Raw genomic sequence first — 141,896 nt, forward strand, 5'->3', positions numbered from 1 at the left:
TTCCTGAGAACAATGAGAAGGCCTATGAGAAAGCTCAGGCTCTTTGTCTAAGGAATAGAGCAACTTGAAACATACATGATAAGAGAAACGAGGGTTTTTGATTCACATAACGTCAAAGAGTGAAATACTGACATCTTCCAATGGGGATTCTGGACAACCCCAAAGGGCTGTGGGAACCGGGGAAATCTCCACCTTTTGTGTGATTGATTGATGATGTGGGCATTTTGGGGTGTATTCTTTGCTGCCATTTCGATATAGCTTGTCATTAATACTATAAAAGTGAGAACACACCGCCATTTTGGTGTGGCTCCCCTGATATTGTCTTTCCCGCAGTTGGCTGAATAAAGATCTCTCTGATTTTATTCTGTATCGGCTTGAGCTTCTTTGAGCTTCTTTATTTTAATTCGTTACTTCATTGTAACAGAACCACAATGGGGATGGGGGGGTCACATGTCTCAAACGCAGAGTTTTTTGAAGGTCTGAACATGAAATTTAGAGGGAAGAATCGGGGCTAAATTGAATTAAATGGCAAGAAGAAGAGGACTTTAGGCCGAAAACAGAGCATAGGCAAAGTCCACTGAAGAAGCAGTAACATTCCAAATGCTTTTACAACTGAGATACCTGTTGGCATACTTCTGGGCATTTCGGCAAGCACACACTGCTATTCACTTGTGGGAAGATTTCCGAAATGACATCTGTGAAGATCTTATCACAAAGTAGTCTACCCACCTGAAGAAAGTTACGACGTTGGCCATCAGGAAATAAATGACATATTAAAAGTAAATGGATTAACGAAGGAACAAACTGGATTATCCATCCTAGAACATCCACATTTTCAGATCAGGAAAGACAAATATACTTTGATTACCTAGGAAAGCAAAAACCATTTCGGAGCAATGAATAACAGCTGAGAAAATGCTAAAAGCAACAGATAAAAAAAAGCAGGATCCAGATGATTTTAAATGGATCCTTGTGAATTGATTCGATTTTTGCACTGGAATGAAATGAAACCACCATGAAACGATAGAACATGTTTTAATCTACAGGCAGCACCAAAACAATCACACATCCCACGCTCTGTGGGGCCGCAGTGGCACAAAAACCTGCTTGAAAAACATGCATCCTCATGAATTTTGCGCTTAGTCATCCCAAAAAGTGCCCCCCTCCCTTTTATTCCTCCGACTTGGAGTTCCTTTGCCATCTAGGGGACCCACTTTCCTGTTTTGTCTCCCCCCTCTCTCTGGGAGGGTTTTAATTGGGGTTTATCACTGATGCCATCTTTGTTAATTACTGCTGTGTTTTAAACTAACTTAATCTAATTTTAATGAGGTTTTGTTTGTATATGTTGTATGAGGAAATTATGTTGTGCACCGCCCAGAGCCCTCCGGGGGTAAGGCGGTATACAAAACCCATAAATGAATGAATGAATGAATGAATGAATAAATAAATAAATAAATAAATAAAATAACCAGCACATCACAACTCCAGCCATTAGTCACATGTCTGAACACAACAATCACATATCCCACACTTCGTGGTGCCACAGTGGCACAAAAACCTGCTTGAAAAACATGGATCCTCGTGGATCCTCATGATTTTTGAACTTGGTCACCCCCATATCACCTGCACACCACAGGTCATACCTCTAGACACATGTCTGAACACAATAATCCTGCACCACAGTGGCACAAAAATTTGGTTAAAACACACAAATCCTCATGGATCCTCCTGATTTTTGATCTTGGTCACCCCCAAATCACCAGCACATCACAGCACATGCCCCTGGTAACATGTCTGAACGCAATGATCATACATCCCATGCTATGTGGCATCGCAGTGGTGAAAAAACCTCCTTCGGATCCTCATGGGTCCTCATGATTTTTGCCCCAAGTCACCCCAAAATCGCTAACACAACACAGCTGAAGCCCTTGGCCACCTGTCTGAACACAACAATCGCTCATCCCACACTCCATGGCAAAAGGCAGTGAATTAGCAAAGAATCAGAAAGAACCCCCCCCCCCGGGGCCACATCTATGGGAAATTGTGCCTGGGGCAAACTCTCAAATTTTGCCCCCCCTCAAGCCATGCCACCCACCCTGTGTGCCCATGTTAGAAGACCAGACAAACATGAACTAAATCAAAATATATCAGACTGGTCAAATAATCATGGCAACCCCAACTGTTTCAGCTTGAGCATGCTCTCCCCAAAACACAAGGGCTCATTCCGCACATGCAGAATAATGCACTTTCAAGGGGCTTTCCGCACTACAGAAGGGAGCTAAGGTCGACTCGGTTCCCTTCAGTGGAGGGCGATTCCAGGCTGTCCACACAGCAACTTACTTGGCCCCCTGGAACCGAGCTAAGTGGGCGGGATCATCTTGCTGCCTGTCTCATTCCTCTATCGTGATTGGAGCTTGTGTTACCACAGGAAACGGGAGCGTTCTTTTTTTTTTACAGTTTTTACAGTTTACCGTTACATGCGCTTTCTGCCCGCCACAACTCTCCCGTTCTGCGCATGCCACAAAAGCGGCTCCTGATTGGTTGAACGGATGAGGTGTCGTTTCGATGCGTCCGCACTTCGAAGCTTCGAAGCGGTATCAACCTTGTTCTGGCAGAAAAGTGTAGTTCATAACTGCGACAAGGATGTCACAGTTCTGAGGGGGGGAACTGAAACAAAACAATGTTGAGCTCAGTTGCAGTGCGGATTCACTGAGGCGAACCTAGACAGAAACCAGTACAACTCTGTCAGTGCGGAAACCCCCTCAAACTGCTTTCTGTGCTCTTTGAAGCTGTGCGGAATAGCAAAATCCACTTGCAAACAGTTGTGAAAGTGGTTTGAAAACGCATTATTTTGCGTGTGCAGAAGGGGCCAAGGACTCACAGGGATGCTTATTTTAATGGAAACTCTGCTCAGCAGTTACGGAAGAAGTGAAACTAAAAAACAGAACTTACCGTTGCTCCAGTGTGCCAGAGACTTTGCTATTTCCCAGCCCCCAACAATGCAGAAACAAACGCCAGCCACATGGAAATATACTCTGCACATGCTTGGTGGTACTTGTTCCATGCTTTCTCTGCCCTTCCTTGCATGTTAATCATTCTTCCCTGGGAGCAGAGCATGGGTGAATGAGAAGAAGGCTCATTTGCATGCAGGCTCTGAGGATGCTGAAGGATGCTGAAGGACAGTTTGGAGGGAATATCTTTTGGGAGGGGCAGAGGGATGAAGGGAGGGGCAAATTACAAAATGGTGATTTGCATAGGTGCCCTGAGGATGCTGGGAAATTGTGTAGAATAAAATTGAGACTCACCCTAACTTAAAAGGTTCACTGATTGTGGAGACATAAATACCAAGTTGAGTTCTGTTTATCTGAACAAAGTCCTGGAAATGCTGAGTCTGACAATGAAGCCACCTTAATAGGCAGGGCTCGCCCAGCCCAGCCCGACCACGGGACGGACATCCCACAGAAATTTTGCCTTGTTTGTATTATAATATAATAATAATAATAATAATAATAATAATAATAATAATAATAATAATAATAATAATAATAATAATAATAATAATAATAATAATAATAATAATATTGTATTATAATACAACAATAATAATGTTGTTTGACCCTTTTTTTTAGAACTGGATCTCCTCAAAGTCCAGATTAATGACCTACAAGCACAACTGAAGTCTCTGCATGGGATCGCAGACGTAACCCATAAAGGTAAGAGGGTTTTAATTTCAATTAAATCAAATAAATTTGTCTTAGAAAGCAAGGTATTAGTCAGCATGTGGCCAACGACCATCTTGCTCTTCCCATCCCATTCCATCAGGTTATTATACAACACCTATATCAGAGGGTAGCAGTGTTGGGCTACAGTAGAATATCTTGAGTTAAGTCCAGTAGCAGGCTTTTCGACCTAAACTCCAGAAGCTGGGTCCTCCAAGCTCGAATCACACAGATTCCCCACAATAAGGATTTAGTTGGGTTTTTTTTAATTACAGTCATAGATCATTCCTAAAACTTAAAATAAGACAATACAAATTCCATAGTGTAACAAATAATCAGTGTCCCAAGGAGATCTTATTCACATATAATATGTGACTTAAGAACTGGGAAATAAATATTACAGTCCATTAAATCTTTAACACCAATTTGTGTAAAACCGATAACTATTCTCAAATGCTAATAACATTTAGTGGTAAAATATGTGGTTAAAATAGCTGTAAGAGCAAACACTTCTATACCGATGTAATACCATCAATTTAAATAAACTATCTGAGATCTTCCAAAAAGAATGTTACAGTTGTTACAATTCTCTATCGATTTGGTATTCTCTATCAAAACAGTATTAGACCCACTTTGATGACAATGCAATACATTGTCAGTTGTCCCTCATATGTTTCATTTTGAATGCAGGTCAAACAAATCTAGCTACTTTAAACATGATTTCAGAATTTTCACTAGAAACCGTACTCGCTGTTACAGTTTTCCTGTCCCTTTGTGGAAAATGGGCTAGTAAAGGGCTAATAAGAATTGTTCTAATGCTATCATACCCTTTGCAATTGACCTTGCTTCAGTGACATTGGCCGCTTCCATACGGCCACGCTGGGGGTTGAGTCGGCATCCATGACGCTGACCCAACCCCCCAGTAACGACAGGGAAGACAGCGCCGTGCTGCGCCGTCGCCCGATCGACGTATCTTCCCTGAGACCTTTCGGCATGTCGCGGAGGCCAGGGGACATGCCCCCCTGCCCTGTGCGACCGCTCCGGAGTCACAGGGCAGGGAGGGCATGTCCCCAGGCCTCGGCGACGCTCTGAAAGGTCACAGGGAAGGTAAGTCTATCGGGAAAGGGGGATGGCTGGAAGCCACCATTTTCCAAAAACCTCGCTTGAGGAGCGAGGTGGGGAAATGGTGGCTTCACGCCACTGGGGGGGAGCGAGGGTGGCCGCAACCCCCATGCAAACAGCTCCCTAGGGACGGCATTTTTGCCATCCCTAGGGCGCTGTAAACAGCCCGTGCGGAAAGGGCCATTTACACAAACTCCTTTCCCTTCCCCCCTCACAACAAAGCCCTCCGGGGATAGGGCGGTATAGCAAGTTTAATAAATAATAATAATAATAATAATAATAATAATAATAAACACCCTGTGAGGTAGGTGGGGCTGAGAGAGCTCAGAAGAACTGTGACTAGCCCAAGGTCACCCAGCTGGCATGTGTGGGAGTGCACAGGCTAATCTGAATTCCCCAGATAAGTCTCCACAGCTCAAGCGGCAGAGCGGGGAATCAAACCTGGTTCCTCCAGATTACAGAACACCTGCTCTTAACCACTATGCCACTGCTGCTCCCAACCTTGTCTGACTGCCTACTGTTGCTCTTGCACCAGGTGGGCCAGTATTAACCCGTGTGCCCTCCATGCACTGTGGCACTGCCTATGGACCAGCAGTCCAGTGTGTTGGCAGCGATTCCTCCCACCCCACCCTATGGAATAAAAGTGTCCAACTTTGGTCTGAATGTGTTCCCAGGTTGCCAGAGAGATCCCAGAGATCAGAAACCCCCAAAATATTGGCAACTCCATGGCATGCAGCAAAGGAAGGCATGGCAGTCGCAGAGCAGAGTTTTCGGAGTGGCGTAGGAGGTTAAGAGCTCGTGTAACTAATCTGGAGGAACCAGCTTTGATTCCCCGCTCTGCCGCCTGAGCTGTGGAGGCTTATCTGGGGAATTCAGATTAGCCTGTGCACTCCCACACACGCCAGCTGGGAGACCTTGGGCTAGTCACAGCTTCTCGGAGCTCTCTCAGCCCCACCTACCTCACAGGGTGTTTGTTGTGAGGGGGGAAGGGCAAGGAGATTGTAAGCCCCTTTGAGTCTCCTACAGGAGAGAAAGGGTGGATATAAATCCAAACTCTTCTTCTTCTTCTTTAGGAATTATGGGAGAAGGGTCAACAGGGTTATCGGTGCCAACCTAATCCACCAAGTCCTTATTATTGATAGAACAGCAGAACTGGTAGCGAGTAAGACATTGCTTTTACTCCTCCCCCCAAATGCTCAAATTAGTAAGAGATATTGTTACATCTGCAGTCCAAGATGATGACAGGCATTAGCTACAACCTAAGAACAGTAATTTGTAAAGGATTAAGGTCATATCCTTGGTTAAAGTTAATTCTTCAAAACCCAAAGGCTGATTTCATGATTAGCTGCCAATGTTGGATCATCCTTCGGGGATCGGGCAGTATAGAAATTGAAGATAGATAGATAGATAGATAGATAGATAGATAGATAGATAGATAGATAGATAGATAGATAGATAGATAGATAGATAGATAGATAGATAGATAGATAGATAGATAGATAGATAGATAGATAGATAGATAGATAGATAGATAGATAGATAGATAGATAGATAGATAGATAGATAGATAGATAGATAGATAGATAGATAGATAGATAGATAGATAGATAGATAGATAGATAGATAGATATGCACACCCACCTCACAGGGTGTTTGTTGTGAGGGGGAAAGGGTAAGGAGTTTGTAAGCCCCTTTGAGTCTCCTATAGGAGAGAAAGAGGGAATATAAATTCAACTCTTTTTCTTCTCTTTAATTTCTGCTTTAACAGCTTCTAAATTGTTCTCACAACCTTGCGGTAAAAGTAGAACTAATCTTTGCTGTGTCTCTTTTCTAGTCATTCTAGGTCATGTTTTCTCAAAGACGGAAAGAGCTGGACAAAAATTGTTTGTAACCCAAGATGTTAAAAGTCCTTATGGGTTAGGCAAAAAGATCTGTTCTCGCTGGGGTGGCCGGCTAGCATCTCCAGTGAATGCTGCGGAAAATGATGCTGTGTCAAAAATAGCAGGAGGATTGTTTGGAATCAATGCAGAAAACGTATTGCTTGGAATCAGGACAGATGAACCAATGCAGTACTCAAACTGGGCAGCGGGGGAGCCAGAGAATGATTTCCAGAAATGCATAGAAATGCGTAACGGTGGCAGTTGGCATGTCCTGGATTGTTACACAGACCGACTAATAGTTTGTGAATTAGCCATCTGATTTGGAACGTTCTACAAATCCACTTCGGCTTTTTAGCATAAAACGTAAGTTTGGGAAAGGATCTCCACAAATTTGATCTCGACTGACTTTCTTTTTAATTTACTCAATTGTATGGTGATCCCAGGGCTAATGAGAGAGGGGAACTGGGGGCACAAAATTACCTGGACCCGAGTTGCTCTTGCAGAGCCGTGCGTGATAAGTCAGGTAATATACTGCTAAGAGCAGTGGCTAAGAGCAGGTGCATTCTGATCTGCAGGACTTGAGTTGTGGAGGCTTATCTGGGGAATTCAGATTAGCCTGTGCACTCCCACACACGCCAGCTGGGTGACCTTGGGCTAGTCACAGTTCTTCGGACCTCTCTCAGCCCCACCCACCTCACAGGGTGCTTGTTGTGCGGGGGGGAAGGACAAGGAGATTGTAAGCCCCTTTGAGTCTCCTACAGGAGAGAAAGGGGGGATATAAATCCAAACTCCTCCTCCTCCTCCTCCTCTTCTTCTTCTTCTTCTTCTTCTTCTTCTTCTTCTTCTTCTTCTTCTTCTTCTTCTTCTTCTTCTTCTTCTTCTTCTTCTTCTTCTTCATTTCGCTTTCATGTAGGAGCAAGGAAGCAGCTGCCATAAAGCTTATAATCCCAGGTTTTCAGCAATAGCTAGAAGTCTCTGTAGGAATCCAAAACTGATAATCTCCTTGTGTGATTTGAAATCACAGCAAGTGTCGTCCGACAGCAAGAGAGGATTTGTGATGTTTTCCAAAGGGTTAAAATGAGCAACTGCGGAGTCCTCGAAGGGTTTTTTTTGTGTCATGAAAGACTGGAGAATCCCTTCGCTCCTTTCTCTCTCTTGTGTAAATATGTGAGCACACATTTTGCAAGCACGCATGGAACCGTAGAAAGAGATTCATGGTGGCTCCCCTGAGTGACCCAGAGCTAGAAGAGAGTTGTACTCATTCATCTGGCTGAATTGCATTTCAACTATATGCATTTCAACTATATGCACATATGGTCCCTTCGGCAGAGACATTCATTCCCTTCGGGGGGATCACCCCATAATGCGCACCTTTTACCCTCCTCTGAACTCATCGTGCCGCAGCTGAAAGAAGCCCTGCGACTTGCAAAACCTGGAAAAACTCAACTCTTCCCCCCTCCTCAGACAAAGCAAAAGGGCAAAAATTGTGCAGGAATCATTGCGAGGTGCTGAGAACAAACAGGGGCATTGAAAACGTTTTGCAAATGTTTTCAGAGACTTGTATGAAAAGGGCTTGTCTCTCTCCAGACACTTTAAAACCAATTCAAGTGCTTTAGAAACCTAATTCAAGACACGGCTGCTCAAAGTTTCTCACTTTCCAAATTATAGATCAACTTGCTGTAAGATGCTACATGCCCGCCATTCTGTGCAGTTCACCCAGCACGGAGTGCCTGCCGATTTACAAAGTCCTCATGGCAGTGAGTATGCCTGCCATTTCATCATGGATCTACAGCAACACATTCCTTAACGCTTGGCCATTGCAGAAAAGTCCCTTTCTCTCTGGCTCATTCCGCACATGCAGAATAATGCACTTTCAAACTGCTTTCAGTGCTCTTTGAAGCTGTGCGGAATAGCAAAATCCACTTGCAAACAGTTGTGGAAGTGGTTTGAAAACGCATTATTTTGCGTGTGCGGAAGGGGCCTCTCTTTTTTTAAAAAATGTTGTGTGTTGAACATGTGAAGCTACGCAGGTGCTGCCAATCAGATTGGGCAAAATCAGTATGGCTGTGAGGGTTCGTTTCTGTATGCCTGCGCAGCTACGCATGCAGTGCAAACACATAAAAAAGAGAAAAGCATTTTCGTGCGAAGGCACGAATGCAAACTGAATTATTTCTATGGGCTCCACTCGCTTCCTGAAGGCGTAAAAAAGCACGCACACTAATGGAAAAGAGGAAAATGGGTTCGTTCATAATGATTGCAACTCAATCAATCAATCGATCGATTTATTTACGGTCATTGACCAGCAAAGTACAAAAAGATGTTAAAATCGCAAAAATGGCAAAATTATAAAATACAGATGAAAACAGATAACAAAATACAGTTAACAGGCAGCAGAAAAGTCAAGACATAAGCACAAATTGACGAATAGAATGTCCAGCTAATAATAAACAAAAACATTTTAGTTGGGTGCTGTGTGGTTTCCGGGCTGTCTGGCCGTGTTCTAGCAGCATTCTCTCCTGACGTTTCGCCTGCATCTGTGGCTGGCATCTTCAGAGGATCCTTCGACAATACAAAAACATTTTAGCTGTCAGGGCCAGTAGAGCTCTGTCGGGCCTTCCCGATTTTACTAGATATCTAGGCAAATTTAGCAACAACTGCAACTCATTATAAATATGCTGTCCAAACCACATCTTTTTTGAGACCGTAGGCACTTTTGCAATTCAGATACAGTCTGGTGGGTGCAACCACAAAACAGCTGCTTCAGGAGATGGAGCCAAACACAAAATGGCTGCTACAAGGGGCCTATAAGCAGCTTCACCACTGACCCATATTGTGAGGCACTAAGCAACTTCAAGTGCTTCGTTTTGGACAGAGCCTTGTAAATTCAATAACAGTAATAAGAAAGCAAAGGCAAAATTCAATAGTAATTCAAAAGTAAATTCAATAGTAGTCCCAATCCATGCTCCAAACAATTAAAAATTGGCAACTATTTTTGCTCACAAACGTCAGAAGAGCAAACCCAGGTCTCCCAGGAGGAGTTCACAATTCCCACAGAAAATCGGTTCCAGCCCTTAGGATGTGGAGAGGCTCCAAGCTGTATGCTAAAGAGCTCAATCTCGAATAGCAGTTCTTTGACTACTGGAGAGAGCCCCAAAGCAGCAAGGTCAAAAGGAGACGCCCAAGTGGTAACAGCCCACAGAGACTATGTTAATGATACTATACTTCCATCGTCTCCCTCTATACCCAATGACTTGTCTCGTTATGATGCTGCCACCCCACCAATGGAATTGGGGATTCTCTCTGATTTTTGTACCTTTATGGCAGACACAGTGGCAGCTATATTCAAGGAGTTAAGGGCAATTAAGGCTGGGCTGAGCTGTACCAAAACATCACAATGTAGGGAAACCCACCGTTCCAGCAGCTTCAATTCAAAATTGGAAATGCTCACCCATGGGAATAATATATGTGACCAACGGTTAGTGCTGGAGACAAAGAAGGTTTGTCTGAGAGTGTTCGCTTACCAGGGGTCCCTTCCTAATTGGCACTCTAAAGAACTTGCCAGGCATCATCTAAGCGTCTTACTGAGGAAGAACCCAAAGTATATTGACTTAGTGTCTGTATTTGAACTACATAGAACCTTTGGGTTTAATGAGCCATTAAGAATTATTTTAACCTTCAATTCAACTGAAATACCTAACAGGCTGTTGCGACTACATCGGGAGCTTGCGGCCAAGGGGGTAATGCCAACCCGAGTATTTACAAACACAAATATAGCCCCCTTACTTCGGAAAACCCGACCTGCGCACATAAAACACAAGGAGCTAAAGAACTCGGAATTGACACAGGGCATCACTCAGATCACCCCCCTCGACAGTGGTGGTGCGCCTCACTTGGAAAGTAGAGCTGGCCAAGTGCTACCACAGTGCAGCAGTGTGGAGGACATGACAACACCAGATATCCTGCAAGAGCCAAACGGCATATCAATCCCTGATCGACTGGTCTCACTCAAAGAGAGTCTGGCTAAATGTAAAAGTTACATCTCAAGGGGAAGGGACCCAATGGAAAAGCAGATCGAGACGCTACCAGTAAAGGGAAAAAGGATTCCTGCAAGTGCATGCGATGGAGACTATACATCAACCAGATCTGGAGAAGCATGGGAAGCTGACAATGCAACGGAGACCAAAGGGCAAGTAGTTCCAGGAGAGGACCTGCAGATAAGATCGGAGCAGCCCCTGATGCTAAGCCCTCAAAGACAACTCCTTAGCCAGTTAGAACCACGCAATCTAATTGATCTGGACCTCGAGGAGCTTCAATGCAAGAAGCATAGTTGCAAAGGGTCCCTGGAAAAAACACACATTGACAATTATTCAGTATCCAAGTGTACTGCACCAAACGCAACCATTCAAATAGAAGATTATGAGATCAACAAACACTCCACAAGAGTAATTGGCCAAATAATGACTAGACCTTCGGAAGGCATATCCTGGGCACAAGAACTCATGGAGTGCGCAGCATTGGAAGACCGTATATTAGAACCAGATTTTGAGCTGGTACCCAATGATCCGACCCCTCAGACGGCAGCAAAGTAAATTCAATAGTAGTAATAAGAAAACAAAAGCATAAAAACACACAGCCAGAGGTGGGATCCAGCAGGTTCTCACAGGTTCCCGAGAGTAGGTTACTCATTATTTGTGTGTGCCGAGAGGGGGTTACTAATTGGCGATTTTGCCATGTGATTTTTGCCTTAGTTACGCCCCTCCTCTCAGCAGTAGCGCGCAGAACTTGAAGCAGTCTAGCAGGAGGTGCACCAGCGTGCATGGCAGCCTGCGCCTGAAAGCATTCGTATCCCGCCCAAGGACTGGCGCAGCGGCTGCATCCTTGGCACAGCCCTGCCCAAGAATGCCCCGTCCCCAGAATGCCCGCCCCCACCCCCAGAATGCCCCGCCCAGTCCCATTGGTGCTACGCCACAATTTGAATCCCACCACTCTCTGTTTTCTGCCAGTAATGTGATGTCATCTGTGTATCTCAAATTGTTAATGTTCCTTCCACCAGTTTTCACTCCTTCTTCCTTAGGTTAAGTTCTGCATATAGATTGAACAGATAGGGAGATAAAATGGATCCTTATCTGACCCTTTTGCCAATTGGAAACCATTCTGATCTTCAGTATTCTCTCCTTACAGTACTCTCTTGTCTAGAGTACTGGCTGCATATTAAAACAGTCATACCCTGTGGCACACCCATTTCCTTTAATACCAACCATAGCTTTTCATGATCCACGTAGTCAAAAGCTTTGCTGTAATCTATTAAACACAAGCTGATTTTCTTCTGAAATTATTTCATATGCTTCAGTTATGAACATAAATTTGCAATATGGTCACTCATGCCTCTTCCTTTGTTGAATCCAGCTTGAACGTCTGGTATTTTGGGAACCTGTTACTAAAATTTTTGGATCCCACCACTGCCCATTTGCCTTATTTCAGATATGGTTGGGACACAGAGCAGAGATTCTGTAGAAGACTGGGGCACGCAGACATTCTATAGGCAAAAGCAGTCTGTGAAATATGTAGGTCTCAAACTCAGATGAGTCTCAGAAATTGGATGGAAGTCAATCGAGATACTCTGGCACTGACATAATGAGAAATCAATCCCCACTCCAGCTTCATAAAAAAAGATGCTAACTGTTGGAAAGTTCTTGCTTTTGAGACAGTGTTCACACCTGGACCACATAAATATCTTATGGCTTTGGCATATCACGACAGATTCTCATCATCTATATATATATAAAAATCTATCAGTGCGTTTTTCTGCTGACAGGTAATCTCCCAAACTACTAGACCGATTGCTTTGAAATTTTCACACAACGTCGCATTCATGTGCGGCCAGGTTTCCATACTGTTTCCACACCTCCTGTTGTGTACATGTCACAACTGTGCCAGTTATTGTGTGCATGCCACACCTGTGACAGTTGGAACCACAGTTCTGTTCCGCAACAGCGCCATCTGCTGACCATCAAAGCAACACCCTCTGCTACAAGGGAACCAACCATGCCTTCCTTGAAAACCACTGCTTTATTGGAGTGAAAGGAATGGGGCCCGCCATCTGGACATGACCCACCCACCCTAGCGGAGGAAGGGGAAGGTGAGGGAGGGTCCGGGGGTTTGCTGGACCAAACGCTCTGAAATTTGAACACAACATAGCACATGCCTCCCAGCGTGTTTTATGCTAGATAATTCGCCTGCAAGGGAAGGGAGTGAAAGAGACAGGGTCCGCCTCCTAGACATGGCCCACTCACCCTAGCAGAGGAATGGGAATGTTAGGGAGGGACAGGGTGGGGTGCCATGCAAGGGAACGGGAGAGAGGGAGGGGAGTGAGGTGCCCCTTGCCCCTCCCCTCCCTTGCAAGCATTGTCCAGTGACACATGTTCGAACCTTCTGCTTCCCCTTTTCTTTCTTTTCCACTTCACCAAACTCAGCCACAGCAACGTGTGGCCAGGCCCATTAGTAACAGTAACAGAACAAAACACTTATCCATCTTTCCCAGTCTCATTGTCTAAAATGCCCTCAGGCTTAACACATACCCGGAACTTCACTCACTAGGATGGGGTGTGCTTTGAAACATCTTCCGGCTTGCTTTCAAACAACTGTACAATGCCATTCTTGCCATTTGACCCCCAAGAATGGGGAAGCAGACTTGCGCCATCAAAATATAATGTGGGAAAGGGATCTTTCATATTTGAGCACCTATTTTAAAAGACTGTGAGACCTTAAATCCTGCCAGGAATCCAAAATTCTGGATAAGAGACCCCGGTTTACTATTCTCGTGCCCCCTTTTCAAACAGTTTTGAAGACAGTGGAAGATAAGTCCAGCTTGTATGTTGCTTCAGTGATATGTCTGTGGTGTTTTTAAAAGATGCTTTAGTGCAGTGGTGGCGAACCTATGGCACGGGTGCCAGAGGTGGCACTCAGAGCCCTCCCTGTGGGCACACGCAAACAGAGTTTGTCATGTGGGAGGAAATCGCCCCCCCACACACACACACATCTAGGCTGGCCTGGGCTGCTGGGCTTGATTATTAGCACTAAACCTAAGACTTAGGCTCATTTCGCACATGCAGAATAATGCACTTTCAAACTGCTTTCAGTGCTCTTTGAAGCTGTGCGGAATGGCAAAATCCACTTGCAAACAGTTGTGAAAGTGGTTTGAAAACGCATTATTTTGCGTGTGTGGAAGGAGCCCTAGTTTTGGGGAAGCAGTGTAGGTAACCCTGTTAAGCGCTGTTAAACCCCACTGATTTTCATGCGAAGAACTAAAGCGTGATCCTTTACCTGGGAGTAAGCTCGGTTGCTGGCAACGGGGCTTGCTTCTGAGTAAACCCTGTTAGGGTCGTGATTCACCCGTTGGAAGAGTTGCACAGTTGCTTCAAAGCAAAGCCACAAACTACCACCAAGCTTACTCCCGAGTAACACATGCCTCGGAGCCAGCTGTTTTTTCTAAACTAAAACCTCCGTATTCAGGTTAAATTGCCGTGTTGGCACTTTGTGATAAATAAGTGGGTTTCGGGTTGCAATTTGGGCACTCAGTCTCGAAAAGGTTCACTATCACTGCTTTAGTGTGAGTGAATTCCATGGTAGAAAGATAATGTAATAGAAAACCATGTGGATATTTCCCACAAAAGTACCATTTGGGCACTGTGGACAAGTAGCAGCCAAATGAGGAGTAATCATATGATCCAAGGAGCCGGTTGATGTCAATGCATTATCCCATGCAGTGTGGATCCCTGATCATTTGGATGGCATTTTCTTATAACATCAGTAAGATTACATCAGAAATTATACTTATATTTCATGGTCAAGGTATGGTCTTTGTGTGAATAGGCTAATTTATGTAGTGGAGTCAGTCATGTTTACCATAAGCATAAGCATAACCATTTTATTGTCATTGTGCACGAACAACGAAATTTACAGCAGCATTCCTCGATGCACACAATTTCAGACTCATACCCCATCCTCACTTTCCCCTTCCTCCATGCATCCCTACACAGCCCCAAACACATCAACACGAAGCCACAGAGTTCAGCATCGCCACAGCTCTAGAGTAGAAGCTGTCTCTAAGCCTCTTTGTCCCAGTTTTTATAGACCTGTAATGTCTGCCAGATGGTAACAGTTCAAAAAGAGAGTGTGCTGGATGAGACGGGTCTCTCAGAATATTTGGGGCTTTCTTTAGGCTTCGGGAATTATAGAGTTCTTCCAAGGAGGGGAGAGGGCAGCCGATAATCCTCTGTGCAGTAGTGATCACCCTTTGGAGCGCCTTCCTATCTGCCACTGTGCAACTGGAGAACCATACACAGATGCAGTAGGTGAAGACACTCTCTATAGCACAGCGGTAAAAGGACACCAGGAGTTTTCCATCCAGTTGTTGTTTCCTTAGAAGTCTCAGATAGTACAGTCTTTGCTGGGCCTTCTTAACCACCGCGGCAGTCGTTACGCCCCAGGTCAAGTCCTCTTTAATCATAACTAACTTAGGAAACCCTCACGTTTACCAAAAAAAAATCATAGTTAAAAAAATACATTTTAACATCTGTGCCTGCATAGTCATTGCAAAAACTAAAATGCTCACATCTAGATGGACCTTGGGAGTTTACACAGCGATCCGTTATGGTTTGAAAAAAAAATATGGAATAGGCTTGGACAATCAATACTAGGCTCGGTCAATCCCCTAGAAATTTGGGAAAATTCGGATTTGGATTTATGCCTGAATAAGACAAATAACATATTCAGATATACCTGAATATTCGGGTAGACCCAAAAAATTTGGGTTCGTCCTGATTTTTTAAATTTGTTGGTGTTTTTCACGTTTTGGCAGGCAGGGGACACAATTTTTAAGTTAGCAGCACCAATATTTCACAGTCTCATCTCGGGACCATCCTGATGACATCACCCAAGTTTAGTGAAGTTTGGTTTAGGGGGTCCAAAGTTATGGACTCCCAAAGGGGGTGCCCCATCCCCCATTGTTTCCAATGGGAGCTAACAGGAGATGGGGTCGATCCCTTTGAAGGTCCATAGCTTTGGGCGTATTGAACCAAATGTCACCAACCTCAGGTGGTATCATCAGGACAGTCCCTGGATGAGACCCTGGAATTTTGGTGCCAGTAGCTTTAAAAATGCTTCCCTGACAGGCACCCCAAGAAATTTGCCCAGATTTTCTGTTCTCCAGTGCTTTGGCACCATTGTAGCCAATGGGGAATTTCTGGGTGTGTAAGCAGGCTGCACTTTTTTGAAGATAGAGGCACCAGACCTTCAACATGGCTCTAAGAGGACCTCCTGATAATAACATCCAGTCTTGGTGAACTTTGCTTCTGGGAGTTCATTTTTATAGGCCCCCAAAAGGATTATTTTGTTTCTCCGCTCCTACACATAAAGCCTGCTGACTGAGTTCTCTCAGAACTCTCTCAACCCATCCCCAGATGTAAAGTTCACCAAGACTGGATGCTATTACCAGGAGGCCTCCTAGAGCCACCTTGAAAGTCTGGGGCCTCTACCTTGAAAAATGTGCAGCTGCTAACACACTCAGAAATTCTCCATTGGCTACAATGAAGCCACTGCGGAGCACAGAATCTGCCAGGCTCTTCAGCAAGTTCTATGGTGGGAAAAAATAATTAACTTTCCCCACCATAGACTTCAATGGGGCTTGCTGTTATGCCCAGGTTGCTCTGTGCTGGAGATTTGGAGGGAGGGGCTCTGGGGGTGATTGTTCTGGGTAGGGGGCATCTAATTTCCTGGAGGGAAAGGGGGGATATAAATCCAAACTCTTCCTCAAACTCTTCTTAAAGGCCTTGATATCAACAGTCTTCTTCTCCAGGCAAGAAGCTATCAATGAGGTGACCAATGTTCCAGGCAGCTCCTGTTGACTTCATGAATGTCTTGAACCACTCATCAGCTGTCTTCCATCTTACTCAGAGGTGGGATCCAGCAGGTTCTCACAGGTTCCTGAGAGTAGGTTACTAATTATTTGTGTGTGCCGAGAGGGGGTTACTAATTGGTGATTTTGCCATGTGATTTTTGCCTTAGTTATGCCCCTCCTCTCAGCAGTAGCATGCAGAACTTGAAGCAGTCTAGCAGGAGGTGCACCGGCGTTCGTTTCCCGCCCAAGGACCAGCACAGCGGCTGCGTCCTTGCCACAGCCCCGCCCAGGAATGTCCCACCCCCAGAATGCCTGGCCATGCCGCCGTCGTGCCCCACCCAGCCCCATTGGCGCTACGCCACAGTATGAATCCCACCCCCATGGGAACCTGTTACTAAAATTTTTGGATCCCACCACTGATCTTACCTCCTTGAATGCTCACAGTGTAATACCAATTTGCAAGAAATTTAAATAGCACACATTCTGGTAAAGCCAATATGATATCTTCCCCACCTTTGAGCCCAATTGCCAGTTCAGTGTCAGAAGCCAAAAAAAAAAAATTCCATCTTTCAGCAAACAGCTAACCTTCAATTTGTACTGCCTGTAATCTTATTTTTTGTCAAGCGGCATAAGAAGAGATTAAGGGCTGTCTGAATTAACTGGATGCCAACATTTCCGATTGCATCAGCAAAGGAAGGAAGAGCGATTGCTTGTTTTATGAAGTAAAGCACTTAGAGAGCTTTGGGTTCTACAAGGGTGAGAGAATTCCTGGACTTGCCTAAAGACCTCCAGGGAGCTAAGGAAGCGATGCCAGAAATTATCAAGGTTATACTATTCAGCTTTTCTGTTACTTGAAAAGTAGAAAATAGTTAACACTGCAAAATTACATTGCTTTTATGTCTCTATAATTCTCATTCACTCACTTACAGAACATAAGAACTAGCCTGCTGGATCAGACCAGAGTCCATCTGGTCCAGCACTCTGCTACTCGCAGTGGCCCACCAGGTGCCTTTGGGAGCTCACGTGCAGGATGTGAAAGCAATGGCCTTCTGCTGCTGCTGCTTCTGAGCACCTGGTCTGCTAAGGCATTTGCAATCTGAGATCAAGGAGGATCAAGATTGGTAGCAGAACGTCCAAGGGGGTGCAGGTGGCCAGAGATAACAGCCTAGTGTAAAAGAAGTTCAATAATCATAGTCCTACCAACAACCTCCACAGCTGCAAGAATAACCATTCATGCTTTGTGTTGATACCGATATGAATGGCTAAATTATTTAATTATAAAAATTATGAATACATATACACAGAAAAGATTATTACACTGAATTTAAGAATCACTTGGCCATAAGCACTCTGTGTGCTCCTGCCAACATGGAGCCATATGTCAAAACTCCACCTGCCCCCGCCAGTTCTGGGGAACATCATTTGGTAGATGGGCACTGAATTCTGTTAGAAATCCTTCACAAAACGACAGTTCCAGAGCCAGTGTGGCGTAGTGGTTAAGAGCAGGTGCACTCTAATCTGGAGAACCAGGTCTGACTCCCCACTTTGCCACTTGAGCTGTGGAGGCTTATCTGGTGAACTAGATAAGCTTGTGCATTCCAGCACATGCCAGCAGGCAGACCTTGGGCTAGTCCAGGGGTCTGCAACCTGCGGCTCTCCAGATGTTTATGGACTACAATTCCCATCAGCCCCTGCCAGCATGGCCAATTAGCCGTGCTGGCAGGGGCTGATAGGATTTGTAGTCCATGAACATCTGGAGAGCCGCAGGTTGCAGACCCCTGGACTAGTCACAGATTTCCAGAGCTCTGTCAGCCTCACCCTCCTCTCAGGGTGTTTGTGGTGGGCGGTGGGGGTGAGAGGGAAAGGAGATTGTGAGTTCTTTTGAATCTCCTCACAGGAGAGAAACTCTTCTCTTCTTCTTCCCAGAATTGCCCCGGAAGAGCCTGAAATGCACATTACAAACTACCTAAAAATAACAAAGCCTGCCAACTTCTTCAAAGCTGTCCATTTTGCTTTCTGTGTGGAGCAGATGGTAAGTGTAAAATAACCCAGGAAGCAAGTTCTAGAGTGAATTCCCTGAGGTACCCAAACGTTTCTGAGGAATGAAGGAGAAGCCACTGGGCCTCCTCCTTGTGAGGAGACCCTTTTACCTAAACAGCTGTTTTACAGCATCCCATCCTGAACAGAAGTCAGTCAATTAAGACACCGCAAGCTATACCAGAGAGAGCTCAGGAATAAGAGACAGCTATCAAGGTGACTGAGAACCCCCTACAGTGAGATTCAAATAATTTAACAACCGGTTCCAAACTTCCGGTGGTGGGACTCAGTGGTGGGATTAAAACTAGTTCTCCAAACTAGAAAAAAAATTAGCTACCGGTTATACCGAAGAGGTGCGAATAGGCTGAATCTCACCACTGCCCCTATTTTATTCCGGCTAAGTGCGTATAAGCCTCATAAGGTTACTGGGACTGGATGTACGGATAGGTTGGATGCAGCTATTCCTGGGTCCCCACACAAGTCCTACCAATTTTCTCTGACTTTGCCCCACTATTCAGAAACTTCAGAGAAGCCTTTTTCGGCCAGATGAATAAGTTACCAACAGTTTACTTTCAGTCACATCATCACTTGTGCTTCCCACAACTGGACAATGCCTTTCTTTGTGTGTGATTTTGACTTGCTGGCACCAATGAAACCTAGGCAAGAAGCCAAGCTCTTGAGCGGTTCCACCTGTAATCAACCAACCTGCTTGGAAGAAGGTAGTTTGTTTGATGATCACAGCGCCAAATTCGTGTTTATTGTTAAGGTGATTTACTTAAGAAACACGTATGCTCTGGTTACATAATCCATAGTTTATAAATGGGAGCGCGTGTCTATGAACTGGTTCTCGCTGAGACTTCTGCGGAACACTCAAAATGACACAGTAAGTGATCAGGTTTTTGAACTCAGCCTCCTAACAGAGGTATAAATAATTAAAAAGATTTGTGCATAGACTACAGGGGTTTTTTTCTGTGCTAACCAAATTTATTTGAAAGCAGAGGCAATTGAAATGGTTCGGAGTATTTGTAAGGCATCAGTTTATGACCTAGACTAGCAAAATGTCTTGTTACTTCACATGGAAAGGGGTGTGTGTCATTTTCCTTTCAATAATCTGATGTTTTCTGATAGACTCCCATATTATTATTATTATTATTTGAACCAAAATGAGCTGCCTCCAAATCTGGTGTTCCCCTCTCTATCACTCCTTTTCTCTATCTCTTTATTTGGTTTGCTGCCCCCAAGAATTAAATTCCAAAAACCCTTTTATTTTCCTTTTATTCTATTATTTTCTTGGTAGTGTGTAAAAGAGGTAAGGCAAACGGATGGCATACATGGTACTAAGGAAAATACAGGTGGGAGCTCCAATATTTCATTAAACAAAAATAAGGTGTTATTTATAACAGGTAGGTAACTGCAAGGTTTCAAACAAAATTAGGCTCCTTCCGCACATGCAGAATAATGCACTTTCGAACTGCTTTCAGTGCTCTTTGAAGCTGTGCGGAATGGCAAAATCCACTTGCAAACAGTTGTGAAAGTGGTTTGAGAACGCATTATTTTGCCTGTGTGGGAGGGGCCTTAGTTTCAAAGTTGAAATAAAATGTAACTGAGGCACCAACTACTCTGTATAACTTCCAGTCAGTATAAAGTCCTTCACTTTGGTCATTTTGGTCACACCCCATACAGCTTCTTGGCTTTTCTGGCAGAATCTCCTCAGAGAGAGTTTTGACACTCTTAACTCTGCACAGCCAAAATTCCTCTCTCACAGTTATGACACAACTCTTTTCCACACAGAACTCTGATTCACAAAGAACTCCTTTCCACACAGAGTTCTCTCTCTGACACCCTCGTCCACACACTGGAACTCTCACTGACTCCAAACTCCCGGTCTCCACCCCTTTTTCTCTCTCCCCACAAAAAACAATCACAGCTCACCTGCCTTTTATGGCCACGCCCTCTCTCTCTCTCCTATGCAGCCCACAGTTTATGGACACACAAATATACAATACATTCAATGCAACTTTAAAATTGTTGCAGGGTGGTACAGGAACTTCGAAATGTAGCTATATGCAGTGTGGGATCCAAAAATGGGGCTGGGCGGGGCATGATGGGGGCGTGGCCTGGCATTCCAGGGGTGGGGCATTCCTGGGTGGGGCTGTGGCAAGGACGCAGCCACTGTGCTGGTCCTTGGGCGGGAAACGAATGCACGCAGGCGCAGGCTGCCACGCACACTGGTGTACCTCTTGCTAGACTGCTTCAAGTTCTGCGCGCTACTGCTGAGAGGAGGGGCGTAACTAAGGCAAAAATCACGTGGCAAAATCCCCAATTAGTAACCTCCTCTCGGCACACACAAATAATTAGTAACCTACTCTCGGGAACCTGTGAGAACCAGCTGGATCCCACCTCTGGCTATATGTGCTTTCAGCAAATTTTCAGTCAAGATGGCGTCTTCTCTTCACTTCAGTGTACTGTAAAAATGCACACAATAATAGGGACAATCCCCCCCAAAATCACTATATAAGGGCTACGTGTATGCATGTTGAAACACACACGTTCATATCATGCCATAGAGTTTATATTGTGACATAGAAGTGCAATCCCCAATAAATACAATGTAAGCAAATAAAAATAAAAATAAGCAAATAAAAATAAAAATAAACAGAACTACTCCTAACCTAGAGTAGTACGGTTGTCCCTTCCGCACGTCGATAGTTGACATTGTGGTTTTGGCTTATTGTGGATCGGTGCCAACATGAGTACCCCCAAAGTGGGCCCCGGTACCACAAGAAGGTCTGCTTATAAAACCCCCATGCCTGCCACTCACGTCCATCAGTATCACGGGGCCGCTGCTGCCAATGCCACCATCTGTTACCTCCAGACCCAGAGAAACCAAATAGCCACCAGAAAAACCTGCAGTCTTGCCACTCACTTTCACTTGGTTTTCCAAAGCATGGTGGTGGGGAGGGCACCAGACTCAGAGGTGGGATCCAGCAGGTTCTCAAAGGTTCCCAAGAGTAGGTTACTAATTATTTGTGTGTGCCAAGAGGGGGTTACTAATTGGTGATTTTGCCAGGTGATTTTTGCCTTAGTTACGCCCCTCCTCTCAGCAGTAGCGCGCAGAACTTGAAGCAGTCTAGCAGGAGGTGCACCGGCGTGCATGGCAGCCTGCGCCTGCGTGCATTCGTTTCCCGCCCAAGGACCGGCACAGCAGCTGCGTCCTTGCCACAGCCCCGCCCAGGAATGCCCTGTCCCCGGAATGCCTGACCACGCCCCCATCATGCCCCGCCCAGCCCCATTGGTGCTAAGCCACAGTTTGAATCCCACCACCATGGGAACCTGTTACTAAAATTTTTGGATCCCACCACTGACCAGACCCCTAACCTCTGTGATGTGGAAGGGACAACTGTATTAGCCAAACCCTCTCACACACTCTCTTGTGACAATATGGGACATCCTGAAAATCTACAGCACTCGTGACGCTGTTCATATGGGAATATAGGATAGGTCTCCAGTGAACTCCTGTTTCATGGAGAACTTAATATATTCCATTTCCACAGCAATGTTTTTCTGTCTTGTCCACAGTATAAGCTGGATCACTATCTTTCTATGTCCAATATACATCAATAAAATTTAAACAATGTTTCATGATGCTATCTACACTATTCCCCATTTCAATATGTGCATTTATCTTAAAAACAATGGATTCCATAATCAATACATGGCAAAAATTTCTATAGAAATGAGAGAGAGAGAGAGAGAGAGAGAGAGAGAGAGAGAGAGAGAGAGAGATTCCCACCTGCACAACAATGTATACAACTAGTAAATTACTTAAATTGCTGCAGATTAGACTATTTGTAATAGATGTGTGCCATGCTGTTGGATTGAAATTGCAGAGTGTACATTTGTGTATGGGTAGCATATTGAAATAGTACAGTATTAATTACATACTAGTGGTATTCAGTTTACCAACCTGGACAGTCAGAAAACCAGAGCTTACTTATCATAACAGGATGTATAGATTTTATTTTCTTTAATTAGTTGCTTTAATTAATTATTTGACTGTTTTCATTAATTAATGGAGATCTGCAAACAACTTCCAAAGCTTTACAAGTCCAATAACTTCACATCCCCATTGATTCTTTTTTTTTCTACAGACCATATATCCAAACAGTGTTGCGGCTTCTGATACTATGTCTGCCAGTCCTGGGTGTATCAACACAGACAGCCATAAGCCCATCTACTACAAGGCATGTTCTAAAAGGATGGGTTCCAAACGCTTGCACACTGGTTGTATGTGCACCATCTGGAAGAGGCCCAGAAGAGAAAAATGGAGATCAAGGTACTGGAATCTTTCTACCAAAAGTGGGCTTTTACTCACTGTGGATAACTACTGTATTATTTTGGAACACTAAATTCTACTAACACATGAAAAGTTTTTATGATATAACTGGCACAACAAGGAAGCAAGGGTGTCATGCCTATGCAGCATACCAGAGGCAGAGCTACCGGGGGCCGGGGTGCACGTTGCACCGGGCGCGTGCCTGGGGCACGAAAAATTGCCCCACCCCCTGCGGTGCCTCCTTTAGTGACAGAAGAGAGGGTTTCTGAGTTTGTTCCTCCATCCTGATATATTCCGTGATAGGATGGAAAGGCCAGCTGGAGGTTGGCGTCATTCGGTGTGCTCTAAGTTCGTGATTCCAGGAATGTCAGGAAGGATGCAGCCATTTCTGGAGAGTAAGGCTGTTCTTGTGATAGGGGGCGGTGCCAAGGGTCTCGACTTCGGCATAGAGTTCTCGACCAAGATGATCTCTGGAGGGCACGAATTAGAAGGACTTATTGGTGCAACAGGACACTCAGGCACAGAGCAGAATGCTGAGGCCTGACCCTCTAGAGCCAAAGATGAAGACTGCATTAGCTGAATGAGTTTGGAGGTAGTGGAGCCTAGATTAGCAATGACAGCTTTTTGTTCTGAACTTGGGAGGTCCTGAAACCCTGTAAGGACCTCCTCTTCCAAGGATTTGGACATATAATGGGGAGAAACATCATGATTCTCCTCACAGGACAAAGGTGCCTCCCTTAGTGAAACAGTGCAGGTTTGAGAAGCAGCCTGTTCCCTTCAGGTTGAAAACGGCCTGGTGGGAACTACACTTCCCAGGAGACCTTGCGAGACCCAGGGTCTCATGGGAAGTGTAATTCCCACCAGGCAGTTTTCAGCCTAAAGGGAACAAGCCGCTTTTCCAGGCTGAACTAAGATAAGGGGGGCAGGGCGCCATGGGGGGGGTGGAAAACACAGAGTGTGCACCGGGCACACTCTGGCCCAGCTACGTCTTCAGCATACAGACTGGAATAATGTTCATCAACAGAAAAGGCACAGCAGAAGGAATATGTTTTATTAAAGACCCCCAATAAAGAACTACCCAGACCTTGATGGCCAGTTTGGACTGATCTCATCAGATCTTGGAGACTAAGAAATGTTGGCTCTAGTCTGTACTTGGATGCAAGACCCCAGCCCTCACAATGAAGTCCAGCATTTTTTACTTGAATATCTGGCCTATGGGGGGCACCATAACCCGTCAGATCCAGGCTGGGAAACACGTGTAGATCTGGGGATGGAGACTGAGGAGGGTGGAGTTTAGGAAGGGGAGGGGTTATATTGCCATTGAGTCCACCTTTTAAAGTGGCTGTTTTCTGCAGGTGAGCTGACCTCTGTCACATGGAGATGTTATAATCTCCAGCCACCATCTAGAGATGGACAATCCTAAATCAGCTGTGACTTGACAGCCCTTTCCACCACCCATACTAATAATCGCCTTTGGCTTCCCCAACTGTACACCAAATAGCAATATAATAGTATTCACATTAAAAAAATGTTGTTGCTTCTTTTTCTTGTACATGAAATTGAGAACAATGATGTTGTTTGTTTCTGTACTTTAGCATTGTTGCAGGGTTGACTTCGGGCTTCGTCCTGGTTTAGGGGGTCTAAGAAAGAAACCATAATTTGTGGCTCAAACTTAATAACAAAAGTTTGAGCCTGGGGACATGACAATACATACCCCACTAAACATTCCCTTCTCACTGTACACAGTGTGTAACGGACTTCCCTCTGTGATACACCTCTGAAGATGCCAGCCACAGATGCAGGCGAAATGTCAGGAACAAGATCTACCAGACCATGGCCACACAGTCTGGAAAACCCACAACAACCAGTTAATAACAAAAGATGATAATGTGAACATCTCAAAAAGGATATTGAAGAGATAGAAAAAGTGCAGAGAAGGGCAACAAGGATGATTGAGGGACCGGAGCACCTTCCTTATGAGGAGAGGCTGCAGCGTTTGGGACTCTTTAGTTTGGAGGAGACGTCTGAGGGGGGATATGATTGAAGTCTATAAAATTATGCATGGGGTAGAAAATGTTGACAGAGAGAAATTTTTCTCTCTTTCTCACAATACTAGAATCAGGGGGCATCCATTGAAAATGCTGGGGGGAAGAATTAGGACTAATAAAAGGAAACACTTCTTCACACAACGTGTGATTGGTGTTTGGAATATGCTGCCACAGGAGGTGGTGATGGCCACTAACCTGGATAGCTTTAAAGGGGGCTTGGACAGATTGATGGAGGAGAAGTCGATCTATGGCTACCAATCTTGATCCTCCTTGATCTGAGATTGCAAATGCCTTAGCAGACCAGGTGCTCGGGAGCAGCAGCAGCAGAAGAAGGCCATTGCTTTCACCTCCTGCATGTGAGCTCCCAAAGGCACCTGGTGGGCCACTGCGAGTAGCAGAGAGCTGGACTAGATGGACTCTGCTCTGATCCAGCAGGCTAGTTCTTATGTTCTTATGTTCTTATGAACATGATTAATTAACCTGGGCATGTTCAAAGGGAAGAGGATGAACCTGTTCCTCCAGCGACAACCTGGGGCTTCATGTTATGTGTGAAGTGAATTCCTGTGATATTTCAAAGTCAAAAACATCTTCTAAATATCAACTTTTCCCAAGTACCGTAGCAATAGGAAAATAGGCAACCAACACACTGCCTCAGAGTACCAACTCAATCACAACTGCATATGCTAGTAAACAAATGGAAATTATCTCTGTGGCATTCAATGCTAGCTTACATGGGCTAGCAGGATTCGTGGGGAAAGCTATCACCATGAAATTAAGAGCTATGAGTGTTCAGCGTGGTGTAGTGGTTAAAGGCAGGTGCACTCTAATCTGAAGAACTAGGTTTAATTCCCCACTCTGCCATTTGCGCTGTGGAGGCTTATCTGGTGAACTAGATTAGCTTGTGCACTCCAACATACGCCAGCTGGGTGACCTTGAGCTAGTCACAGCTCTTCGAAGTGCTATCATTCCCCACCCACCGTGTTGTGAGGAGGGAAGGGAAAGGAGTTTGTAAGCCCCTTTGAGTCTCCTTACAGGAGAGAAAGGCAGGGATATAAATCCAACTCTTCTGGTTCTTCAAAACCTGCAGCAGGAAGTGCCTTTTAAATCCGGGATTTTCTGTTTTAGGGGTGTCTTTCTGATACCATCACTCTCTGCAGCAAGGTCAAGAAATGTTTTATTTCATGGTAGCCACACTGTTCAATTTTCCAAGCAAAATTCAACAGATGTGCATTAGAAAACATATTAGATAGCCTACAAGAAAATTAAATGACTTTTAGTCAGTCTTTAAGGTTCTACAACATCCTGTAGTTTTCTTTTGACCTCTAACTCTGCAGTGTGTTTGATGAAGTCATATTGTTTTAGAGTTTAGCTGATGGTATCTGGGCATTTATAAGCAAGAATTAAAGGCACTAAAGATATATAATTTTCAAACCAGTCTTGGGTGTGATAGGGAGTTTGTTCTTCTTGAATGGTTAAGTTGACTTCTACCTAAGGAACTTCAAGAGGAAGGGCAATGTAGTTTGCCAACTTACAGGTGCATTTTGTACTTTCAGAGCTCCAGGGTCCAGTAGGAGCACCTAGCATCCAAGAACCACAAAGAGATGATGGAGCAAGGCGCAAAAAGAGATTAAGAAGAGACGCTAACCAAGTAGGTCAGTCAAAAATGTTAAAATACATTTTTCATACTGTAAAAAGGTCAAGATAAAGGTCGCCCTGTTGTGCAAGAGCTGGGTCATTACAGATCTATGGAGTAACATCACATCATGACATTTTCCACACCTGTAGCCAGAAAATTTTGATGGGGGGGGCAAATGAGTATATGGGTGGCATCCATCACTATTTATTATAATCATGTTACATTTTATGTGTTTGCTGTGTGTATTTTCCTACTCTTAATTTGTTGCTTTCTACCTTCGTAATAGCATTTTCTGCATTGTTTGAGATATTATGTGTAATGACTTTTGCTATTTCACATTGCTATAATCCTAGTCTTATTGCATTGCTTATTAGATATCTTATCTGGTTAATTGCATCGATTTACACTCTTTAATTTGTTTTGAGTCTATTGAGAAAGGTGGCGTATAAAGTAAACAAAGTGAATAAACAAAATGCATAGCAACAGGATTCTTTTCTAAGTGAACATGTGCATGTCAGGCAATAGTGGAATGATTCCTGAGATGCCCACAGGTGAGGGATCCTTTCCCAGCAACTTTCCATCTTCAGAGAAAGGAAACCACAACCCTCCCCTATGAATAACATTCTTGTAGGGCCACGTAAATTAGCAACATATTTGTGCTCACTCACCTCTGGACCTAAATACCTTATTTTTTTTGTATCCTGTCCTGACAAAAATAATTTCCCCAGCAATAAGAATTCTTCAGGACTATTATGGAAGACTGTCCTGTTCTCTCTGTCTTTTTCTTTGCTGAACATGATTTTTACCCCTTCATTACTCCATGTCTCTCTCCCTCTTTTGACCCCAACTCAGAGCAATTTCATCATTCAACATAGACTTTGATTTCAGACTGTTTTTCCCCCCTGCTTTCTTGTTTGCATTCAGACCACCTGCCCTGACAATATTTCAAATATACGCCCCCAAAATGAGGTTCACACTGGTTTCCAAGCATGAAGCTGTATCTTTCAGGGGCCCAGTATGGAAAACCTGAAACAGATACACTGTTGACATTCTCTCATTCTCTAATAGCTTTTGGTGCCCTGACTTGGATGGCCCAGGTTAGCTTTAGCTCATTAGATCTTGAAAGTCAAGCAGGAGGGCTGTGGTTAGGACATGAATGGAAGACTCCCAAGGAAGTACATAGTTGCTATGCAAAGTCAGGCAATGGCCGACCACCTCTGAACATCCCTTGCCTTGAAAACCCTACAGCCAATTGGATGGCCAATTGGCCATGCTGGCAGGGGCTGATGGGAATTGTAGTCCATAACATCTGGAGTGCCAAAGGTTCGCCACCACTGCCCTACAGCAATACCACAGATCAGCTGTAACTTAACAGCATTTTCCACCAGAAGTGTTCTAGAGAGCCTTACTTCTCTGACAACGGTAATTTCTGCACAAGTCTCTGAAAATGTTTGCAAAATATTCTCAGTCCTCCCCATTTGTCTGCTCTCACCCCAGCAAAAACACTTCCTGGCTGCCATTTTGTGATTCTCTTGTTTTATTGTAATGTCTCTGTGGATTCGCAGCTTTGATGCCTCAAAACCTCGTTCTTCCATTCTTTGTGAATTGTGTCTTCATTGCTTCAAAAATATTACCCCTTTTTTTAAAAAAAAATGACTTAAGTAAACAGATGAAATGATGGAGCAAGCTCAGAAAATGGCACCATGTAGGAAATCTGGGGACTGCAGAGAGTGGTAGGAAACATTTTAAAGACCTGTGCATAGCAAGTGAAAATGTTTGTAGAACATTTTCACAAAAAGAATCGCTAGAATTCAGGACGAATATACAAATTTTTGAAGCTAGAAATAAAATATTTTGGGCTAAAAACTATGTGAAACTCTTCAGAGGAAACATTTTATTTCCTGCCTCAGAATGTTTTATTTTGGCTGTGTGGAAAAGGCCATTATCTTTTTATTTACCCACACTACAGACTTAACAGTTTTGAGGGACAATATTTCCAAGTAACACTTTATACATTTTAAGGAAACACAAGGAACAATTTCCACATACCTTATCTGATTATTCATAACTTCTTTTTTTAAAAAAAAAATCCTTCTACAATTTGATGTACCATAGTAAGAATGCATTTTTTTTCATTCAGAGCTTGAGTGTCTTAGAAAGGAAATAAGGAATGTGCAAACACAACTGAACACTTACAAAGCTGCAATCAACCAGACCCTAAAAGGTAAGAAAGGAGGGGGAAGCATTATTTAAATTGTAACTAAAATGGATGTGACTGTTAAGCTCTGGCATCGTGAATGACTGAGGCTCTTTCCCCACTCACCTTTTGCTACGCGCTACTCTTGCCAAATAGCGCGGGGTCCAGCGGCACTCCCCACTACAAGGGTGGCGACAATGCAGCCGCCCCAACTCTGCCGCTCTCGCGCCCCCTCAGCGCGTGTCATTTCTGGCGCTGCTCAAAACGGCGCCTTTCGCGGGGCAGTGAGGAAGCCCGGGGAACACAATCCCCGCGCTAAAAAGGTCCACACCGGATAAAACCGATGTCGTTTTTAAAAGTGGGGAAACGGCCTGAGATAGCCATTCATAGGGTGGAAATGCAACAAATGACCAGTCCCATTTTGATTAGAAAGAGGCAAAGCCAAAGCTTTGAATCATGCAGAGAGACAACAGGTACACCCCTTTGACAGAGGTGTGTCTTGGACTCAAAAAAATCTTTCATTATCTATTCAATTGATTTCCTTGGGCACGCTGGCAATAACCTTGTTTCGTACAAATGCGCCTAGGAACATAGCCATCAGGCATGCTCCGGGATCTGATTCACCTCGAGCCGATCGAGGTGCGTCTGTTGGACATCTGAAGGTTGCTTGTCAGAATGCTACCCAGAGAACATCTCTGCCCTACCTCCACGAACCACCAATGATTTCATGTAAAATTACGGAAATCATCAAGAATTGGATACCTTCCAAGAAAACCTCTGTGCTCCACCATTTGGGTATATGTCTGAGTTTGTCTCAAAGCAACGCTATGGTCTGTTGATTCTTCAAAGACTCATGGCAAACACCCGTAGATGAATCTGTGCCCATTGCAGGTGTCCAAACATAAGAACATAAAGCATAAGAAAAGCGCTGCAGGATCAGACCAGTGGTCCATTTAGTCCAGCATCTGGTCTCACACAGTGGCTAACCAGTTCCTCTGGAGATCCATCAACTGGGCATGGAGGCCAAAATACCTGTCTTTGTCCCCATGGTCTCAATCACATTGAAGATATTGTCAGTTATGTTTTATAGTGCCATTTCTATGTACTCATTCTGCCATAAATTGATGAACAAATTTCCGGTAAATTTTTCAGGCTCTAATGAGGAATGCCTTAGCTTTCTATCGGGCGATGCTATTCTGTTGGTAACTCTTAAAACAGCTATTTTTTAAAAAGCTATAAATATAAGGAAAAAATTAGTACCTGCTAATTCTGTAAAAATCCTAGCCAAATCTTTAAAATCCATGCACTGTCATTTTATTTGATGTGTTATTTGAAATATGTTTATATCAAATGTTTGTGACATGTGCCTTATGCAGCGCCACTGAAATTTCACCCCCCCCAAATTGTGGTGGGGATGGGGGCAAAAAGCAGCAGCAGGTAAGTGAGTGGGTGAGCAATGGCCCCTGCTTGCTCCAGGTGGCAAGAATTACAGCTGGTGGGGGGTGGGCAAAAGAACTGGTGAGCAGTGGGCCCTGTTTGCTCCAGGGGGGTGGATGAAAATGGAACAGGGAGAGGCCAACAGAAGCAATTGGGGGGGAGGCTGAGCAAGCAGTAGGTCCTGTTTGCTTTGGGCAGAAGCAATTGCTGTGGCTGGTGGTGGGGATTTCCCCAATGTACTCCCCATATGACCTTTGAAAGTGGCGCCTGGGTCTGCCCCTTCTGTCCCCTCCTAGATACGCCATTGCTGTTTAGTATGAACAATGCAGGAAAACTGCCATTCTGTCTCCTTCTAGTCCTCCTCATGCCTCATGGTGGGATGGTCGGCAACAAAATCTTCAAAACTGATGGCTCTACAGGTGACTATGAGACTGCAAAAACTCTCTGCTCACAAATGGGAGCGACGATTGCCTCGCCAAGGAATGCTGCGGAGAACAAAGCGGTACAACAAATAGTACAGTGGCGAAACCAAAAAGCCATTCTAGGAATCAATGACATTGAGAGCGAAGGCACGTTTGTTTATTATATGACTGGTGAAATAATAGGATACTCCAACTGGGCATCAGGAGAACCTAATAATCTTGCCAATGAAGACTGTGGAGAAATACATCCTGATGGCAAATGGCATGATCGGCGGTGTGAACTCGAGTGGTTAGTCATTTGTGAGTGGTTAGTCATTTGACTGGTTAGTTATTTGCAAATTCCAAAATGTCCTCTGTTTCTGTTTTCTTTGGCTCACCGTTAGTTCTAATGGTTTCCAATTTCAGTGGCAGTGCAGTTTGAAGGGACACTTGCATGAAAGATTTTAAACCTGTGATAATTCCAAATCTTACTGTACATGTTACATTTTTGCTGCACGGAGTTGATAACTGTTAGGCTCCAGATGTATTATTAATTGTGCTTTCACCAGTGATTTGTTTTCTATTGATATTTCCACTGTCTGATATTTTATACTCATATGGGTAATTTTTATTTGCTTACTTGAGTGATGAGAAAAAACTGGTAGAAGACATGACAAGGGAGTGGTGTAGCTTAGACCCTGTCAGCACAGGCCAATAAACCCAGCCTGGGGATGGCAAAAAATGGGGGGGGGGGCTTCTAACAGCTCCTGCCCCTGAAGCAACATCTGCATTTCCCCTTCTGAAATAGGCTATTTGAGAATTGCACTATTCATGATTCTTTCATTTTAATGCGTTTGGCAGCTGCTTGCGAGTGAACGGCTGCCCCGGCTGTGGCGTAATTCCCATTGGGCAAAGTGGGCAGATGCCCAGGGTGCCCACTTGTGGTGGGCACCAAAAATGCAGGTTCGTTTGTGGGTTTTTACTATTTTCAGTGTTTTTCTCTGTTTTTGGCCTGAAGGGGGTGCAGTTTGTAGGCTAGCAACACCAAAATTTTAGAGATGTTTCGGGAGACTCTCCTGATGCCATCATCCAGGATTGGTGAGGTTTGGTTGAGGGAGTCCAAAGTTATGGACTCCCAAAGGGGGTGCCCCATCCCCCATTGTTTCCAATGGGAGCTAATAGGAGATGGGGGCTACACATTTGAGGGTCCATAACTTTGGACCCCCTGAACCAAACTGCACCACACTTGGGTTGTGCCATAAGAACAGTCTCCAGATGATACCCTGAAATTTTGGTGCCGATACGTCCAAAAATGAGCCCCCTGCAGGAACATCCCAGAAATTTGCCCAAGAATCTTTGTTCTGCATTGAGTTTTCTGCATTGCTGTCAATGGAGGGTGCAGGCTGGGGGGGGCACATTTCTGAAGGCACAGTCTCAAAACTTTCAGGGTCTCATCAGCAGACTGCTCTGACGATACCCCCCAGGTTTGGTGCAGTTTGGTTCAGGGGGGCAAAGTTATGGACCCTCAAAAGGGTTTCCCATCCCCCATTCTAAGGAGATGGGGGCTACCCTTTTGAGGGTCCATAACTTTGGCCCCCCTGAACCAAACTGCACCAAACCTGGGGGTAGCATCAGGACAGTCTCCTGATTATATGCTGAAATTTTGGTGCTGATATGTCTAAAAAATGCACCCCCTGCAGGCACCAATGACCTGGTGCAAAAAAAATTGTTTGGTCGTGGTGGGGTGGCCCCCCAAAGGATGGGGCATCCAACTCAGGTTTTGCCCAGGGCTCCAGTTTGCCTCCTTACGTCCCTGTGCCCCGGGAAGTGCTTTACTCAGCCGTGCTTCCCAGTTTTTAAAGTCGTGGCTGCATAGCCATGCAGCGTTGAAGGGATGTCTTGCGGCAGCGTGAGATGTCGGCATGGCTGCCCTCCCTCGTGGCTATGCAGCATGGGAGGTGAGCATCTTTTTAAAAGCCATGCCGTCCCATTTCCAGTATCATGACTCAGATCAGTGGTGGCGAACCTTTGGCACTCCAGATGTTACGGACTACAATTCCCATCAGCCCCTGCCAGCATGGCCAATTGACCATGCTGGCAGGGGCTGATGGGAATTGTAGTTCATAACATCTGGAGTGCCAAAGGTTCGCCACCACGGACTCAGATGGTGACACTACTCTACAGCAACCCCTTGGCCTTTCTCCCCCCCAATCAATTTTTCGACATGGCAGTGGACCGTGGGCTTGCCAGGGGCAGCAAAACAACTAGCAGTTTAAAACATATGTGATAAGTCACATTTTAAAACCATTAAAACCAGTAGCCAGCATGGTGTAGTGGTGAAGACAGTCGACTCCTGTCTGGAGAACCAAATTTGATTCCTTCTCCAACATGAAGCCTGCTGGGTGACCTTGGACCAGTCACAGTCCTCTTCTAACTCTCTCAGTCCTACTTGCCTCACAAGGGGAAGGGAAGGTGATTATAAGCCACTTTGAGAATCCTAAAAGGTTGAGAAAAGTGGGATACAAAAACCAACTCTTCTGCTTCTTCCAAAATCAACCCCCAACAAACACCATTAAAACAAATTAATAACAGAATTGAAATGCATACAAAGACATAAAAACAGCGATTAAAATTGGTCAGGAAGCGGGATCACCAAGACAAACAAAAAATTCTCCACCTGCTGGTGGGAGAGGGCAACAGAAAGGAGCAGATTAATCTCTCTGCAGAGAGAATCCCAAAGCTTTGGTGCCATGACTAGAAAGACTCTGTCCCGGGTTGCCACCCACCTAATCTCAGAAGGGAGAGGCAGCCAAAGCAGGGCCTGTCAATCAGACGTTCATAAGAGAGTGCACGGCTTTTAGGTATTTTGGTCCTGTATACATTTGTTTATCCACACCAATTCCTTGGTATAACTCAAGTTTAAAATGTAAAATATTCAAAATAAGTTTTTAAAAAGATGATAATAAACTACTATGTAAATACATAGGCTCCCGCAGATTTCTTGTGTGGATTTTTTTTTTTGTAAATTATATTTAGAGGTACAACTTCATTCTTGCGCAGTTAAAGAGTACACGCCCAAACATATTTTCAGTCACCTCTGAACAACAGCCGGGCAAGGTCCCCAGCTAGGATTGCCAACTTGGTCTTGGGAAATTCCTGAATATTTGGAGAAGGTGTCTGGCGATGGTTGTGTTTGGGGAAGAAGTGAGGTTTTTATTTATTTATTTTTTGACAACGTTTAGGTACAAAAAAACAACATATAACATTTTGTGTACAAATACCTTCTCCATCTTTGTTACAATAAGTCCAATATATCCAACATTTTGAAAATTTGTGGAAGGAGAAAAGAGGAGGAAAACACACACATGAAAACAAAATAAAAAAACCTAATAAATAAAACAGAAAACAGAAAACAAGAAGGAATAATGATGAAAAAAGAGTAAGTGGATTTGGACTTCCAAACATTCTCCACTTTTTTTTCTTATTAATAAACATTATTATCATTTTTGTGATAGATGTACCTGTATGTATTGAAACCAATATTGCCATTGTAACTGAAAAGATTGTTACAATTTACATTCAGTTTCATCTGCTATTTTAACATACTTCGCTGATTTGCCGTTCACATTTTGATGGGCTGTGCTTAGATTTCCAGTATTTTGCCCATAAAATTCTGGCTGCACCAACTAAATACTGAAATAATAACAATAAAAATCTTTCAGGTTTTAGAGAGATTTTAGTCTTCAAAATGAGATTAATTTCTGTTTTTCATGTTCCACCACTGGTGAATAAATGTACCTGTGCATTTGGAACATTTCCAAATTTATTCGAAAGCTGATGGATTTTTGCCAACTTAACCAGAGTGATATACCAACACATCCACATTTTATAATAGTTTTCCTTTATATAATTGCTTTTAGTAAAGATCAGTGTGTTCTTCCATAATCTCTCCTAGGATTCTAATAATATGTTATGTCCCAGAACTCTAGCCCAATTAATCACATACCCCTATATACTCGAGTATACGTCGACCCGAATATAAGTCAAGGCATCTAATTTTACCACAAAAAACTGGGAAAACTTATTGACTCGAGTATAAGTCTAGGGTGGGAAATTTCAAGGGCACAGAATAATAACAAATTTCAAGGGCACAGAGTAATACCTAACATGGCATTCAGAAACAATGGAGCAACTCTAATTGCAAAGACTGTGGGTTTATCAAAGCTGGAGGATTTACAAGCCTGGCTTTACATAAAAATACAAAAGGGAATGGTGAATTTAATACTCAAAGTTGGATGCAGGCAAAATGCTTCTGCCACAGCTGGTGTGATCCATTACTAACCCTGCTTTGGTGGGTTATATTCACGTTTGCTTCACTTGCTGACTGTGATCTCCTTGCTCGGTGTGCCACAGCTCTGGCAGCCATCTTGGAATTATCGTATATACTTGATTAAAAAATGTGCTGAAAAAGTCAACTTATACTCGAGTATATATGGTAATCTTTTATATATTCTGTTTCTAAATCAAGTTCTAAACAAAATCTATATATTTTACCAATTAAATTCTTAACAGATTGGGAAGAAGGGAGTTCAGTGGGTATGTGATGCCATAGAATTCCCCCTCCAAAGCACCATTTTCTCCAAGAAAACTGATTTCTGTGGTCCGGAGATGAGCCATAATTCTGGAGAATCTCCAGATCCCAACTGAAGGTTGGCATCTCTACAGATGACACAGACTTTACTACTTAAACACTTGGTGTTAGCTAGCTTGGTTTGCGTGGAGGATTAGAGATGTCACTTATGGAACAAAGCAAAGAAATAGTAATATTTTCTTACGGAGTTCCTTCATACAATATGGACAGGAAAAATAGAAAAGCAGGTTCTAACTCATTGTCTCAACTGGAATGGGGAAAGACTTGTAAACAGCATGTCTGACCTTCATGGCGGTTAGCGAGAAAGGAAGAGAAGTAATGATCAGGAAGGAAGGAACACCTAAGATTAGTATTCTGGGTAAATAAAGAGAGAGTAGCAGATCTGACTAAGGAAAAGATACAGGCTGCGACCTAGCCAGCATGGTAAGTCCACTGTCTCCCCCAAAGCATTGATGTGCTTTATACAAGGAGATATTGCACAGTCCTCCCCTTCCAACAGTTGGTACCATTGCCTTCATAAGGAAGGATGCAAGCAGTGGCGTACCTAGGCAAACTGGAACCCTGGGCAAAACCTGAGTTTGATGGCCCCCCATGGGCAGCCACCCTCCCACAATGTGACCAAACAATGATTTTTTTCCACCAGGTCGTTTCAAAGTCACCATCACATTATAGAACATGCCACTCTCCAAAGGGATGGAGAGTGAAAAGGCTTTCAGAGCCCTGAGGCAGCCGGGCGCCTCCTCGCCTTGCTCCTCGCCTTGCTAAAAGCCCCATAGCTCCCTCTCCCAGGGGAGGAGGAGCAAAGGGGCTTTCAGAGCCCCAGAGCAGCTGAGCACCTTCCCGCCCAGCTGCTCCGAGGCTCTAAAAGCCACGCTGCCCCCTCTCCCAGGAGAGTGAGTGGCCTTTTAGAGCAGCAGCAGCAAGGCCCCATTGCCCCCCTCCACAAGAAATTCCTTTGTAACAGGTAAGTGGGCAGCAGGGGCGTGAGGGGCGTGGTGGGAGGCATGGTGGGGAGGTGAACCAGTTGTTAAATTATTAGAATAACACCACTGCACTATAAGCAACAAAGCTGGAAGCAGTGCTTGCTAGGTAGTGAAGTCTGATAAGAGAAGGAACAGGAAGTAGAAAGGTAAGGATTTGGCTGAACCTGGTCTCTTTTACTCAGTGATGCAGCAACTGCTCCTGTTAAAAGTTGTGCAATAAATCTGGTTTTGAACTTCATTTGTACTTGGTTGTTCAGTATAACACCAGTACGAGCCAAATGGCATAACGGTACTAATTGCAGAAGTAAAAGACCACTGTAGGGTTCTGGTTGGCCTGGGGCCGTGGTGGCGAACCTATGGCACTCCAGATGTTCATGGACTACAATTCCCATCAGCCCCTGCCTGGCTGGAGCGCCATAGGTTTGCCACCACTGGTCTGGGGTATGGTTTTGCAGCCGTGCACCACTTTGCAAGCGGAAAATTATCTTCATAATCTGGTGGTGGGTCATTTTGCAATACTGGGTGCAAGGGACAAAAAAGGTACATAACATAGGGCGGTTAAGCATTCTTCTTCGTCGATTGACACTGCACTTCATCATGTTCAGGGCCTCCTGCCTCTCACAGTTCCACAACAACACTAAGGCCGAAGCCGGAGCACCAGACATATTGGCCAGGAAATCCCAGAGCCCTCAGAAATCCATTGGATTCCATCTTGTTTTGAGGTCGACCATTACAATGAATCCTCCACTCCTGCAGTCGAGGGGCAGCCTCCGTTCAAATTCCACCAGATAGTAATCTGTCCATAAATAGGGTTATATAACACACCCCTCCACTAACAGATCACTCCCTGCCCACTTGGTGGCAAATACCAGGTCAAGGGTCTGTCCTACGACATGCGTTGGGCCTGAGATGTACTGAGAGAGGCCCATAGTTGTCATGATCACCATGATTTCCCAAGACGATGAACATGAGGCATCCTCAAAGTGGAGATTGAAGTCCCCCAGGACTATAGTCCCAACATCAGGTACAATCTCCCAGGGGAGCAAGGGGACTTTCAAGGCAGAGGCGGTAAGACCACATTGCCCCCCTCCACCCCCACAAAAAGTTCCTACAAAACAGGTAAGTTGGCAGCAGTGGGGGCGTGGCGGGTGTGGCAGGGGGCATGGCGGGGAGGGGGAACCAGTTGTTAAAATATTAGAATAACACCACTGCACTATAAGCAACAAAGCTGGAAACAGTTCTTGCTACGTGGTGAAATCTGATAAGAGAAGGAACAGGAAGTAGAAAGGTAAGGATTTGGCTGAGCCTGGTCTCTTTAACTCAGCAATGCAGCAATTGTTCCTATTAAAAGTTTTGAACGTCATTTGTACTTGGTTGTTTTGAACCTGGTTTTGAACTTCATTTGCACTTGGTTGTTCAGTACAGCACCAGTACAAGCCAAATGGCATAACGGTACTGATTGCAGAAATAAAAGACCACTGTAGGGTTCGGGTTGGCTTGGGGCGTGGTGTTGCAGCTATGCACCACTTTGCAAGTGGAAAATTATCTTCATAATCTGATGGTGGGTCATTTTGCAATACTGGGTGCAAGGGACAAACAAGGTACACAAGATAGAAGGTTAAGCATTCGTCAACGATGGGCAGGCGAACTTTTTCAAAAATGGCCCCAAGTTATCAAGTTCTGTAAAATATAACCCCCTAGTTCATAGTACATGGGAAGATCCATTTACGAGGTGGAGGAGGCACATGCTCTGAAATGTCAACAGTTAGAATTTATTCTTCCTTGCCAGTAAATTGATGGGGAAAGATTGCATTGTGTGCCATGTCTGTAAATGGTGAATGATTAAGTCCCATTTTGCAAGCCACAGAATTATGCAACGCCAAGTATAAAGGCATGTCTTCTTTAAACTGTTCCAAACAATCGTCTTTTCCGAACAAATAAATTGTTACAGATGATCAAAGGAACACACCTCATTTGGGTAAGCAATACTCGTTTAAACTAATCCTAGATCATGCTTTGGCGTTTTTTTAAAAACAAGCTTCACTCAGATTAAATGTGTGCTTCCTAAATTTCAGATGTTTTGGGTTACAGAACCCATTAAATATAGACTGTCATATCATGGCTCCAACATGTATCAGGGTTCATTGTTAGATTAAAATTGTGTTTTTTAAAAAATATTTCATGTTTAAATTAGTTAGGCAAACTTCTTAATCGGCTAAGGGGGTCTTTCACTGATTTTTTAAAAGTTGGTGCTAGTTGTAATGTTTTTCTGTCAAAAGGAGAGAATAAAATGATTCCCTTTCTTTCTTTCTTTCTTTCTTTCTTTCTTTCTTTCTTTCTTTCTTTCTTTCTTTCTTTCTTTCTTTCTTTCTTTCTTTCTTTCTTTTTGACAGCTTTTCTTTATTCAGAATAGATCTCAATATAGTATCTGTGTTGGGGATCTAATAACTATAATATATATTAAAATGTACCTGACTGTTTAACAGTGCAGTTCTGAACAGAGTTAAATCTTTCTAAATTCACTGTAACTTCTGGAAAGATTGCATTGTAAAAGGCTTGCATAAGCTAGATGTGCATTTGTCTCTCCACTTCACCGGCTTCCATTCTGCTTTCCAAAGAGCCTTGTGCTCTTTTTGTGACAATCTTCTGGTTAATTTCTGGTTATCCTTGGCCTGAAGGCCCCCTGGCTGTCCTCAACGAGGTCCATGCCTCGCCGTTATTTTTGGACAATTCTATTAGGGGTGTGTGGGTTGTTGTTCAATTGGATCTATGAAGCGACGGTTAAATCGAGCTACAGAGAATCAAAGCAAAGAATCAGTGAAGACTTGTTTCTATGAATAACACACACACACCCCGCAAAAAAAACCAACCCACAGTGGCCTCGAAACATTTGGAGAAGGTGAGTGTGCCCATACATCAGGGTAAAGGGGGGTCCTGAAAATGTTCATGAAACAGTTCAAGCAATTTGGTGTGGAAAAGGCTTTCCGCTGATTGCAGATTATCATGTAGATGAGCCCATGGTTTCAGTTAACATGGAGAAAGCACATTGATAAGTATTATTATTATTATTATTATTTATTAGATTTAATATACCGCCCTATCCCAACAGGGCTCAGGGCGGTGAACAGTATAAAACATCATAAAATAACAATTTAAAACAGTTACATTCTAAAACAGTAGCCCACAACCCCACATATAAACCCAAAAACAACCCCCCCCCAGAGAAGAACAATGGGTCTCAGTGGTGTTAAAGACCCTTATAAGCAGAGGAGGACACGGGCACGGGCATGGGCACCATCAGCGGCTGGACTCTCCGAAGGCCTGGTGGAACAATTCGGTTTTACAGGCCCTGCGGAATTCTCCAAGGTCCCGCAGGGCCCGGATAGCTGGTGGTAGAGTGTTCCACCAGGCCGGTGCCAGAGCCGTAAAGGCCCTGGTCCGAGTAGAGGCCAGCTGCGTCATTGAGGGGCCAGGTCAAAGTAGGTCAAAAAGAACTGAGATTCCCATCTTCAGATAAGAAGCAAGGCCCCTAGAGCAGAGAACAACAACATAGTGGTGTCTGAGCAACCTCCAAAATAACTTTTGTCATTTTCTCTATGAGGTCTCAGCGATGTATCTACTCCAACTTTACGCTGCTCTGCTGCTGGGAACATCTCTGAGGTGCGCAGCGACTTCTGAAGCAAGCAGACCCGAAGCAAACCAATGTGCAGAAATGGGATGTGGCAATCCAGGACTCAAAGGTGCCAAAGGAGAGAAGGGAGACCCAGGTATCATGTGTGTTATTCATGTTATGTGTATAAATAGAAACACTTTCAGGTAGTAATAATCTCGTAAGTTCCCAAGTGTTTCTATTGATATGTTTATTCCTGTGATGCGTAAGGTACACATATATTCGACCTGTATTATGCCGCCTGCATTGGCTCCCGGTTGAGTTCCGAATCATCTTCAAGGTAGGGGTGCTTACCTTTAAGGCCTTACGCGGCCTGGGACCCTCATACCTTCAGGACTGCATTACCCCATATGTCCCTACTAGGCCTCTGCGCTCAGTGGAGGCCAACTTGCTGACAGTCCCTGGCCCCTCCATGATGCGGCTGGCCTCCACTCGGGCCAGGACCTTTACAGCCCTGGCCCCAGCCTGGTGGAACACTCTTCCTCCAGCTGTCCGGGCCCTGCGGGACCTTGGCGAGTTCCGCAGGGCTTGCAAGACGGAGTTGTTCCGCCGCAGTGGCCCAGGACTGGTTTCGCTTTGAAGAGTAAAATGGGGAGAGCCATTTTGGACCTGTACGGAATCCACCCACCTCTACTCATTTCTTGCCTTGAAAACCCATCGTCCTGGGATTGCTGCGAGTTGCTTATGACTTAACCATCATGTCTTGATCCACTCTGATGTTGGGAACCCATGACAAAATGGGGATTCACAAAATAGAAAACAGTGTGCCAAGCACAATGCAATAGAACTGAACAACTCAAAAATTCAAAATTGGCACACTGACCTGGATTTATATGTAGACATCATTTACAAAAAATTCAAAGCAACATTTACTCAAAGTTATTTTTCACTGATATTGCACACATGTAAATCCAATTACACTAATGTTAACCTTATTCTAATATACTATAATAAGAAAATTAAAGTGCATAATATATATATAAAGTGCCAGTGTCAATAAATCATATCAAAATACAATTTCATCATTTCGTACAAGATATAATGACAAGGTCCATATGTGACTCTAAACTAATGAGTTCCAAAATTTTCTTAGTATGTCCATATTTTGTATGGTTTCAAAATGGAATTACACAAATTTTCACCAGCTGTATTGACAAACAGTCATTCACAAGTCCATATGAGACCACACTGTTCAATTCCAACAGAAATTTTATATCTCCATTTTTTTGTATGTTCCAAATTGAACTTCACAACCGAGCTGATATCTCCTGTGCCTTGAGTCCATTCATAGATGGTACATGGAAAAATGAGAATCCTGTATAGAATCGCACCACGCATCTGAATGCATTTTCGAAGGTATCTTCCTCAGTATACCGATTCTCAATAGCTTGATTTCATCCTGGGGTTAACATTCTTCTACAGTGTCATCTTTCCCCTAGAAAGAACTCATTAGTTTAGAGTCAGTGTGCCAATTTTGAATTTTTGAGTTGTTCAGTTCTATTGCAAAATGGGGATTCAGCCAGTGGTGGGATTCAAATAAGTTAACAACCGGTTGTTTACAAGCACCATTTTAACAACCGGTTCTGCCACAGTGGTGCGAACCTGCTGAATCCCATCACTGGATTCTGCTCATACACCTCCCTTCCTTGAAAGCCATCCTGACGTAGTGCTCCTGACGAGGAACTGGAAAACCCACGTCAGGTCCCAATCTGGAAGAAAAGGGGGATATAAATAAAGCAAATAACTTCCTGCATTGAGCGGGCAAGGTTGGATTCGGTGCTGAGAATCCTGAATCTCACGTCTTTGGAGACTTGAACACGCATGACAAGAATAGAATTGTTTCCACCGATAAAGGCTACCCAAATGGGCAGTGGCTTAAAACGACTTTAACATGAAGAGCAACTAAAACATTTTGTGCAATAGCTTCTCAGCCCTGTTAAGAACATAAGAACATAAGAACTAGCCTGCTGGATCAGACCAGAGTCCATCTAGTCCAGCACTCTGCTACTCGCAGTGGCCCACCAGGTGCCTTTGGGAGCTCACAGGCAGGAGGTGAAAGCAATGGCCTTCTGCGGCTGCTGCTCCTGAGCACCTGGTCTAAGGCATTTGCAATCTCAGATCAAAGAGGATCAAGATTGGTAGCCATAAATCGACTTCTCCTCCATAAATCTGTCCAAGCCCTTTTTAAAGCTATCCAGGTTAGTGGCCATCACCACCTCCTGTGGCAGCATATTCCACAGTTCCAGCACAAGCCAAGGTGATGAGAATTTAGGGTGACTGCTCAAACTACCAGTTACATCACACTGTTAAATTAAAAAGGATGCCTCTGCACTGCAAATTCAGTCTCTGCAAGAATGGCTTAGGCACCACCCGGAGAACTATAGGACTTTCCCACATTATTGTGGGTTGTTCTTGTCCAGAGACAAGGAACATACATGGGGCTGGGTGGAGCCAGCTTTTTCACTTTATCTGGCACAGCTGATAATTTATCTTTGCTTCCTCACTATAGCTCCTCGCTTTGCTATGAAACGTTCCTTGTAATTACTACAGATAGCGTAGACTTAGGCCTCTTCCGCACAGCAAATGTATAAGGGTTACAGTCATGATAAAGGAACCGTTTTGCCTGTTGTCGTATTCACTTGCATCTGGAGCCCACGGAAACAATCGGGGTTGCTATCGTGCCTTTGCATGAGATGCAGCTATTTTTTTAATTACTTCCCACAGATGCATAGCTACGCAGGCATGCACAAATGAACCCCCTCAGTCATGCTGATGTCCCACAATACAACCAGTTGCGCCTGAGTAGCTACACAGATGCAAGCCGCAATTTTTTTAAAAAAGGAAAAGAGAAGCAAATAAAGCGCTTCCTGCCTGGCCGTTCACTCGGGAGAGGCTGCAACCTGGCATTTTTGAAAAGGACTAGCAGGGCCCGGCCACGCGTTGCTGTGGCTTATTGTGGTGAAATGGGAAAGGAACAGTAGCAGCAAATCAATTGCACAGGCCAAAGCAGCGATGCACGCAAGCTCATGCAAACATCAAAGCAGCCCTGGGATACTGTAATACGATGTCATTGGATGTGTGTGCCTCGCAGATTCCCAGGGGGGGATGTGGAAAGGCACCCCTCCACACACATCTAGGCTGGCTATTGGTCATGATCTCTTTACCTGGGGAGTAAGTTGCTTGGTTTGGGTGGCACATGGGTTGGCTTCTGAGGAAAACCTCCCTCTGAGGCGGGCTGGCAGCCATTCAAAGTGTGTCATGGTTGCTGTACCGAAGCTTACTCCTGAGTAATGTGTGCTCCTTGGTTTTCTAAGCTGTAACCGCAGTATTCATGTGGAATCTAGGGTGCTCTGGCCTCCCTCCCATCCCTTTGCATACGCTCTCTCACTCCCTCTCTCACTTCTCTTCCCTTGCATGCCTCCCTCCTGGCCCGTCACTTCCTCTCCCCTCCATCTCTTCCCTTGCATGCCACCCCTCCTCCCTCCCTCCCTCCCTTCCTCTCCCTTGTGTAATAGCAGGTGTGTTGTGTATATATGTGTGTTTCACTTCTCCACTTTCGGGTTACTGTCTTCAGCTTGACTGCTTTCCACTTGCTCATATCTGGGCTCCACTCTTGACTGAACATTCCCTGTAAGCTGGCTTCACAAACATTCTCTAAGGGTGACAGTTACACATCAGCAGCAGCTGCATGTCCCCTTCCAACCAAGGGAGCACCAGGAAAAAGGCATTTTACTTGGGCCAGGTGTGAAATTTCAGTTATGTGACCATCTAAAAACACTCTCACCTGGCTGACTATAGTGGCTGGGAATTTTCAGAGGAATTGGCCCAGCAGTTACTGAGTTATACTATCATCAACAAAAACACTGTTAGCTTTTTATATATATAGATTGCTTGTTTAGCAATTTTCCAAATAACCCTCGTTTTGGGGGTGGGTTATTTAGTGTCCTACACCCGTGTATATTGGCCTGTTCAGAAGGGGCCCAAGTATAATGTGGTAGGTTGAACTTTTATGAGTTGAATTCTGGCAGAGTTGAACTGTTTTTATACTGTCAGTCTCCCGAGAAGCCTTTTGGCTGAAAGGTGGAGGAGAAATCTACAAAATGAAGATGAAGATCATCAGATGAAGGGTGCCATGATGGGAAATGATACAATGGAGCTGTTCGTTGACTGCTCGTTCTTTGGTGGAATTAAACCCCACAGGAATTCACTCTTTTTTCAAACCCTAGGTGTTGGATTGAAAGGGGAACCGGGTTTAACTGGAATACCAGGATTTCCAGGCCTAGTAGGCCTAGATGGACTTCCAGGACTTCCAGGTGAAAAAGGAACTAAGGGAGAACCGGGAGGTAAGATCTCTCTCTCTCTCTCTCTCTCTCTCTCTCTCTTTGATGATCATATCTTCTGGCATTTTGTCCAGCTCGATAGTTAAGATCCTTATCTCAAGTCTTGTTCTCTGTGTCCCTGCCCACAAGGTTGAGGCGGGTAGCTACTCAAAGCAGAGCATTTTTTAATGGTGGGACCTTGTGGCGAGAAGGCCCTCTTCCCTCAAGATTGCTTGGCATTTACTATTTTCTCGTTCAGGCACCAGGATAAAACATCCCTGTTTACCTTTAGCTGACATCTTATTGCAACTCTTTTAGAAGAAGAAGAAGAAGAAGAAGAGTTTGGATTTATATCCCCCCTTTTTCTCCTACAGGAGACTCAAAGGGGCTGACAATCTCCTTGCCCTTCCCCCCTCACAACAAACACCCTGTGAGGTAGGTGGGGCTGAGAGAGCTCCGAGGAACTGTGACTAGCCCAAGGTCACCCAGCTGGCGTGTGTGGGAGTGCGCAGGCTAATCTGAATTCCCCAGATAAACCTCTACAACTCAAGCGGCAGAGCGGGGAATCAAACCTGGTTCCTCCAGATCAGAGTGCACCTGCTCTTAGCCACTGCTCTTAGCCACTACGCCACTGCTGCTAGAAAGAAAGGAATCCTTTCTAACATGCCAATGCTGATGTTTTCCCAATCCTCTTCCTTTCCTTTCCTTCATTGTTACTCCACTTTTCTCCCCAATGAGGACCCAAAGTGGTTTACAACATTCTCAATTTCCCCATTTCATCCCTGCAACACTCCAGCAAAGTGGGTTAGGCTGGGGAATGTGTGTATGTGTGTGGTCCAAGGTCATTCTGCACACATATACAGCACAAAGCAGATACAGGGTCTCCCAGATCTTTATGTGACACACATTGTTCTGGCGGTGGCTTCATCACTAGATATGTCAGTTTTTAGTATATTCTTCTTGTGGACTATATTTACATTGTGTATTTTTGTGCCTTTCCATTGCTGGCAGGCAAAGACAGAGGACCTTCTCAGTGGCAGCCCCGTAATTATGCAACTTTCTCCCATCTGAGATGCATCTGGCCCGCTCAAAGAGCCAGCATGGTGTAGTGGTTAAGAGCAGTGGTCTCTAATCTGGAGAACCAGGTTTGATTCCCCACTCCTCCACATAAAACCTGCTGGGTGACCTTGGGCTAGTCACAGTTCTCTCAGAACTGTCTAGGCCAAACCTACCTCAAGAGGTGTCTGTGGTGGGGAAAGGAAAGGAAAAGGATTTTGTACGCCACCTTGAGTCTCCTTATAGGAGAGAAAGGCAGGGTATAAATCTGAACTCTTCTTCTCATTTTCGCCTCCGAAAAGCAGATAGTTTTATTTAGGACCACATTTGACTAATGTTGGTTTTGTTTGTTGGCAGTCCTAATTGGAGATATTAAATTGTGATCTTTCAGGTGATTTTTATCATGATTATTGTATTTCCATTGTAAGCCCCCTTGAGTTCTGCTAGGTAGAAAGGCAGCTAATAAATGTCTTCAATAAAATCAATAAAGCCCTGTTATTACTATTAATACTATTGAATTAGTATAATGTGATGAGGTTCAACCTGTATAATACTCTTTTATACCTGCACTGATGTATGCTATTGGTGCCCTAAGAAGCCTTTTGGCTGAGGGTTGGGGTAGAATAAAAAAATGTTTGTGGCACATGGATGGTCACCATAGCCTAAAGGAGCTTTCTCTTGGTTGTTCTTTATTTCCACTCTCCCCCACACACACACACAAATATTCATTCATTCATTCATTCATTCATTCATTCATTCATTCATTCATTCATTTATGGGATTTTTATACCGCCCAACCCCCGAAGGGCTCTGGGCGGTGCACAACACAGATTCCACATATTTATTTATTTATTTATTATTTATTTTTCAGATTTTTAGACCGCCCCATCCCGGACAAAAATCCCATTAAATTAAAATTTAGATTTAAATTTAAAATTTTAAAACACAGCGGTAGATTCAATAAAAATGGCGTCAGCAATAACCCCAATTAAACCCTCCCAAAGAGGGGAAAACAGGACAAGAATAAGTCCCCTAGATGACAGGGGGACTCTGAACCAGAGGAATAGAAGGGGCACCTTGATCAGCGGCTGGACACTCCGAAAGCCTGGTGGAACAACTCAGTCTTACAGGCCCTGCGGAATTCACCAAGATCCCGCAGGGCCCGGACAGCTGGAGGAAGAGTATTCCACCAGGCAGGGGCCAAGGCTGAGAAGGCCCTGGCCCGAGTGGAGGCCAGCCGCATCATTGAGGGGCCAGGAACCACCAACACGCAGAGGCCGAGTGGGGACATATGGGGTAGTGCAGTCCTGAAGATACAAGGGTCCCAGGCCACGTAAGGCCTTAAAGGTTTTGTGGCATTTTCCCATTTACAATTATTTTAGCATATTGGTTAGTATCAATTGCCTCTATACCCTTCACAAAATTGTTCCCAAATATTTTTTCCTAAAACCCTAAGCATAAACCACCAAGAGATATTGTCAAAAGCCTTCTCTGCATCTAGGAAGATCAGGACTACGTATTTGTCACTATACTTCTCATAATACTTCATCGCATTCAGTGTTGTTCTAAGGTTGTCTCTCAGATGTCTTTTTGGCAAGAAACCACTTTGATCATCATGTATGAAAGTTCTTAAAAAGCCTTTTAACCTTTTTGCCGAAATGGCTGCAAACTGTTTGTAATCACTATTTCAAAGTGATATTGGTCTATAGTTTTTAATATCAGTTAAATCTTGGCCCTCTTTGGGTATCATAGGCCCTTTCCGCACTGGCCAAAGGGCGCTCCTGCACCGGCAGGAATTCTGCCGGTGGAGGGGTGGGGGCCGTTCGCACAGGAGCGTGTGAGTGGCCCCCGCAGAGGCCAGTGCAGGAGAGGCGGCTCCGCATGGAGCCGCCTCTTCCCAAGCCTTTCTCTCCCACTTTCACCTCGTCACTCTTACCGTGCACAGCCCTCAAGCTGGAGCACTCCTGAGACCGCCCATTTCACTGCCTCCTCCGACCTCCAGGGGTCGGAGGGACAGCAAGGGAGGGTCTTAGAGGCCGAGCAGGGTGACGGGTCAATGACTGGTGAGTGGGAGAGGGATTAGGGCTCGAAACAGCGTGTTCCCCGCGGTGCCCGTTCGCGACCGCTGTTGTCGGAATGGGCAAGAGTTTTCCAAAAACCTCCTCTCCAGGAGGGAGGTTTTTGGAGGCTGGCCTGACCTTGCCGCCCTGGGGGAGGGGGGGGGGAGCCAGGGTTGAATGCCATGGGCTGCGTTTTCAGCCAAGAGTGTCAGCCAGGTGAACTGGGTTTTCCTGGGGACAGCCGCTTGCTTTGGGTCCCCAGGGCGCTGTACCAATATGGCCCGTGCAGAAAGGGTCATATATTGGCATCTCTCCCCAAAATCTGGAATTTTCCCTTTTGGTAAAATTCAATTCAATGTTTCAAGAAGAGGTTCCATTAATACATCTGCAAAAGTTTTGTGATATAACGCAAGTAATCCATAAAGCCCTGGTGATTTATCAGCTTTACTTGCTTCAAGGCCTCTGTTAGTTCCATGGTTGATATTGGGCCATTCATTACCTCTCTTTGTTCTTGGGAAAGTTGTGGTATGTCTTGTTTAGCTAGGTGCTCCTCAGTATCCTTTTTCTTTGACACATTGCTCCCAAACAATGTTGAATAACATTTTTAAAAGGCATTCTTACTTGTTTTTTCATCTGAAATTAAATTACCTTTCCCTCGTAATTTCATAATAAATCTATTCTCTTTCCTTTTTCTTAATTTTGCCACCTTTATCAAATCCAATATACCTTGCATTTTCTGTTGCACCAGTTTCTTGTTGATGGCATTCTATTGAATTTTTTTTTAAAAAAAAAACATACTCATATATGCTTTGCAGGCATCTCACTCAGTATTTGGGTCTCTTCCATTGTAAAGATTTAACTCAAAAAATTGTTGTAATTTCTATTTCCCTTTTTTAACCATCTCTGTTTTTTAAATAATATATCATTTAATTCCCATCACTTGGTTGCTGTTTGATGAAATTAAACACCACAGGAATTCAGTCTTTCTTTTTTGTCAAACCACAGTGATCGCATTGAAGGGCATTTCAAGTCCCACTGGACCGCCTGGACCCCCAGGCCCACCAGGCCCTCCGGGCATGCCAGGATTTCCAGGAGTTCGAGGTCCAAGAGGACAAAAGGGAGAACCAGCAGGTAAGACCTCTCCCTCTGTCTCACTGACAGTCAGATCTTCAGACACAAAGTGGTTTATCACATTCTACCTTTCCCCATTTTGTCCCTACAAAGTAGGTAAGGCTAAGAGTTTGTGATTGGCCCAAGGTCACTTGGGACAGTAGAGTGCAGATATGGGGTTCCCCAGATCCTAATCTAAAACACACTGGCTCTGAACAAGTCACTTAATTTTTTAAAAACAGTTTTAGATCCTCCCCAAAAATAACCCATTTTTTCCCCCACAGCCGTCCTTTCAAAATGATTCTTGGCCACCACGTTCTGTTTTTCCCTGCATTCCCCCCCCCCCGACACTGACAAATTGGTGCTTCTATGCTCTGCAGTCTCATGCTGCAATTCTCTGCATCTTTTGAAGTTGATGCTGTGCCGATTAACTCCCCAATCACAAAAACCCTCTGAAGTGCTCCAAAAACAGGTGAGGGGGGATGAAAGAGTGATCTCAGAAAATGGTGTCAAATAGGCTGTTCGGGGAAGGAAGGAGGTGGGGAAAACGTTTTAAAGTGTTTGCATAACACAGAATCCATTCTTCAAATGTTTCAAACTGAAGAATCGTTTTAAAAGGGGATTTGTTTAAAATATTTCCAAGCTGGAAATTAAAAAAAAAGTTTAGGGGGAAAAACAATATGGAACTCCATGAAAGAAATGTTTTATTTCCTGCTGCAAAATGTTTTCAAGTGTCTGTGCGAAAGGGGCCATTGTTCTGGAATTTAAGTGACTTTATTTCTAAAAACATCAGTCCTACTGTGTTCTTCTCGTGGACTGTCATTTCCATGATTTTTGTGGTTGCTTTGCCTTTTCAAAGTCAGCCTAGTGGGCAAAGTGAGAGGACCTTTTCACTGGTAGCCCCATAAAGAAATGCCATCCATGAGAGGTACACCGATGTCCCATCCATTTCAATCTTCAAGAAGCAAATGGACAGCTTTATTTAGATCAGCATTTGACTAATGGAGGTTTTATTTATTGGCCATCCTAATTGGAGATATTAAATTCTGCTCTTTTACATAATTTTTATAATGGTGGTTTTATTTATTTCGTAAGCCGCCTTGAGTTTTGCAAGGCAAAAAGGAGATTAATAAATATGTTGAATAAAACCAGTCAATGAACAGTTGCTCTGGGACACTGCACAGTCTTGGGGGACACTGCACAGAAGTTCACTAAAATAAATGTGCACAGAAATGGGGTGGAGGGGAATCATGATGACTGATTAAAATTGCTTTCAATAAAGGAAATCCTTGATTTTGAATTATGGTTTCTTACTCTTAGATACTGATGATGTTCAGAGTCAAGTCGCTGCTCTGGAAAACACGTTACAGGCTCTTCGAGCTGAATTTGACAATTACAAACAAGGTGAGACATACATTGCTGTTACCATGATAACATACATTGCTATTGCCATGAGAACACCAGTGGTCCATCCAGTGTAGTATCTTGTCTCGTACAGTGGTCAAACAGCTTCCTCAGAGGGCCAGCAAACAGAACCACGAATGTCAGCACCTGTACTCTTTTCCACATAAAGATCTAAGTAGAATTGTAACTTCATCCGCCATACGCTGGACCGTCTATGTTTTAAAATGCTCGACTTGGGTCCTCGCACGTGGCAGATGAAGTTACAATTCTATACAGTGGAACCTCAGTTTTCGTTGGTAATCCGTCCAAAAAGAATCGATGAAAATCGAAACCGATGAAAACCGAGGCAAACTTTTCCATAGGAATAAATGTATATCCAATTAATTTGTTCTAGGCACTCCAAAAAACATACCAAAAACACATTTTTGGTGAATAAACATGGTGTTTAATGCTGAAAACAGTAACAGTAACAAACAATAACACTAGGACCAGCTTCAGAACCAGTAGACCAATGTCACACCAGAAAGCTGTCCAAAGAGGTCTGTTTCTGATGCCTCTTTAAGATTTGTCTGAAATGGGGCAAGACATTGTCATTAAACAAGTTGCAGACATGGCCTGCAACAGCTTTGTCCGGGTGATTTTTGTCCACAAACCCCTGCACCTTACTGCAAATCGATGAAAACCGAGGCAAATTTTTCACTGAAAAAATCGATGAAAACCGAAGGCAATGAAAACCGAGGTTCCACTGTATTGATCTTTACGTGGAAAAATGAGTAGAACTGGTATGTAGATGTTTTATGGCCTCAAGGTGTGACGGTTCTCTGTAGTATCTCTGGCAGGTAGCCACTGAGGTGTCTCTCCTCCATGAATCTGTCTAATCCCCCTTTAAAGTTAGTCAAGCTCATGGCTACCCCTTCACTGCATCCTATAATCTATGAGGCCTCTGTGAATCTTTCCCCTGGTCCCCCTCTCCCAAGAGCTCCACAAGAAAATGGTAATTGCCTGAGGTTGTGAGAATCCATCAGACACGTGCGGAGGGGTAAGTCAAGAAATAAAGGGGAGTAAAAGTACTAAGTATCAAACACACACATATATTGATTACAAATTAAACTCATCTACATTTACAAAAGTCCCAAAATAGTCTGCCTTAGGCACACAATATCACAATTACAATAGAGAGGGGACACTTTTTTGACCCTTAAAAGCTCACCTTCCTCAGTGGTCAAAAGAAACACAGTGTTTAGCTAACATTCTACACATTACCATTATAGCATTTTTACAACTGAGACCAATTGTTAAAAAGTGGTTTAAAATTGTCACCCAGGTCTTCCGCATAAAGTCATGTCCGCTTAAAGAGTATCATGCAATGGGACAATCGTGACCAATTCTGCCACAGCAAAATCCTGTAATGCCCCAGTCATAGGAAATTCTTTTAGTCTGATGCAGTGGATTCTGAAATGAATCCTGATTTGGGTGTCCAGGATAAAAGTAAGCTTTACCATGAGGGCAGAATCACGAAAGCCCATCCCGAGCTTCATTCCTAGTCTACAACCCATGTCACATGATGTCGCTAGCTGCAGGGAAGCTATTCATTGTGGGGCAATTATGCATTGTAGGTGGTTGGTGTGGATGATACATAGAATGGCTGATTACACACAAGGCATCATCTGCACAATGGGACAAATGCACATCTCCACAATATTTCTTGTATTAACATATTTCCTCAAGCGCTGTTTTCTCTTTCTATTCTCTCCACAGCAAGCAAGACCACTTCTAGCACCAATTTAATTTTGTTTCAGAGCCAGAGCAGGCAGATTTGTGAGTGAGCCCAGTGTGGCATTTCCCCTAGTTGCCCCGGCCCCGCAGGTGGCTGTACCGACCCACCTTCCCTGACCTGGGGGTTGGACTCCCCAGACGATGTTACATTAGCTTGGCCTTGAGGGCCAAGGAACTGTCTTGCCCACAGGGCGCCTTGCGTTAGGACACGCCTTGTACCCTCCTCCCGTACCCTGGCCTGGGGTCCCGGTGCTGTTTGTCAGAGCAACCGGCTTGCCTGACCCCTCTCCCTCTCACTCTCTATGTTGCCTCACAGAAGAGAGCCCTCTGATTGTTTCTCCCTTTCTCTGGCTTCCTTGCCCCACCCTGTTATGCTTCACAAAGGTGGGGTGGGTGTGCAGCTGGTGTGAAACCTGAGGTTCCCCAGCCTGTTCCCCCACAGCGCTGGGCAGCAGCCCCTTCTAAGCTCCTTGCCTCTCTTCCACTCCCTTCCCCTGTCAACGCCCTCCCCAGTCCCTGCTGCAGCGGCAGCTCCAGAGGCCCATTTCCCTTCTCCTTTCATCTTGTTCTCTTCTTGGCCCAGCTGCAGCTCATCACTCTCTCTCACAGCCAGTTCAGCTGTGAGAGGCCCCTCCCTGCCAACTCTCACTCTGCTGGCTTTTACTCTGTCGGTTGTTATCCTGCTGTCTCTCCCTTTCCCAACCCTTGCCCTGCCTGCTGTGCTGAGTCTGGGCGCTGGGGACATGGCCACTCCCGGACACCCAGCTTTGCCCCAGACATCTTCCCTCCACCCACAACTAGCTCGTCTAGTCCCACACGTCTCTCCCTTGCACTGCTTTGCATGCTTCCCCCTCACCCTCCTCCCTGTTGCTGACTCCTGCCTGCTTCTCTAAATGCTTGTACCGATATATAGTAATCACAGAGAGTTCGATTTTGCAAAGGAACAGCTCAAGCAGGGTCTCTTTCTGACTCCATCCCTCCTCCCCCGCTCTGCCTCTGACCTCCTTGATGACTGGGAAGGCATTTTTAAAATGTTCTTTCAGAGAAGCTTCTATTTTAAAAAAACAAGCCTCTCAGTTGCAGCAGCAGTGAGAAAGAAAGGGGGAAGGGAGGGAAGGAGAATATCAGTGAGGTCTGTGCCTTTAAAGCTGTTGATGGGTGGAGTTGAGGGAAGCAGCACAAGGAGAAACTGGTTGAGACTTCAGCAAGTAGCTGCAGGGTAGGGCCTGGGCTACCTCCTCACATGTAAACAGAGAAACATGAGGAGAGCTCTCTGCAAGCCCACTGTGAAGAAAAGAGTCCCAAAGTAAATGATCCTTGCATAATTGGGTATTATGTTCATTTGTACCCTTAATCCAGTCAGCATTGGGATAGCACAAAAAGCTGCTAAATGTCAGAATGGTTGGGATGAATGTAAACCATGTCATATACAAAAGCCTGAAATTTCAAAATATTGAAGCTAAGGTTTTTTTTAATAGTTTATGTGTGTCAGACTATGTAAAAACCCAAGTGCTTAGAGCTGGTTGGCATGTCAGTTAGCTGGTGAGGAATGGGATACAAATTGGCAAACTGTTGCCATAAGATGGTTCCAGGAATAGCAAGGGGCATAGTGATACACACATGCTGAGGAAGTGGACATTTATTCCATGGAAGCAAGTAAATACCTGGGAAATCATTCTGGATTCTCTTGGATTTGATACTCTTATTATTATACAATGCACTCCAGTGTACTGCACTTTCCCTACTTACTCTTAGGCCCCTTCCGCACACGCAAAATAATGCATTTTCAAACCACTTTCACAACTGTTTGCAAGTGGATTATGCTATTCCGCACAGCTTCAAAGAGCACTGAAAGCAGTTTGAAAGTGCATTATTCTGCATGTGCGGAATGAGCCTTAGATTCTTTATTGGGAAAATTTTGCCACATCTGTTTTCACTGTGTTTACTCATATGATTGAAATACCCATTTATACCAGTTTACAGCTGTTATTATTACACAGCCAGGATTATTTGCTCTGTGTTCAGTTGACTACAAATGATAAGACCACATGGGAGAGATGAATTTCAGGGGTCTTTCTTTAGGGGACATTAACAATTCTCCCTACTTCTCCTTTCTGGATCCAGTGGTGCTACTGCAGGGGTTGACGGCCGGACAGAAGACTTTCATTTCCACCCACCAGCATGACACTTTCACAAATGGCAAAGCCCGGTGTGCGAAAGCTGGAGGGGCCCTGGCCTGCCCCATGGATGCCGATGAGAACGCTGCAGTTCTGGCATTAGCAAGAAGAGAGTCTAAGTTTGCTTTTCTCAACATGAATTACATCCCGACACAGAACCATTTGGTTTATGAAAATGGAGAGCCAGTAAGGTACACAAACTGGAAAAACAGTGAGCCCCAGAAGAACGGCAGCCGTAAGGATTGCGTTGCTGTCGTACCCGAAAATGCCGAGTGGGATAATTACAGCTGTGACCAGAGAGGTCTGATCATTTGTGAATTCTGACCTGCTTACCCTGGGAAATATCACTTTAGGTCCCATGCGAAGCAGACCACACAAGTGTATAAATGCCCTGTGTCCTTCTTCATGTGGAAGTTGTTACTAAGTGGCAAGTGAAGAAAGTTGTGCCTTTGTGAGGGAAAAATTAGGAAAGGAGAGTAAAAAATCCACCTGCCAACCAAAAAACACTTTTGAACAACGCTGACATTTTATACCTCTGAATAAACTTCTATTTCTGTTTAAGGAAAAAAACAGCCATTTTACTCCGAACAAAGGACTCCCTTTTACCTCACAGTCACCACAGCCCCAGATATAACTGAGCAATCTGGCTCTTTGAGTTTTCATACGTTCGTTTGTTTAGTAGATTTCTATCCTGCCTTTCAGATACATCCCAGGGTAGGTTACACAATATAGCAATACATCAAACACTACAATAAAAATATCATCATAAACATTTAAAATATTTCTTTAAAATGTACCTAAAAACAATCAAAACCAATATGCCATGATCCTCCCTAACTCCCCCAGGTGCAGATGGAGGGCAAATTTCAAAAATGCCTGGGTGAAAATAGAGATCTTAACCAGGTGCTGAAAGATGTATAACATTGATACCTGCTGGACCTCTAATGGGAGGATATTCTACAAAGTTGGGGTTATCACAGAGCAGTGGCGTAGTGCCCATGGGACAGGGGGCACAACACCCTGGATCGAGAAGCACCCTGGATCGAGAAGGTATGGTCGGGCTGTTGAAGGGACGAGGCAGGCGACGCCGCAGCTGGGATGCAGGGCATGCATGAGCCACGGGAGTGATTTCCCCTTGCTCTGCCTTTGTCACAGAGAAATCCCTCTGTGCAGTCCCCACCCTCCTCACCTCAGAGAGGGAAATGACTGCCAGCAGGGCCCCTCCCCCTGTGACCTCAGCACCTGGGCTGGTCTTCAGAAGGTGCTCCTTCAGGTAGTTTGGACTCTGACCATTTGGGACTTTATAGGTGATAATCAGCATCTTAAATTGAACTTGGTAGCAAACTGGAAGCCAATTCAGATCCTTCAGTACTGGAATCATATGCTCACAACCTGGGGTGTTAACTGTTGAGATGCAGCAACCTGCACCAGCTCCCAGACTGTCTTCAAGGGCAGCCCCCACATATAGTGCATTACAGTAGTCCAACTGGGAGGTTACCAGAGCTTAGACAACTGTGGCCAGGGCTTTTTAGTCCAGAAATAGGTGGAGCTGGTGAACCAGCCAGAGATGTTGGTAGGTCCCGCAGCCAGAGCTGCCACCTTCACATAGACAACTACATGTCCAGGAGGACCCCCAAATCTCTCTCACCCAGATCTTTTTGGGCAACATTACCCTGTCCAGGTGAAGATGACCCTCTATGGACTGGATTTTAGAATTCAGCACAAATAGTATCGCTGTTATGATTCAATTTCAATCAATTCACCCACGTCCCGTCCATGACAATCTTCAAGCATCACTCCATCACCTGCATTGCCTCACCAGATGAAGACAGAATCACGAGGAACAGCTGGTGGCATCAGCATATCAATAGCAACCCCCATGAACCTCCTGATGACCTCCCCCAGTGGCTTCACATAAATATTGAATAGTACAAGGGACAGCACTGGGCCCTGGGCCCTGGGGAACACCTCAGGGTAGCTCCCAGGGCTCTGAGCTCTCACCCCACATGATAACACTCTGGGGGGAGGAGGAGAACCACTGTAAGACCGTGCCTCCCACTCCCATCCCTCAGAGGTGGTCCAGCCAGATACCATAGTCAATGGTATTAAAAGTCGCTGGAGGTCAAGGAGAACCAAGAGGAACACATGTCCCCTGTCTCTCTCCCTGACGAGGTCATTCGTCACGGCGACTAAGGTAGTTTCGGTGCTTAACCTTTTCCCTAAACTAGATTGACATGGATTTAGATAATCCATTTCTTCCCAGTATGGCCACAGTTGACCCACAACTACTTTTTCCAGGATCTTGCCTCTGACCTATAGTTGAACATTGCCTCTGGGTCCAAGGAGGGCCACTTCGCCGGGGGTGGATCACTGTCATTTTCAAGGCTGAGGGTGCCACTCCACTTATCAGCAATACATTAACCTCCTGCAGGACTCATCTGACCAACCCTCTTCTAGGGTACAGGGTTCAGGTAGTGATTCCCACAAGCAATTTGTCCACATCCTCAGAGGTCAGAAATTGAAACAGATCCCAGGAAAACTGATTAGATGGTAATCTGGGTGCATTTGGGCATATTCGGGTCAAAATCGGCTGAATATGTCCTGCCTGAATATGAACAAATCCGGATGCAAGGTGTTTTTTTCACAGCCTGCAGGGGGCACATTTTCAAATCTAGCAGCACCAGAATTTTGGAATCTCATCCGGAGACTCTCCTGATGATGTCACCCAAGTTTGGTGAAGTTTGGTTCAGGGGGTCCAAAGTTATGAACCCCCAAAATGGGTGCCCCATCCTCCATTGTTTCCAATGGGAGCTGACACATGGGAGATAACTTTGGACCCCCTGAACCAAAGTTCACCAAACTCATGTGGTATCATCATGGATGAGACCCTGAAATTTTGGTGCCAGTAGGTTTAAAAAATGCACCCCAATAAATTTGCCCAGATTCTCTGCTCTGCAGTGCCTTGGCACCATTGTACCCAATGGGGAATTTCTGCACATTTTTGAAGATAGAGGCACCAGACTTTCAAGGTGGCTCCAGGAGGCCCTCCTGATAATAGCACCCAGTCTTGGTGAACTTTCCTTCTGGGGGTAGGGAGGGGGGGTTGAGAGAGTTCTGAGATAACTCAGCCAGCAGGCTTCATGTGTAGGAGCAGGGAAACAAAATAAGTCTTTTGGGGGCCCATAAAATTGAAGAAGCAAAGTTCACCAAGCCTGGATGCTATTAGTAGGAGGGCCTCCTGGAGCCACCTTGAAAGTCCGGTGCCCCTATCCTCAAAAAAAGGCTTCAGTTCCTATGCGATCTATTGACTATGTTTACCCTTCTTCTCTGCTTCCCTGAACATTTTCCTGGGCTCCATTTTCTAAGCTCACTCACTTCCTCCTCGCCTTTTTATTTGCAGTGTTTCTCTGTTTGTTCTTTTATTTGAAGGGGGGGCAATCTTCAAAGCATCAAATATATGAGGAGTAGAGAATGCAGCACAAGTCTGAGAAGTATTGAAGCATCAACACAGAATTTTTTAAAAAATATGGGGGAAATCATTTCAAGGGGCATACTGCAAACAAAAGGGAGGGATTGAAAACACTGCATAAACGTTTTAGGAGATTTGTGCAGAAAGTACCAGGGACAGTCGTGGTAGTTTTTTAGTGAGCTGGATGCGGTACAGTTCTCTTTGAGTCACATGCATCCATTTTCTGTTTCCAGTAAACAATTTTTTCAGTGTTGGTTAATGGTTTTTCTAAACTTGATTAACCACAGGTCATAGTGGCCCAACAGCAGCAGCAGCAGGAGGAGGAGGAGGAGGAGGAGGAGGAGGAGTTTGGATTTATACCCCACTTTTCTCTCCTGCAAGGAGACTCAAAGTAGCTTACACGCTCCTTTCTCTTCCTCCCCCCACAACAGACACCTTGTGAATTAGGTGTCAGGCTCTCGAACGTGGAAATAACAGAGACCGTAGGAGAGTCCTAAAGCAGTTTATTTCTACAATGCATAGAGCAACAGAGAAAGCTGAATCTAAGCTCTCCCGCTTAGATACAGCGATTATATCCTTCAATTCCCCCCCCCCATTTTGATTCCCACCAAATGTGTTTCACAGAGAGCATAACATTTGCACTACAGAGCTTCAAGAAACCTGGGAACGTTCACACCTTCCCACAGGAGGGCTGGCGCCAGGGAATTGCCAGGGAGGGGAGAGGGAAACCGGAAAGCATTTACAGGAAACATTTGCAATCCCCACACAGCAAGACATCTAAGCACTGACAGGCATGGATCTGACATTAGGTGAGGCTGAAAGAGTTCAGAAAAACTGACTAGCCCAAGGTCGCCCAGCAGGAATATAGGAGTTCAGAAATACATCTGGTTCACCAGATAAGACTTTGCCACTCAGGTGGAGGAGTGGGGAATCAAACTCGGTTCTCCAGATTAGAGCTCTTAACCACTGCACCATGCTGGAAGATGTCCACATACCGTGGAAAATGAAACTTACCTCAAACAACTTCCACTGGTCTAATAAATAATTATCCAAAGTTCTGGGGAAAGTGTATGGCTTTCTTGTCACTAAGACAAAATTCCCAGAAAGATTAGCCTCCTAATCAGGTGGTAGGTCTGTTTGCAATACTGGGGACAAGGTACAAAGAGCAAAAAAGGCTGGTTTCTTGTTGTTTTGCATGTTGTGTTTTTCACAACTTTGCATTTGTGTTTTGCACAACTATACATTTTTGACTCCTGCCTGAGCGATTTGTTTCCTATTGTTTTTCTTGATCTATTGGCTTTGTTGGCTGGTCTTCCTCCTTTTCAGATCATTGCAATATATTTCATACCGGTAAGCAATCCTGGTTTAGATTAAACCTGGGTCATCCCATATTCCATTTTTTAAATTTCCCGATGCAGATTTAATTTGTGCATCTTATACTTTGGATATTTTGGGTTACGCAACTCGTTAAATATACACCGTTGCATTATGGTTCCAATAAATAACTGGGTTCATTGTAAAAAAAAATTGTACATGTATTGGTGGGTTCCAGTTTGAATTGCTTAGTGAAAACTTTTAACTGAGTTAAGGACTCCTTTACCCATTTTTAATTGATGCTGGATGTAATATGTTTCAGCCATTGGAAGAGAAGAAAATAATAAAGATCCTCTTTCTTTCTATGTGGGTAAAAGCTTTTATTCATTCAATAGCTCAGTCTCTTAAAAAGTCATCTCTGATGGGGATCTGATAATTACTGTATGTGCTTATTTAAACATCTTTAACTGATAGATTAACACTGCAATCGGAACAGAGTTAGGAGGTGGAAACAGCTGTCAACCTGCAGCTTATTTTTGGCAACCTCATAGAGCTTCCATGGCAAGAGACAAACATATGCAGTTTGCCATTGCCTGCTGTAGTGTTGCAGCCCTGAATTTCCTCTGATGTTCACCCAACTGAGTACTAACCAGAACTGATTCCATTTGGCTTCTAATATCTGACTAGTCTGGGCAATCCAGGACAACCTTCAATGGACATTTAAGAGAGCAAGACATTTTAGGAATAAATTTCAAACATAAGGAGGGTTGTAGTCATTATTTTCACTTAAACATCAAAGAGGTAATCTTAAAGGTTTCCAGGAGCCTTTCTGTAACACGATTACAGTGGGCATGAATTAGATTTATTGGTAAAATGGATTAACTGATATAAGTACTCAAAGCAACATGCAACATTTTAAACAAAAAATCAGTGTTTACTTTTGATAGCAACAGGAAAATTTCTACATTCTATAGTTCATTTAGGGGCATTCATACAGTTGTACAAGAACAATTGCATAAGAATGGAGTTGGGTAATACAAATTCACCGGCTGAAGATGGCACCAAATAGATGAAATCCATATTCAGTATGCATTGTGATGCTCATCTGAATTATGACTGCCATTCGTGAATACAAAACCCTGCTTCCATTTATGGATCTCCTTATTTGAACATAGCGTATGTGTGTTTAAGCATCTATCTGAACAATTTCATTGGCTTAGTTCTGTATCAAAGGATCCTGATTCTGTATCAAAGGATCTAATTCTCTGAAATGAAATTTTCCTTGGCTTCATGTTTAAAAAAAAAAGAATCCCCAAGATCCTTTACAAGTTTGTTTCTCTGGTTGGTTGCAAATTATCATGTAGATATGCCTATCATTTCAGTCGACATGGGGAAAGCACATTGATAAGTAGGTATAAAAGAATTGAGAACCCCACCTTCCAAGATGAAACAAGGCACCATCTACACATGTTACCAGAAATGGTGGGAGTCTGTCCCTTTTAGAGTGGGGAATTAGCAAGAGCAGACTTGGCTTTGCAAAACGTCAGACAAGCTCGAGAACTTGGTTGCCTAAGTATACCAAGGTCCACTTTTGCAGGAAATTCAGAGGAGAGCAAATAAAGTGCAGTAAATTTATTCAGGGATAACAGGGGTACACAAGCACACAATAATCAAAGCATCAGAACACACACACACAGTCCTAGGTCATACGTAGTGTTAAGAGGATAGGTTTGGAATAGATGAAGGGAATTGGGGAGTAAGGGTTATAGTCACCTGATTTTGGAGCGGAAAGGTCTGATGAACAGAACTGAGTAACCCACACTTAACTCTGGTAGAAGAACGAACAACACATTGAGGGCAACATCAACTGACAGAGAAGTGTCCAGACATATTGAACACTAGTTATTGGGAGTGGGGACTTCTTATAGGGAAAAGGGGTTATGCAGAGTGGCCTTTAATATCCCAGGAAAAAGGGGAATCCTACCTTCCCAGGGAAAGAGAAGAGGCAGGCATCAACTTTAAGTGTTGGGTCATTAATCTAATGGTTTGAGTGCTCAGCCTGATGGGCTAGACTGGGAGTGCTCAGAGCTGGGAAGAGAGCTGAGTCAATCATAGCTGTAAAACAATGGCAATGTAAAAAAGGTGGTCATTAGAGAGATATTAGTTAAAGGAAGAAGTTTTTGGGTTAATACAATGCCGGCTGGAATACTTGAGGCAAATACATTTACAAGTCCTTTGTCTTTGTGGGGCAGATAGTCCAGGGATGGAGATGGGAATGATGTCCTGGGCAGGGGCATTGTGTTAGCTTTAAACCCTTCAGGCAAGTCCAGACAAGTTCTTATTTTGACCCTGTGGGTACACTAACCAGGAGAGAGAATGAGCTCCCCATTTTGGCATGACACTGCTAGGCATCCAAAGGGGTTGGCAGGATGGGTAGAAGCACTGCTCTCTTGAAACAGAGCCCCCACCCACCATGGGTCAGTCTGGTAATACACAGAACAACAGAGTCGTGACTGAACAACCTCTAAAATACTTACCTCATTGTCTCTAAGGTTTCAGCAATGTATCTGCTCCAATTTTTCACTACCCTGGTGGTGGGAACATTGCTGGGGTGCATAGCAGCTTTTGAAGCAAGCAGACCTGAAGCAAACACTTGCCCAGTAGTGGCATGTGCCGCCAGTGGTTTACCTGGCAGAGACGGAAAGGACGGCATGAAAGGAGAGAAGGGAGACCAAGGTATCATGCTTGTTATTCACTACCTCACAATTATTCAGTGTGGTGGGTATAAATAGAAATGCTTCACAGGTTATAAGGATACTACTGTTTATTGTAAAGTCTTGGGGATTGCACCGTTAGTTATCTGCATTGCGAAGAAATGCCTTTTGCTTTGGCATGTGTAAAACCTTCACCTTTAGCTTTGATGGGTTTTACTCTTGTTTAGCATAGAACAAGGCAGGGCACAGGGAAAAGAGATCAACCCTCATCCATCCATGGTTTAGAAACACTGTCACCACTGCTCAGTATCATTGATAACTACCAGAGAAGTGTTAGATATTTAGGAGGATTAAAATGCTAGACAGTCTCTTCCAGGAGACTTGAGGAAAGGCTTGTTCGTAGGGTTGCCAGCTGGGGGTTTGGAATTTGTGAACATTTGTGGGGTGGAGTTTGGGGATGCCAGGAGTTAAGGAATGGAAGGACTTCAGCAGAGCATAATATTATAGATTCCACCTTCCAAATCAGCTATAATTCTAGAAGATCTACAGCTACCACCTGGAGGTTGATGCATATATGGTGTGGGCAAACAGGGATAATAAAATGCCTGGCAAGGAAGGGACATCTGCATTTGGCTAATTCCATCTAGGTAGAAGGAACTCTTACACCTGGGCCCATGTGGAAAGCTACGTGCTTGAACAAAGGTTGATTCCACAAAGGGCAAATATAATGGGTGAAGGACTCTATATAATCCATTTGGGGTGAGGGACTTTGCACAGATCCCAACCCCAAAATGTGTCTTTCCTGTTCCATTTCCCTCAACCCAGGATTTTTGAAAATCACTAAATCAGTGATCCTTTTAAAAATTCCCAGATTGCAGCCTCTCCTGGCCGAACAGTCAGGCAGGAGGGACTTTATTTCCTTCCCTTCCACTGCATCTTCCATTTACAGAGCACTTTATTTCCCTCCCTTCCATTGCCCTGCTGTTGCAGAAAGGCCTATTTTTCTTTTTAAAAAATGTTGTGGGTTGCATGTGCAGCCAATTGTATTGTGGGATGATTGGCATGGCTGATGATTCTGCATGCCTGCTTAGCTATGTATGTGTTGCAGGAAATTTTTTAAAAGGGAGAAGTGTCTTTGTTCAAAGGCACGAAAGCAACCCGGATTGTTTCTGTGGGCTCCAATCGCTCCCTGCACAGCACGCGTGTGAATAGGAAAAGGGAAAATAGGTTTCCTTTATACTGAGTGCAGTGCAACCCATGATACATTTGTTGTGCAGAATCTACCAAAGCATGGTAATGGGAAGCTTTAAATATATAAATTGACTTAGTATAATGTAGGCCCTTTCCGCTGACGCACCCCCCTGGATCTGTTCGCATGGAGGGTCCCAGGAGGGCGGCAGGCGGTGGCACAGCCTTCGCACAGGCTGCGCTGTCGCTGGCCTATCTTGTCTCCTGGCTTCCAGCTCATCGCAGAAGCCAGGGGATATGCCCCCACAGCCTGGAGCGACGGCTCTGGAGTCACAGGCAAGGGGGGGTGTCCCCTGGCCTCTGCGACAAGCAGGAAGCCAGGAGCTGCAAACAGGCTTCTGGGAAAGGGGATGGTGCCTTTCCAGCTGCTGCAAGTTCGCCTTCTTCAGACTGCAGCCCGGTTAGGAAGTCAGCTTGTTTTTGAAAATACCTGCAGCTCAGGGAGCTTGAGGTTCGGCTAGTAACTTTACTGCGTTCGGGGGTTGCAGCAGCGGCAGCCGTCCCCAAGGACACTGTTTTTAGCGTCCCTGGGACGCTGTATTCCACCTGTGCGGAAACAGCCGTAGTGAGGTTTAACTTCTGTGATACTGTTTTATACTTACAATGTTTTATAATGTTGTTGTCCATAAGAGCATTTTGGCTGAGGGTTGGGGCATAAATCTACAAAATAAACACATGATTGCTCCCTGAAGGCAGCCACCATGGGTGGTGATTTGAAGGAACTGTCTCTTAATAGGTTTTTGTTCAAAGGAATTAAACACCACAGGCATGCATCTTTTCTTTTTGTCAAACCCTAGGGGTCGGACTTAAGGGACAACAGGGTTCGCCTGGAAAGGCTGGACCACCGGGCCCAGTGGGAATGAAAGGACCTCGGAGTGAAAAGGGACAAAAGGGGGAAACAGCAGGTAAGCACTCAGTTTTTTGAAGGTCAGCTCGTCTGGCATGGTGCCTGTTCCCCCACACGGTGTCTATGCAGGCCATGGCCCTGACACCTTTCCTAGTACTCATCAATTGCTTTTAGAAATCAGGTGGGGCCAGGTAAGGTTTTTGGCCAAGAGAACTTCCAACTGGACACACTGGTGTAGCACCAATGGGGGGCGCAATGCCCTGGGCGCAATGCCCTGGACGCACGTCTTGGCAGCGAAGAGTGTAGTTGCCAGGGGGGCATTCCAGGAGGGACATGCATGGGGAGCATCTCTGGGGCATCTCCTGGGTGGTGGCAGAGGCTGTGTGGTGCCACAGAGTTAAAGGCATGCGTCGCGGGCAAAGTCTTCGCCCTGGCTTTTGCAGTTCTCCCTCACTCCACCCCTGACTGGACACTAGAGGTTTGATTGTGAAGATTTTTTAAAAAAAATTCTTCAGCAGTAGCTGCCACCCCAGCATAAAGGCCTGTTACTGTGCTTGTATGAAAGAATTTTTTAAAAAAACAATATGTTGACTTTGAAAGGCATCCTGGTAAACAGAGGCGTTTCCTCTAATGGTGCTCTGGGCACCATTTTCTGTAGATACGCCCTTGATCATAACGATCGATGACCATTGCTTTCAGTAAATGGTACTGAACCATGCTTTTCCCAACCTGGTTTCTTTCCCTTAGCTATTGATGCTGTTCAGAGTCAAGTGACTGCACTGGAAAACAAGTTACAGGCTCTTCAAGCTGAGCACAACAAATACAAAAAAGGTAGGATAGCTCAAATACATTATTGCCATGAGAAAATAAGAAGAGCTGAATATACGCCCTGCTGAATCAGACCAGTCGTCCATCCTGTCTCACCAGCAGTCAATAGTTGCCCTGGAGAGTAAACAAATGGGTCCCAAATAAGTTGTTCTAAGTCGAAATGGTGTGAGGAAACAATGCCTTCTGAGGTGATATCTTCAGTAGTTACAGGTTTGCAGCCACTGAGGGAACGCTCCTCTGTGAATGTTTCTTATCCTCCTTTAAAGTTACCATGGATGCCCATGGATGAGTCATGGCTACCAATTTATTGCATCCTGCGACCCACGATCCCTTTGTGAATCTTTCCCCATCTCCCAAGAGCCCCTTAAGAAGATGCTGGCCCTTTCCCCACTTCCCTTAAGCCCCGTGCTACTTGGTGAGAGAAGCAACAGTCCTCTGTGGTGACTTCCACTGAGAGGGGCGGCGAAAGAAGAGTCAGCCCGGTTGCTGCTGCTGTCACGCCCCTCAGCGCGCAGCATCCCAGGTGCTCTTCTCAACGGCACCTTTTGATGGCCCCGCGCAGAGCGCGGGGTCGTGGGGACGGCTGGGCGCGCGCCTGGGAGACATGCACGGAGGAGTGATCGGGAGGACGCTGGGGAAAGGCCCTGACATTAAGCCAGGAAGTCCATCAGATGCCTGAGAAGGGGAAAGCAAGCAAAATCATCCCTCCTTCCTTCTGCCCCCCCGTGAAGTGCAAAAAGCCAGCTTTTCATTGGTCCAATAGCGAGGTGGAGTCCATTTCACCCATGTCCCCTCCTTGCTTGTAGGGCGACATGCCCTGCCACTTTTGACCGACAGGGGAGAGGCCTTGGCTAGGCTGCAGAGTTACTCCTGCTGGGACCTCTGCCCAATTCCCTGGCATCCCAGCCATGAATAAGGCTGGGTGTGTTTGCCCACCTGCCTGTGTTCCCAGAGAGCTACCACTAGCCAGAGGCATCATTAATGTAGAAGAAGAAGTGTTTGGATTAATATTCCGCTTTTCTGAACTGTAAGGAGTCTCGAAGAAGAAGAAGAAGAAGAAGAAGAAGAAGAAGAAGAAGAAGAAGAAGAAGAAGAAGAAGAAGAAGAAGAAGAAGAAGAAGAAGAGGAGGAGGAGGAGGAGGAGGAGGAGGCGGAGGAGGAGGAGGAGGAGGCGGAGGAGGAGGAGTTTGGATTTATATCCCCCCTTTCTCTCCTGCAGGAGATTCAAAGGGGCTTACAATCTCCTTGCCCTTTCCTCCTCACAACAAACTCCCTAGGAGGTAGGTGGGGCTCAGAGAGCTCCAAGAAGCCAGGATTTCAGCTCAATGTCACCTCAGTTGGAGTGTGTGGCAGAGGCAGCTTAATCTGAACTCTAGAGAGAAGCCTCCACATGGCCAAAGCAGCAGAGCTAGGAATCAAACCCTGCCCTCCAGATTAGATTACACGAGCTTCTTATTCTTCATTTAATTACTGCTGCTCCAGTGGCTTACAAACTCCTTCCCTTCCCCTCCCCACAACAGACCCCTTGTGAGGTAGGTGGGACTGAGAGAGTCCTGAGAGAACTGTGACTAGGCCAAGGTTACCCAACAGGCTCCATGTGAACAAAAGTGGGGAAACAAATCCAGTTCACCAGATTAGAGTCCGCCACTCATGTGGAGGAGTGGGGAATCAACCCCAGTGCTCCAGATTAGAGTCTGCTGCTCATGTGGAGGAGTGGGGAATCAAACCTGGGTCTCCGAGTTGGAGTCCACCATTCTTAACCTCTGCACCACACTGGCTCTTTGTGATGGATCAAGGATCTAATTCACTACAAGGCAGCTTCTTCATGTGTGTTTCATGACCTCTGCCAATGCCCTTGGGGGAGGGGGAGTCTTAAAGGGCTACTTGGGGAGCTCCATACAATGCAAATTGTATCATGGCACCGAAACACTTTCTCTTTCCCCCCAAAAATGCTGACTTTGGTGTACACAAAAACAGCACCATGAATGGCGTACATGTACAGTTCTAAGGGAAAATAACATAAAAATGTTTTACAGATGGTATTATACACCTCAAAAACTTGCCAACATGTATAAAAATCACTCACCCTTATGCTGGAAATGTGGAGAGAAAGTCAGATCCTTTATACACACCTGGTGGTCCTGTAAAAAAGTTAAGAAATTTTGGAAACACGTACACAAACATACACAAAAAATATTGGGAATAAAATTTAAGATGACAAAAGAAACTTACCTTTTAAGCCCTGTAATTGCAGAACTACAGTTACCTAAACTTGATTTACATCTCTTTCTTTATTTATCATCAGTAGCAAGATTGTTGATTGCCTCGCACTGGAAGTTACCAACTTTACCAACTGTTGAAGAATGGATTCATAAAATACAAGAATTCCATACCGCAGATAGTTTATCGCAGCAGACTAATCAGTCACCGAGGAGTTTAGACCGTATGAAAGACAGAAACTCAAAGTGGGATCCGTGGATCTTATTCATTAAACAAAGATATAATGTAGATAATGTATGATTGTTAGACAGACTGTTAAGAGATAGTAATTATGAAATGTATAGAAATGACTATCAACCATATGCGAGTAATATGTGAGCAACATATAAAGAGCTTTGAGTTAATACATAGAAAATGCTTAACTTGGTGACAGAATATAGACTTGAGAATAAAAATAATAGTTCAGGATAAGTGCTCTTTTTTATGCAGTGTACTAAGTTAGATAATGATGTAATTATCAAACCCACTAATACTGTGGGAATACGTTTAAGGGGAAGTCCATTCACTAGGGTGGGGGATAGAGGGTACTTCTTTAAGGCTCTATTATTCTTTTACCTTAAATTACCTATTTTCTCCTTTTAGTGGTTTATATTCAAATATTGTAAATATAGTAAGTAAATATAAGGAAAGTAAAAGGCCACTGGTCACCCGGCAAGTGAAGACAGTCGGAATTATTTCCCTCTGCCCCACAACGCTGGCTTCTTTTCTTTTTCTTTTCTATTTCTCCCTTTTCCTCTCTTTTATTTTCAAATTTACTATTGCATTTATTACAGTCATGATAATATATAAGGTTTATTTATCTAAATTACAAACAATGTATACCGCAGAACAAATACCTATGTATCAAAAGTTACATTCACAGGAAAATGGTTATACTTTGTCTTGAATGGGAGATGCTACCTATATTATCTATGTTATACGAAATGCTTCTTTGCATTTTATATATGTTAAAATTTAAATAAAGGATTTAAAAAAAAAAAAACACAACACCATGAAAAGCCCCTCCCATTATATGCTAAGCTTAGCAATAACCCATGTCAGTACTATTATTTCAGACCTCTCATTCTCTTGGATTCTGATGGCCCCATCCAAGGGTGTGGGGGGGAATCCACTGTTGGGAGCAGTATGGGGCTGCACTAGTGGATTTGCCCTCCCTTGGACACTTGCCCCGACCGAGGTGCCCGACCACAGGTGGGCTAGTGTGGCCCTCCATGGTGGTGGGTCACAGCACTGAACATCGCACTAGCATCCCTGAATTCACCCTGCCACTGCCAGCGTACAGTCTGGTGGCATGTCCGGGAGAGAAGCTGATGCTAGCTGGCTTCCACCTAGCCATTGGCCCTGTTGTGCTGGTGGCCGGGGCTTGGGACTTATGTCACCTTCCTGGTGGCATAAGTCCAGTAAGCTTGATAGGGCCTTTCCAGAGGTGTTTTAACCTCCCCATCCCACCAGAAAGACTCCTTGGGAATACCAGGCCAGGATGGTTGCAACACCATGGCCCCGCCTTTTGGATGGCCCCGCCTTCTTATTCACAATACTAGAACCAGGGGGCATCCATTGAAAATGCTGGGGGGAAGAATTAGGACTAATAAAAGGAAACACTTCTTCACACAACGTGTGATTGGTGTTTGGAATATGCTGCCACAGGAGTTGGTGATGGCCACTAACCTGGATGGCTTTAAAAGGGGCTTGGATAGATTTATGGAGGAGAAGTCGATCTATGGCTACCAGTCTTGATCTGCCTTGATCTCAGATTGCAAATGCCTTAGCAGACCAGGTGCTCAGGAGCAGCAGCAGCAGAAGGCCATTGCTTTCACCTCCTGCATGTGAGCTCCCAAAGGCACCTGGTGGGCCACTGCGAGTAGCAGAGTGCTGGACTAGATGGACTCTGGTCTGATCCAGCAGGCCAGTTCTTATGTTCTTATGTTCTTATGGGGTCTTGAATTGGTAATTTAGCAGAGTGCACAAGGCTGTCGGGCACAGCAAAGTCCATCCGATCTCTATAGCCCCTTCCGCACATGCAGAATAACGCACTTTCAATCCACTTCCAATGCACTTTGCAGCTGGGTTTTACTGTGCAGGATAGCAAAATTCATTTGCAAACAATTGTGAAAGTGGATTGAAAGTGTATTATTCTGCATGTGCGGAAGGGGCCTATGTGTTTTAGGGACAGGATTGCTTAGGGACTTTTATCTGTTCAAACTAGTACACTTCATCCAGTGGTGGGATTCAGCAGGTTCACACCTCTTCAGCAGAACCGGTTGTTAAAATGGTGCTTGTAAACGACCAGTTGTTAAATTATTTGAATCCCACCACCAGAACCGGTTGTTAAATTATTTGAATCCCACCACTGACTTCATCTATTGTAGGAACTCGATTTCTAGGCAGGCCCCCCCCCCCACCCCCCCCCCCCCCCACCCCCCCCCCCCCCCACCCCCCCCCCCCCCCACCCCCCCCCCCCCCCACCCCCCCCCCCCCCCACCCCCCCCCCCCCCCACCCCCCCCCCCCCCCACCCCCCCCCCCCCCCACCCCCCCCCCCCCCCACCCCCCCCCCCCCCCACCCCCCCCCCCCCCCACCCCCCCCCCCCCCCACCCCCCCCCCCCCCCACCCCCCCCCCCCCCCACCCCCCCCCCCCCCCACCCCCCCCCCCCCCCACCCCCCCCCCCCCCCACCCCCCCCCCCCCCCACCCCCCCCCCCCCCCACCCCCCCCCCCCCCCACCCCCCCCCCCCCCCACCCCCCCCCCCCCCCACCCCCCCCCCCCCCCACCCCCCCCCCCCCCCACCCCCCCCCCCCCCCACCCCCCCCCCCCCCCACCCCCCCCCCCCCCCACCCCCCCCCCCCCCCACCCCCCCCCCCCCCCACCCCCCCCCCCCCCCACCCCCCCCCCCCCCCACCCCCCCCCCCCCCCACCCCCCCCCCCCCCCACCCCCCCCCCCCCCCACCCCCCCCCCCCCCCACCCCCCCCCCCCCCCACCCCCCCCCCCCCCCACCCCCCCCCCCCCCCACCCCCCCCCCCCCCCACCCCCCCCCCCCCCCACCCCCCCCCCCCCCCACCCCCCCCCCCCCCCACCCCCCCCCCCCCCCACCCCCCCCCCCCCCCACCCCCCCCCCCCCCCACCCCCCCCCCCCCCCACCCCCCCCCCCCCCCACCCCCCCCCCCCCCCACCCCCCCCCCCCCCCACCCCCCCCCCCCCCCACCCCCCCCCCCCCCCACCCCCCCCCCCCCCCACCCCCCCCCCCCCCCACCCCCCCCCCCCCCCACCCCCCCCCCCCCCCACCCCCCCCCCCCCCCACCCCCCCCCCCCCCCACCCCCCCCCCCCCCCACCCCCCCCCCCCCCCACCCCCCCCCCCCCCCACCCCCCCCCCCCCCCACCCCCCCCCCCCCCCACCCCCCCCCCCCCCCACCCCCCCCCCCCCCCACCCCCCCCCCCCCCCACCCCCCCCCCCCCCCACCCCCCCCCCCCCCCACCCCCCCCCCCCCCCACCCCCCCCCCCCCCCACCCCCCCCCCCCCCCACCCCCCCCCCCCCCCACCCCCCCCCCCCCCCACCCCCCCCCCCCCCCACCCCCCCCCCCCCCCACCCCCCCCCCCCCCCACCCCCCCCCCCCCCCACCCCCCCCCCCCCCCACCCCCCCCCCCCCCCACCCCCCCCCCCCCCCACCCCCCCCCCCCCCCACCCCCCCCCCCCCCCACCCCCCCCCCCCCCCACCCCCCCCCCCCCCCACCCCCCCCCCCCCCCACCCCCCCCCCCCCCCACCCCCCCCCCCCCCCACCCCCCCCCCCCCCCACCCCCCCCCCCCCCCACCCCCCCCCCCCCCCACCCCCCCCCCCCCCCACCCCCCCCCCCCCCCACCCCCCCCCCCCCCCACCCCCCCCCCCCCCCACCCCCCCCCCCCCCCACCCCCCCCCCCCCCCACCCCCCCCCCCCCCCACCCCCCCCCCCCCCCACCCCCCCCCCCCCCCACCCCCCCCCCCCCCCACCCCCCCCCCCCCCCACCCCCCCCCCCCCCCACCCCCCCCCCCCCCCACCCCCCCCCCCCCCCACCCCCCCCCCCCCCCACCCCCCCCCCCCCCCACCCCCCCCCCCCCCCACCCCCCCCCCCCCCCACCCCCCCCCCCCCCCACCCCCCCCCCCCCCCACCCCCCCCCCCCCCCACCCCCCCCCCCCCCCACCCCCCCCCCCCCCCACCCCCCCCCCCCCCCACCCCCCCCCCCCCCCACCCCCCCCCCCCCCCACCCCCCCCCCCCCCCACCCCCCCCCCCCCCCACCCCCCCCCCCCCCCACCCCCCCCCCCCCCCACCCCCCCCCCCCCCCACCCCCCCCCCCCCCCACCCCCCCCCCCCCCCACCCCCCCCCCCCCCCACCCCCCCCCCCCCCCACCCCCCCCCCCCCCCACCCCCCCCCCCCCCCACCCCCCCCCCCCCCCACCCCCCCCCCCCCCCACCCCCCCCCCCCCCCACCCCCCCCCCCCCCCACCCCCCCCCCCCCCCACCCCCCCCCCCCCCCACCCCCCCCCCCCCCCACCCCCCCCCCCCCCCACCCCCCCCCCCCCCCACCCCCCCCCCCCCCCACCCCCCCCCCCCCCCACCCCCCCCCCCCCCCACCCCCCCCCCCCCCCACCCCCCCCCCCCCCCACCCCCCCCCCCCCCCACCCCCCCCCCCCCCCACCCCCCCCCCCCCCCACCCCCCCCCCCCCCCACCCCCCCCCCCCCCCACCCCCCCCCCCCCCCACCCCCCCCCCCCCCCACCCCCCCCCCCCCCCACCCCCCCCCCCCCCCACCCCCCCCCCCCCCCACCCCCCCCCCCCCCCACCCCCCCCCCCCCCCACCCCCCCCCCCCCCCACCCCCCCCCCCCCCCACCCCCCCCCCCCCCCACCCCCCCCCCCCCCCACCCCCCCCCCCCCCCACCCCCCCCCCCCCCCACCCCCCCCCCCCCCCACCCCCCCCCCCCCCCACCCCCCCCCCCCCCCACCCCCCCCCCCCCCCACCCCCCCCCCCCCCCACCCCCCCCCCCCCCCACCCCCCCCCCCCCCCACCCCCCCCCCCCCCCACCCCCCCCCCCCCCCACCCCCCCCCCCCCCCACCCCCCCCCCCCCCCACCCCCCCCCCCCCCCACCCCCCCCCCCCCCCACCCCCCCCCCCCCCCACCCCCCCCCCCCCCCACCCCCCCCCCCCCCCACCCCCCCCCCCCCCCACCCCCCCCCCCCCCCACCCCCCCCCCCCCCCACCCCCCCCCCCCCCCACCCCCCCCCCCCCCCACCCCCCCCCCCCCCCACCCCCCCCCCCCCCCACCCCCCCCCCCCCCCACCCCCCCCCCCCCCCACCCCCCCCCCCCCCCACCCCCCCCCCCCCCCACCCCCCCCCCCCCCCACCCCCCCCCCCCCCCACCCCCCCCCCCCCCCACCCCCCCCCCCCCCCACCCCCCCCCCCCCCCACCCCCCCCCCCCCCCACCCCCCCCCCCCCCCACCCCCCCCCCCCCCCACCCCCCCCCCCCCCCACCCCCCCCCCCCCCCACCCCCCCCCCCCCCCACCCCCCCCCCCCCCCACCCCCCCCCCCCCCCACCCCCCCCCCCCCCCACCCCCCCCCCCCCCCACCCCCCCCCCCCCCCACCCCCCCCCCCCCCCACCCCCCCCCCCCCCCACCCCCCCCCCCCCCCACCCCCCCCCCCCCCCACCCCCCCCCCCCCCCACCCCCCCCCCCCCCCACCCCCCCCCCCCCCCACCCCCCCCCCCCCCCACCCCCCCCCCCCCCCACCCCCCCCCCCCCCCACCCCCCCCCCCCCCCACCCCCCCCCCCCCCCACCCCCCCCCCCCCCCACCCCCCCCCCCCCCCACCCCCCCCCCCCCCCACCCCCCCCCCCCCCCACCCCCCCCCCCCCCCACCCCCCCCCCCCCCCACCCCCCCCCCCCCCCACCCCCCCCCCCCCCCACCCCCCCCCCCCCCCACCCCCCCCCCCCCCCACCCCCCCCCCCCCCCACCCCCCCCCCCCCCCACCCCCCCCCCCCCCCACCCCCCCCCCCCCCCACCCCCCCCCCCCCCCACCCCCCCCCCCCCCCACCCCCCCCCCCCCCCACCCCCCCCCCCCCCCACCCCCCCCCCCCCCCACCCCCCCCCCCCCCCACCCCCCCCCCCCCCCACCCCCCCCCCCCCCCACCCCCCCCCCCCCCCACCCCCCCCCCCCCCCACCCCCCCCCCCCCCCACCCCCCCCCCCCCCCACCCCCCCCCCCCCCCACCCCCCCCCCCCCCCACCCCCCCCCCCCCCCACCCCCCCCCCCCCCCACCCCCCCCCCCCCCCACCCCCCCCCCCCCCCACCCCCCCCCCCCCCCACCCCCCCCCCCCCCCACCCCCCCCCCCCCCCACCCCCCCCCCCCCCCACCCCCCCCCCCCCCCACCCCCCCCCCCCCCCACCCCCCCCCCCCCCCACCCCCCCCCCCCCCCACCCCCCCCCCCCCCCACCCCCCCCCCCCCCCACCCCCCCCCCCCCCCACCCCCCCCCCCCCCCACCCCCCCCCCCCCCCACCCCCCCCCCCCCCCACCCCCCCCCCCCCCCACCCCCCCCCCCCCCCACCCCCCCCCCCCCCCACCCCCCCCCCCCCCCACCCCCCCCCCCCCCCACCCCCCCCCCCCCCCACCCCCCCCCCCCCCCACCCCCCCCCCCCCCCACCCCCCCCCCCCCCCACCCCCCCCCCCCCCCACCCCCCCCCCCCCCCACCCCCCCCCCCCCCCACCCCCCCCCCCCCCCACCCCCCCCCCCCCCCACCCCCCCCCCCCCCCACCCCCCCCCCCCCCCACCCCCCCCCCCCCCCACCCCCCCCCCCCCCCACCCCCCCCCCCCCCCACCCCCCCCCCCCCCCACCCCCCCCCCCCCCCACCCCCCCCCCCCCCCACCCCCCCCCCCCCCCACCCCCCCCCCCCCCCACCCCCCCCCCCCCCCACCCCCCCCCCCCCCCACCCCCCCCCCCCCCCACCCCCCCCCCCCCCCACCCCCCCCCCCCCCCACCCCCCCCCCCCCCCACCCCCCCCCCCCCCCACCCCCCCCCCCCCCCACCCCCCCCCCCCCCCACCCCCCCCCCCCCCCACCCCCCCCCCCCCCCACCCCCCCCCCCCCCCACCCCCCCCCCCCCCCACCCCCCCCCCCCCCCACCCCCCCCCCCCCCCACCCCCCCCCCCCCCCACCCCCCCCCCCCCCCACCCCCCCCCCCCCCCACCCCCCCCCCCCCCCACCCCCCCCCCCCCCCACCCCCCCCCCCCCCCACCCCCCCCCCCCCCCACCCCCCCCCCCCCCCACCCCCCCCCCCCCCCACCCCCCCCCCCCCCCACCCCCCCCCCCCCCCACCCCCCCCCCCCCCCACCCCCCCCCCCCCCCACCCCCCCCCCCCCCCACCCCCCCCCCCCCCCACCCCCCCCCCCCCCCACCCCCCCCCCCCCCCACCCCCCCCCCCCCCCACCCCCCCCCCCCCCCACCCCCCCCCCCCCCCACCCCCCCCCCCCCCCACCCCCCCCCCCCCCCACCCCCCCCCCCCCCCACCCCCCCCCCCCCCCACCCCCCCCCCCCCCCACCCCCCCCCCCCCCCACCCCCCCCCCCCCCCACCCCCCCCCCCCCCCACCCCCCCCCCCCCCCACCCCCCCCCCCCCCCACCCCCCCCCCCCCCCACCCCCCCCCCCCCCCACCCCCCCCCCCCCCCACCCCCCCCCCCCCCCACCCCCCCCCCCCCCCACCCCCCCCCCCCCCCACCCCCCCCCCCCCCCACCCCCCCCCCCCCCCACCCCCCCCCCCCCCCACCCCCCCCCCCCCCCACCCCCCCCCCCCCCCACCCCCCCCCCCCCCCACCCCCCCCCCCCCCCACCCCCCCCCCCCCCCACCCCCCCCCCCCCCCACCCCCCCCCCCCCCCACCCCCCCCCCCCCCCACCCCCCCCCCCCCCCACCCCCCCCCCCCCCCACCCCCCCCCCCCCCCACCCCCCCCCCCCCCCACCCCCCCCCCCCCCCACCCCCCCCCCCCCCCACCCCCCCCCCCCCCCACCCCCCCCCCCCCCCACCCCCCCCCCCCCCCACCCCCCCCCCCCCCCACCCCCCCCCCCCCCCACCCCCCCCCCCCCCCACCCCCCCCCCCCCCCACCCCCCCCCCCCCCCACCCCCCCCCCCCCCCACCCCCCCCCCCCCCCACCCCCCCCCCCCCCCACCCCCCCCCCCCCCCACCCCCCCCCCCCCCCACCCCCCCCCCCCCCCACCCCCCCCCCCCCCCACCCCCCCCCCCCCCCACCCCCCCCCCCCCCCACCCCCCCCCCCCCCCACCCCCCCCCCCCCCCACCCCCCCCCCCCCCCACCCCCCCCCCCCCCCACCCCCCCCCCCCCCCACCCCCCCCCCCCCCCACCCCCCCCCCCCCCCACCCCCCCCCCCCCCCACCCCCCCCCCCCCCCACCCCCCCCCCCCCCCACCCCCCCCCCCCCCCACCCCCCCCCCCCCCCACCCCCCCCCCCCCCCACCCCCCCCCCCCCCCACCCCCCCCCCCCCCCACCCCCCCCCCCCCCCACCCCCCCCCCCCCCCACCCCCCCCCCCCCCCACCCCCCCCCCCCCCCACCCCCCCCCCCCCCCACCCCCCCCCCCCCCCACCCCCCCCCCCCCCCACCCCCCCCCCCCCCCACCCCCCCCCCCCCCCACCCCCCCCCCCCCCCACCCCCCCCCCCCCCCACCCCCCCCCCCCCCCACCCCCCCCCCCCCCCACCCCCCCCCCCCCCCACCCCCCCCCCCCCCCACCCCCCCCCCCCCCCACCCCCCCCCCCCCCCACCCCCCCCCCCCCCCACCCCCCCCCCCCCCCACCCCCCCCCCCCCCCACCCCCCCCCCCCCCCACCCCCCCCCCCCCCCACCCCCCCCCCCCCCCACCCCCCCCCCCCCCCACCCCCCCCCCCCCCCACCCCCCCCCCCCCCCACCCCCCCCCCCCCCCACCCCCCCCCCCCCCCACCCCCCCCCCCCCCCACCCCCCCCCCCCCCCACCCCCCCCCCCCCCCACCCCCCCCCCCCCCCACCCCCCCCCCCCCCCACCCCCCCCCCCCCCCACCCCCCCCCCCCCCCACCCCCCCCCCCCCCCACCCCCCCCCCCCCCCACCCCCCCCCCCCCCCACCCCCCCCCCCCCCCACCCCCCCCCCCCCCCACCCCCCCCCCCCCCCACCCCCCCCCCCCCCCACCCCCCCCCCCCCCCACCCCCCCCCCCCCCCACCCCCCCCCCCCCCCACCCCCCCCCCCCCCCACCCCCCCCCCCCCCCACCCCCCCCCCCCCCCACCCCCCCCCCCCCCCACCCCCCCCCCCCCCCACCCCCCCCCCCCCCCACCCCCCCCCCCCCCCACCCCCCCCCCCCCCCACCCCCCCCCCCCCCCACCCCCCCCCCCCCCCACCCCCCCCCCCCCCCACCCCCCCCCCCCCCCACCCCCCCCCCCCCCCACCCCCCCCCCCCCCCACCCCCCCCCCCCCCCACCCCCCCCCCCCCCCACCCCCCCCCCCCCCCACCCCCCCCCCCCCCCACCCCCCCCCCCCCCCACCCCCCCCCCCCCCCACCCCCCCCCCCCCCCACCCCCCCCCCCCCCCACCCCCCCCCCCCCCCACCCCCCCCCCCCCCCACCCCCCCCCCCCCCCACCCCCCCCCCCCCCCACCCCCCCCCCCCCCCACCCCCCCCCCCCCCCACCCCCCCCCCCCCCCACCCCCCCCCCCCCCCACCCCCCCCCCCCCCCACCCCCCCCCCCCCCCACCCCCCCCCCCCCCCACCCCCCCCCCCCCCCACCCCCCCCCCCCCCCACCCCCCCCCCCCCCCACCCCCCCCCCCCCCCACCCCCCCCCCCCCCCACCCCCCCCCCCCCCCACCCCCCCCCCCCCCCACCCCCCCCCCCCCCCACCCCCCCCCCCCCCCACCCCCCCCCCCCCCCACCCCCCCCCCCCCCCACCCCCCCCCCCCCCCACCCCCCCCCCCCCCCACCCCCCCCCCCCCCCACCCCCCCCCCCCCCCACCCCCCCCCCCCCCCACCCCCCCCCCCCCCCACCCCCCCCCCCCCCCACCCCCCCCCCCCCCCACCCCCCCCCCCCCCCACCCCCCCCCCCCCCCACCCCCCCCCCCCCCCACCCCCCCCCCCCCCCACCCCCCCCCCCCCCCACCCCCCCCCCCCCCCACCCCCCCCCCCCCCCACCCCCCCCCCCCCCCACCCCCCCCCCCCCCCACCCCCCCCCCCCCCCACCCCCCCCCCCCCCCACCCCCCCCCCCCCCCACCCCCCCCCCCCCCCACCCCCCCCCCCCCCCACCCCCCCCCCCCCCCACCCCCCCCCCCCCCCACCCCCCCCCCCCCCCACCCCCCCCCCCCCCCACCCCCCCCCCCCCCCACCCCCCCCCCCCCCCACCCCCCCCCCCCCCCACCCCCCCCCCCCCCCACCCCCCCCCCCCCCCACCCCCCCCCCCCCCCACCCCCCCCCCCCCCCACCCCCCCCCCCCCCCACCCCCCCCCCCCCCCACCCCCCCCCCCCCCCACCCCCCCCCCCCCCCACCCCCCCCCCCCCCCACCCCCCCCCCCCCCCACCCCCCCCCCCCCCCACCCCCCCCCCCCCCCACCCCCCCCCCCCCCCACCCCCCCCCCCCCCCACCCCCCCCCCCCCCCACCCCCCCCCCCCCCCACCCCCCCCCCCCCCCACCCCCCCCCCCCCCCACCCCCCCCCCCCCCCACCCCCCCCCCCCCCCACCCCCCCCCCCCCCCACCCCCCCCCCCCCCCACCCCCCCCCCCCCCCACCCCCCCCCCCCCCCACCCCCCCCCCCCCCCACCCCCCCCCCCCCCCACCCCCCCCCCCCCCCACCCCCCCCCCCCCCCACCCCCCCCCCCCCCCACCCCCCCCCCCCCCCACCCCCCCCCCCCCCCACCCCCCCCCCCCCCCACCCCCCCCCCCCCCCACCCCCCCCCCCCCCCACCCCCCCCCCCCCCCACCCCCCCCCCCCCCCACCCCCCCCCCCCCCCACCCCCCCCCCCCCCCACCCCCCCCCCCCCCCACCCCCCCCCCCCCCCACCCCCCCCCCCCCCCACCCCCCCCCCCCCCCACCCCCCCCCCCCCCCACCCCCCCCCCCCCCCACCCCCCCCCCCCCCCACCCCCCCCCCCCCCCACCCCCCCCCCCCCCCACCCCCCCCCCCCCCCACCCCCCCCCCCCCCCACCCCCCCCCCCCCCCACCCCCCCCCCCCCCCACCCCCCCCCCCCCCCACCCCCCCCCCCCCCCACCCCCCCCCCCCCCCACCCCCCCCCCCCCCCACCCCCCCCCCCCCCCACCCCCCCCCCCCCCCACCCCCCCCCCCCCCCACCCCCCCCCCCCCCCACCCCCCCCCCCCCCCACCCCCCCCCCCCCCCACCCCCCCCCCCCCCCACCCCCCCCCCCCCCCACCCCCCCCCCCCCCCACCCCCCCCCCCCCCCACCCCCCCCCCCCCCCACCCCCCCCCCCCCCCACCCCCCCCCCCCCCCACCCCCCCCCCCCCCCACCCCCCCCCCCCCCCACCCCCCCCCCCCCCCACCCCCCCCCCCCCCCACCCCCCCCCCCCCCCACCCCCCCCCCCCCCCACCCCCCCCCCCCCCCACCCCCCCCCCCCCCCACCCCCCCCCCCCCCCACCCCCCCCCCCCCCCACCCCCCCCCCCCCCCACCCCCCCCCCCCCCCACCCCCCCCCCCCCCCACCCCCCCCCCCCCCCACCCCCCCCCCCCCCCACCCCCCCCCCCCCCCACCCCCCCCCCCCCCCACCCCCCCCCCCCCCCACCCCCCCCCCCCCCCACCCCCCCCCCCCCCCACCCCCCCCCCCCCCCACCCCCCCCCCCCCCCACCCCCCCCCCCCCCCACCCCCCCCCCCCCCCACCCCCCCCCCCCCCCACCCCCCCCCCCCCCCACCCCCCCCCCCCCCCACCCCCCCCCCCCCCCACCCCCCCCCCCCCCCACCCCCCCCCCCCCCCACCCCCCCCCCCCCCCACCCCCCCCCCCCCCCACCCCCCCCCCCCCCCACCCCCCCCCCCCCCCACCCCCCCCCCCCCCCACCCCCCCCCCCCCCCACCCCCCCCCCCCCCCACCCCCCCCCCCCCCCACCCCCCCCCCCCCCCACCCCCCCCCCCCCCCACCCCCCCCCCCCCCCACCCCCCCCCCCCCCCACCCCCCCCCCCCCCCACCCCCCCCCCCCCCCACCCCCCCCCCCCCCCACCCCCCCCCCCCCCCACCCCCCCCCCCCCCCACCCCCCCCCCCCCCCACCCCCCCCCCCCCCCACCCCCCCCCCCCCCCACCCCCCCCCCCCCCCACCCCCCCCCCCCCCCACCCCCCCCCCCCCCCACCCCCCCCCCCCCCCACCCCCCCCCCCCCCCACCCCCCCCCCCCCCCACCCCCCCCCCCCCCCACCCCCCCCCCCCCCCACCCCCCCCCCCCCCCACCCCCCCCCCCCCCCACCCCCCCCCCCCCCCACCCCCCCCCCCCCCCACCCCCCCCCCCCCCCACCCCCCCCCCCCCCCACCCCCCCCCCCCCCCACCCCCCCCCCCCCCCACCCCCCCCCCCCCCCACCCCCCCCCCCCCCCACCCCCCCCCCCCCCCACCCCCCCCCCCCCCCACCCCCCCCCCCCCCCACCCCCCCCCCCCCCCACCCCCCCCCCCCCCCACCCCCCCCCCCCCCCACCCCCCCCCCCCCCCACCCCCCCCCCCCCCCACCCCCCCCCCCCCCCACCCCCCCCCCCCCCCACCCCCCCCCCCCCCCACCCCCCCCCCCCCCCACCCCCCCCCCCCCCCACCCCCCCCCCCCCCCACCCCCCCCCCCCCCCACCCCCCCCCCCCCCCACCCCCCCCCCCCCCCACCCCCCCCCCCCCCCACCCCCCCCCCCCCCCACCCCCCCCCCCCCCCACCCCCCCCCCCCCCCACCCCCCCCCCCCCCCACCCCCCCCCCCCCCCACCCCCCCCCCCCCCCACCCCCCCCCCCCCCCACCCCCCCCCCCCCCCACCCCCCCCCCCCCCCACCCCCCCCCCCCCCCACCCCCCCCCCCCCCCACCCCCCCCCCCCCCCACCCCCCCCCCCCCCCACCCCCCCCCCCCCCCACCCCCCCCCCCCCCCACCCCCCCCCCCCCCCACCCCCCCCCCCCCCCACCCCCCCCCCCCCCCACCCCCCCCCCCCCCCACCCCCCCCCCCCCCCACCCCCCCCCCCCCCCACCCCCCCCCCCCCCCACCCCCCCCCCCCCCCACCCCCCCCCCCCCCCACCCCCCCCCCCCCCCACCCCCCCCCCCCCCCACCCCCCCCCCCCCCCACCCCCCCCCCCCCCCACCCCCCCCCCCCCCCACCCCCCCCCCCCCCCACCCCCCCCCCCCCCCACCCCCCCCCCCCCCCACCCCCCCCCCCCCCCACCCCCCCCCCCCCCCACCCCCCCCCCCCCCCACCCCCCCCCCCCCCCACCCCCCCCCCCCCCCACCCCCCCCCCCCCCCACCCCCCCCCCCCCCCACCCCCCCCCCCCCCCACCCCCCCCCCCCCCCACCCCCCCCCCCCCCCACCCCCCCCCCCCCCCACCCCCCCCCCCCCCCACCCCCCCCCCCCCCCACCCCCCCCCCCCCCCACCCCCCCCCCCCCCCACCCCCCCCCCCCCCCACCCCCCCCCCCCCCCACCCCCCCCCCCCCCCACCCCCCCCCCCCCCCACCCCCCCCCCCCCCCACCCCCCCCCCCCCCCACCCCCCCCCCCCCCCACCCCCCCCCCCCCCCACCCCCCCCCCCCCCCACCCCCCCCCCCCCCCACCCCCCCCCCCCCCCACCCCCCCCCCCCCCCACCCCCCCCCCCCCCCACCCCCCCCCCCCCCCACCCCCCCCCCCCCCCACCCCCCCCCCCCCCCACCCCCCCCCCCCCCCACCCCCCCCCCCCCCCACCCCCCCCCCCCCCCACCCCCCCCCCCCCCCACCCCCCCCCCCCCCCACCCCCCCCCCCCCCCACCCCCCCCCCCCCCCACCCCCCCCCCCCCCCACCCCCCCCCCCCCCCACCCCCCCCCCCCCCCACCCCCCCCCCCCCCCACCCCCCCCCCCCCCCACCCCCCCCCCCCCCCACCCCCCCCCCCCCCCACCCCCCCCCCCCCCCACCCCCCCCCCCCCCCACCCCCCCCCCCCCCCACCCCCCCCCCCCCCCACCCCCCCCCCCCCCCACCCCCCCCCCCCCCCACCCCCCCCCCCCCCCACCCCCCCCCCCCCCCACCCCCCCCCCCCCCCACCCCCCCCCCCCCCCACCCCCCCCCCCCCCCACCCCCCCCCCCCCCCACCCCCCCCCCCCCCCACCCCCCCCCCCCCCCACCCCCCCCCCCCCCCACCCCCCCCCCCCCCCACCCCCCCCCCCCCCCACCCCCCCCCCCCCCCACCCCCCCCCCCCCCCACCCCCCCCCCCCCCCACCCCCCCCCCCCCCCACCCCCCCCCCCCCCCACCCCCCCCCCCCCCCACCCCCCCCCCCCCCCACCCCCCCCCCCCCCCACCCCCCCCCCCCCCCACCCCCCCCCCCCCCCACCCCCCCCCCCCCCCACCCCCCCCCCCCCCCACCCCCCCCCCCCCCCACCCCCCCCCCCCCCCACCCCCCCCCCCCCCCACCCCCCCCCCCCCCCACCCCCCCCCCCCCCCACCCCCCCCCCCCCCCACCCCCCCCCCCCCCCACCCCCCCCCCCCCCCACCCCCCCCCCCCCCCACCCCCCCCCCCCCCCACCCCCCCCCCCCCCCACCCCCCCCCCCCCCCACCCCCCCCCCCCCCCACCCCCCCCCCCCCCCACCCCCCCCCCCCCCCACCCCCCCCCCCCCCCACCCCCCCCCCCCCCCACCCCCCCCCCCCCCCACCCCCCCCCCCCCCCACCCCCCCCCCCCCCCACCCCCCCCCCCCCCCACCCCCCCCCCCCCCCACCCCCCCCCCCCCCCACCCCCCCCCCCCCCCACCCCCCCCCCCCCCCACCCCCCCCCCCCCCCACCCCCCCCCCCCCCCACCCCCCCCCCCCCCCACCCCCCCCCCCCCCCACCCCCCCCCCCCCCCACCCCCCCCCCCCCCCACCCCCCCCCCCCCCCACCCCCCCCCCCCCCCACCCCCCCCCCCCCCCACCCCCCCCCCCCCCCACCCCCCCCCCCCCCCACCCCCCCCCCCCCCCACCCCCCCCCCCCCCCACCCCCCCCCCCCCCCACCCCCCCCCCCCCCCACCCCCCCCCCCCCCCACCCCCCCCCCCCCCCACCCCCCCCCCCCCCCACCCCCCCCCCCCCCCACCCCCCCCCCCCCCCACCCCCCCCCCCCCCCACCCCCCCCCCCCCCCACCCCCCCCCCCCCCCACCCCCCCCCCCCCCCACCCCCCCCCCCCCCCACCCCCCCCCCCCCCCACCCCCCCCCCCCCCCACCCCCCCCCCCCCCCACCCCCCCCCCCCCCCACCCCCCCCCCCCCCCACCCCCCCCCCCCCCCACCCCCCCCCCCCCCCACCCCCCCCCCCCCCCACCCCCCCCCCCCCCCACCCCCCCCCCCCCCCACCCCCCCCCCCCCCCACCCCCCCCCCCCCCCACCCCCCCCCCCCCCCACCCCCCCCCCCCCCCACCCCCCCCCCCCCCCACCCCCCCCCCCCCCCACCCCCCCCCCCCCCCACCCCCCCCCCCCCCCACCCCCCCCCCCCCCCACCCCCCCCCCCCCCCACCCCCCCCCCCCCCCACCCCCCCCCCCCCCCACCCCCCCCCCCCCCCACCCCCCCCCCCCCCCACCCCCCCCCCCCCCCACCCCCCCCCCCCCCCACCCCCCCCCCCCCCCACCCCCCCCCCCCCCCACCCCCCCCCCCCCCCACCCCCCCCCCCCCCCACCCCCCCCCCCCCCCACCCCCCCCCCCCCCCACCCCCCCCCCCCCCCACCCCCCCCCCCCCCCACCCCCCCCCCCCCCCACCCCCCCCCCCCCCCACCCCCCCCCCCCCCCACCCCCCCCCCCCCCCACCCCCCCCCCCCCCCACCCCCCCCCCCCCCCACCCCCCCCCCCCCCCACCCCCCCCCCCCCCCACCCCCCCCCCCCCCCACCCCCCCCCCCCCCCACCCCCCCCCCCCCCCACCCCCCCCCCCCCCCACCCCCCCCCCCCCCCACCCCCCCCCCCCCCCACCCCCCCCCCCCCCCACCCCCCCCCCCCCCCACCCCCCCCCCCCCCCACCCCCCCCCCCCCCCACCCCCCCCCCCCCCCACCCCCCCCCCCCCCCACCCCCCCCCCCCCCCACCCCCCCCCCCCCCCACCCCCCCCCCCCCCCACCCCCCCCCCCCCCCACCCCCCCCCCCCCCCACCCCCCCCCCCCCCCACCCCCCCCCCCCCCCACCCCCCCCCCCCCCCACCCCCCCCCCCCCCCACCCCCCCCCCCCCCCACCCCCCCCCCCCCCCACCCCCCCCCCCCCCCACCCCCCCCCCCCCCCACCCCCCCCCCCCCCCACCCCCCCCCCCCCCCACCCCCCCCCCCCCCCACCCCCCCCCCCCCCCACCCCCCCCCCCCCCCACCCCCCCCCCCCCCCACCCCCCCCCCCCCCCACCCCCCCCCCCCCCCACCCCCCCCCCCCCCCACCCCCCCCCCCCCCCACCCCCCCCCCCCCCCACCCCCCCCCCCCCCCACCCCCCCCCCCCCCCACCCCCCCCCCCCCCCACCCCCCCCCCCCCCCACCCCCCCCCCCCCCCACCCCCCCCCCCCCCCACCCCCCCCCCCCCCCACCCCCCCCCCCCCCCACCCCCCCCCCCCCCCACCCCCCCCCCCCCCCACCCCCCCCCCCCCCCACCCCCCCCCCCCCCCACCCCCCCCCCCCCCCACCCCCCCCCCCCCCCACCCCCCCCCCCCCCCACCCCCCCCCCCCCCCACCCCCCCCCCCCCCCACCCCCCCCCCCCCCCACCCCCCCCCCCCCCCACCCCCCCCCCCCCCCACCCCCCCCCCCCCCCACCCCCCCCCCCCCCCACCCCCCCCCCCCCCCACCCCCCCCCCCCCCCACCCCCCCCCCCCCCCACCCCCCCCCCCCCCCACCCCCCCCCCCCCCCACCCCCCCCCCCCCCCACCCCCCCCCCCCCCCACCCCCCCCCCCCCCCACCCCCCCCCCCCCCCACCCCCCCCCCCCCCCACCCCCCCCCCCCCCCACCCCCCCCCCCCCCCACCCCCCCCCCCCCCCACCCCCCCCCCCCCCCACCCCCCCCCCCCCCCACCCCCCCCCCCCCCCACCCCCCCCCCCCCCCACCCCCCCCCCCCCCCACCCCCCCCCCCCCCCACCCCCCCCCCCCCCCACCCCCCCCCCCCCCCACCCCCCCCCCCCCCCACCCCCCCCCCCCCCCACCCCCCCCCCCCCCCACCCCCCCCCCCCCCCACCCCCCCCCCCCCCCACCCCCCCCCCCCCCCACCCCCCCCCCCCCCCACCCCCCCCCCCCCCCACCCCCCCCCCCCCCCACCCCCCCCCCCCCCCACCCCCCCCCCCCCCCACCCCCCCCCCCCCCCACCCCCCCCCCCCCCCACCCCCCCCCCCCCCCACCCCCCCCCCCCCCCACCCCCCCCCCCCCCCACCCCCCCCCCCCCCCACCCCCCCCCCCCCCCACCCCCCCCCCCCCCCACCCCCCCCCCCCCCCACCCCCCCCCCCCCCCACCCCCCCCCCCCCCCACCCCCCCCCCCCCCCACCCCCCCCCCCCCCCACCCCCCCCCCCCCCCACCCCCCCCCCCCCCCACCCCCCCCCCCCCCCACCCCCCCCCCCCCCCACCCCCCCCCCCCCCCACCCCCCCCCCCCCCCACCCCCCCCCCCCCCCACCCCCCCCCCCCCCCACCCCCCCCCCCCCCCACCCCCCCCCCCCCCCACCCCCCCCCCCCCCCACCCCCCCCCCCCCCCACCCCCCCCCCCCCCCACCCCCCCCCCCCCCCACCCCCCCCCCCCCCCACCCCCCCCCCCCCCCACCCCCCCCCCCCCCCACCCCCCCCCCCCCCCACCCCCCCCCCCCCCCACCCCCCCCCCCCCCCACCCCCCCCCCCCCCCACCCCCCCCCCCCCCCACCCCCCCCCCCCCCCACCCCCCCCCCCCCCCACCCCCCCCCCCCCCCACCCCCCCCCCCCCCCACCCCCCCCCCCCCCCACCCCCCCCCCCCCCCACCCCCCCCCCCCCCCACCCCCCCCCCCCCCCACCCCCCCCCCCCCCCACCCCCCCCCCCCCCCACCCCCCCCCCCCCCCACCCCCCCCCCCCCCCACCCCCCCCCCCCCCCACCCCCCCCCCCCCCCACCCCCCCCCCCCCCCACCCCCCCCCCCCCCCACCCCCCCCCCCCCCCACCCCCCCCCCCCCCCACCCCCCCCCCCCCCCACCCCCCCCCCCCCCCACCCCCCCCCCCCCCCACCCCCCCCCCCCCCCACCCCCCCCCCCCCCCACCCCCCCCCCCCCCCACCCCCCCCCCCCCCCACCCCCCCCCCCCCCCACCCCCCCCCCCCCCCACCCCCCCCCCCCCCCACCCCCCCCCCCCCCCACCCCCCCCCCCCCCCACCCCCCCCCCCCCCCACCCCCCCCCCCCCCCACCCCCCCCCCCCCCCACCCCCCCCCCCCCCCACCCCCCCCCCCCCCCACCCCCCCCCCCCCCCACCCCCCCCCCCCCCCACCCCCCCCCCCCCCCACCCCCCCCCCCCCCCACCCCCCCCCCCCCCCACCCCCCCCCCCCCCCACCCCCCCCCCCCCCCACCCCCCCCCCCCCCCACCCCCCCCCCCCCCCACCCCCCCCCCCCCCCACCCCCCCCCCCCCCCACCCCCCCCCCCCCCCACCCCCCCCCCCCCCCACCCCCCCCCCCCCCCACCCCCCCCCCCCCCCACCCCCCCCCCCCCCCACCCCCCCCCCCCCCCACCCCCCCCCCCCCCCACCCCCCCCCCCCCCCACCCCCCCCCCCCCCCACCCCCCCCCCCCCCCACCCCCCCCCCCCCCCACCCCCCCCCCCCCCCACCCCCCCCCCCCCCCACCCCCCCCCCCCCCCACCCCCCCCCCCCCCCACCCCCCCCCCCCCCCACCCCCCCCCCCCCCCACCCCCCCCCCCCCCCACCCCCCCCCCCCCCCACCCCCCCCCCCCCCCACCCCCCCCCCCCCCCACCCCCCCCCCCCCCCACCCCCCCCCCCCCCCACCCCCCCCCCCCCCCACCCCCCCCCCCCCCCACCCCCCCCCCCCCCCACCCCCCCCCCCCCCCACCCCCCCCCCCCCCCACCCCCCCCCCCCCCCACCCCCCCCCCCCCCCACCCCCCCCCCCCCCCACCCCCCCCCCCCCCCACCCCCCCCCCCCCCCACCCCCCCCCCCCCCCACCCCCCCCCCCCCCCACCCCCCCCCCCCCCCACCCCCCCCCCCCCCCACCCCCCCCCCCCCCCACCCCCCCCCCCCCCCACCCCCCCCCCCCCCCACCCCCCCCCCCCCCCACCCCCCCCCCCCCCCACCCCCCCCCCCCCCCACCCCCCCCCCCCCCCACCCCCCCCCCCCCCCACCCCCCCCCCCCCCCACCCCCCCCCCCCCCCACCCCCCCCCCCCCCCACCCCCCCCCCCCCCCACCCCCCCCCCCCCCCACCCCCCCCCCCCCCCACCCCCCCCCCCCCCCACCCCCCCCCCCCCCCACCCCCCCCCCCCCCCACCCCCCCCCCCCCCCACCCCCCCCCCCCCCCACCCCCCCCCCCCCCCACCCCCCCCCCCCCCCACCCCCCCCCCCCCCCACCCCCCCCCCCCCCCACCCCCCCCCCCCCCCACCCCCCCCCCCCCCCACCCCCCCCCCCCCCCACCCCCCCCCCCCCCCACCCCCCCCCCCCCCCACCCCCCCCCCCCCCCACCCCCCCCCCCCCCCACCCCCCCCCCCCCCCACCCCCCCCCCCCCCCACCCCCCCCCCCCCCCACCCCCCCCCCCCCCCACCCCCCCCCCCCCCCACCCCCCCCCCCCCCCACCCCCCCCCCCCCCCACCCCCCCCCCCCCCCACCCCCCCCCCCCCCCACCCCCCCCCCCCCCCACCCCCCCCCCCCCCCACCCCCCCCCCCCCCCACCCCCCCCCCCCCCCACCCCCCCCCCCCCCCACCCCCCCCCCCCCCCACCCCCCCCCCCCCCCACCCCCCCCCCCCCCCACCCCCCCCCCCCCCCACCCCCCCCCCCCCCCACCCCCCCCCCCCCCCACCCCCCCCCCCCCCCACCCCCCCCCCCCCCCACCCCCCCCCCCCCCCACCCCCCCCCCCCCCCACCCCCCCCCCCCCCCACCCCCCCCCCCCCCCACCCCCCCCCCCCCCCACCCCCCCCCCCCCCCACCCCCCCCCCCCCCCACCCCCCCCCCCCCCCACCCCCCCCCCCCCCCACCCCCCCCCCCCCCCACCCCCCCCCCCCCCCACCCCCCCCCCCCCCCACCCCCCCCCCCCCCCACCCCCCCCCCCCCCCACCCCCCCCCCCCCCCACCCCCCCCCCCCCCCACCCCCCCCCCCCCCCACCCCCCCCCCCCCCCACCCCCCCCCCCCCCCACCCCCCCCCCCCCCCACCCCCCCCCCCCCCCACCCCCCCCCCCCCCCACCCCCCCCCCCCCCCACCCCCCCCCCCCCCCACCCCCCCCCCCCCCCACCCCCCCCCCCCCCCACCCCCCCCCCCCCCCACCCCCCCCCCCCCCCACCCCCCCCCCCCCCCACCCCCCCCCCCCCCCACCCCCCCCCCCCCCCACCCCCCCCCCCCCCCACCCCCCCCCCCCCCCACCCCCCCCCCCCCCCACCCCCCCCCCCCCCCACCCCCCCCCCCCCCCACCCCCCCCCCCCCCCACCCCCCCCCCCCCCCACCCCCCCCCCCCCCCACCCCCCCCCCCCCCCACCCCCCCCCCCCCCCACCCCCCCCCCCCCCCACCCCCCCCCCCCCCCACCCCCCCCCCCCCCCACCCCCCCCCCCCCCCACCCCCCCCCCCCCCCACCCCCCCCCCCCCCCACCCCCCCCCCCCCCCACCCCCCCCCCCCCCCACCCCCCCCCCCCCCCACCCCCCCCCCCCCCCACCCCCCCCCCCCCCCACCCCCCCCCCCCCCCACCCCCCCCCCCCCCCACCCCCCCCCCCCCCCACCCCCCCCCCCCCCCACCCCCCCCCCCCCCCACCCCCCCCCCCCCCCACCCCCCCCCCCCCCCACCCCCCCCCCCCCCCACCCCCCCCCCCCCCCACCCCCCCCCCCCCCCACCCCCCCCCCCCCCCACCCCCCCCCCCCCCCACCCCCCCCCCCCCCCACCCCCCCCCCCCCCCACCCCCCCCCCCCCCCACCCCCCCCCCCCCCCACCCCCCCCCCCCCCCACCCCCCCCCCCCCCCACCCCCCCCCCCCCCCACCCCCCCCCCCCCCCACCCCCCCCCCCCCCCACCCCCCCCCCCCCCCACCCCCCCCCCCCCCCACCCCCCCCCCCCCCCACCCCCCCCCCCCCCCACCCCCCCCCCCCCCCACCCCCCCCCCCCCCCACCCCCCCCCCCCCCCACCCCCCCCCCCCCCCACCCCCCCCCCCCCCCACCCCCCCCCCCCCCCACCCCCCCCCCCCCCCACCCCCCCCCCCCCCCACCCCCCCCCCCCCCCACCCCCCCCCCCCCCCACCCCCCCCCCCCCCCACCCCCCCCCCCCCCCACCCCCCCCCCCCCCCACCCCCCCCCCCCCCCACCCCCCCCCCCCCCCACCCCCCCCCCCCCCCACCCCCCCCCCCCCCCACCCCCCCCCCCCCCCACCCCCCCCCCCCCCCACCCCCCCCCCCCCCCACCCCCCCCCCCCCCCACCCCCCCCCCCCCCCACCCCCCCCCCCCCCCACCCCCCCCCCCCCCCACCCCCCCCCCCCCCCACCCCCCCCCCCCCCCACCCCCCCCCCCCCCCACCCCCCCCCCCCCCCACCCCCCCCCCCCCCCACCCCCCCCCCCCCCCACCCCCCCCCCCCCCCACCCCCCCCCCCCCCCACCCCCCCCCCCCCCCACCCCCCCCCCCCCCCACCCCCCCCCCCCCCCACCCCCCCCCCCCCCCACCCCCCCCCCCCCCCACCCCCCCCCCCCCCCACCCCCCCCCCCCCCCACCCCCCCCCCCCCCCACCCCCCCCCCCCCCCACCCCCCCCCCCCCCCACCCCCCCCCCCCCCCACCCCCCCCCCCCCCCACCCCCCCCCCCCCCCACCCCCCCCCCCCCCCACCCCCCCCCCCCCCCACCCCCCCCCCCCCCCACCCCCCCCCCCCCCCACCCCCCCCCCCCCCCACCCCCCCCCCCCCCCACCCCCCCCCCCCCCCACCCCCCCCCCCCCCCACCCCCCCCCCCCCCCACCCCCCCCCCCCCCCACCCCCCCCCCCCCCCACCCCCCCCCCCCCCCACCCCCCCCCCCCCCCACCCCCCCCCCCCCCCACCCCTCTTCTCTTCTTCCCTCCCTCCTAATTACTGTGATTGTCCTTTCTCACTCTCTGTACTTTTGCTTCCCATGCAATGCCTTGGTGTATGAGGTACCTGCCGTTGTAGCTCTGTCAGTAGTGTGGAATGTAGGTTGTTTCGACCCTACATTTTGCTTTCTCCTGAGGCTGTTTCATAATAAAGAAATCATCTGAACACAAAGTCCCGTTATTGAACCGTCCAGGGGGCATGACACTATGACAGTGATGGCGAACCTTTTAGAGACCGAGTGCCATGGGCAGAGCAAGGGAAAACTGCGTCCGGGGCACGTGCCCCTGCCACACCCTTGCCTGCCCCTGCCCTTTCCTGGAATCCCCCAAAACAGCCCTGTCACACCCCTGGAATGCCCTTGCCACATCCCCGCAGGGGCACACACCCAATGCGTGGCGCACCCCTCTCCTCCTTGATGCTATGCCACTGCCGAGTGCCCAAACTGGGGCAATGGCGCGCGTGCCCACAAAGAAGGCTCCGAGTGGCACCCATGCCATAGGTTCGCCACCACTGCACTATGACATTGTTTTGTACTTGTTTTGAACAGTCTTTGAGCTGAAACCTGGGACAGAAACCTACAAAATAAAGCAGTCCTGGGGCACATGACTTACCACAGGAAGGCAGCTATCGTGGTGATGCTATAAAAGAGCTCGGTTGCTTGGTGTTTGAAGGAATGAAACCCCACAGGCATTTAGCCTCTTTTTTTGGTTCAACCCTAGGGGTCGGCGTGAGAGGCCCATCGGGTTTCCCTGGAAAGGCTGGACCTGCCGGCCGACCGGGCGCAATGGGAGCTCCAGGTCAAAAAGGAGAAAAAGGAGAAACACCAGGTAAGATATCTTATTTGTTAGACAGTCCGTTGTTCTGGCACTAGAAGTCTAAAGACTTTTTCCGGAAGCTGTTTCATTATAAAGAAATTATCTGAACACAGAGTCTCGTTATTGAACCATCCAGGGAGCATGACACTATGACGCTGTTTTTATATTTGTTTTGATTTACACTGTCATTGCTATGAATGGTCTTTGGGTTGAAACCCGGGACAGAAACCTACAAAATTAAAGCAGTCCTGTGGCACATGAATTACCACAGGAAGGCAGCCATCATGGTGATGATATAAAACAGCTTTCTCTTGGTTGCTTGGTGTTTGAAGGAATGAAACCCCACAGGCATTTGGCCTTTTTTTTTGTCCAACCCTAGCGGTCGACATGAGAGGCCGACCGGGTTTCCCTGGAGAGGCTGGATCTGCCGGCCGACCGGGCGCAATGGGAGATAAAGGTCAAAAAGGAGAAAAAGGAGAAACACCAGGTAAGATATCCTATTTGTTTGACAGTCGGTTGTTCTAGCATTAGAGTCTCCATCATATGGCAAGAAACGTAATGGCAACCAGGCTGGTAGTGAAAGGCTTAAAAATAACTCTCCCTCCGCAATCATTTTCAACAAAAAACTCTTTCATGAAGCTTGTTCCCCATAGCCATTACTGCACCATTTCAAATTTTAATATTTAACCTATAGTAAGGCCTTTTGTAGGGTTCCACTTTTTAATTTATTTACATAATTTATAATCCCCGTTTCTTACTTGGACTTAAGGCAGATTACACAGCGTGAGTCAATACAATGGACAGGTGGGACATTTAACCTTCTGTAACATTTGACCTATAGTAATGCCTTTTGTAGGGTTGCATCTTTTTATGGACATTATCTGTAGCCCATGTTTCTCACTTGAATGTCACATATAGTACAGAGAGTGAGTCAATACAATGGACAGATTTGACATTCAATAAACAATGCATTGGAATTAGGGTTGTGGAAGTGAACAGAAACCCAAAAACAGAACTGAAGAAAAGCCTAAGTAATGACATTAACATGACATTAAAAGACACAGATTCCAGGCCCCGAATTATTTATGTGGGAAACTTTGTGAATAAATTTACTGTCCTAGATTCTCAGATTTCACTGGAAAAAGAAGTCGTCTCTAGGTCTTCTGTATCCACAAACTGGAGGCAAAACGTGGCTGATTACGCACTGCCAGCCTTTCCTGGGTCTGCCCCGCTCTGGCGTGAAAAGTCACACCAGAAGTGTTCTTGCTTTCCTGGGGGAATGTGAGAAGCACCCACAACCAAGTTGGGACAGGAAATCTTGCCCTGACTCGCCTCCTTTCTTGGTGCGCTGCCAACAGGAAGTACATTGGAACACGATTTCTTGCCCTAACACCAGATGCCCCCCATTACATTAGTTTCAACCTGGAAAAGTGGCCTGTTCCCTTCAGGCTGAAAACGGTGTGATGGGAACTACACTTCCCATGAGACCCTGGGGCTCACAAGGTCTCCTGGGAAGTGTAGTTCCCACCAGGCCATTTTCAGCCTGAAGGAAACAGGCTACTTCTCCAGCCTGCACTCTTTCACAAATGTAAGTATATGCGGGGGGCCACCATGGGTAGACGGGGGAGATTTCCCGCCCCCCAGGCATGCCCAGTGCAACGGTAGCTCCATTTCTGCCTAACAAAATTCCTGTCCCACTGCATCCCTTGGCGCTGGTGGGTAATTGGCCTGTGAGGAGTTTTCTGCCTCGTTTGCACAGACAACACTGTGGCGACATGCCTCAGGGCAGGATAGGATGTAGTACAGCAAATGCCTATCAGACAAATCTCCAAGGAATGGGATACCACGAATCTTGCAGGCAGCCTTTGGCTGAACCTCTCCTGCAGCTGGGTTAAAATCAATAAGGAACAAAACTGAATCTTTAGTGCTGAACTACAGTGGGACCTCTAATTTCGTCGATAATCCATCCGAAAGCCATCGACTAAATTCGAAATTGACTAAATTCGAGGCGAACTTTCCCAGAGGAATCAATGCAAATCCAGTTAATTCGTTCTGAGCACCCAAAAATAATGGCAAAAACACAACTTTTTGAGTAAAAATACAGTGTTTACTGAATATAAAAGACAGCTTCACATGATTAAAAGGCCATTTCAAACATTTAAGATGAATATTCAACCTGAACACGAACATTTAACCTGCAGAAACTTATTCTATGGAAAGAAACTCTGCCTTATGCACACATTCTGGGGTCATTTCCCTTCTTCCCTTCTTGATCTTTTGGCACTAGGACCAGGTTCACATTCAGACCCACGGTGGACAAAAAAAGGTGTCCAAAGAGGTTTGTTTCTGCCGCCTCTTCAAGATTTTTCTAAAGTGGGTCAAGACATTGTCATTGAACAAGTTGCACACACGACTTGCCACAGCTTTGTCCGGGTGATTTTTCTCCACAAACTCCTGCATCTTCCCCCACATGCCTAACAGTCCCTTAATTTCTGAAGAAGGCACATTTCCCCCTGCCTCTTCCTCCTGATCTGAAGCAACTGCTTCATCTGCTGTGTGTTGCACCTCAAGTTGAAGATCTTGACGCTCCTCAGTGGTGAGCTCTCACTGTGGTCATCCACCAAGAGAAGATTGAGGAGAGTTTTGAAGCTCTGCCCCACCTTTCTCTCTTGTAAGAAGACTCAAGGCGGCTTACAAACGCCTTTCCTTTCCTCTCCCCACTCTTTGTGAGGTCTGTGGGGCTGAGAGAGGTCTGAGGGAACTGTGACTTTCCCAAGGTCACCCGGCAGGCTTCATGCGGGGGAGTGGGGAATCAAACCCAGTTCTCCAGATTAGAGTCCATTGTTCTTAACCATGGGCTCTAGTAGGACGTTTTGGAGGTCATTCATTCATAGAACAGCTGGATTTAGTTCCCAAAGCACTTTAGGGACCAAACAGATTCTCAAAGTAGAAACTTTTAAGAGTCAAAGCTCCCTTCACCCGACCTGAGTAGAAATGGAGATTTGTTGGTCTTTATATCCCATTCAGAAGGTGGGAGAGTATCATAAAGAATGCTTTTAAATGATGAAGAGGTACAGTGTATATTGTAAGGAGCTTGGCTAGAGTAGAGGGGAAATGCTTGGGGGCAGAAAATTAGTACCTGTAGTGATCTTGATCCTCTTTGATCTGAGATTGCAAATGCCAATCTTGATCCTCTTTGATCTGAGATTGCAAATGCCTTAACAGTCCAGGTGCTCAGGAGCAGCAGCAGCAGAAGGCCCTTGCTTTCACCTCCTGCATGTGAGCTCCCAAAGGCACCTGGTGGGCCACTGCGAGTAGCAGAGAGCTGGACTAGATGGACTCTGGTCTGATCCAGCTGGCTTGTTCTTATGTTCTTATGTTCTTAACTCTTCAACATCCTCACGAGTCACCTCCAACCCCAAGGACTTCCCCAGTTCAACCAATTTTCTGCAGCAGACTTGTCTTCACTGGCACCCTCTCCATGCTGAGTGACACTGTGTATGCCAGTGCGCCTTTTGAATTTTTCAAACCAGCCGCTGCTAGCCTTAAAATCACTAAGTTCACCTGTGCTGCTCACAGGCATTTTCTTAATAAGATCTGCATACTGCAATCTGGCCTTTTCACATATGAAACAGATATCCCCCTCAGAAACAGAATCCCCATCCAATTGTTTCTTGTTTATCCAAATTAGCAACAACTGTTCCACATCTTCAATTGCTTATGATCTCCTTTTTGTAAGCATAGGAGCAGCAGTGGCGTAGGAGGTTAAGAGCTCGTGTATCTAATCTGGAGGAACCGGGTTTGATTCCCAGCTCTGCCGCCTGAGCTGTGGAGGCTTATCTGGGGAATTCAGATTAGCCTGTGCACTCCCACACACGCCAGCTGGGTGACCTTGGGCTAGTCACAGTTCTTCGGAGCTCTCTCAGCCCCACCTACCTTACAGGGTGTTTGTTGTGAGGGGGAAAGGGCAAGGAGATTGTCAGCCCCTTTGAGTCTCCTGCAGGAGAGAAAGGGGGGATATAAATCCAAACTCTTCTTCTTCTTCTTTTTGCCACATTTATTTTTATTATTATTATTATTATTATTATTATTATTATTATTATTATTATTATTATTATTATTATTATTATTATTATTATTATTATTATTATTATTATTATTATTATACAAAACAGTTATACACAGCAAACAAGATCAATATGCTGGATTTTGTATTACATCACACGTCGGACACTTCCCAAGCATCTAGGACTGTGTGATGTATCTATCAACAATGCGTGCAGAGCCGAGTAGGGTGGCCTTTTGCAGCTGATTATTATTATTATTATTATTATTATTACATATTACATACATATTATTACATATTATTATTATTATTATTGTTGTTGTTGTTGTTGTTGTTGTTGTTGTTGTTGTTGTTGTTGTTGTTGTTGTTGTTGTTGTTGTTGTTGTTGTTGTTGTTGTTAAGCAGCACGATTAATTTTGATAAACCGCCCCACCCCTCGGCGAAGGGCTTCATGCGGTGTACAACAAAATCACAACTAAAACAATGTGCACAATAAATAAGTGATAAGTAGTTAAAATACATAACTCAGAATAAGCAGCATTCTAAAACCCAGTAAAACAATATTAATAATACTAATGCTAATGATGGCTCCCAGTCCCAAGGCCGGGAGGGGACAGACGATACCGAAAGATGTCACACCAGTAGTGCCAATGATGGTACAGCACGCAACACAGGGACATCCAATCCGCAGCTGGCCTCCCCAAAAGCCCGGTGGAACAATTCGGTCTTACAGGCCCTGCGGAAATCACTAAGATCCCGCCGGGCCCGCACCGCTGGTGGAAGTGTGTTCCATTAGGCAGGGGCCAGGGCCGTAAAAGCCCTGGCCCGGGCAGAGGCCAGCCGCATCACAGAGGGGCCAGGGATCATCAGCAAGTTGGCCTCAGCAGAACGCAGAGGCCCACCAGGGACATATGGGGTGAGACGGTCCGTTTTAATTGCTTCCCTTTTTGCTATGCTGGAGCTTATGGTGGATGGCGACTTCCCATACATGCGGGCCAGTTCAGCAATCCTAATGCCCCTTTCGTATTTTCCAATGATTTCTTTTTTCACTGAAATAGTGTTCCTGGCCTTTCTCTTGGAAGGGCTGCTGGCAGCTCCCTTTGGTCCCATTACGAAAAAGTTAGTTTCACTTTCAGCTCTTTTGCCCCCCACACACACCCTAATTAAAGGAGCCAAAAAGTTCACCCTTTTGGTTTTCAAAAAGCTGCCCCACACAACACTAACTAAAATGAGCCAAAACTTTACTTTCTCCACTTCACTTTCTCCAGAAGGGCCCCCGTCTCCCCCCCCCCACACACAACTGAGCACTGCATGTCAAAGGAGGCAAAATGAACGTGCCACAAAGCAGGCAAAGGTTGCACCCCCTCCCCCCCCATGCACATCACTTAATTACCTGGCGCTAAGTAAGCTTTCTCACAACAGAAACTCTCAATACTGCACAGTAGCTCTGTTCTCGGAAGTCCTCAGCAGTCCCTTTGGCCCCATTATGAAAGGAAAGGGCAATTAGTTTCACTCTCCGCATTCTTGCACCAAACGAAATTAGAGGCGATCGACGAAATTAGAGACAAATTTTCAGAGGGGGGAAATCGACGAAATTAGAAACCGACGAAATTCGAGGTCAACGAAATTCGAGGTTCCACTGTATGCTATTCCCAACGGTATTTCTTTCCCTTAGCCACTGACATCTTCCAGCGGCAAATATTTTATCTGGAGTCCATATTCCGGGAGCTTCGTGATGAATGTAACGATTACAAACAAGGTAAGACGCTGTGAGTTTAACCATTCGGTCAGCACCGTGAGATCCCACCTCACATGACACCCCAAGCCAGGGGCGTAACGAGGCAAACTGTAGCCCTGGGCAAAACCTGAGTTGGATGGCCCCCCATGGGCAGCCACTCCACCACGACCAATTTTTTTTTGCACCAGGACATTGGTGCCTGCAGGAGGTGCATTTTTAGACATATCAGCACCATAAGGACAGTCTCCTGATGACACACTGAAATTTTGGTGCTGCTAACCTAAAAACTGCGCCCCCTGCAGGCAAAAATGGAAAACCACTAAAAATATCCAAAAACGAACCCTGCATTTTGATGCCCCCCATGAGGTGGTGCCCTGGGCAGATGCCCACCTTGCCCAATGGGCATTACGCCCCTGCCCCAAGCCCCATCCTTAGCCTACACCCCCTGTCAGATCTGTGCCGCTCTTCCTTGTGGCCCACTGGAGAGGGTTGGTGTGAAGGATGCAGTCATGGGGACGGATTAGAAAAAAAGTAAAGAGTTTTTCGCTACCTGTACTTCTTTTCTCTGCACCCAGTGGTGCTACTGCAGGGGCTGACAGTCGGACAGAAGACTTTCATTTCAACCCACCAGCACGACACTTTTGCTAACGGCAGAGCCCGGTGTGCGAAAGCTGGAGCTGCCCTGGCTTGCCCCAAGAATGCCGACGAGAATGCCGCTGTTCAGGAACTAGCAAAGAGAGGTGCCAAGTTTGCGTTCCTCGATGTAAATTACCTCCAGACAGAGGGCCACTTTGTATACGAAAACGGAAAGGCATTAGAGTACACCAACTGGGAAAAAGGAGAGCCCAATAACTACAAAGGAACGGAGGACTGTGTTGTTATCACACCCGAAACTGCACAGTGGAATGACTACAGCTGTGAGCAGAAAGGTCTAATTATTTGTGAATTCTGACCTGTTTCTAAAGAGAGCGACATTTCAGGGTTCCGCGTGGTTTAGCGCAGGGAAACGTTTCAGGCGGGTAAGAGAAAGTGAGGTTCCCAAGCATGAGAAAGCAACCCATCCCTGTGTAGCTCACCTAGACTGGAGTTCCCCATCATTGCCCCTGTGGGCAACACAGCGTCCAATGACATCGTTCCTGGTACCTTTCAAGTGCATTGAGAAAGTGGGCGGGGCCAGTGGGGCACCTGCTCTTAAATGCACAAATGACATCATATTAAACAGAACTTCTGTCTAAATTGTATACCCTCACCCCCTCACTCCCTTTCCACGCCAATCTCCTAAAAGATTAGTCAAATGTTTGCAAAACAGTTTCAGGACCCCCCCCCCTTTGGTTCACACTTACTCCCCTGAAATGATTCCTGGCTGCCATTTTCTGTTTTTCCCTGCTTCCCCCCCCCCCCCCAATGCATGATCAAATCGGTGCTTCTATACTTCATAGCATTGTGCTGCAATTCCCTGGGTTTTTCTGTAGTTGATGCTGTGAAGATTCAGCCCCACCACCGACCCCCAATATGCTCTGAAATGCTCCAAAACAGGGTAAGGTGCCTCTGCAGGCCAGGAGTGAGCTCACGAAAGAGACAGCACACAAATGAAGCCTTTTAAAAAAAAAACGTTTCAGCCAAAATAATTGCTAGAAAAGAGGATGCATTTTAAAAGTTTTGAGCTGTAAATAAAACATTTTGGGGGGAAACAATGCAGAACTCCTCAGAGGAAATGTTTTATATCCTACCTCAAAATATTTTAAAGTTTCTGTGAGAAAAGGGCCATTTTGTGCCTGGCCCCACCTCCCATGGCAGCCATTTTGTGATTGTGCCCACCATCTTTGGTCATAATTCTAAGGATTCTTTGGAATTCAGATGGAGTATGGGGGGGGTGTAGTCACAAAATACTATCACAAAATGGCTGCCGAAAGAGGAGGGATCAATGGCTCTGCCGCTTCCCTCAGTTATACAGTTAAGACCGTTGTGTTGTAGCGGCAATTGCTGTCAAAGTAATGATTTTAAAAATCTGCACAGCCCATTAAATCTTCAATAGCCAATTAAAAGCCTTGCTGAGCAAAAGTCCACCTGGCTCCATCTATTTTCTAAAAACACTTTCTGGGCCCCATATTGGTGACTCCGAACTATTGGTACTATTGACTACAGCCTCCGAATTCACAGCTGTCGATAGAAAAGGTTAAGTTGTTAGCCCTTTTGATTCAGAGATGTAAAGGGTAGACATTTCCCTTTTATTTCCATGAATTTAGCTTGGTTTTGGAAAATATCACAAGCAAAGCAGGATATTTCTTTTGTTCCACTATTGCCCCTAATCCAGTCACCAACAGAATAGCACAAAAAGCTAGTAAATGTTGGAATCACTGGGATAAATGTATATCATACTGCTAGAACAAGCCGAAGACTTCACAATACTTCAGCTGAGTTTATGTCTGTCCATGTTCAAATTTGGGTTTTAATCCTTTTTAGCCACGCTGAGCTTTTGAGAAGGGTGGGATAGAAATGTTTTAAACAAACATGATCCTTGTATCGCCTTTCATTCTGGAAAATGAACAGTTTCTCCCCAGCCTTCGTTCAGCAATGCAATGTCAGGTCTAGGGTTGCATTCAAACATCATGCTAAGTAGCTATTTCACAAAGATAACCATACTCGCGCATGCCTTCAATTCCCAGCGGAGAACTTCTAATAAAACAATTCCTGCTTTAAACAAGTGTAAAATGTGATAAACTAGCACTGAAACCATCTGGAGAATCCTTGCTTACGGAGAACAGTGCTTTGATGAGGGATTGGGATCTTTTCAACTGAATGTTAGATAACTTCTAAAAGCCTTCAAGCTTACTATATCTAATTTATGGCTTACGTCTATTACAGTTCTCGATTTCTTAACAGAAGAGTCATTTTATACCAAATGTGTGAAGCAACATCCATATATTTTTGAATGGACAGGGTTCTCTTCCGGCCCAGTCTACACTGTGAGGCCCATCTGTACTTATAAACATACAGCTGTGTAGCAGTGGCCCAGAGATGCGCACTCTCCAAATGAAAATAATCCCACTGAATAGGAAACATTCACATTTTGAGCCAGGTATCTGTGTTCCTACTTTGTGCCATAAAAGAAGAGAGAGGGAAGATGGAATCTTACGGCCCCATGCAACCAACTTGTGGCATGCCTTTAGTGGCAAATTTCAGCTTATCATGACATTTGACTGCAGCCCTTGTGCCTAGATCAGGGTCTCCAACATGGTACCCATGGGTGCTATGACACCAAGAGTTTCTAGAAAGTAGGTGGGACTCTTCCTTAGGAAGGCTTATGATTGGCCACTGGTGATCTGACTGGCTCTGCAGTTTTAAATAATGTTGTTTCAGAAGCAGTTACCTCTGCAGCATTTTAAAAAAATTACCCACCTCCTCAGCACTTGGGCTTCCTCTGTGTGTGTGTGTGGTTGTGTCTCTTGCAGCAGACCTAATAGAGAAAAGAGTGGATTTTATTAGCAATAATAATTAAGAATCAATCCTACGGCCGTAACTAGACAGCATGTGGTAAATTTTTAATTATGCTTATACTTGAGGCAGAAGACGTCGGGAAATACTCATCCCCTTTTTCTGTAGCGTTATTTTTGTTATTGCTTTCTTAACAATTTCTTTGTTGTTGCTTTCTTTGCTATTGTTTTCTTAACAATAAAAATGATTTGCATTGAAAACATAACTGTTGGGTCAATTACGTGAATCAATTTCATTTCCCCAGCATGCCTGCCCCTATATACCTTCCATAGGGGCCTGATTTTACTTGCAAAATGCATTCCTCCTTGCTATTTCTGAGGGTTGGGGAATGAAATGTTCTCTCGGTACAGCCCAAATATCTTCGTGGCTGTTGCCAACTTCCTTGGTGCTAGCGGGGACAGAACTAGGTCAAATGTCTCTGCTCCACAAACGCTTAAAAAACACTGCATGTTTCTTTCTGACCCCATTAGTAGTAGTAGTGGTGGTGGTGGTGGTGGTGGTGGTGGTAGTAGTAGTAGTAGTAGTAGTAGTAGTAGTAGTAGTAGTAGTAGTAGTAGTAGAAGAAGAAGAAGAAGAAGAAGAAGAAGAAGAAGAAGAAGAAGAAGAGTTCTATTTATATCCCCCCTTTCTGTCCTGTCACAAGACTCAAAAGGGCTTACAAACTCCTTTCCCTTCCCCCCTCACAACAAACACCCTATGAGGTAGGTGGGGCTGAGAGAGCTCAGAAGAACTGTGATTAGCCCAAAGTCATTCAGCTGGCGTGTGTTGGAGTGCACAGGCTAATCTGAATTCCCCAGATAAGCCTCCACAGCTCAAGCGGCAGAGCGGGGAATCAAACCCGGTTCCTCCAGATCAGAGTGCACCTGCTCTTAACCACTATGCCACTGCAGTCAAATAAAACTCCAGCCTTGCTTCATAGCTTTCCCACTTGCTTGGACATGCTGGGTTGAACTCTTCCATATGGCCCTGAAAAGACATAATTTCCACTTCGACCTCAAGTCTACTTCCTTCAAAGGGGTACAGGCTTCAAAAGTCTAGTGTCTGCAATCCCACCTTCAACTCCAGTCATTAAGTCTCAATCATCAGCCAAGCACCAAAGTAAAAACATGGTTTATTTACATGGACAGCTTCCGCAGTAATACATTAGGCTGAGCGGTCAGAAACTATGCATGCACTCACTGAAATATAACTCTCTCGGCTGACGTCACCCTCACAACTACCGAAACCTCAATGGCTGGATACACAACAATGAAGGTTATAGGTGCTTGGTTCATGTGAATGAATGCAAACTTTTTCGCAAGAGAGAAGGAGTGCTTGTACATACATAAATTCACGTACATTCACAAATTGTCCCCATCGTAAAACAATCGTATCAGGGGTTTTTTTTTCATTTTTATTTTTTTTAAAGTTTATTGGTAGTTCATTATCATACAATTCATAATACAATCATTTATAAGCAATTAAGCAAGAGATCCCAAGAGAAAAGAAAGAGAAAGAAAGAGAGAGAGAGAGAGAGAGGGAGGGAGGGAGGGAGGGAGGGAGGGAGGGAGGGAGGGAGGGAGGGAGGAAGGAAGGAAGGAAGGAAGGAAGGAAGGAAGGAAGGAAGGAAGGAAGGAAGGAAGGAAGGAAGGAAGGAAGGAGGGAGGGAAACATGAAAAAAGGACTTCCAGCTAGGTTTACATACCTCTAAACTCAAAAAAGAAACATTCTAACCTTTACCATCTTACAGTCTATACATATATATATACATATATACACACACACATATATATACATACACAAAAACTCAATAATGTACAATTTGTTACAATCGTATCAGTTGTGGTGCCCCTGTTGTCGGGGTCAACACTCCTGGCCCTCCCTGGGCCACTTCCCCAGAATCTATTAGGCCCTCAGAATAAAGAGAGGAGGTCTCACTTGCTGCCTCTTCCTCCCAACATGCCAAGTTCCCCAGCTCTTGCAGATTTTTCTCCCGAATCTGTCCTCCTTCAAAACCCCCAACTTTTGAGAGTACCTGTAGGTATGTTCTCCAGTCAGTTACATCTGTCTGCCCCTCCCTCTCTTTATGGCATCTTGTTAGAACTCCCCCCCTCCCCAAAAATGGTAAGCCTCTTGATTGTTCTGTACATTACAGAGAATATAGATCAGGGGTCTGCAACCTGCGGCTCTCCAGATGTTCATGGACTACAGTTCCCATCAGCCCTGCCAGCATGGCCAGTATGGTGCAGTGGTTAAGAGCAGTGGACTCTAATTTGGAGAACCAGGTTTGATTCCCAGCTCCTCCACATAAAACCTGCTGGGTGACCTTGGGCTAGTCACAGTTCTCTCAGAACCACGAATAGGTCTGCTCCTGCGGCTTTCAGGATAAAACTATGAATCCACAATTCCCACCAGCCCCTGCCAGCATGGCCAATTGGCAGGGGCTGATGGAATTTGTAGTCCATGAACATCTGGAGAGCTGCAGGTTGCAGACCCCTGATATAGATTATGTTATAAATGCTGGGAGGGAAGGCCTGACCTAGATCTTGGAAGCTGCTTCCGGATGTGGAATCGGCGGAAAATGGGTTCTCCTGGCCCTCCTGCCTCCCTCTGATGGTGCCTATTGTGGCACCAAGAAACTTAAACCCGTTGGGTAAGCAGTGCAAAGAAAAGAAGCCGTGAAACTCCAGGTGGCTTGAAACAATATTCTCCTGCTCATGGCTGTCTGCTGATTGTACTACAAAGAAGGAAGTATTTTCAAAAAGGTACCAAAGAATTTCAGGGAGGAGTCCTGAAGGGCACTTGATTCGTTCCGTCATGTGGTTTTTTTTCCCCCCTAAGAAACTACTATCAGCATGACCCTGATGTGTACTGAACACTTTGCTGCCTGATCAAACAGTTCTCTGTGTGTTTGTGTGAGTGGTGTTGTCTTACATAACACCAAGACTGACTGGTGCTTTTCTTTCCCAGCCTTCAGGCATTGTGGAGACTTCCTGTTGGCCATTTTTGGCATTTATTTTCATTGTATTAACATTAAACTAAACTTGTTCATGTGGTTCAAGTGGAGGACTTTCACACAGCTAGGGCTCTAATGGACCTTCCTGAGGAATTCCTTGCAAAAAAACCCCCAATAGTCAGAACATTCTTTGTGCAGCTTTAGGATAAATGAGAGCACAGAGCTGAGAGCAAAGTTGGAGAACTTGTGATTATGATTATGTAAATTCAAAACCCAATTTCCTATTTTACTAGTTTTTTTAAAAAAAAATTAAGCTAAAATGTGGAAATACAGCCCCAAAATACAGCTTAGACAACAGCTAGAAAAATCTTCCAAACAGTCAGAGGCGTTTCTTTCATTGGGCGAAGTGGGCAGTTGCCCAGGGTGCCCCCTTCGGGGGGGGGGCGCAAAAACTGCAGGTTCGCTTGTGGGATTTTTTGTATTTTCAGTGTTTTTCTGTTTTTGGTTTGCAGAGGGCGCAGGTTGTAGGCTAGCAGCACCAACATTTCAGGGATGTTTCAGGAGACTCTCCTGATGCTATCACCCAGGTTTGGTGAGGTCTAGCTCAGGGAGTTCAAAGTTATGCACTCCCAAAGTTGGTGCCATACCCTCCATTGTTTCCAATGGGAGCTAACAGAAGATGTGGGCTACAACTTCTACAACTCCACTGTAGAAGAAGAAGAAGTTGGATTTATACTCCTCCCCCCTTCTCTCCTATAAGGAGACTCAATGGGGCTTACAAACTCCTTTCCCTTCCTCTCCCTACAAGTGGGGCTGAGAGAGTTTGGAGAGAAATGGGACTAGTCCAAGGTCACCCAGCAACATAACCTGTTCTGTTCATGTAATGCCAGTATGCAGATCTTAGCACTGGTTTCTTGTTTGATCCAAGGTTCAGTTTAAGGTGCGAACATTCTTTAAACCTATTCACAGATACTTGAAGGACTGCCATTTCTCTGTACGAATACACTCTAGTCCTGTAAACAGCTGGTTGCTGTTGATCCTTCTTGAAGAAAAAGGGTTTATTTTCCTCATTCTTTGCGAAGAAATTCCTGAGACAATAAGGAAGACTTTCAGCAGTTAGACAGGAATCAAAGCCCAACTAATGAGTTGTAACCAGTGGTGGGATCCTAAAATTTTAGTAACAGGTCCCCATAGTGGTGGGATTCAAACAGTGGCGTAGCGCCAATGAGGCTGGGCGGGACACGACGGGGGCGTGGGCGGGCATTCAGGCGGTGGGGCATTAATAATTTCTCTGTTACTGTAAAAAAAACTCTTACTGTAAAAAAAAGTTCCTAATTTCCAGCTGGTATCTTTCTGTCCATAATTTAAACTCATTATAGCAAGTCCTATCGTCTACTGCCAACAGAAACAACTACTTCTCCTCTATTTGACTACCTGTCAAATACTTAATACTTTCAAATACTTAACTTTGTTTCTAGAAATCAAAAGAAGGATACTTTCCTTAAACAAGGAACTTTACCATATTTCTAAAACATGTTTTTAAAACAGCCCAACAGGGAGAATTATCCTGTTTTCTACCTTCGCTAACCAGCCACATAGGAAACAACAGGACTTCATGATTTTTGGACCTAATGGAATTTCTAACAGAAAAGCAGACCCAATTAGTAACCCCCTCTCGGCACACACAAATAATTAGTAACCCACTCTCGGGAACTGGTGAGAACCTGCTGGATCCCACCTCTGGTCGTAACCCATCTTGTGTCCCTATGCTGGGAAAAAAGCGGGCCTCCAAATATTTGAAATAATTTATTTAGTCATTGGTAGCTTGGTTATGTTTGAGGCATCAGTGATAAGTTGCCTTTTGTGGACTTGCCGTTTGTGGAATTCAAAGCGTTAGTCTTTGATTTTGGCCCCTTTTCAACAGTTGAAGGTTTTTCTTTTATCAGCAGGCGTTTAAGCTCACAGTGTGATCCTATGTGATTCAAGGGGCTTTTATTATTCTACCAGGTGTTAACATAAATGCTGCTAGCTTTCATTTTTGTCTTTCCTTCAGCAGCCTAATGTGTATTTTTTGTAATACCGTCCTCAGCATGGAACAGCTGGTGGACTTGAAACACGTAGGTAATCTTCAAATAAACAAATCAAGGGCAGCAGTTGTGAGAAATAAGTGATAACTTTGGCAGTTCTCCCGGGGAAAGGAACATAGGCACACTTCCCTATGGAGGAGCTTCAAGGAGCCATAATTGATGTAGAATAATGATGTCATTTCCTGAGTTGGTACACTGATTCCCAATTTGTGGCTGTCTCGGATTACTGACAACTCAGCCTAGGGCTGGAACAGATAAAACCATAAAAGGAGATAGCATGTTCTTTAGCCACAGTGTGATCTTTTTGAATTACCAATACCCTTGTGAGCAGACTGAACTCTGGTGTAACCATCAGTTGCTGCCCGAGGGTGGATCACTTCTTGTGCAAGGCCCCTCTATAATGATACACATCACACCATTGCTGGGGTAATAAATTGGCCATAGCCATTTTATTGAGCAGAAGCGTGAGGCTAAGCACGTAATTTGGAGCTGGTCATGCGGGTACGTGCCACAGCTCAGCAGGGCGGGTGCCTGGTCCCGAGCTTCGATCTACTGTGGGGCTCTGTCAAGCGGCCTTCCTGGCCAGAGATGTACCTTTTCGGGCCCAGTTCAACAGGGTGGCAGCTTCTTGTCGCTGTTGCCGCTCCCAAGGGGAAGGCACGCCTCCCTAGCCCCCTTCCCCTTGCCCCTTCCAGATCAGTCACCCATGCAGCCAAACCGCCACCTAACTAGGCTGGGCGACATAGCAGCATGCATTACAATATGGCAAGTAGGGGTGAGGTGGGTGGGCAAATCGTCGGCCGGTGAGCACATGGCCTGAACAAAGGAGGGTAAGCCCCTTTAAAGCCTCGGCTCGCTCCTCCTTTCATCCGGTGACGCTGCCCCTTCCCACAGTGGCTCCCTTTCCAGTTCCGCCCTTGTCTGGGCAGTGCCAGCTGGGCTCATTCCAACCCCGACCCCGATCAGCAACTCCGCCTCGTGGTAATTCACAGGCGCCTTTTCTGTTCCTTTGCAGTGCTTAACGGCGTCAATCCTGCTTAGAATTTCTGTGCATGCAAGGGGGATTTTTTGCAGATTTCTCCCTCCTGCAGCATCCCAAAGTGCCCCAGAAACGTCGAGGTTTCAGAGTAATGGGGGATTCTCAAGAAAAGCTTGGGGAGGGATCAGAAGTTCCCTCCTCACCTGTGGACATTTTCTTGCTGCATTGGTATTTATTTGTTCATACCAGGGGTCTCTGCGGGTCCCTTTGAAGTTCTGATATAGCATGGTGGGTGAAGGCACAAAATGGCCACCAGAAATGGCTGCCAAAGGAGTTAGCCACAAACTAGCAGCTACATCTTACACACTGTGCAACAGCAGTGACCGCTTTCCTCGAAAGGACAAAGGAAGAATCAGCTTCAAAAGCTTTCCAAAGAGGGGTTTCCAGCGTTTTGTTCGTTGATTGGCTCTGTCTAAATTTCATTGGAGATTTTCCTGATCCGTTTTTGCGAATAACGGAATAGTTCTAGTCAGGGCCTGTCAGATTGTGTCTGCTGTTCTCACGGCACTATAGCGGCATGCCAGGCTCTTGGACCATACTAAGTGTAAAACCTTCTCTTGCTTGAGCCAGAGACATGGGTTAAACAAAGCCCATGACTTGAATGAGAGTCCATGATGTAATTTATTATTTTGTAAACTTGTCCCTGTTCTGAAACTTAAAAGTGTTCCCTACCCTTCTCCCCAGGGTGGGTGGGCCTCAACCCGATGACCGGCCCCTTCCCCCTCTCAGTACTGTTCCCCAAAGGGTGGATAAACCTCAACCAGATAATGGACCCCCTCTCCCCCACCCTACCCTTCCTCTCAGGTTGGGTGGGCCTTGATCAGATACTTCAAAGACCTTTATTAGGCATCAAGAGAAAATACAGATAAAACTGTGCAGTAATATGATCCTGAGTTTGACGGGGTAAAACAATTGCTCATAGTTCATACAGTACAAACTTCAAGTAAATAAGTAAATAAAAGGAGCGCCAGAAACTTATTTTACAATATCGAGCAGGAACTTGGCCACCATTTTCAACTGCCTGGGATCCTCATTGTTCAAGAGGCGGTTCAATTTGGAATATGGAGGACACAAGTAAGTTGGTGTTGAAAAAACAAACTAGGTCTGAGATCTATGAATTTCGGGCAGACTAATAGAACATGCTCCAAAGATTCCTCGGAGGTTGAGCAATATGGACATGTACGCTTTTTCTGTGAGTATGCCATGAATCTCTCTGGGGAGAAGGTAAGAGGGAATGTCCTGGTAGATCCCCTCGGCGTCTGACTCTGCATCAGACCCAGTGGTCACCAGCTCGTCCTCTTGGACTTCACAGGCCAGATGAGACTCATGCAGTGTGACCTCCACTGTATGGTCCTCAATCTGCACCTCCCCTTCTTCCCCGCAACAGCTGCCAGCAAGTTGCTCCATTACTGCAAGCCAGCTGCAAAGCCAAGAAGGTGTTCACCCTGGAGTATAGGCGAATCCGCTGCCACCATATGATGACTGAGGCTGAGATTAAGCTTGGGAGAGCCACCTCAATCTCGGGTTCTTATCTCACCTCAATCTCGGGTTCTTTTCCCTCCTATTAAGCTCCAGACCAGCTGATTGTTCAAGGATTTATTGTAAAAGTTCAAAACAAAGAAATAAAACATAAATGCAGTAAGAGATTGGCTTTGTCCCCATTCCGGGAACCCATGGCCCAGAGATGCTTCTCTGTCCACGTCTCAAGATAGAATTCTAAAACCTTTGTTTTCCCCTTCTCAGGAAAACTCTGTTCGGGCCACGAGGTAACTTAGGCCTTTGAAGTTTCATCCTGGCACCTCTCCATAGTTTCCTGTCCTCCCTTCAGGAGATCAAAAGGCAACGATGCTTTTCACAGTCATATGTGACTTCCCTTTACTGTAGCGATAGCATCTTCCATGACAGAATGTGTTTGTTCTTGCTCTGGTGAATAACCACCTAGGTACTTAGGGTCGAGCAAGATATTTAGATAAGCAGCTGTCCTGCAGTTCCCGGGCATGATTTCAAAGTGAAGGGGGGGAAACAGGCTCCTTGCTTTGCTAACTAGGAGTTGATGTTCCTGGTCGAATAAGGGGGGCCTTGATCAGATGACAGGCCCCCTTCCCTCCCCTCCTCCCTACCCTTCCCCCCAGGGTGAGTGGGCCATGATTAGATGAGGTCTCCTCTTCCCTTCCCCCCAGCTTCAGAAGAAGGTGTGAGATGGGGCTGACTCATTCTATAGTATTAGCACCTTTTCAGTATCTTGCTCTAATCATCTGTCCCAGGAGAGCCTGACCTTTGATAGCTAAAGGACAGTCAAGTGCTTCCTTTGTGTTTGGCACATGGGGAGCATGGGACAGCCCTCTGAACAGGAGAACATGGTGTTCTTTTTCATTCATGGTAGAGCTGAAAATAGATTCTCCCATGGGGGAAAAAAATGACAGTTCTTTTCATCTTTTGATTGTGTAATACTCTTAAATGTCAGTTGCCCTCAGTGACTCAAGGGAAACGCATCCAGGAAATGCATCCAGTGCCCTGCAAAAGATATAGAAGAAGAAGAGTTTGGATTTATACCCTGTTTTTTCTCTCCTGCAAGGGGACTCAAACTCCTTTCCCTTCCTCTCCCCACAATAGACACCTTGTGAGGTCGGTGGGGCTAAGAGTGTTCTGAAGAACTGTGACTAGCCAAAGGTCACCCAGCAAGAATGTAGGAGTGCAGTTCATCAGATAAACCCAGAGGTGGGATCCAACTAGTTCTCACCACTTCTCTAGAAGTGGTTACTAATTTTTTCTGAGTGCCAAGAAGGGGTTACCAAAGCAACCTCCCTGCCCAATAGGGACTGGAGGTGCGTGTGTGCGGCAGCGCCACTGTTTGAATCCCACCACCATCGGAACCTGTTATTAAAATGTTTGGATCCCACCACTGGATAAACCTCTGCCACTCAGGTGGAAGAGTAGGGAATCAAACCCGGTTCTCCAGATTGCAATAGTGAAGAAGAGAAATTTTTTGAAAGGAACCTGTTGGAAACACACAAAAGAAAATGGAACATCTCACCATATATGGTGGACTTTTTAAAAAAGTGAAAAAAATATTGCAAAGAAATTCACGCAAAAATCCAAACAAGTTCCAAATGGACACAAAGTCTATATACTATTGGGATTTCCACCGAAGCGTTTGCCAGGAAAACTGCAAAAACTATTTTTACAGTTAACTGCAGCTGGAGCGATACTGGCATACAGATGGAAAGCAGACAGTTGTCCTGAGAAATTTGGGAAGAGAAGATCAGAGAATACACTACAATGGCAAACTTCCAAGTCTTATAAACAGAGGTCCAAAAGAGGAGTTATATAAGCAATGGACATTATATTTCTTGCATTGTGCTGATACGCCTAGATAATGTTTTAGAAAAGGGGAAAAGGCAACAAAACAGGGTATTAATATTCAAAAGAGATCTAGCATATTATCACCTAGAGATGTTTTTGAGAAGCAAGGAAAACTATCTGATTTGCAATTGATATAATGAATGTGTAGCAGATATTTCATCTATTCTTTCTGACCTCTAAAAGAAGACTAATCTTACTTGAATAATCTATATATATAAAAAGCTAACCGTGTATGTGTTGATGACAGGGTACCTCAGTAACTGCTGGGCCAATTCCTCTGAAAATTCCCAGCCACTATAGTCAGTCAGGCGAGAGTGTTTTTAGATGTTCACATACCTGAAATTTCATACCTGGCCCAGGTAAAATGCCTTTTTCCTGGCGCTCCCTGGTGAAGAACATGCCCCCCCCCCACCCCCCCCCCGGCCTTCCCCCCCCCCCCCCCCCCCCCCCCCCCCCCCCCCCCCCCCCCCCCCCCCCCCCCTCCCCCCCCCCCCCCTCCCCCCCCCACCCCCTCCCCCTCCCCCCCCCGACCCCCCCCCCCCCCCTCCCCCCCCCCCCCCCACCAATCCCACCCCCCCACACCCCCCCCCCCCCCCCACCCCCCCAACCCACCCACCAACCCCAACACCACCCCCCCCACCCCCCCCCCCCCCACCACCCCCCCCCCCCCCCACCCCCCCCCCCCCCCACCCCCCCCCCCCCCCACCCCCCCCCCCCCCCACCCCCCCCCCCCCCCACCCCCCCCCCCCCCCACCCCCCCCCCCCCCCACCCCCCCCCCCCCCCACCCCCCCCCCCCCCCACCCCCCCCCCCCCCCACCCCCCCCCCCCCCCACCCCCCCCCCCCCCCACCCCCCCCCCCCCCCACCCCCCCCCCCCCCCACCCCCCCCCCCCCCCACCCCCCCCCCCCCCCACCCCCCCCCCCCCCCACCCCCCCCCCCCCCCACCCCCCCCCCCCCCCACCCCCCCCCCCCCCCACCCCCCCCCCCCCCCACCCCCCCCCCCCCCCACCCCCCCCCCCCCCCACCCCCCCCCCCCCCCACCCCCCCCCCCCCCCACCCCCCCCCCCCCCCACCCCCCCCCCCCCCCACCCCCCCCCCCCCCCACCCCCCCCCCCCCCCACCCCCCCCCCCCCCCACCCCCCCCCCCCCCCACCCCCCCCCCCCCCCACCCCCCCCCCCCCCCACCCCCCCCCCCCCCCACCCCCCCCCCCCCCCACCCCCCCCCCCCCCCACCCCCCCCCCCCCCCACCCCCCCCCCCCCCCACCCCCCCCCCCCCCCACCCCCCCCCCCCCCCACCCCCCCCCCCCCCCACCCCCCCCCCCCCCCACCCCCCCCCCCCCCCACCCCCCCCCCCCCCCACCCCCCCCCCCCCCCACCCCCCCCCCCCCCCACCCCCCCCCCCCCCCACCCCCCCCCCCCCCCACCCCCCCCCCCCCCCACCCCCCCCCCCCCCCACCCCCCCCCCCCCCCACCCCCCCCCCCCCCCACCCCCCCCCCCCCCCACCCCCCCCCCCCCCCACCCCCCCCCCCCCCCACCCCCCCCCCCCCCCACCCCCCCCCCCCCCCACCCCCCCCCCCCCCCACCCCCCCCCCCCCCCACCCCCCCCCCCCCCCACCCCCCCCCCCCCCCACCCCCCCCCCCCCCCACCCCCCCCCCCCCCCACCCCCCCCCCCCCCCACCCCCCCCCCCCCCCACCCCCCCCCCCCCCCACCCCCCCCCCCCCCCACCCCCCCCCCCCCCCACCCCCCCCCCCCCCCACCCCCCCCCCCCCCCACCCCCCCCCCCCCCCACCCCCCCCCCCCCCCACCCCCCCCCCCCCCCACCCCCCCCCCCCCCCACCCCCCCCCCCCCCCACCCCCCCCCCCCCCCACCCCCCCCCCCCCCCACCCCCCCCCCCCCCCACCCCCCCCCCCCCCCACCCCCCCCCCCCCCCACCCCCCCCCCCCCCCACCCCCCCCCCCCCCCACCCCCCCCCCCCCCCACCCCCCCCCCCCCCCACCCCCCCCCCCCCCCACCCCCCCCCCCCCCCACCCCCCCCCCCCCCCACCCCCCCCCCCCCCCACCCCCCCCCCCCCCCACCCCCCCCCCCCCCCACCCCCCCCCCCCCCCACCCCCCCCCCCCCCCACCCCCCCCCCCCCCCACCCCCCCCCCCCCCCACCCCCCCCCCCCCCCACCCCCCCCCCCCCCCACCCCCCCCCCCCCCCACCCCCCCCCCCCCCCACCCCCCCCCCCCCCCACCCCCCCCCCCCCCCACCCCCCCCCCCCCCCACCCCCCCCCCCCCCCACCCCCCCCCCCCCCCACCCCCCCCCCCCCCCACCCCCCCCCCCCCCCACCCCCCCCCCCCCCCACCCCCCCCCCCCCCCACCCCCCCCCCCCCCCACCCCCCCCCCCCCCCACCCCCCCCCCCCCCCACCCCCCCCCCCCCCCACCCCCCCCCCCCCCCACCCCCCCCCCCCCCCACCCCCCCCCCCCCCCACCCCCCCCCCCCCCCACCCCCCCCCCCCCCCACCCCCCCCCCCCCCCACCCCCCCCCCCCCCCACCCCCCCCCCCCCCCACCCCCCCCCCCCCCCACCCCCCCCCCCCCCCACCCCCCCCCCCCCCCACCCCCCCCCCCCCCCACCCCCCCCCCCCCCCACCCCCCCCCCCCCCCACCCCCCCCCCCCCCCACCCCCCCCCCCCCCCACCCCCCCCCCCCCCCACCCCCCCCCCCCCCCACCCCCCCCCCCCCCCACCCCCCCCCCCCCCCACCCCCCCCCCCCCCCACCCCCCCCCCCCCCCACCCCCCCCCCCCCCCACCCCCCCCCCCCCCCACCCCCCCCCCCCCCCACCCCCCCCCCCCCCCACCCCCCCCCCCCCCCACCCCCCCCCCCCCCCACCCCCCCCCCCCCCCACCCCCCCCCCCCCCCACCCCCCCCCCCCCCCACCCCCCCCCCCCCCCACCCCCCCCCCCCCCCACCCCCCCCCCCCCCCACCCCCCCCCCCCCCCACCCCCCCCCCCCCCCACCCCCCCCCCCCCCCACCCCCCCCCCCCCCCACCCCCCCCCCCCCCCACCCCCCCCCCCCCCCACCCCCCCCCCCCCCCACCCCCCCCCCCCCCCACCCCCCCCCCCCCCCACCCCCCCCCCCCCCCACCCCCCCCCCCCCCCACCCCCCCCCCCCCCCACCCCCCCCCCCCCCCACCCCCCCCCCCCCCCACCCCCCCCCCCCCCCACCCCCCCCCCCCCCCACCCCCCCCCCCCCCCACCCCCCCCCCCCCCCACCCCCCCCCCCCCCCACCCCCCCCCCCCCCCACCCCCCCCCCCCCCCACCCCCCCCCCCCCCCACCCCCCCCCCCCCCCACCCCCCCCCCCCCCCACCCCCCCCCCCCCCCACCCCCCCCCCCCCCCACCCCCCCCCCCCCCCACCCCCCCCCCCCCCCACCCCCCCCCCCCCCCACCCCCCCCCCCCCCCACCCCCCCCCCCCCCCACCCCCCCCCCCCCCCACCCCCCCCCCCCCCCACCCCCCCCCCCCCCCACCCCCCCCCCCCCCCACCCCCCCCCCCCCCCACCCCCCCCCCCCCCCACCCCCCCCCCCCCCCACCCCCCCCCCCCCCCACCCCCCCCCCCCCCCACCCCCCCCCCCCCCCACCCCCCCCCCCCCCCACCCCCCCCCCCCCCCACCCCCCCCCCCCCCCACCCCCCCCCCCCCCCACCCCCCCCCCCCCCCACCCCCCCCCCCCCCCACCCCCCCCCCCCCCCACCCCCCCCCCCCCCCACCCCCCCCCCCCCCCACCCCCCCCCCCCCCCACCCCCCCCCCCCCCCACCCCCCCCCCCCCCCACCCCCCCCCCCCCCCACCCCCCCCCCCCCCCACCCCCCCCCCCCCCCACCCCCCCCCCCCCCCACCCCCCCCCCCCCCCACCCCCCCCCCCCCCCACCCCCCCCCCCCCCCACCCCCCCCCCCCCCCACCCCCCCCCCCCCCCACCCCCCCCCCCCCCCACCCCCCCCCCCCCCCACCCCCCCCCCCCCCCACCCCCCCCCCCCCCCACCCCCCCCCCCCCCCACCCCCCCCCCCCCCCACCCCCCCCCCCCCCCACCCCCCCCCCCCCCCACCCCCCCCCCCCCCCACCCCCCCCCCCCCCCACCCCCCCCCCCCCCCACCCCCCCCCCCCCCCACCCCCCCCCCCCCCCACCCCCCCCCCCCCCCACCCCCCCCCCCCCCCACCCCCCCCCCCCCCCACCCCCCCCCCCCCCCACCCCCCCCCCCCCCCACCCCCCCCCCCCCCCACCCCCCCCCCCCCCCACCCCCCCCCCCCCCCACCCCCCCCCCCCCCCACCCCCCCCCCCCCCCACCCCCCCCCCCCCCCACCCCCCCCCCCCCCCACCCCCCCCCCCCCCCACCCCCCCCCCCCCCCACCCCCCCCCCCCCCCACCCCCCCCCCCCCCCACCCCCCCCCCCCCCCACCCCCCCCCCCCCCCACCCCCCCCCCCCCCCACCCCCCCCCCCCCCCACCCCCCCCCCCCCCCACCCCCCCCCCCCCCCACCCCCCCCCCCCCCCACCCCCCCCCCCCCCCACCCCCCCCCCCCCCCACCCCCCCCCCCCCCCACCCCCCCCCCCCCCCACCCCCCCCCCCCCCCACCCCCCCCCCCCCCCACCCCCCCCCCCCCCCACCCCCCCCCCCCCCCACCCCCCCCCCCCCCCACCCCCCCCCCCCCCCACCCCCCCCCCCCCCCACCCCCCCCCCCCCCCACCCCCCCCCCCCCCCACCCCCCCCCCCCCCCACCCCCCCCCCCCCCCACCCCCCCCCCCCCCCACCCCCCCCCCCCCCCACCCCCCCCCCCCCCCACCCCCCCCCCCCCCCACCCCCCCCCCCCCCCACCCCCCCCCCCCCCCACCCCCCCCCCCCCCCACCCCCCCCCCCCCCCACCCCCCCCCCCCCCCACCCCCCCCCCCCCCCACCCCCCCCCCCCCCCACCCCCCCCCCCCCCCACCCCCCCCCCCCCCCACCCCCCCCCCCCCCCACCCCCCCCCCCCCCCACCCCCCCCCCCCCCCACCCCCCCCCCCCCCCACCCCCCCCCCCCCCCACCCCCCCCCCCCCCCACCCCCCCCCCCCCCCACCCCCCCCCCCCCCCACCCCCCCCCCCCCCCACCCCCCCCCCCCCCCACCCCCCCCCCCCCCCACCCCCCCCCCCCCCCACCCCCCCCCCCCCCCACCCCCCCCCCCCCCCACCCCCCCCCCCCCCCACCCCCCCCCCCCCCCACCCCCCCCCCCCCCCACCCCCCCCCCCCCCCACCCCCCCCCCCCCCCACCCCCCCCCCCCCCCACCCCCCCCCCCCCCCACCCCCCCCCCCCCCCACCCCCCCCCCCCCCCACCCCCCCCCCCCCCCACCCCCCCCCCCCCCCACCCCCCCCCCCCCCCACCCCCCCCCCCCCCCACCCCCCCCCCCCCCCACCCCCCCCCCCCCCCACCCCCCCCCCCCCCCACCCCCCCCCCCCCCCACCCCCCCCCCCCCCCACCCCCCCCCCCCCCCACCCCCCCCCCCCCCCACCCCCCCCCCCCCCCACCCCCCCCCCCCCCCACCCCCCCCCCCCCCCACCCCCCCCCCCCCCCACCCCCCCCCCCCCCCACCCCCCCCCCCCCCCACCCCCCCCCCCCCCCACCCCCCCCCCCCCCCACCCCCCCCCCCCCCCACCCCCCCCCCCCCCCACCCCCCCCCCCCCCCACCCCCCCCCCCCCCCACCCCCCCCCCCCCCCACCCCCCCCCCCCCCCACCCCCCCCCCCCCCCACCCCCCCCCCCCCCCACCCCCCCCCCCCCCCACCCCCCCCCCCCCCCACCCCCCCCCCCCCCCACCCCCCCCCCCCCCCACCCCCCCCCCCCCCCACCCCCCCCCCCCCCCACCCCCCCCCCCCCCCACCCCCCCCCCCCCCCACCCCCCCCCCCCCCCACCCCCCCCCCCCCCCACCCCCCCCCCCCCCCACCCCCCCCCCCCCCCACCCCCCCCCCCCCCCACCCCCCCCCCCCCCCACCCCCCCCCCCCCCCACCCCCCCCCCCCCCCACCCCCCCCCCCCCCCACCCCCCCCCCCCCCCACCCCCCCCCCCCCCCACCCCCCCCCCCCCCCACCCCCCCCCCCCCCCACCCCCCCCCCCCCCCACCCCCCCCCCCCCCCACCCCCCCCCCCCCCCACCCCCCCCCCCCCCCACCCCCCCCCCCCCCCACCCCCCCCCCCCCCCACCCCCCCCCCCCCCCACCCCCCCCCCCCCCCACCCCCCCCCCCCCCCACCCCCCCCCCCCCCCACCCCCCCCCCCCCCCACCCCCCCCCCCCCCCACCCCCCCCCCCCCCCACCCCCCCCCCCCCCCACCCCCCCCCCCCCCCACCCCCCCCCCCCCCCACCCCCCCCCCCCCCCACCCCCCCCCCCCCCCACCCCCCCCCCCCCCCACCCCCCCCCCCCCCCACCCCCCCCCCCCCCCACCCCCCCCCCCCCCCACCCCCCCCCCCCCCCACCCCCCCCCCCCCCCACCCCCCCCCCCCCCCACCCCCCCCCCCCCCCACCCCCCCCCCCCCCCACCCCCCCCCCCCCCCACCCCCCCCCCCCCCCACCCCCCCCCCCCCCCACCCCCCCCCCCCCCCACCCCCCCCCCCCCCCACCCCCCCCCCCCCCCACCCCCCCCCCCCCCCACCCCCCCCCCCCCCCACCCCCCCCCCCCCCCACCCCCCCCCCCCCCCACCCCCCCCCCCCCCCACCCCCCCCCCCCCCCACCCCCCCCCCCCCCCACCCCCCCCCCCCCCCACCCCCCCCCCCCCCCACCCCCCCCCCCCCCCACCCCCCCCCCCCCCCACCCCCCCCCCCCCCCACCCCCCCCCCCCCCCACCCCCCCCCCCCCCCACCCCCCCCCCCCCCCACCCCCCCCCCCCCCCACCCCCCCCCCCCCCCACCCCCCCCCCCCCCCACCCCCCCCCCCCCCCACCCCCCCCCCCCCCCACCCCCCCCCCCCCCCACCCCCCCCCCCCCCCACCCCCCCCCCCCCCCACCCCCCCCCCCCCCCACCCCCCCCCCCCCCCACCCCCCCCCCCCCCCACCCCCCCCCCCCCCCACCCCCCCCCCCCCCCACCCCCCCCCCCCCCCACCCCCCCCCCCCCCCACCCCCCCCCCCCCCCACCCCCCCCCCCCCCCACCCCCCCCCCCCCCCACCCCCCCCCCCCCCCACCCCCCCCCCCCCCCACCCCCCCCCCCCCCCACCCCCCCCCCCCCCCACCCCCCCCCCCCCCCACCCCCCCCCCCCCCCACCCCCCCCCCCCCCCACCCCCCCCCCCCCCCACCCCCCCCCCCCCCCACCCCCCCCCCCCCCCACCCCCCCCCCCCCCCACCCCCCCCCCCCCCCACCCCCCCCCCCCCCCACCCCCCCCCCCCCCCACCCCCCCCCCCCCCCACCCCCCCCCCCCCCCACCCCCCCCCCCCCCCACCCCCCCCCCCCCCCACCCCCCCCCCCCCCCACCCCCCCCCCCCCCCACCCCCCCCCCCCCCCACCCCCCCCCCCCCCCACCCCCCCCCCCCCCCACCCCCCCCCCCCCCCACCCCCCCCCCCCCCCACCCCCCCCCCCCCCCACCCCCCCCCCCCCCCACCCCCCCCCCCCCCCACCCCCCCCCCCCCCCACCCCCCCCCCCCCCCACCCCCCCCCCCCCCCACCCCCCCCCCCCCCCACCCCCCCCCCCCCCCACCCCCCCCCCCCCCCACCCCCCCCCCCCCCCACCCCCCCCCCCCCCCACCCCCCCCCCCCCCCACCCCCCCCCCCCCCCACCCCCCCCCCCCCCCACCCCCCCCCCCCCCCACCCCCCCCCCCCCCCACCCCCCCCCCCCCCCACCCCCCCCCCCCCCCACCCCCCCCCCCCCCCACCCCCCCCCCCCCCCACCCCCCCCCCCCCCCACCCCCCCCCCCCCCCACCCCCCCCCCCCCCCACCCCCCCCCCCCCCCACCCCCCCCCCCCCCCACCCCCCCCCCCCCCCACCCCCCCCCCCCCCCACCCCCCCCCCCCCCCACCCCCCCCCCCCCCCACCCCCCCCCCCCCCCACCCCCCCCCCCCCCCACCCCCCCCCCCCCCCACCCCCCCCCCCCCCCACCCCCCCCCCCCCCCACCCCCCCCCCCCCCCACCCCCCCCCCCCCCCACCCCCCCCCCCCCCCACCCCCCCCCCCCCCCACCCCCCCCCCCCCCCACCCCCCCCCCCCCCCACCCCCCCCCCCCCCCACCCCCCCCCCCCCCCACCCCCCCCCCCCCCCACCCCCCCCCCCCCCCACCCCCCCCCCCCCCCACCCCCCCCCCCCCCCACCCCCCCCCCCCCCCACCCCCCCCCCCCCCCACCCCCCCCCCCCCCCACCCCCCCCCCCCCCCACCCCCCCCCCCCCCCACCCCCCCCCCCCCCCACCCCCCCCCCCCCCCACCCCCCCCCCCCCCCACCCCCCCCCCCCCCCACCCCCCCCCCCCCCCACCCCCCCCCCCCCCCACCCCCCCCCCCCCCCACCCCCCCCCCCCCCCACCCCCCCCCCCCCCCACCCCCCCCCCCCCCCACCCCCCCCCCCCCCCACCCCCCCCCCCCCCCACCCCCCCCCCCCCCCACCCCCCCCCCCCCCCACCCCCCCCCCCCCCCACCCCCCCCCCCCCCCACCCCCCCCCCCCCCCACCCCCCCCCCCCCCCACCCCCCCCCCCCCCCACCCCCCCCCCCCCCCACCCCCCCCCCCCCCCACCCCCCCCCCCCCCCACCCCCCCCCCCCCCCACCCCCCCCCCCCCCCACCCCCCCCCCCCCCCACCCCCCCCCCCCCCCACCCCCCCCCCCCCCCACCCCCCCCCCCCCCCACCCCCCCCCCCCCCCACCCCCCCCCCCCCCCACCCCCCCCCCCCCCCACCCCCCCCCCCCCCCACCCCCCCCCCCCCCCACCCCCCCCCCCCCCCACCCCCCCCCCCCCCCACCCCCCCCCCCCCCCACCCCCCCCCCCCCCCACCCCCCCCCCCCCCCACCCCCCCCCCCCCCCACCCCCCCCCCCCCCCACCCCCCCCCCCCCCCACCCCCCCCCCCCCCCACCCCCCCCCCCCCCCACCCCCCCCCCCCCCCACCCCCCCCCCCCCCCACCCCCCCCCCCCCCCACCCCCCCCCCCCCCCACCCCCCCCCCCCCCCACCCCCCCCCCCCCCCACCCCCCCCCCCCCCCACCCCCCCCCCCCCCCACCCCCCCCCCCCCCCACCCCCCCCCCCCCCCACCCCCCCCCCCCCCCACCCCCCCCCCCCCCCACCCCCCCCCCCCCCCACCCCCCCCCCCCCCCACCCCCCCCCCCCCCCACCCCCCCCCCCCCCCACCCCCCCCCCCCCCCACCCCCCCCCCCCCCCACCCCCCCCCCCCCCCACCCCCCCCCCCCCCCACCCCCCCCCCCCCCCACCCCCCCCCCCCCCCACCCCCCCCCCCCCCCACCCCCCCCCCCCCCCACCCCCCCCCCCCCCCACCCCCCCCCCCCCCCACCCCCCCCCCCCCCCACCCCCCCCCCCCCCCACCCCCCCCCCCCCCCACCCCCCCCCCCCCCCACCCCCCCCCCCCCCCACCCCCCCCCCCCCCCACCCCCCCCCCCCCCCACCCCCCCCCCCCCCCACCCCCCCCCCCCCCCACCCCCCCCCCCCCCCACCCCCCCCCCCCCCCACCCCCCCCCCCCCCCACCCCCCCCCCCCCCCACCCCCCCCCCCCCCCACCCCCCCCCCCCCCCACCCCCCCCCCCCCCCACCCCCCCCCCCCCCCACCCCCCCCCCCCCCCACCCCCCCCCCCCCCCACCCCCCCCCCCCCCCACCCCCCCCCCCCCCCACCCCCCCCCCCCCCCACCCCCCCCCCCCCCCACCCCCCCCCCCCCCCACCCCCCCCCCCCCCCACCCCCCCCCCCCCCCACCCCCCCCCCCCCCCACCCCCCCCCCCCCCCACCCCCCCCCCCCCCCACCCCCCCCCCCCCCCACCCCCCCCCCCCCCCACCCCCCCCCCCCCCCACCCCCCCCCCCCCCCACCCCCCCCCCCCCCCACCCCCCCCCCCCCCCACCCCCCCCCCCCCCCACCCCCCCCCCCCCCCACCCCCCCCCCCCCCCACCCCCCCCCCCCCCCACCCCCCCCCCCCCCCACCCCCCCCCCCCCCCACCCCCCCCCCCCCCCACCCCCCCCCCCCCCCACCCCCCCCCCCCCCCACCCCCCCCCCCCCCCACCCCCCCCCCCCCCCACCCCCCCCCCCCCCCACCCCCCCCCCCCCCCACCCCCCCCCCCCCCCACCCCCCCCCCCCCCCACCCCCCCCCCCCCCCACCCCCCCCCCCCCCCACCCCCCCCCCCCCCCACCCCCCCCCCCCCCCACCCCCCCCCCCCCCCACCCCCCCCCCCCCCCACCCCCCCCCCCCCCCACCCCCCCCCCCCCCCACCCCCCCCCCCCCCCACCCCCCCCCCCCCCCACCCCCCCCCCCCCCCACCCCCCCCCCCCCCCACCCCCCCCCCCCCCCACCCCCCCCCCCCCCCACCCCCCCCCCCCCCCACCCCCCCCCCCCCCCACCCCCCCCCCCCCCCACCCCCCCCCCCCCCCACCCCCCCCCCCCCCCACCCCCCCCCCCCCCCACCCCCCCCCCCCCCCACCCCCCCCCCCCCCCACCCCCCCCCCCCCCCACCCCCCCCCCCCCCCACCCCCCCCCCCCCCCACCCCCCCCCCCCCCCACCCCCCCCCCCCCCCACCCCCCCCCCCCCCCACCCCCCCCCCCCCCCACCCCCCCCCCCCCCCACCCCCCCCCCCCCCCACCCCCCCCCCCCCCCACCCCCCCCCCCCCCCACCCCCCCCCCCCCCCACCCCCCCCCCCCCCCACCCCCCCCCCCCCCCACCCCCCCCCCCCCCCACCCCCCCCCCCCCCCACCCCCCCCCCCCCCCACCCCCCCCCCCCCCCACCCCCCCCCCCCCCCACCCCCCCCCCCCCCCACCCCCCCCCCCCCCCACCCCCCCCCCCCCCCACCCCCCCCCCCCCCCACCCCCCCCCCCCCCCACCCCCCCCCCCCCCCACCCCCCCCCCCCCCCACCCCCCCCCCCCCCCACCCCCCCCCCCCCCCACCCCCCCCCCCCCCCACCCCCCCCCCCCCCCACCCCCCCCCCCCCCCACCCCCCCCCCCCCCCACCCCCCCCCCCCCCCACCCCCCCCCCCCCCCACCCCCCCCCCCCCCCACCCCCCCCCCCCCCCACCCCCCCCCCCCCCCACCCCCCCCCCCCCCCACCCCCCCCCCCCCCCACCCCCCCCCCCCCCCACCCCCCCCCCCCCCCACCCCCCCCCCCCCCCACCCCCCCCCCCCCCCACCCCCCCCCCCCCCCACCCCCCCCCCCCCCCACCCCCCCCCCCCCCCACCCCCCCCCCCCCCCACCCCCCCCCCCCCCCACCCCCCCCCCCCCCCACCCCCCCCCCCCCCCACCCCCCCCCCCCCCCACCCCCCCCCCCCCCCACCCCCCCCCCCCCCCACCCCCCCCCCCCCCCACCCCCCCCCCCCCCCACCCCCCCCCCCCCCCACCCCCCCCCCCCCCCACCCCCCCCCCCCCCCACCCCCCCCCCCCCCCACCCCCCCCCCCCCCCACCCCCCCCCCCCCCCACCCCCCCCCCCCCCCACCCCCCCCCCCCCCCACCCCCCCCCCCCCCCACCCCCCCCCCCCCCCACCCCCCCCCCCCCCCACCCCCCCCCCCCCCCACCCCCCCCCCCCCCCACCCCCCCCCCCCCCCACCCCCCCCCCCCCCCACCCCCCCCCCCCCCCACCCCCCCCCCCCCCCACCCCCCCCCCCCCCCACCCCCCCCCCCCCCCACCCCCCCCCCCCCCCACCCCCCCCCCCCCCCACCCCCCCCCCCCCCCACCCCCCCCCCCCCCCACCCCCCCCCCCCCCCACCCCCCCCCCCCCCCACCCCCCCCCCCCCCCACCCCCCCCCCCCCCCACCCCCCCCCCCCCCCACCCCCCCCCCCCCCCACCCCCCCCCCCCCCCACCCCCCCCCCCCCCCACCCCCCCCCCCCCCCACCCCCCCCCCCCCCCACCCCCCCCCCCCCCCACCCCCCCCCCCCCCCACCCCCCCCCCCCCCCACCCCCCCCCCCCCCCACCCCCCCCCCCCCCCACCCCCCCCCCCCCCCACCCCCCCCCCCCCCCACCCCCCCCCCCCCCCACCCCCCCCCCCCCCCACCCCCCCCCCCCCCCACCCCCCCCCCCCCCCACCCCCCCCCCCCCCCACCCCCCCCCCCCCCCACCCCCCCCCCCCCCCACCCCCCCCCCCCCCCACCCCCCCCCCCCCCCACCCCCCCCCCCCCCCACCCCCCCCCCCCCCCACCCCCCCCCCCCCCCACCCCCCCCCCCCCCCACCCCCCCCCCCCCCCACCCCCCCCCCCCCCCACCCCCCCCCCCCCCCACCCCCCCCCCCCCCCACCCCCCCCCCCCCCCACCCCCCCCCCCCCCCACCCCCCCCCCCCCCCACCCCCCCCCCCCCCCACCCCCCCCCCCCCCCACCCCCCCCCCCCCCCACCCCCCCCCCCCCCCACCCCCCCCCCCCCCCACCCCCCCCCCCCCCCACCCCCCCCCCCCCCCACCCCCCCCCCCCCCCACCCCCCCCCCCCCCCACCCCCCCCCCCCCCCACCCCCCCCCCCCCCCACCCCCCCCCCCCCCCACCCCCCCCCCCCCCCACCCCCCCCCCCCCCCACCCCCCCCCCCCCCCACCCCCCCCCCCCCCCACCCCCCCCCCCCCCCACCCCCCCCCCCCCCCACCCCCCCCCCCCCCCACCCCCCCCCCCCCCCACCCCCCCCCCCCCCCACCCCCCCCCCCCCCCACCCCCCCCCCCCCCCACCCCCCCCCCCCCCCACCCCCCCCCCCCCCCACCCCCCCCCCCCCCCACCCCCCCCCCCCCCCACCCCCCCCCCCCCCCACCCCCCCCCCCCCCCACCCCCCCCCCCCCCCACCCCCCCCCCCCCCCACCCCCCCCCCCCCCCACCCCCCCCCCCCCCCACCCCCCCCCCCCCCCACCCCCCCCCCCCCCCACCCCCCCCCCCCCCCACCCCCCCCCCCCCCCACCCCCCCCCCCCCCCACCCCCCCCCCCCCCCACCCCCCCCCCCCCCCACCCCCCCCCCCCCCCACCCCCCCCCCCCCCCACCCCCCCCCCCCCCCACCCCCCCCCCCCCCCACCCCCCCCCCCCCCCACCCCCCCCCCCCCCCACCCCCCCCCCCCCCCACCCCCCCCCCCCCCCACCCCCCCCCCCCCCCACCCCCCCCCCCCCCCACCCCCCCCCCCCCCCACCCCCCCCCCCCCCCACCCCCCCCCCCCCCCACCCCCCCCCCCCCCCACCCCCCCCCCCCCCCACCCCCCCCCCCCCCCACCCCCCCCCCCCCCCACCCCCCCCCCCCCCCACCCCCCCCCCCCCCCACCCCCCCCCCCCCCCACCCCCCCCCCCCCCCACCCCCCCCCCCCCCCACCCCCCCCCCCCCCCACCCCCCCCCCCCCCCACCCCCCCCCCCCCCCACCCCCCCCCCCCCCCACCCCCCCCCCCCCCCACCCCCCCCCCCCCCCACCCCCCCCCCCCCCCACCCCCCCCCCCCCCCACCCCCCCCCCCCCCCACCCCCCCCCCCCCCCACCCCCCCCCCCCCCCACCCCCCCCCCCCCCCACCCCCCCCCCCCCCCACCCCCCCCCCCCCCCACCCCCCCCCCCCCCCACCCCCCCCCCCCCCCACCCCCCCCCCCCCCCACCCCCCCCCCCCCCCACCCCCCCCCCCCCCCACCCCCCCCCCCCCCCACCCCCCCCCCCCCCCACCCCCCCCCCCCCCCACCCCCCCCCCCCCCCACCCCCCCCCCCCCCCACCCCCCCCCCCCCCCACCCCCCCCCCCCCCCACCCCCCCCCCCCCCCACCCCCCCCCCCCCCCACCCCCCCCCCCCCCCACCCCCCCCCCCCCCCACCCCCCCCCCCCCCCACCCCCCCCCCCCCCCACCCCCCCCCCCCCCCACCCCCCCCCCCCCCCACCCCCCCCCCCCCCCACCCCCCCCCCCCCCCACCCCCCCCCCCCCCCACCCCCCCCCCCCCCCACCCCCCCCCCCCCCCACCCCCCCCCCCCCCCACCCCCCCCCCCCCCCACCCCCCCCCCCCCCCACCCCCCCCCCCCCCCACCCCCCCCCCCCCCCACCCCCCCCCCCCCCCACCCCCCCCCCCCCCCACCCCCCCCCCCCCCCACCCCCCCCCCCCCCCACCCCCCCCCCCCCCCACCCCCCCCCCCCCCCACCCCCCCCCCCCCCCACCCCCCCCCCCCCCCACCCCCCCCCCCCCCCACCCCCCCCCCCCCCCACCCCCCCCCCCCCCCACCCCCCCCCCCCCCCACCCCCCCCCCCCCCCACCCCCCCCCCCCCCCACCCCCCCCCCCCCCCACCCCCCCCCCCCCCCACCCCCCCCCCCCCCCACCCCCCCCCCCCCCCACCCCCCCCCCCCCCCACCCCCCCCCCCCCCCACCCCCCCCCCCCCCCACCCCCCCCCCCCCCCACCCCCCCCCCCCCCCACCCCCCCCCCCCCCCACCCCCCCCCCCCCCCACCCCCCCCCCCCCCCACCCCCCCCCCCCCCCACCCCCCCCCCCCCCCACCCCCCCCCCCCCCCACCCCCCCCCCCCCCCACCCCCCCCCCCCCCCACCCCCCCCCCCCCCCACCCCCCCCCCCCCCCACCCCCCCCCCCCCCCACCCCCCCCCCCCCCCACCCCCCCCCCCCCCCACCCCCCCCCCCCCCCACCCCCCCCCCCCCCCACCCCCCCCCCCCCCCACCCCCCCCCCCCCCCACCCCCCCCCCCCCCCACCCCCCCCCCCCCCCACCCCCCCCCCCCCCCACCCCCCCCCCCCCCCACCCCCCCCCCCCCCCACCCCCCCCCCCCCCCACCCCCCCCCCCCCCCACCCCCCCCCCCCCCCACCCCCCCCCCCCCCCACCCCCCCCCCCCCCCACCCCCCCCCCCCCCCACCCCCCCCCCCCCCCACCCCCCCCCCCCCCCACCCCCCCCCCCCCCCACCCCCCCCCCCCCCCACCCCCCCCCCCCCCCACCCCCCCCCCCCCCCACCCCCCCCCCCCCCCACCCCCCCCCCCCCCCACCCCCCCCCCCCCCCACCCCCCCCCCCCCCCACCCCCCCCCCCCCCCACCCCCCCCCCCCCCCACCCCCCCCCCCCCCCACCCCCCCCCCCCCCCACCCCCCCCCCCCCCCACCCCCCCCCCCCCCCACCCCCCCCCCCCCCCACCCCCCCCCCCCCCCACCCCCCCCCCCCCCCACCCCCCCCCCCCCCCACCCCCCCCCCCCCCCACCCCCCCCCCCCCCCACCCCCCCCCCCCCCCACCCCCCCCCCCCCCCACCCCCCCCCCCCCCCACCCCCCCCCCCCCCCACCCCCCCCCCCCCCCACCCCCCCCCCCCCCCACCCCCCCCCCCCCCCACCCCCCCCCCCCCCCACCCCCCCCCCCCCCCACCCCCCCCCCCCCCCACCCCCCCCCCCCCCCACCCCCCCCCCCCCCCACCCCCCCCCCCCCCCACCCCCCCCCCCCCCCACCCCCCCCCCCCCCCACCCCCCCCCCCCCCCACCCCCCCCCCCCCCCACCCCCCCCCCCCCCCACCCCCCCCCCCCCCCACCCCCCCCCCCCCCCACCCCCCCCCCCCCCCACCCCCCCCCCCCCCCACCCCCCCCCCCCCCCACCCCCCCCCCCCCCCACCCCCCCCCCCCCCCACCCCCCCCCCCCCCCACCCCCCCCCCCCCCCACCCCCCCCCCCCCCCACCCCCCCCCCCCCCCACCCCCCCCCCCCCCCACCCCCCCCCCCCCCCACCCCCCCCCCCCCCCACCCCCCCCCCCCCCCACCCCCCCCCCCCCCCACCCCCCCCCCCCCCCACCCCCCCCCCCCCCCACCCCCCCCCCCCCCCACCCCCCCCCCCCCCCACCCCCCCCCCCCCCCACCCCCCCCCCCCCCCACCCCCCCCCCCCCCCACCCCCCCCCCCCCCCACCCCCCCCCCCCCCCACCCCCCCCCCCCCCCACCCCCCCCCCCCCCCACCCCCCCCCCCCCCCACCCCCCCCCCCCCCCACCCCCCCCCCCCCCCACCCCCCCCCCCCCCCACCCCCCCCCCCCCCCACCCCCCCCCCCCCCCACCCCCCCCCCCCCCCACCCCCCCCCCCCCCCACCCCCCCCCCCCCCCACCCCCCCCCCCCCCCACCCCCCCCCCCCCCCACCCCCCCCCCCCCCCACCCCCCCCCCCCCCCACCCCCCCCCCCCCCCACCCCCCCCCCCCCCCACCCCCCCCCCCCCCCACCCCCCCCCCCCCCCACCCCCCCCCCCCCCCACCCCCCCCCCCCCCCACCCCCCCCCCCCCCCACCCCCCCCCCCCCCCACCCCCCCCCCCCCCCACCCCCCCCCCCCCCCACCCCCCCCCCCCCCCACCCCCCCCCCCCCCCACCCCCCCCCCCCCCCACCCCCCCCCCCCCCCACCCCCCCCCCCCCCCACCCCCCCCCCCCCCCACCCCCCCCCCCCCCCACCCCCCCCCCCCCCCACCCCCCCCCCCCCCCACCCCCCCCCCCCCCCACCCCCCCCCCCCCCCACCCCCCCCCCCCCCCACCCCCCCCCCCCCCCACCCCCCCCCCCCCCCACCCCCCCCCCCCCCCACCCCCCCCCCCCCCCACCCCCCCCCCCCCCCACCCCCCCCCCCCCCCACCCCCCCCCCCCCCCACCCCCCCCCCCCCCCACCCCCCCCCCCCCCCACCCCCCCCCCCCCCCACCCCCCCCCCCCCCCACCCCCCCCCCCCCCCACCCCCCCCCCCCCCCACCCCCCCCCCCCCCCACCCCCCCCCCCCCCCACCCCCCCCCCCCCCCACCCCCCCCCCCCCCCACCCCCCCCCCCCCCCACCCCCCCCCCCCCCCACCCCCCCCCCCCCCCACCCCCCCCCCCCCCCACCCCCCCCCCCCCCCACCCCCCCCCCCCCCCACCCCCCCCCCCCCCCACCCCCCCCCCCCCCCACCCCCCCCCCCCCCCACCCCCCCCCCCCCCCACCCCCCCCCCCCCCCACCCCCCCCCCCCCCCACCCCCCCCCCCCCCCACCCCCCCCCCCCCCCACCCCCCCCCCCCCCCACCCCCCCCCCCCCCCACCCCCCCCCCCCCCCACCCCCCCCCCCCCCCACCCCCCCCCCCCCCCACCCCCCCCCCCCCCCACCCCCCCCCCCCCCCACCCCCCCCCCCCCCCACCCCCCCCCCCCCCCACCCCCCCCCCCCCCCACCCCCCCCCCCCCCCACCCCCCCCCCCCCCCACCCCCCCCCCCCCCCACCCCCCCCCCCCCCCACCCCCCCCCCCCCCCACCCCCCCCCCCCCCCACCCCCCCCCCCCCCCACCCCCCCCCCCCCCCACCCCCCCCCCCCCCCACCCCCCCCCCCCCCCACCCCCCCCCCCCCCCACCCCCCCCCCCCCCCACCCCCCCCCCCCCCCACCCCCCCCCCCCCCCACCCCCCCCCCCCCCCACCCCCCCCCCCCCCCACCCCCCCCCCCCCCCACCCCCCCCCCCCCCCACCCCCCCCCCCCCCCACCCCCCCCCCCCCCCACCCCCCCCCCCCCCCACCCCCCCCCCCCCCCACCCCCCCCCCCCCCCACCCCCCCCCCCCCCCACCCCCCCCCCCCCCCACCCCCCCCCCCCCCCACCCCCCCCCCCCCCCACCCCCCCCCCCCCCCACCCCCCCCCCCCCCCACCCCCCCCCCCCCCCACCCCCCCCCCCCCCCACCCCCCCCCCCCCCCACCCCCCCCCCCCCCCACCCCCCCCCCCCCCCACCCCCCCCCCCCCCCACCCCCCCCCCCCCCCACCCCCCCCCCCCCCCACCCCCCCCCCCCCCCACCCCCCCCCCCCCCCACCCCCCCCCCCCCCCACCCCCCCCCCCCCCCACCCCCCCCCCCCCCCACCCCCCCCCCCCCCCACCCCCCCCCCCCCCCACCCCCCCCCCCCCCCACCCCCCCCCCCCCCCACCCCCCCCCCCCCCCACCCCCCCCCCCCCCCACCCCCCCCCCCCCCCACCCCCCCCCCCCCCCACCCCCCCCCCCCCCCACCCCCCCCCCCCCCCACCCCCCCCCCCCCCCACCCCCCCCCCCCCCCACCCCCCCCCCCCCCCACCCCCCCCCCCCCCCACCCCCCCCCCCCCCCACCCCCCCCCCCCCCCACCCCCCCCCCCCCCCACCCCCCCCCCCCCCCACCCCCCCCCCCCCCCACCCCCCCCCCCCCCCACCCCCCCCCCCCCCCACCCCCCCCCCCCCCCACCCCCCCCCCCCCCCACCCCCCCCCCCCCCCACCCCCCCCCCCCCCCACCCCCCCCCCCCCCCACCCCCCCCCCCCCCCACCCCCCCCCCCCCCCACCCCCCCCCCCCCCCACCCCCCCCCCCCCCCACCCCCCCCCCCCCCCACCCCCCCCCCCCCCCACCCCCCCCCCCCCCCACCCCCCCCCCCCCCCACCCCCCCCCCCCCCCACCCCCCCCCCCCCCCACCCCCCCCCCCCCCCACCCCCCCCCCCCCCCACCCCCCCCCCCCCCCACCCCCCCCCCCCCCCACCCCCCCCCCCCCCCACCCCCCCCCCCCCCCACCCCCCCCCCCCCCCACCCCCCCCCCCCCCCACCCCCCCCCCCCCCCACCCCCCCCCCCCCCCACCCCCCCCCCCCCCCACCCCCCCCCCCCCCCACCCCCCCCCCCCCCCACCCCCCCCCCCCCCCACCCCCCCCCCCCCCCACCCCCCCCCCCCCCCACCCCCCCCCCCCCCCACCCCCCCCCCCCCCCACCCCCCCCCCCCCCCACCCCCCCCCCCCCCCACCCCCCCCCCCCCCCACCCCCCCCCCCCCCCACCCCCCCCCCCCCCCACCCCCCCCCCCCCCCACCCCCCCCCCCCCCCACCCCCCCCCCCCCCCACCCCCCCCCCCCCCCACCCCCCCCCCCCCCCACCCCCCCCCCCCCCCACCCCCCCCCCCCCCCACCCCCCCCCCCCCCCACCCCCCCCCCCCCCCACCCCCCCCCCCCCCCACCCCCCCCCCCCCCCACCCCCCCCCCCCCCCACCCCCCCCCCCCCCCACCCCCCCCCCCCCCCACCCCCCCCCCCCCCCACCCCCCCCCCCCCCCACCCCCCCCCCCCCCCACCCCCCCCCCCCCCCACCCCCCCCCCCCCCCACCCCCCCCCCCCCCCACCCCCCCCCCCCCCCACCCCCCCCCCCCCCCACCCCCCCCCCCCCCCACCCCCCCCCCCCCCCACCCCCCCCCCCCCCCACCCCCCCCCCCCCCCACCCCCCCCCCCCCCCACCCCCCCCCCCCCCCACCCCCCCCCCCCCCCACCCCCCCCCCCCCCCACCCCCCCCCCCCCCCACCCCCCCCCCCCCCCACCCCCCCCCCCCCCCACCCCCCCCCCCCCCCACCCCCCCCCCCCCCCACCCCCCCCCCCCCCCACCCCCCCCCCCCCCCACCCCCCCCCCCCCCCACCCCCCCCCCCCCCCACCCCCCCCCCCCCCCACCCCCCCCCCCCCCCACCCCCCCCCCCCCCCACCCCCCCCCCCCCCCACCCCCCCCCCCCCCCACCCCCCCCCCCCCCCACCCCCCCCCCCCCCCACCCCCCCCCCCCCCCACCCCCCCCCCCCCCCACCCCCCCCCCCCCCCACCCCCCCCCCCCCCCACCCCCCCCCCCCCCCACCCCCCCCCCCCCCCACCCCCCCCCCCCCCCACCCCCCCCCCCCCCCACCCCCCCCCCCCCCCACCCCCCCCCCCCCCCACCCCCCCCCCCCCCCACCCCCCCCCCCCCCCACCCCCCCCCCCCCCCACCCCCCCCCCCCCCCACCCCCCCCCCCCCCCACCCCCCCCCCCCCCCACCCCCCCCCCCCCCCACCCCCCCCCCCCCCCACCCCCCCCCCCCCCCACCCCCCCCCCCCCCCACCCCCCCCCCCCCCCACCCCCCCCCCCCCCCACCCCCCCCCCCCCCCACCCCCCCCCCCCCCCACCCCCCCCCCCCCCCACCCCCCCCCCCCCCCACCCCCCCCCCCCCCCACCCCCCCCCCCCCCCACCCCCCCCCCCCCCCACCCCCCCCCCCCCCCACCCCCCCCCCCCCCCACCCCCCCCCCCCCCCACCCCCCCCCCCCCCCACCCCCCCCCCCCCCCACCCCCCCCCCCCCCCACCCCCCCCCCCCCCCACCCCCCCCCCCCCCCACCCCCCCCCCCCCCCACCCCCCCCCCCCCCCACCCCCCCCCCCCCCCACCCCCCCCCCCCCCCACCCCCCCCCCCCCCCACCCCCCCCCCCCCCCACCCCCCCCCCCCCCCACCCCCCCCCCCCCCCACCCCCCCCCCCCCCCACCCCCCCCCCCCCCCACCCCCCATATCGTGTGTTGGATTCTTCCGGTTTTCTCACTGGTGAAATATGGAAAGAGAGACCTTTTGGGATACACCAAAGACTTGACTAGGAGTGATGCAACCAGCCAAAGGGTTGCACTGGGGAGGGGAATTTGGCAAGATTTTGCAGGAACACCGATAGGATGAAACCCAGCGTTCTCAGGGGAGGAGGAGGCCACTCTGCACCAATACTAAGCTATATAAAGCTAATCAGATGTTACATAAATCATTTGTAAACACTGGTTTGGTATTTACTGAGAGAACTAATTTCCCAAGGAACGTTTGAGAACTGGGACATCCCGTGCATTTGAAGAGTCTTTAGGAACTCGTCCAGCTCCATTTACCTTTAATGAGTGAAATTCTATTATGAGCCATTGTTTGTAAAAAGGCTTAATTGTTCTGTGTAGTGTATGGGCCTCTTTTTCATCATACAATACCTTAGATGATTCACTGAACTTAGAAGAGCAAATTTAGGAAGTCCTGTGTCCAAGTACTGAAGTACCTTTGACTGACTGACTGACTGACTTGCTGATTTCTTTGGGCTTTATTCAAACTTTTGCATGAATTCAGAGGTGTAGCTAGGGAAAATGGAGCCCAGGGCAAAATCTGAGTTTTGCGGGGGGGTGGGGTATGGGCGGCCACCCTCCCCCACCACGACCAAACAACATTTTGTGACACAGTGTGAAACACTTTTCTCTGTGATACACTTCTGAAGATGCCAGGCACAGATGCAGGCAAAACGTTTGGAACAAGATCCACCAGACCATGGCCACACAACCCGAAAAACCCACCAGAACCACTGTTAATGTTGTTTCAATTAGACAGCCCAGATTCTCCTTTTAAATCCACCTTAGGCGCAGCAGTGGCATAGGAGGTTAAGAGCTCATGTATCTAATCTGGAGGGACCAGGTTTGATTCCCAGCTCTGCCGCCTGAGCTGTGGAGGCTTATCTGGGGAATTCAGATTAGCCTGTACACTCCCACACACGCCAGCTGGGTGACTTTGGGCTAGTCACAGCTTCTCGGAGCTCTCTCAGCCCCACCTACCTCACAGGGTGTTTGTTGTGAGGGGGGAAGGGCAAGGAGATTGTAAGCCCCTTTAAGTCTCCTGCAGGAGAGAAAGGGGGGATATAAATCCAAACTCTTCTTCTTCTTCTTCTTCTTCTTCAAGGGAGACTCTGGGCTCCCTAGTTTAAACAACATTGAAAGAGATGCCGTTTGAGGGGTGGGGGGAAATCCACCCTGGAACAGCATAATTTTCAATGTTGTTTAAACTAGGGAGCCCAGACTAATTTTCCATCCCCCCCCAAAGGAGACTCTTGCCTCCCCTTGCTTCAAACAACATTGAAAGCGATGCTGTTTCAGTGTAGATTCCCCACACACACACCAAACAACATCATTTTCAATGTTGGTTGTTGTGGGTTTTCCGGGCTGCATGGCTGTGGTCTGTTAGATCTGGTTCCTAATGTTTCCCCTGCATCTGCATCTGTAGCTGGTATCTTCAAAGGTGTATCACAGAGAGAAGTCTGTTATACACTGTGTCCAGACTTCTGTGATAACAGACTTCTCTTTGTGATACACCTCTGAAGATGCCAGCCACAGATGCAGGTGAAACGTTAGGAACATGATTCACGCAGACCACGGTACAATAAGCTCCGAAAACCCACTACAACCAGTTGAATCTGGTTGTGAAAGCCTTCAACAATACTTTCAATTTTTTTTAAATCTAGGGAGACCAAGTTCTCCCTTTAAAACCACTCTAAAGGGGGTGGATTAAAAGAGAGAACCTGGGGAAAATTTGAGGGTGCCTGTCAGGGGAGCAATATTTAAACTTACAATACCAAAATTATAGGCTGTCTTCAGGAGACTCTCCTGATGAAACCACCCAGGTTTAGTGAAGTTTGGTTCAGGGGGTCAAAAGTTATGGACCCTCAAAAGGGTAGCCCCATCTACCATTAGCTCCCATTGGAAACAGTGGGGGATGGGGCACCCCTTTTGGGGGTCCATAACATTGGATCCCCAAAAACAAACTTCACCAAACCTGGGTAGTATCATCAGAAGTGTCACCTGACAATAGCCTGTAATTTTGGTGTGGCTAGTCTAAAAACGCCACCCCCTGCTGGCGGACAAAATAAAAACACAAAAATACCAAAAAAGTTAGAAATGAGCCCAAATTTTTCTGTGCTTCCTATGGTGGGCGCCCGGGACATTTGTCCCTGGATGTCCCCATTGTAGCTATGCATCTGCCAGGAATGATGTCAAAAACTTAGTCAAAAATGACTAAGTTATTGATGAACCCTAATATTGAAATGTCTGAATCTGTAGCCACATTTTATTGCGTGTTTTACATGATGTGCAATAGTGCTCTTTCTATTGTAATTTTGATACATTATGGTTTTTATGCCTAATAAAGGTTTTTGATTGGTTGGTTGGTTGGTTGGTTGGTTGGTTGGTTGGTTGGTTGGTTGGTTGGTTGGTTGGTTGGTTGGTTGGTTGGTTGGTTGGTTGGTTGGTTGGTTGCGGGTAGCAAGTGGCAAGGAGGAGCGGAGCGGAGGAGTGAGTGAGTGGAGCGGAGCGAGTGAGCGAGTGGAGGAGGAGCGAGTGAGTGAGTGAGTGAGTGAGTGAGTGAGTGAGTGAGTGAGTGAGTGAGTGAGTGAGTGAGTGAGTGAGTGAGTGTTGCCCACAGGGGCAATGATGGGGAACTCCAGTCTAGGTCAGGGGTCTGGGTGAACGACACAGGAATTGGTGGCTTCCTCATGCTCGGGAACCTCACTTTCTCTTACCCACCTGAAACATTTCCCTGCACTAAACCATACAAAACCCTGAAATGTCGCTCAGGTCAGAATTCACAAATAATTAGACCTCTCTGCTCACAGTTAAAGTCATTCCACTGTGCATTTTCGGGTATGATAACAACACAGTCCTCATTTCCTCCGTAGTTATTGGGCTCTCCTTTTTTCCAGTTGGTGTACCCTAATGCCTTTCCGTTTTCATATACAAAGAGGCCCTCTGTCTGGAGGTCATTTACATTGAGGAACGCAAACTTGGCACCTCTCTTTGCTAGTTCCTGAACAGCGGCATTCTCGTCGGCATTCATGGGGCAAGCCAGGGCTGCTCCAGCTTTCGCACACCGGGCTCTGCCGTTAGCAAAAGTGTCGTGCTGGTGGGTTGAAATGAAAGTCTTCTGTCCGACTGTCATCCCCTGCAGTAGCACCGCTGGATGCAGAGAAAAGAAGTACTGGTAGTGAAAAACTCTTTCCTTTTTTCCCAATCTCCCCAAAGAAAGACCCCCTGCAATTCACCCCTTCCCCCCCTGCAATTCACCCCTTCATGGCTGCACCAACACTCTCCAGTGGGCCACAAGGAAATGCGGCACAGATCTGACATGGGGTGTAGGCTAAGAATGGGGCTTGGGGTGTCATGTGAGGTGGGATCTCATGGTGCTGACCGAATGGCAAAACTCACAGTGTCTTACCTTGTTTGTAATTGTTACATTCATCATGAAGCTCCTGGAATCTGGATTCCAGAGCATATATTTGCTGCTGGAAGATGTCAGTGGCTAAGGGAAAGAAATACAGTTGGGAATAGCATTGTTCAGCACTAAAGATTCGGTTTAGCTCCTTTTTAATTTAAACCAGTTGCAGGAAAGGTTCTGCCAAAGGCTACCTGCGAGATTCGTGTTATCCCATTCCTTGGAGATTTGTCCGATAGGCACTTGCCGTGCTACAGCCTATCAAGCCTTGGGGCATGTCGCCATGGCGCTGCCTGTGCAAATGAGGCAGAAAACTCCTCACAGGCCAATTACCCACCAGCGCCAAGGAACGCAGTGGAACAGGAAGTGTGTTGGGGCTAGAAATCGTGTCCCAATGTACTTCCTGTTTGCAGTGCACCAAGAGAGGAGGCGAGTCAGGGCAAGATTTCCTGTCCCAACTTGGTCGTCGGTGCTGCTCACATGCCTCCAGGAAAGCAAGAACACTTCTGGTGTGACTTTTCACGCCAGAGCGGGGCAGACCCGGGAAAGGCTGGCAGTGCGTAATCAGCCACGTTTTACCCTCTGTCTCTGGATGCAGAAGACCTACAGACTTGTTTTTTCTTCAGTGAAATCTCAGAATCAAGGACAGTTAGTGGGCCAAACAGAAACTAGGTAGCATACCCAAATGCCACATAATATCCAAGGTGGCCTTCTGTAGGAGCCAGCCTGCAAGTAGACAAAATCAACAACGGCCTGTACGCAGGCCTTCTCTGCTGTGGCCCCCAGCTTACGGAACACCCTGCTTGAGGAGGTCAGGAAGAATCCCGCTGTCCCGCCTTCCCACAAACTATGAAAAATTAAATTATTCAAGAGGGATTTTCTACACAGGCAATAGGGCCGGATTGTACAAGTTTATTCACAAAGTTTCTCCCATAAATAATTCGGGCCTGGGATCTGTATCTTTTTATTGAACTTTTCATCATTTCATATGTCATGGTAATATTTAGGCTTTTCTTCAGTTCTGTTTTTAGATTTCTGTTCACTTCCACAACCCTAATTCCAATGCATTGTTTGTTGAATGTCAAATCTGTCCATTGTATTGACTCACTCTCTGTAATCTGTGTTACGTTCAAGTGAGAAACACGGGTTACAGATAATGCACATAAAAAGATGGAACCCTACAAAAGGCATTACTGTAGGTTAAATGTTACAGAAGGTTAAATGTCCCACCTGTCCATTGTATTGACTCACGCTGTGTAATCTGCCTTAAATCCAAGTAAGAAACAGGGATTATAAATTTTGTAAATAAGTTAAAAAGTGGAACCCTACAAAAGGCCTCACTATAGGTTAAATATTAAAATTTGAAATGGTGCTGTAATGGCTATGGGGAACAAGCTTCAGAAAAGAGTTTTTGGTGAAAATGATTGCAGAGGGAGCGTTATTTTTAAGTCTTTCACTACCAGCCTGGTTGCCATTATATATCTTGCCATATGATGGAGACTCTAAAGAAGAAGAAGAAGAGTTTGGATTTAAATCCCCCCTTTCTCTCCTGCAGGAGACTCAAAGGGGCTGACAATCTCCTTGCCCTTCCCCCCTCACAACAAACACCCTGTGATGTAGGTGGGGCTGAGAGAGCTCTGAGAAGCTGTGACTAGCCCAAGGTCACCCAGCTGGCGTGTGTGGGAGTGTACAGGCTAATCTGAATTCCCCAGATAAGCCTCCACAGCTCAGGTGGCAGAGCTGGGAATCAAACCCGGTTCCTCCAGATTAGATACACGAGCTCTTAACGTCCTACGCCACTACGCCACTTAACCTCCTACGCCAGAACAACCGACTGTCAAACAAATAAGATATCTTACCTGGTGTTTCTCCTTTTTCTCCTTTTTGACCTTGAACTCCTGCTTCTCCCCTTTCACCCACTGGGCCCGGAGGTCCAGCCTTTCCAGGGAAACCCTGTTGGCCTCTCACGCCGACCCCTAGGGTTGGACCAAAAAATGCTAAATGCCTGTTGGGTTTCACTCCTTCAAACACCGAACAACCAAGAGAAAGCTCTTTTATAGCATCACCACGATAGCTGCCTTCCTGTGGTTATTCATGTGCCCCAGGACTGCTTTATTTTTTAGGTTTCTGACCCAGGTTTCAGCCCAAAGACTGTTCAAAACAAGTACAAAACAATGTCATAGCGTCATGCCCCCTGGACGGTTCAATAACGGGACTTTGTGTTCAGATGATTTCTTTATTATGGAACAGCTTCAGGAAAAAGCATTTAGACTTCTAGTGCCAGAACTAAGCGTAGCAAGTATTGCAACCACCATTATACCCCACGCCACCTCCCAAGACATGTTACTCCACCCAGTTCCCAAGTGGGGGTGGCACCCCTCCAGTCCACAGTCCAGAGAAGAAGAAGACACCTCCCCCTGGGGTCAAAACAACCCACACTCCACACTACTGACAGAGCTACAACACCTTTATATGCAGTGGTGGGATCCAAAAATTTTAGTAACAGGTTCCCATGGTGGTGGGATTCAAACTGTGGTGTAGCGCCAATGGGGCTGGATGGGGCACGATGAGGGCGTGGCCGGGAATTCCAGGGGTGAGGCATTCCTGGGCGGGGCTGTGGCAAGGATGCAGCCACTGCACCGGTCCTTGGGCAGGAAACGAATGCATGCGGGTGCAGGCTGCCACGCACGCCGGTGCGCCTCCTGCTAGACTGCTTCAAGTTCTGCGCGCTACTGCTGAGAGGAGGGGCGTAACTAAGGCAAAAATCATGTGGCAAAATCACCCATTAGTAACCCCCTCTCGGCACACACAAATAATTAGTAACCCACTCTCGGGAACCTGTGAGAACCTGCTGGATCCCACCTCTGCTTATATCCTGATAAGGCATCGCCTGGAAAGCAAAAGTACAGAGAGTGAGCAAGGCCAATCACAGTAATTAGGGGGGACAGGGGAAGAGAAGAGAAAAAGGATCCCACATCCTGGGTGGGAAAATGGCAGGATCAACCCAGAAATGGGCTGGTCATGACACATAGGAGATGAACTTCACCATGTTATATTAAGCCAATAGTATCAATAGTAACAACAGAAAACCTGTGACAGGAAAACAAGGACCTGTAGTTGGAGACAAGGTACTGATCAGTTGGGCCAGATAAGGGGACAAGCTGTTAGGATCCAGTCCCATGTATTTGCTTTGTTTCTGGGGGTGGGGGGAACCCTAAGATTGAGCTCACACCCTGCTACATGCAACCCACAATAGTATGGGGAAAGTCCTATGGTTGTCAGGGGACAGCTATGGAGTTCTAAGCCACTCCTGCAGTGACTGAATTTGCAGTTCCGGGACTTCCTCTTCTATTTAGTGTTAGGGGACTGGTCCCTAACATTGCATTCCTTTGGTTTGTTCTAGACAATGGCTCCCCCAACCTAAGTACACCCAATGGCTCCCTCCCCCTAAGTACATCCTCCAACAAGCAGAATCCCCATTTTGTCCTGAGTCCCCAGATACAGAGGTGGGATCCAGCAGGTTCTCACCAGTTCCCGAGAGTGGGTTACTAATTATTTGTGTGTGCCGAGAGGGGGTTACTAATTGGGTCCGCTTTTCCGTCTCCACGCCCTCGCCTCCCCCTCTCTTCTTCTTTCTCGTAGCCCGGAGCTTGCCGGCTAGTAAGAGGAGGGACCCTTTAACTACTGTTGGGTCCAGGGGACTCTTTAGTTGTTTCTGTTGGCAGTAGACGATAGGACTTGCTGTAATGTGTTTAAATTATGGACAGAAAGATACCCGCTGGAAATTAGGAACTTTTTTTTTACAGTAAGAGTTTTTTACAGTAACAGAGAAATTATTAATGCCCCGCCCCCGGAATGCTCAGCCACGCCCCCTGCCATGCCCGTTTGTGCCCCATTGGCGCTACGCCACCGTTAGAATCCCACCACCATGGGAACCTGTTACTAAAATTTTTGGATCCCACCACTGCCCAGATATAATCACAACATAATTATATCCTGTCAAGTCATCCCTGACTCTGGCCCATGGGGCCTTCACACCAAAAAATGAGCTGATCTGGTTTGTAATTCCATTCCTCCGCATAGCAACCTCAATCTTTTTTGATGGTCCCCGATCCTACGCTGACCTTGCTTAGTTTCTGAGAACTGACGAGAGCAGAATACTGAGGGGTTGTTCAGACTGCTACAATCAAAAATGAATAAGAAACCTTGGAAAACTTTCAGGTAGTAATACTCTCATACGCTGCCAAGCATTTCTATTTATATACATCACACTGAATAATTATATGACAGTGAAATACATGCATAATACCTTGGTCTCCTTTCTCTCCTTTGGCACCATCCCTGCCATCTCTGCCTGGCAAACCATTGAGCCCTGGATTACCACATGTGATCACCTGTGGACACGTGTTTGCTTCAGGTCTGAATTCTTCAGAAGCTGCTGCACACCCCAGAGATGTTCCCAGCACGAGGGCAGTGAACAGTTGGAGCAGATGCATCGTTGAGACCTTAGAGACAACAAAGAAAGTATTTTGGGAGGTTGTTCCATCACCATTATGCTGTCTGGTGTGCGAGGGACCTTGCTTCATCTCTGAAGATTAGATCCTCAAGTCTTTGAGGCCTCCATTTATCAAACACACTTTCCCCAGGTTAAGTGAAACAATGGGCATATCTACATGATAATCTGAAACCAGCTAGAACAGTGGTGGCAAACCTTTGGCACTCCAGATGTTGTGGACTACAAATCCCATCAGCCCCTGCTAGCATGGCCAATTGACCATGCTGGTAGGGGCTGATGGGAATTGTAGTCCATAACATCTGGAGTGCCAAAGGTTCGCCGCCACGGAGCTAGAAGAATCAACTTGAAGAGGTCAGAGCTTCATGCAAAGGATCATTGGAGTTCTGATTTCACATGAAGCTGAGGAAAACTTGGAGAGAAATATCCAGCCCCTTCACAGATCTACAGTTTACAGCAACCCTTGATAGGGAACTATGTCAATGGAACAGCTGGAAACTGATTTAAACGCTCATGGGTCATATTCAGATAAGGAGATCTATATGTGGAGAGCAGGAGTTTCGGTGTGGTAATCATAATTTAGAGAAGCATCAAAATGCATACTGGATACCAATGCCATCTGCCAAACACCATCTTCAGTTTAAGGGTCTGAATTTCCCAACTCACGTGCAGTTATTCTTATGTAAATAGACTTGGATGTGCTATACAATGTAGAATTTCCTTGTCCATATATAAAAAACACAGCTCTTCGCCTTTTAAAACTGCTGCATGTTGCTTTGGGTACTTATATGCTGTGGTGTAGCACCAACGGGGCAAGGTGGTGGGCAATGCCCTGAGGTGTGTACCTGTGCAGGGTGCAGGGGCATGGCTGGGGTGTGGAAGGGGCATTCTAGAGGCATTCTGTGGTGGAGACAGGTGGGGGCATGGCAAGGGCGCCGGGCACATGCGTGTCCTGGGCACAGTTCCCTCTCGCTCCGCCCCTGCTTATATGTATGTAAGTCCGTAAGTGCGTAGGAGGTTAAGAGCTCGTGTATCTAATCTGGAAGAACCAGGTTTGATTCTCTGCTCTGCTGCCTGAGCTGTGGAGGCTTATCTGGGGAATTCAGATTAGCCTGTACACTCCCACACATGCCAGCTGGGTGACCTTGGGCTAGTCACAGCTTCTCAGAGCTCTCTCAGCCCCACCTACCTCACAGGGTTTTTGTTGTGAGGGGGGAAGGGCAAGGAGATTGTCAGCCCCTTTGAGTCTCCTGCAGGAGAGAAAGGGGGGATATAAATCCAAACTCTTCTTTTTCTTCTTCTTCTTCTTATAACCAACTTGTGGCAACCCCTGCAGCTGGCTTTTGAGCCTAGTGAGAAATGGAGGTGGTTTGCCATTGCCTTCCTCTACAGAATCTTCCTTGCTGGTCTCCCATCCAAATCTAGCAGGCAGCTTAAGGAGAAAAGTTGCACTTTGAGTCGTTCTTCAAAAAAGATGCCTTGAATGAAAATAAGGTGTCCTGGGGACATCTTGGGAAGAAAGCTGTGCAGAGTGCCTTCCCAGGACACCATTTTTAGCATCCACAGGAAGTCTTATTTAGGCTTTGCGGAGTGGACCATCTACCGCCATGCCAACAATCAGATCCAGTGTGTGGCCCGCTGAGTGCATGGCTCCTGAAATAACTGTTAAAATGATGAATGCATTTTAGAAATAAATGCAATATAAGCAGGACAAAAATCAGTTAAAAGAAGGCTTCTAGAAGCCTTCTAGAGTATCTCTTTGATAAACAAATGCAAAGGATGAATAGATGAAGAAGAAGAAGAAGAAGAAGAAGAAGAAGAAGAAGAGGAAGAAGAGGAAGAAGAAGAAGAAGAAGAAGAAGAAGAAGAAGAAGAAGAAGAAGAAGAAGAAGAAGAAGAAGAAGAAGAAGAGGAGGAGGAGGAGGAGGAGGAGGAGGAGGAGGAGTTTGGATTTATATTCCCCCTTTCTCTCCTGCAGGAGACTCAAAGGGGTTTACAATCTCTTTGCCCTTCCCCCCTCACAACAAACAACCTGTGAGGTAGGTGGGGCTGAGAGAGCTCCAAGAAGCTGTGACTAGCCCAAGGTCACCCAGCTGGCGTGTGTGGGAGTGTACAGGCTAATCTGAATTCCCCAGATAAGCCTCCACAGCTCAGGCGGCAGAGCTGGGAATCAAACCCGGTTCCTCCAGATTAGATACATGAGCTCTTAACCTCCTATGCCACTGAACCATTCGTATGCCCCAAACCCTAATATAAAAATTACAGGGATGTTGTGTATAAGAAAGTTCCCCCAACATTTTCATTGCTAGCATATTATATTTTAGCCCTTCATGGTATAAAGCACAATGCATGCTCTGGCACTATGATTTTCAGTAAAGGAATCCTGAACTACGCTCGTAGAGATTCAAAAACACACTTTTTCAGTCCTTTGAGATAACTGATATTGGCCAACATGGAGAGAATGGTCCCCAATCCTGTTATGTTCATTAGACACCAAGCATTGTGTGTGATTACTAGTATTATGCAAGATGAGGCATTTCCAGACTCGGGGCCATTCAAGTGGAAATATGTAATTTTGCCCACAAGCCAATAAAGTGTAGAGAAAACTGCGCATCTGGATTACACACGAATACAAGCATTCTGTGAGCACAGATAGATCTTTTGGACTGTTGCTACTAGAAATCACACCAAGGTTGCTGGGCCGGATTAAGTCCGACAGATGCCACAAGCACAGTCCAACCTCGGTGCCCCGGACCTTCCATTTTGTTCGTTCTCTTTTGCTTGTTTTCCTTTTTGCGCACCTTTTAATTGAACATGTTTCATTTTTGGATGTCCGGTCTGACGTTTAAAAAAAGACCAAGAAATGACATCATCATCATCATCATCATCATCATCATCATCATCATCATCATCATCATCATCATCATCATCATTATATTTATAAACCGCCCTCCCTCGAAGGGCTCAGGGCAAACAAATAGAGAGAGCACAAATAAAATCAATAATATCGAGATTTAAATAATCATTAAATAGTGGCTCTCTATATATTATATTAAAACTGAAAGCTGGCTGAAATTGTTGTTCAATAGCAGATTATTATTCATAACTACCATTTTGCCTACCCACCTCCTAGGTTGAGTTTAAATAAAGGCTTTCCTGCTAGAATAACGGACTAAAATGACCATACATTAAGTTACTCAATGTGTATAATTACTGTGTCTTAGGAAATGGGAATACATGTATATATTTTATGCAATCCATATCCATTTAAATTCTTGCTGTGAATATAGGCCTACAGCATACTAATAGCCCACTAGATCTAGCTGCCATAGGCGCATGCTTACCTATGTATCCGTTCTGATACTGTGATAATATGTATATACAAATAAACTGGGTCTGTCAGTGGTTGCTACGATCGCTATGTGCGTGCCTATAGTCAGTAACTTCAGCTGCCAGAATTTGCATTCCCTCGGGGGCGACACTAAGACGGGATAGAGACATGGAAATCTTTATGCATTTGAAAGATATTGATTGCATTTCTATCTGTAAGTCTGATTCAATAATGGGAGTATAGACCAATAAGTCGACTTAATGTTATCAGTAAGCTATATGCCAAACATCCACAAGAAAAGCTGTCAGAATGGCTGGATAAGGAAGCAATCCTAGTCCCGGAGCAGGCGCATTTTCAAGCAGGGCGATATATGCTAGACCACTATTTAATAATTCAGCCCCAGTAGAGAAATACGCATCTGGAAAAGACACCTCATTATAAGCTGTATGTATAGATCTGAAAGCAGCTTTTGATTCAGTTTGTAGGGCAATACTTTGGTATAAATTGCAGGCCACTACCATAGATAGGAGATTGCAAACTCATGCACAATAACACTTATCTAAGAGTTAGATATAACCAAAATGGCATTCTAACTGACCCTGTAAAAACTTACCCGGTTGTCTACTTATTTTTTTATCTTAATGACTTAGTTTTCCATCCGAATGATCCAATATTCCATTCCCCCAAACTGGCAAACCAGCACATCTCCATACTGTTGTATGCAGATGACCCTGTAATTCTCTTGAGGACATCCATCAGTTTAAGATGAGCTCTAAGCAAATTTGCATATTATTGCCAGAAAGAAACCTAACAATTAATTTTCAAAGAACCAAGATTCTTGCCTTTGGAAACGGTCCCAGATCCAGAAACTGGCAGCTACTAGGAAATAAGATTGACCAGGTTAGTAGCTTTAACTACTTAGTGGTGGTACTTCAAGCCTTGGGAACTAAATCTGCTCACCATACCTCAATGACAAATGTAGGCGAGAGGTCTGCTAATAGTATTTTACAGTATAATGTTACTAAGAGGTATGACAAGCATACCAGGATTTAACTCCGTTTAGGACTGCACTGTTAACCAGACAGGCAAATGAAAATATATATGATAATTATTAGATCCCCAACAGAGGGGTGTTTTTAAAATACTGAGGTACTGAATAAAGAAAAGCTGTCATCCACTTAGAAAGGAAGGAAGGACATCATTATTTTCTTTTCTTCCTATAAAAAACATTACAAACATTATTAATTAAAAAAACCAGTAAAGGGGGGGTTAACTAATTTAAACATTTTCCATAACCAATTCAAACTGGAACCCCACACCCCAATAAATATCCAAAATATTTAATCTATCAATGAATCCAGTTACATATTTGAGCCATAATACGACAGTCTGTATTTAACTGGGTGTGTAACCAAAAACATTGAAAGCTTAGGAAGCAGAAATTAATTCTGGGTGCAGAAGTTAAGAAAGAAGAAAAACCAACCAATGGGATAATAATTCAGCATTATTCTAAGCTAGTATTACTTACCTCAATTAAGTGGGTTGCTGTGATCAACCGTATTTAATCTGAACAGAAGCGAGGCAGAAC

General features: G+C 58.5%; 4 protein-coding genes across 4 annotated transcripts in view; 3 read left to right on the plus strand and 1 right to left on the minus strand.

Moving 5' to 3' along the window:
• Window positions 1–19,484: 19,484 nt before the first annotated feature.
• Window positions 19,485–31,727, plus strand: LOC125438133 (collectin-43-like). Its single transcript, XM_048506352.1, has 5 exons — window positions 19,485–19,539; window positions 22,808–22,992; window positions 26,594–26,692; window positions 28,817–28,900; window positions 30,667–31,727. Exons 1-5 carry the CDS (start codon window positions 19,532–19,534, stop codon window positions 31,050–31,052), a joined length of 762 nt encoding a protein of 253 aa, XP_048362309.1. The 5' UTR covers window positions 19,485–19,531; the 3' UTR covers window positions 31,053–31,727.
• An 8,330-nt stretch (window positions 31,728–40,057) lies between these two features.
• LOC125438410 (pulmonary surfactant-associated protein D-like) lies at window positions 40,058–54,241 on the plus strand. Its single transcript, XM_048506856.1, has 5 exons — window positions 40,058–40,112; window positions 44,242–44,358; window positions 48,456–48,581; window positions 49,881–49,964; window positions 53,865–54,241. Exons 1-5 carry the CDS (start codon window positions 40,058–40,060, stop codon window positions 54,239–54,241), a joined length of 759 nt encoding a protein of 252 aa, XP_048362813.1.
• Window positions 54,242–61,261: 7,020 nt separating this feature from the next.
• On the plus strand, window positions 61,262–97,242 carry LOC125438290 (mannose-binding protein-like). Its single transcript, XM_048506632.1, has 4 exons — window positions 61,262–61,436; window positions 63,460–63,567; window positions 64,257–64,340; window positions 96,229–97,242. Exons 1-4 carry the CDS (start codon window positions 61,262–61,264, stop codon window positions 96,603–96,605), a joined length of 744 nt encoding a protein of 247 aa, XP_048362589.1. The 3' UTR covers window positions 96,606–97,242.
• Window positions 97,243–131,814: 34,572 nt separating this feature from the next.
• MBL2 (mannose binding lectin 2) overlaps window positions 131,815–141,896 on the minus strand; it is a 10,115-nt gene continuing 33 nt past the window's right edge. Inside the window, exons 1-5 of the mRNA XM_048506465.1 lie at window positions 141,837–141,896; window positions 136,774–136,969; window positions 134,324–134,440; window positions 132,468–132,551; window positions 131,815–132,208 (exon numbers count right to left, since the gene is read on the minus strand). The exon at window positions 141,837–141,896 is cut by the window's right edge and continues 33 nt beyond it. Of these exons, the coding sequence (XP_048362422.1) occupies window positions 131,832–132,208; window positions 132,468–132,551; window positions 134,324–134,440; window positions 136,774–136,960 (765 nt within the window). The 5' untranslated portion in view covers window positions 136,961–136,969; window positions 141,837–141,896 and the 3' untranslated portion in view covers window positions 131,815–131,831. The remainder of the gene's footprint in view (window positions 132,209–132,467; window positions 132,552–134,323; window positions 134,441–136,773; window positions 136,970–141,836) is intronic.

This window comes from Sphaerodactylus townsendi, linkage group LG08 (assembly GCF_021028975.2).
Source record: "Sphaerodactylus townsendi isolate TG3544 linkage group LG08, MPM_Stown_v2.3, whole genome shotgun sequence".
NCBI classification, from domain to species: Eukaryota; Metazoa; Chordata; class Lepidosauria; order Squamata; family Sphaerodactylidae; genus Sphaerodactylus; species Sphaerodactylus townsendi.

Bases quoted from the DNA above. Each gene is read 5' to 3' on its own strand.
- LOC125438410 (XM_048506856.1), top strand. From the start codon at position 40,058: ATGGGATGTGGCAATCCAGGACTCAAAGGTGCCAAAGGAGAGAAGGGA. The intron at 44,359-48,455 runs GTAAGATCTCTC...GTCAAACCACAG, and splicing joins AACTAAGGGAGAACCGGGAG to TGATCGCATTGAAGGGCATT. The intron at 48,582-49,880 runs GTAAGACCTCTC...TCTTACTCTTAG, and splicing joins ACAAAAGGGAGAACCAGCAG to ATACTGATGATGTTCAGAGT.
- LOC125438133 (XM_048506352.1), top strand. The intron at 26,693-28,816 runs GTCAGTCAAAAA...TTTTTCATTCAG, and splicing joins AAGAGACGCTAACCAAGTAG to AGCTTGAGTGTCTTAGAAAG. The intron at 28,901-30,666 runs GTAAGAAAGGAG...GTCTCCTTCTAG, and splicing joins AATCAACCAGACCCTAAAAG to TCCTCCTCATGCCTCATGGT.
- LOC125438290 (XM_048506632.1), top strand. From the start codon at position 61,262: ATGTATCTGCTCCAATTTTTCACTACCCTGGTGGTGGGAACATTGCTG. The intron at 61,437-63,459 runs GTATCATGCTTG...GTCAAACCCTAG, and splicing joins AGGAGAGAAGGGAGACCAAG to GGGTCGGACTTAAGGGACAA. The intron at 63,568-64,256 runs GTAAGCACTCAG...TCTTTCCCTTAG, and splicing joins ACAAAAGGGGGAAACAGCAG to CTATTGATGCTGTTCAGAGT.